The sequence below is a fragment of the Magnolia sinica genome, chromosome 8, assembly GCF_029962835.1.
Source record: "Magnolia sinica isolate HGM2019 chromosome 8, MsV1, whole genome shotgun sequence".
Taxonomy (NCBI): domain Eukaryota; kingdom Viridiplantae; phylum Streptophyta; class Magnoliopsida; order Magnoliales; family Magnoliaceae; genus Magnolia; species Magnolia sinica.
In genome coordinates this window covers 38,121,062-38,265,240 of record NC_080580.1, presented here as the reverse complement: position 1 = coordinate 38,265,240, position 144,179 = coordinate 38,121,062, and the positions used below count along the sequence as shown (strand labels likewise).

Here is a 144,179-nt window from a genome sequence, read left to right as displayed (position 1 = left end):
AAAATTTTTTTCACTCTTAAATTTGAACCTTTTAACTAAGTTCAGAGCATATTTAGTTTGACAGATGAAGAATCCATCAGGAAGTTGTTTGACTTGTAACCCTAGGAAATAATTTAGTTCTCCAACCATGCTCATTTCGAATTTGGACTTCATAAGATCTACAAACTCAACAGTCATGTTAGCACAGGTAGATCCATAGATAATGTCATCAACATAGATTTGCACTATTAAAATATGATCATTATGTTTCTTAACAAATAATGTTTTATCTACACTCCCCATAACAAATTCATAACTTAACAAGAATTTAGTTAATTTCTCGTACCATGCCCTCGGAGCCTGTTTCAAACCATGGAGTGCCTTTTTTAGGCAATAAACATGATTAGCATGCTTAGGGTCTTCAAAACCCTTTGGTTGTTCAGCGTATACTTCTTCATGCAAATCACCGTTTAAAAAAACAATCTTAACATCCATTTGATATATTTTAAATTTTTTAAAGCACGCAATGGATATAAACAGTCTGATTGATTCAAGACGAGCTACTGGGGCAAAAGTTTCATCATAATTAATACCTTCAATTTAAGTGTACCCTTGTACAACCAGCCTAGCCTTGTTTTTAATTATGTTACCAGGTTCATCAAACTTATTCTTGAAAATCCATTTTGTTCCGATAATATGTTTATCAGTTGGTCTTAGAACTAAATACCAAACATCATTTCTCACAAACTGATTGAGCTCTTCTTGCATAGCTACAATCCAGTTTTCATCAATAAGGGCTTCTTTTACATTAGCCAGTTCCATCTGAGATATAAAGCACACATAGTTACACATATCTTCTAATTATTTACAAGTGCGTATACCAGTGAGGGAATTTTTAAGGATTTGATCAGTATGATGATCTTTATTTGTTCATAGTTCAGTGTTCTTTTGATTAGATAAAGAGGTTGGTTTATCAATTAGAAGAACCTCATCATCTTCTGAACTTGAGACAGGTATATTCAAATGATCATTAATGACCACATTAATAGATTCTTGTATTACACCGGTCCTCTTGTTAAGTACCTGATATGCTCGACTATTCAGAGCATACCCTAAAAATATCCCTTCATCACTTTTGGTGTGAAATTTATCCAAATGTTCTCGGTCACGCAAGATATAGCATTCACTGCCGAAAACTCAAAAGTATTTGACAGAAGGCTTCTTATCAAACCACATCTCATAAGCCATTTTATTATTTAATTTTCTAAAATAAACACGGTTAATTATATAACAAGCAGTATTTATGCTCAACCCAGAGATTTTTAGGAAGCTTCATACTATTTAACATTATATTTGTCATTTCTTGAAGTACCCTATTTTTCCTTTCCACTACCCCATTTTCCTGTGGTGTTTTAGGAGTAGAATATTCATGTGATATTCCCTGGTCACTATAAAATTTCTCAAAATTGCTATTTTCAAACTCAAAACCATAATCACTATGGATCTTAGTGACTTGTAAATCTTTTTCATTTTAGATACATTTAAGTACCCTTTTTACATCGTCAAGAGATTCAGATCTCTCTCTTAAGAAGACTACCCAAGTATACTTGGTAAAGTCATCTACAATGACCATAATATACTTCTTGCCACCTCGACTCTCCGTTCTAGTTGGTCTAATGAGATCCATGTGGAGAAGTTCGAGTGGTTTAGATGTGGCATTGGAGTTTATCTTTTTGTGAACACTCCTGGTTTATTTACTAATCTGGCACTCGTCACATATTTTATCTACTTTTTTTATTTTGGATAGACCTCTTACCCATTCACTTTTGCTCAATCTATACAAGTTGTGGTAGTGTACATGTCCTACGCGTATGCCATATTTCAGTTTCATCAGTATGGACCATGTAACATGATAGCTTAGATGAGCTTGAGTCACTAACTATATAGCAGTTCTCAGAAGTTCTGTGACCAGTTAATATTACAGAACCATTCTTATTTAAGATTTCACACTTATGGTTTGAAAATTTTGCACTATGATTATTATCGCAAATTTGAGAAATGCTTAATAAATTATGTTTTAAACCTTCTACATATAAAATATTCTCAAATAGAGGGAGGTTAGGGAGTTGAACCGTACCTTGGCCAACAATTTTACAGTTACTACCATCACTAAATGTGACTTAACCATCAGTCGTGTCTTTAAGACTGGTGAACAGACTTTTGTCACCTGTCATATGTCTGGAGCAACCACCATCTAGGTACCACTTTGAATGGCTTGAGGCTTTGAATGCTGTGTGAGCAACCAAACAAGCAACCTTAGGGACCCATTTCATTACAGTTTTGGGTTTAGGAGCATAGTTGGTCTTCTTATGATTATAATTGTTATACGTCTTACCCACTGAGTTAGATTTTAAGAGCTCCTTAAACAAGTCTATAATTTTCTTAGCTGAAGGATTACGGTTCTGATTTTTATAGTTGATATGGTTTTTTTTTAGGATTTAAAGACTAAAAAGTTTTAGTCATTTTAGAAATATTTTGATTCAAACTTTTCCCTTTTGAGTTAGAAGACTCCCCTTTAACAAATTTAGGTAGAGTATTCTTATATTTGGGAGGAATATTTTTATTGTAGTCCAATCTAGATTGATTACCACATTTTCTGGATTCAGATAGGAGTTTTTCTAATTTAGGGTCACCTTGGACATACCTCCATGTGTCCTTCAAACTAAAAAGTGAAGAGACTTCTAGTTTTAGGTTTTCATTTTCAGATTTTAAGTTTTCAACTTGGGACATTTTGAAATCTAAGTCACACTTAGTTTTTTCAAAGCAATCTAAAAGGTGTGATTTTTCCCAAACCAAATTATCAAAATTCTCTTTCAATTTTAAAAACTTTTCTTTCTGTAGTTTTAATTTAACCGCTATTTTACAACTTTCCCTGTATAGGGCATCATAAGCATCCTGAAGATCTTCTTCATTCTCATGATCACTTCCCAGATTTTCTTCACTGGTTGTATCATCATCTGAGAAAGTGAACTTGGCTAGAGTCATTAGGGCTTTAACATCATTACCCGACTCGGTTTCATAATCTTTTGACTCAGAAGAGGCTTCAGAGCAGGAAGATTCATCTCATGTAGCCAACATACCTTTCTTTTTAGGTTTGTCCTTTTTAGGACATTTGTTCACTAGATGCCCATATTCATGGCAGTTGTAGCATTGGCTGTCTTTTAAAAATTTTCAATTTTTAGATCTTGATCTTTTCATTTCAGTAGGTTTTTGAACATCAACCCTCTTTTTACTTTTCAAAATCTTATAAAACATTTTAGCTAAAAGGGTCATATCATCTTCAAAATTTCTAAATCAGAATTGTTATTTTCATGAGAAATACTTTTAGAAGACTTAAGGGCGATAGATTTACCTTTCGGATCTTTAAAGTTTAACTCGTAGGTTTATAAAGAACCAACGAGTTCTTCAACCTGCATATGATCTGTATCACGAAGTTCCTGAATGGCTGTGACTTTCGAATTGAACCTTTGAGGCAGTGAGCGTAGTAACTTTGCATAGACTTTACTTTCTAGGATGTTATCTCCAAGACCCCACATAGAGTTGACTATGTCATTCAACTTAGTATAGAAGTCCATGAATGTTTCACTTTCTTCCATACGTATTTCCTCAAACCTAGTGGTGAGGATTTGTAGTTTAGATTTCTTAATAGTAGTCGTACCCTTGTGTGTCATTTCTAAGATATCCCAGGCTTGTTTCGCAGTATCACAAGATATAATTCTTTTGAATTCATCTAGTGATAGTGCACAAGTAATTGCATTTAAAGCCTTGGCATTGGCACTACTATCAATTCTCTGAAGAGTGGTCCAAGTGCTATAAGGAGCAACTTTTGGAGATTTAGTTCCATCAAGGCCTAGAACTCCAATAGTAGGTGGAGTCCATTTAGTTACTAAGGCTTGCCATACATTCTCATCAAGAGACCTCAAGAATATTCTCATTTTGGCTTTCCAATAAGCATAATTAGAGTCATCAAAAGGAGAAGGCCTAGTGATAGAAAGGCTATCAAAATTTGACATCTTAAAAGCTCAGATCGGTTGCTCAGGAATTAAATCCAAATAAACATGCTATTAGGCTTTAATACCACTTGAAAAGGCTGAGCTAAATGTCTTAGGGGATCGGTTGCTCAGGAATTAAATCAAAATAAACATGCTATTAGGCTTTGATACCACTTGAAAAAGCCGAGCTAAATGTCTTGGGGGGGGGGGGGGGTTGAATAGGACTATGCCAAATAAAAATTAATAAGTGGAATATAAACAACAGATAGCCAAATGAAATGTAAATAATAGAGAGAAATAGCAACCTCAAAAATTAAGTATTGAGAGGTTGATACAAACTTGGTTCTAAGGACAACCTGACACCAAAAACTAACGGTTTATGGCAGGACAACCTTACTAGAATGTGGGTGAGTATCAAAAACTCAAACTCAAGAGGATATAAAAGAAATAAAAACTAATCTATTACAACATTCACCACACAATGGTGAAATATAATGATTATAACATTCACATCCACAAATACATCCCACAATCTTAAACTATAAAAGATAAAGAAATAAATCACACATCCACCAAACACAGAGAATTATAGTGGTTCACTTGTGTGTACACCAACTGTTAATAAATAGCCACACAACTACTCCACTCATAATATCCACTCCCTCGGGATATTAGCGTTCACTAATCAAAATAGGTTTTTCAAGGTTCACCTAAAACCTTCACAATTGTGTCTTTAGATGGGCTTACACAATTTAAAAACCCCTCGTTCTGAGATTTTCTAGATCACCTCAGACAAAACTAAAATAGATATTTTCTGAAACAATCTCACAAACCAGAAATAAATTGAATTACAAAAAAAAAGTAAAAACTTATCTGTATGACGATTCTGAAGCAGCCCCGTAAAACCAACTTGATGACAACGTATATGTTTAACGTTCAGTCTCACAAGTGTATAGGGTTCTAAGTCTAGATGATTTTTAATTAAATCAACAAGTGCTTTGTATTGATTTTGATCTCAAGGAAGGGTAAATCAAATATCCATTTTCAATATAAGAATGGAATAGAGATTCAAAATCAAATTACAAGAGCTACTTTAAATAATCTAAAATATGCACAAAATAGCTTAGAATGTACTTAAAATTATCTCAGAGTGATTGCTTAAAAATGATTAGAATTGAATGTAAAACTCTGAAATTCTATCGGTTCGCACTATTTATAGGTGAAAAATCGATTCGCACGACTGGCCTTTGGTTAGCTACGACCGGCCTTATCTAAACAGATTTTTAAAAATTCTATCGCGATAAGATTTTCCTGCTGCACGACTAGCCTTGTGGGTCCCACGACTGGTCGAGTAGCCTGCTCGACTAGTCGTGGACACCACATGTAAGACCCGTATCCTAGCCCGTATCATTCCATAAACTTCCGTGGTCCTCCCAGTCGAATTTCGACGACCCGCGACGCGTAGATAGCATTGGCACACACTCTTGAGTCACATCCTGTAAACCTGAGCCGACTCAAAACGAGACCTATGTCATTACGACCGCGCCGTCGCCGCGGTTCCGACGACGCGTCTTGTGCGTCAATGCGACGTTCAGATTATGAGATCCGGCCCATGCATTATCTTGGCCGTTAATCGCTTGATCGTAAGACCCACCTATCCCTGTTGTTATACTTCCCTAGAAACATAATTACTATGATGTCACCCTAGGGGTGACATCACCCTACCCTACCCCTAGCCTTAACCCCTTACAAGCAACCACCCCTCCCCTTTTCCCCATAAGTCAAACTCATTAATTGCCATCACATCTCTCTCTCTCTCTCTCTCTCTCTCTCTCTCTCTCTCTCTTATCTCTCTCCCTCCCTCTTTCTTTCTTATTTCTTAACAAGAGGAAGCTCCCCACGTCCTTGAGAGCTCTCCATTTACAACCCTTTTGCAAGCTCTCCACCCCTAAATCCAACCCTCCAAAATCAATCCCAACCATTGAATCTTGTTCCCTTGGAGCTCTAGATCACATTGGTGGAAGAAGAAGTCCAAGATCTAAAGTGGGTGTTTCTCTCTCTCTCTCTCTTTTTCATTTTTGTGTGATGTGTGGCCCACTTGGATGGACCCCACCTTGATATACGTCTTATCCCAACCATTCAAGTCATGTAGACCTTACCTTATAGATGATGAGAAAACATTAGCAGACCCACTAGGTGGGCCAAGTTCATGTGGAACCCACCTTGATAAAGCATGGGCCACATACATGTGGGACCCACCATAATAACGTGTTTATCCAAGCCGTCCAGCGTCCAGGGACGCTGGACGTGAAGCTGGCTAACATGGATTGCGTGGACTGACATGGGTGTGTACTGACAAGCTAAAATATATATATATATATAATATATTCATAATCGTCAGTGGGATTTTAGACTTTTGGGTGGGTCACTTATACAGGCCCCACCTTGATGTATTAATTTAATCCATGCCGTCTATTCTACTGCCTAGCTTATTTTAAGCATTGAGCCGAAAAATGAAGTAAATCCGATTATTCGGCGGGCCATAGCATAGAAAACAGTATTTTCTACCCTTGAAATCTCCCCTGATGTTTCTATACACTTAAAATATCCCGAACATTAGGCTCATTTAGCCTGTCATGGGCCATAGAATCCAATGGCTGGATTGGATTTTTCGGACGCGAGCCCTACCATAGAAAATCCTCAGAAATTCTTGTTTTCAAAAAAAAAAAAAATTTTGCAGCAGCAGGTGCTGCTGCTGTCAGCAGTATGCACAGCAGCGGCTGCGCCGTGGACAGTAAAAAGGGGCAGGGACCATGGTCCCAGCCACGGGCCCCACCGTGATCTGTGCCGATTATCCACACCGTGCATTAGGTGACCCCTCTGCTGACCGTGGGCCACCCCAAAGATCAGTTGTACCTAGAACTCAGGTGGCCCACATTACAGGGAACAGTAAGATTAAATGGCTACCATTGAAACTCTTTTTGGGTATCACAGAAGATTTGGGTTAATGCAAAATTTGTTTATCCTCTTGATTTAGGTCTTTGTGACCTTACCAACGGATGGGATGGAAAGTAAATGTTATGGTGGGCCCCACATGGGACCCACTTACTGTAAACATATTGGCTTGTGTACCGCACACAGCCATGTAACTGCTGGGATGTCAGCAACGACCTTGGTTCTGATCTGAGAACAGTCCATTCATCGGGCAGGCGGGGGCCACCATGATATGCATTTCATATCCACACGTGTGGAGCCCACCTTGATTTTGTGAGTTAGATCAGCACCGTCCAGAGCATCCAGGGGTCTCTGGACGGTGGCTCTTCTTATGTACCCCATGTTATGTGATAATATAATATTATATATTATATTATATCATCTTGATATGATATTATAATATATTATAGTATATTATATAATTTATATATATCAGCTGACATCTGCAGCTCGTGGGTTCCACCAGGTATGTGTTATATCTAACCGTCCATCCCTCTACAGTATCTCGTATGCCCCACCCTGATGTGTTGTTCAACCCATGCCGTCCATTCAAATGCCGTGGGACCCACCTTACTTGATGATGATTGGCTGGCTACCACATCCCAACCACCTTATTATTGTGGTGAGCATCAGCAGACATGGTGGGTCCCACCACCGTGCACACTACCAGGATGTATGTATTTTATTCACATTGTCCTTATGTGGGACCCACTCAATATATGTGTTTTATACCCACTGATGTATGGGTTTTATTCACACTATCCATTACATGGACGTGAGCCGCCTTAATGCATGCACCATATGTCCATGCTGTCCATCTGTCTACCGCTTGGATCACACCATGATGTATTTGTTTCATCCACACCGTCCAAACAGTTCTGGACAGTGCTGGATATGTTTGGATGGTGCAGATTAACATTGGCAATGTTTGGGTGGTGCTGATTTACTTGGGAAATGTTTGGACAGTGCTGATCACATTAGTGAACCATGTACCCCTATAATAGTGTGCAGTAATGCACATATTACACCTACAATTGTTGAAATGATTTTGTTGTGGTCCAAGCCCACTTGTGGCCCATTTAGTGAGGCCCGTGTAATGTATTTAAGGCCCATGTGCAGGGTCCGCCTATTGTGTATTTATGGCCCATTTGGCGAGGCCCATCGGTATATATATTTATGGCCCGTTTGGTGAGGCCCACTAGTGCGGCCCATTGATGCGGCCCACTTGATGTTTACAAGGCCCACCTTGGTATATTTGTAGCCCATCCATGAGGCCCACCTTGGTATATTTGTAGCCCATCCATGAGGCCCTCCTCAATATATTTGTGGCCCATCCGTGAGGCCCAACGTGTTGCATATGAGGCCCATGTAATGCAGCCCACTTGAGTTATCTGAGGCCCATGGGTCGTGGCCCATTGAAATGTATCTTCAACCCATATCTCATGGCCCATTAGGATGTATTCGAGGCCTATAGTGATGGCTATGTAGCCCTTGTATAAGGTCCATTGCGATGTATATTAGGCCTTTGTGTGAGGCAATGGGCCCACTATATGTTTAGCCCTATGTGGGCCACTCATTGGGAGCAATGTTGGTTAGATGTCCACATTGATGGGCAATGACGGTTAGATGTCCTTATTATGACCTTCCCTTAGGCCTTGCTAGGCCATTCTCATCGATGTCGATTGTCGTTTTCGATTTCGAGGCTGATGATCGATTGATTCTGATTATCGTGACCGATTACCGACTCCGATTGCCGTGACCGATTTGCCGATTCTGGTTATCGATCGATCCGACTGTCGTGGCCGATTGTCGATTCTGATTTACTTGACCGATTTACGGACTCTGATTATTGATCGACCCCGATTGTCGTGGTCGATTGCCGATTCCGATTTACATGACCGATTTACCGATTCTGATTATCGATCGATTCTCATTGTCGTAACTAATTACCGACTCCGATTGTCATGACCGATTTGCCGATTCTGGTTATCGATCGATCCGATTGTCGTGGCCGATTTACATGACCGATTTACCGAATCTGATTATTGATTGACCCCGATTGTCTTGATCGATTGCCGATTCGGATTTACATGACCGATTTACCGATTCTGATTATCGATCGATTCCGATTGTCGTGACCGATTACCGACTCCGATTGTCGTGACCAATTTGCCGATTCTGGTTATTAATCGATCCGATTATCGTGACTGATTTACCGACTCTAATTATTAATCGACCCCGATTGTTGTGGCCGGTTGCCGATTCTGATTTCATGACCGATTTGTCGATTCTGATTATCAATCGATCCCGATTGTCGAGGCCGATTGTCGAGACCTATATGGTGTATATGCGACTCGTAATTGAGGCTCATTGTGATGCATTTGAGGGTCAGGCCATTATGATGTATTTTAGGCCCATGTGAAAGGTACATCGTGATGTGTATTAAGCTCTTGAGTGAGGCCTATGGTGTTGTATATTTGGCCCTTGTGTGAGGTCATGGGTCCACTACATGTTAGGATCTATGAGGGTCATTCCTCGGGGGCAATGTTGGTTAAATGTCCACATTGTCGAGGTCGATTGTCGATGCTGGTTATTGATACCGATTATGAATATGTGACAACATAACATCATGATACATGCCCATACGCATCATCTGCATGTTTGTTATGACATGTGGTTAACCATTGCATATGTCATTGGGCAGGTTGTTATGAGACTCCTTGATAGGCAGAGATTGTCTCACCTGAGCGCATGGTATGCGTAGGAGTGATGCATGATTGGATTGTATGACTCATGCATCTTGCATTGTGATCACTGTACGCCCTAGCGACATCAAGGTCGTAGCCTCCACGGGTATTTCATGGATGGCCAGATGGGACACCAGAAATCTGTTCTACATGGGGTGCTATAGATATCCCTGGGTAAAAGTCCCTAAACCCTTTTGGTTCCAGAGGTTGCTCCAATGTCTAGACCGAGTGGATGCATGAGCGCATGAGGGCCATATACCGTTAGGCCGCATCTCCCACTGTGTCGTGGTCGGTTGGAAGGGGGTATGGCCTTACCTGCCCGAGAGGAGGGGGTATTGCTAGGCTGAGTCTGACCAGCTCGAGGAATGGGTCCGCTATCGACAAGCCAGGCCCGATATTAGCAGGTAGATAGTGAGGTCTCTTCCACTCACCTTGTTGTGCGCGATGGGGCGGCAACCTGGTTTGGAGTGTAATAGACCCCAGTGATTTTTCAGAGAGTAATCGTACTGATATGTGGACTTATTGAGCAGGAATTGCATATTCATTCATTCATTCATTCACTATCCACTCGGGTTGGTGGTGCACAACTAATTGTTGTGTACCTTCACATGGCCAAGATTTCGGTTGGGCACGCGACTAACCTGAGATCAGGAGTTTACCACATTGGGTCTGACTATCCAAATTTAGGTATGGGACTGGTTTGGATAGAAATCCCTTGTGATGGACCCCATAGCCTGCGATACTACGTACTATCATCCCGACTTCATACTCTAGCATAGTCGTTCCATTTGCACCACATATTGCATTACATTCATGGCATATGACATTTTGGGTTACTGTGTTTCTACATTATATGGTCTAGATACGACTGATGCTATTCATGGACTCATCAGGAATTGCATATTGCATCGCATCTTCGGCATCTAATACCTGGCTCTTTACGACTCCTCATTTGCATAGCTGTTCTATATTGCGTATTCTGATATTGATTGACTCATGGAATTGTCCGTATTTCCGCTTACTTTGTTATCGTATGATTTATGATCTTGTCTTGAGCTTGTCAGTATTTCTGTTTACCCTGATAATTCATGATCTTGTCAATATTTCTTCTTATTCCGATATGGTACGATTTATGGACTACCAGTATTTTCGGTATTGTATGACTATGACATTGTGTTGAATACTTGGCACTTACCTTGTGCACACACTTACACCACCCTCTAAGCTTTCTATAAGCTTATGCACGATAGATGCGTGCAGGTGATGTTAGGTTGCAACAATGTTGAGCTTAGAGCGTGCAGCGGTCTTCTGGAGCTTGATTTTTCGATTTATGTATTTCCCTTTCAGTATTGTATTCAAATGTTTATATCAGTGGATATGTGATGATGATGTTGCCTTTGTGATTTGGGTATGCTTATGGTTATGCTTATTACAAGTTAAATGTATAAAAAAATCCTCCTTGCAGCATCCCAGGATCGGAATCTGGCGTATGAACGCAAGGAGCTGAGAATGGGGTACTGCGGAGGCTGTCAGCACCGGATTCGGCGATTGGGAATTTTGTGAGCCCGGTTTCCGAGTTTGGGGCGTGACACCACATGACTGGTCGTGTGAGTCCAGATTACTCACTGAAAAATAGGTCGAGCACTGCACAACTGGTCGAGCACTATTCACACGACTGGTCGAGCAGTTTCCAGGACTAGTCGTAGACCAACAGAAAAATTCTGAAAATTCATAACAAATCCTGGACTGGTCGAAGAAATACTAGGACTGGTCGATCCAATGCTAGGGCTAGTCGAAAGAACAGAAATTTACACTTATAAAATGACTAAAATGACCAACCGAAAGTATGAAATGATCTAAACATGATCTAAGGTCAATCTAGGTCAATCATACCTTACTTGTGAGATAGAACATATGAACACTTAATCTATCAATCACTTCAGTAGCTTTAATTCTTGCGATCTTCAAAGCTTGAACTCGACATACCAAACATAATCTTCAACTAGGTCTTGAGTTCTTAGACTTTTCTGGTTACAGATCTTGAATCGCAATGTTCTTGAAAACTCTGTCTCCACTCAATATATGAAAGTCTTCACTTTCTTCCAGTTTGAAGATCTCGGTAAGTTCGTCATAGATATCAGCAAGATAAATTCAGTACGAACAAAATGAATGTCAAAGATTCAATGTGAACAGATGCACAAGTTTGATACAAATCAAGATACAAATTTGAATTGGTTTGTCACATGAAAATTTGACAATACTTAGGGTTTATCAACATAGCACTTTCAAAACTGCTCGTTCTAAAAAGGCCAGCATCCTCCAAAGTTGAGAGAGTTCTTTCCTGTGAAAATTGGCTTTTCCCTAGTAAGTAACACATCAGACTTTCCCATGTAGTAGTAGTTGTTGTTGTAATCTAAGCATTGTCCTAGCTAAAAAAATCTAGTTCTGAATTCAACTCTATCAATGATACCATTAAACATAAATTATATATATATATATATATATAAATTCCAACTGAACTTTGGAAGCCATCAAAATCCATTATCAAGTAAGGATTGAATAACTTATCTTAATTAGAGTTACAGAAGCTACACAATGCATTTTAATAAAATGAAGTTACTGAATATTAACGTCTTCAATGAAGAGTTTTTGGTGCCCAAATGATCTTCTTGTGAGGATTTTGAACTCAACAGAAGTATCCAGCCCTCTGGTTTATGACCATGAACCTTATTTACCAGAAGGGGAGAGGGAGTAGCAACTTAAACAATAACAAAAGTAGAAGATTCATGTTAACTCTATGCTATACAACTACATAAGGAAAGAAAGAAAATATGTAAATAGAAATTTAAAAAAAAAAAACATCATTGAAATAATCTAAAGTAATTATGGAGAGGATAAAGACATCCAGATAGTGATCATATGAGTTATTATTTTTATTTCTTATCAATTTTTCAAAAAATTTTCTTTTTAAGAAAAAATAGAAAAAATAATACCATTGACAGTATGATTAGATTCGCTCAAGTGCAACCTAATCACATAGTCCATCAACCATATCATTTCTTCAAGTGTAACCACATCACATTATCATATAACCATATCATATCATCAGGTGCAAACTCATCACGCTGTCCAACAATCGTATCAAATTCTCAAGTAGATATATGCCTCATCACACTATCACACTACCATACCATATCCTCAAGTGCAACTCCATCACGTTGTCCATCAACCGTATCACATTCTCAAGTGGACACATTACACTCACACAACCACATATCATATCCTCAAGTGTAACCTCATCACATAGTCCTTCAATTTCTTTCATTCTCAAGTGTAACCTCATCACACTGTCGCACTACAATATCATATCCTCAAGTGTAACCTCATCACATAGTCCATCAACTGTATCATATTTTCAAGTGTAACATGATCACACTATCACACAACCTTGGATTATCTAACATCATGACATAGTCCATCAACCGTATCATATTCCCAAGTGGAGATCATTTATCACACTCTCACACAATCATATCATATTCTCAAGTGCAAATAGTCCATCAACCGTATCGCATTCTTCAATTTGGAACCACTTTACACTATCACACAATCATATCATATCCGAATGTGCAACCTAATCACATGGTTTATCAACTATATCATATTCTCGAATGTAAGCACATCATACTATTACACAACCATATCATATCCTCCAGTGCAACCTCATCACATAGTACGATAACCAAATCACATTGTCACATAACCATATCATATCCTCAAGCGCAACCTCATCATATAGTCTATCAACCATATCATATTCTCAAGTGGAACCACTTCATACTATCACACAACCACATCATATCCTCAAGAATAGCCTCATCACTAGTCCAACAACTGTATCACATTCTCAAGTGTAACCTCATCATACTGGGACAATATTATATCAATGCCTCAAGTATATTCTCATCACATAGTCCATCAACTGTATCACTTCCACAGATGCATGTACATTTCTAATATAGATTCTACTCTCTTACATGGTGTCTGTCATTTCTTTCATTTATATTTGACACATTAAAACCCAATAATTTTTTCATTTTCTAGCCACTAATTTGGTTGTGTCACATGATTTTTGTCACGCCCCATACTCGGTAATCGGCCTCACAAGGAACCCGGAGCCATTTCTGGCCTCAACAGGCTCCATAGTACCCTATTCTCGGCTCCTGAGGCAGGTTTTGATCCTGGGATCCTACAAGGAGGATTTTCATAATCGTATAACTATTTCTAATATGAGCATACCCAAGTTCACAGCAAGTAAATCTCAAAAATAACAAAGGGACACATCACAAAATCCACTACAAATTTAAACTTTTACAAGTACATAGTAGAAAGAAAATACATCTGATAGCAAAAGAAGAATGAAGAAGATCTGCAACACAGGGGAGGGTCATCGGCTCAACTCTAATCCAAGCTCTGCCGCTACAATGTTGTCCTAGGATCTCCTGTACGCATCAATCGTGCATAAGCTTATAAAAGCTTAGAGGGTGGTGAAAGTATGTGACAATAGTGCACAAAAGAATAACAGGAGATACAGGAAAGGAAACATGATTAATGACATATTACTAACCTTACCGAGGCTTATCATGAATACAATGCAATGAGTACTGAGCGCCATACCAAGGCAATGCATAAAAGGGTTTATATAGCCAATGCGAATGCAATGCGAAGTGATGTCAGTGCTCATATCCAATCCATATATCAAGCACATTTTCAATTATAAGGAAATCATCGAAATCCAGTATACTGCTGGATAACTTCTGCTCTGCAAACCCGCATAGTCAAACAAGCGTAAGAGACCTCACTAATCACTTGTGGACAGCCAATCACCAACAAGGCTCGACAACAGCGGAGCCAATTAGGAGCTAGTCGGACTCAGCCTAGCAATGCCTTCTTACACCAGGCAAGTAAGGCCACACCCTACCCAACCGACTACACGACAGTGGAAGTTGCGGCCTAATGGTACAAGACTCTCATGCGCTCATAGTTTCCACTCGGTCACGGCGTTGGGGCAGATCCTTGGTATCATGAAAGTTTTAAAATTTTCACCCATGGGCATCGTATGCACCCTATATACTCAAGCAACATTTTCGGTGTCCACACATAAAGCCATCCACGAATGTTCCTGTGGAGGCAAGGCCCTGATGAAGTAAGGGCGGATCATCATGGAATGCAATGCCAATGCATGAGTCACGCATACAGATCATGCACTAGCTTCAAGCACTCGATGTGTAAAAGGGGAAGAAACTTTATCCCTCTATCATATCAACCCAATGACTACACACAATGTAATCCATTCACGTAGATGATGCATATGGGTCATAATGGTATAAGTGCGCTACTCGGTGATGATGACGAGAATCATACTCTTCCTTCCCAAGGAGGGATAACGTCTAGATACACAGACATGTACTCTAAAGAGAAGTCCTCAGATGGGGGCCCAATACTTGGGGTAGCTTACAATCTAAGAGGGTCATAAGGGCCCAAGGAAGAAGCGATCTTAATCAAGGGTCCAAGGTAGGCCTTCAACCACCTATAAGAACCCTATGAGCCTACCTTAGGTGTAAGACCCGTATCCTAACCCGTATCATTCCATAGACTTTCGCAGTCCTTCCGGTCGAATTCTGATGACCCGTGATCTGCTATCGGCAGTTGCGCACAACCTTGAGTCATGTCCTGTGTCCCAGAGTCGGCTTAACTTGAGACTTATACCCTAGCGACCGCGCCGTCGCCGCGGTTCCAACGCTGCGTATTACCAGCCAAGGCGATACCCGGGCCAGGAGATATGGGCTCGCGTTCAGTTCGAGAAAACGTCGCGTATTTGTAATCCTAAGAGAATCTCTATAACATGTCTAATCAATCAAGTACACATCAATCACTTCATATGTCAAGTACATATCCCATTACTCCCTTACCAAAGCAACCCCAAAGTCAAAGCAACTCATCTCTTACATGTCAAGTACACCTCACCCATCACTCACACCCATCCCTCTCTCTCTCTCTCTTCACATCCCATCCTCTCTCTCTCTCTCTCTCTCTCTCTCTCATTTCTCCATTTTCAAGTAAGCTCCTAAGAGCAACTGTCCATGGTTTTCTAAGGTGAGGAAGAAGTCATGTGTGGCCCACCTCCCTACCACCCAATCCAACCATCCAATCTTCATCATTCTCTGTCAAAGTCGAAGACAAGGAGCTTAGCTTGCCATTGATCCAAGAAAAAGCGAAAAAGGTTGGTGAATCTTCATTATTTGTGGGTGATTTTATGACTTGAGGGCCCACTTGTAGTGGGACCCATCTTGATGCATGCATTATAGTGAGGGGCCCATAGTGGCGGGGTCCCTCCATTTACGCCGTGTCTCTCTCTCTCTCTCTCTCTCTCTCTCTCTCTCTCTCCCTGTTTGTATGGTGATAAGGATGGTGGGGTATGTGACCTAACTGATCCAGCTAGCCTGGGTGAAGGGGATAGCACAAATATCAGTTTGATCCAACCCTTTGTGGGCCATCACGCTGGACCCACCTTGAAGGCACGCCCCACCCAGGGTCATCTATCCCTGGACGTCCAGCGTCCCTGGGCGCAGAGAACACAAATATCAGCTCCATATCAAGCTGGTGGGCCCCACACGTGGGACCCACTTTCCTAGAAGCGGGTTGGCTGGTATACCTCAACCAGCTGTATAGCTGCTAGCTTGCATCAGCATGCCTGTGGGCTGCTGTGACATATGTGCATTATACACACCATCCGTGGGAGCCACTAGATGTGGGGTACATCCACCTGGGCGAGGGCCCACATGTGGTATGTATTTTATTAAAGTCGTCCATATATGTGGACCCCACCAGCGAGTGCTGTGGGAGCACACCATGACTGTCCGTCCAGATTGAGAAGGCCGTAGGCCTGAGAACTAGTTTATTATTATTATTATATTATATATATATATATATATATATATATAGTGGGCCATACGTGTGGACCCACCTCGCATGTACAGAATCCACACCGTCCAACCACACCATCCAGTGGTCTGGACGGTGAGACCCAACTGATGTATGTGTCTGGCCATCCGTCCAGGGCTGGCGTGAGGACAGCCACACGTGTGGCTTTTCACGTGGGACATGGATGCCCCCTATGATGTATGTGTTGCATGATCCATACCGTCCATTGATAGGGACGGTGGGTCCCACCTACTGACTGATGCAGCAAGTTGTGTGGGGGCCATCTGATGTATGTGTTAAATCCTAACCGTCCATCTGTTGGGCTGTTGGGCAGCAGCCCAGCAGCAATCAGCTGCTGCACCCACGTCAGCAACTGTAGGACCCACCTACTGCTTATGACGTTAGCATGTTCTGTGGAAACCCACCGTGATGCATGTTTTGTAATCCACGCCGTCCATCTGGACCATGGGGCCCACCTTGGTGGATGCCTTGCATCCACGCGTATGGGGCCTACCTTGATGTAAATATTCTATATCCACACCGTCCATTTTTGGATGGTGCAGAGAGGGATCACCGTGATGTGTTACAGCACACCGTCCATTTATTTTTGACATAGGACCTGTCCCACACGTGTAACACGTGTGGGCAGGTGGAACCCACCTTGGATGTATATATCCTATGTCTACGGCACCCGTCCAGTCCAGCATCTGGACGTGGGGCTGTAGTGATGTATTTTGATCCACGTTGTCCAGTGCTGACGTGGATCCACCAGTGATGTATGGGTCTTATCCGCACCGTATATCTGTGGGACCCACTTGACATATGGATTCCATCCAAATCGTCCAATATTTTCAGACAGTGGGGATCCACCTGATGTTCATGCTGGCAGCTCATGGCCCCACCATAATGTAAGTGTATGGCCCCACCATAATGTAAGTGTTTTATCTATGCCGCCCACCCAGTGTACACGTACTATATCCAGCACATGGGGCCCACATTAATGTATGTGTTTTATCTATATTGCCGTCCATCTTATGTGATGCGGCCCACTTGAAATTTATGAGGCCCATTGGTGTGACATGTTGATGCGGTCCACTTGACGTTTATGAGGCCCATTGGTGCAGCCCATTGTGATATGTATTTGGCCCATGAGGTGAGGCTCATTGTGATATGTATTAGGCCCAGGTACGTGACCTTTTGTGATGTATTTGTGGCCCGTATGGCGAGGCCCGATGTTACGGATATATGACCCTTAAGTGAGGCTCATTGCAGTGTATATTAGGCCTGTGTATGAGACCATGGGCCCACTATACGTTTGGCTCTACGTGGGCCACTCCTTGGGAGCAATGTTAGTTACATGTCCACATTGATGGGCAATGATGGTTATATGTCCTCATTGTGACCTTCCCTTAGGCCTTGTTAAGCCCATTCTTACCGATTCTGATTGTCGAGGCCAATTGTATAAGCCGATTTCGATTTGTCAAGATCGATTATATAAGCCGATTCCGATTATTGAGGCCGATTCTGATTATCGATTGATTCCGATTGTCATGATCTATTGCCAATTCCGATCGACGTTACCGATTTGCCGACTCTGATTATCGATTGATTCTAATTGTTGTGACCGATTACCGATTCCGATTGACATGACCGATTTGTCGATTTTGATTATCTATCGATTCTGATTGTCGTGACCGATTGACATAACCGATTTGCCGATTCTGATTATCAATCGATTCCGATTGTTATGACCGATTGACGATTCCGATCGATGTGACCGATTTGCCGATTCTGATTATCGATTGATTCCGATTGTCGTGACCGATTACCGATTCCAATCAATGTGACCGATTTGTCGATTCTGATTGTCGATTGATTCCGATTGTCATGACCGACTGACGATTCTGATTGACGTGATTGATTTGCCGATTCCGATTATCGATCGATTCCGATTGTCGTTGCCGATTACCGATTAGCAATCGAGGCCAATTATCATTACTGATTACCGATTCCGGTTTACGTGACCAATTTATCGATTCCGATTATTAATCAATTCCGATAATCGAGTCCAATTCTGATTGTCGAGGCCGATTCTGATTGTAGAGGCTTAGTATCGAGGCTGATTCTTATTGGTCGAGGCTGATTGTATAGGCCGATTTCGTTTGTCGAGGCTGAGTATCGAGGCTGATTCTGATTTGTTAAGGTCGATTGTATAGGCCGATTCAGATTGTCGAGACTGAGTGTCGAGGCCGATTTTGATTGTCGAAGCCGATTGTCGAGGCCTATGTGATAAGGCCCATTGTGATACATTTGAGGGTCAGGCGATGGAGCCCATTGTAATGTATGTTAGGCCCATGTAAAAGGCCCATTGTGATGTATATTAAGCTCTTGAGTGAGGCCCATGGTGTTGTATATCAGGCCCTTTGTGAGGCCATGGGTCCACTATATGTTAGGCTCTATGTGGGCCACTCCTTGGAGGTAATGTTGGTTAAATGTCTACATTGTCGAGGCCGATTGTCGGTGCCAGTTATTGATACCGATTATGAGTATGTGACAGCATAACATCACAATACATGCCCATACGCATCATCTGCATATTTGTTATGAGATGTGGTTGACCATTGCATATGACATTGGGCATGTTGTTATGAGACTCCCTGATAGGCAGAGATTATCTCAAATGAGTACACGGTATGCGCAGGATTGATGCAAGACTGGATTGTATGACTCATGCATCTTGCATTGTGTGTTGTAATTACTGTACGCCCTAGCGACATCAGAGTCGTAGCTTCCACAGGTATTTCATGGATGGCCAGATGGGACACCAGAAATCTATTCTACATGGAGTGCTATAGATATCCCTGGGTGAAAGTCCTTAAACCTTCTTGGTTCCAGAGGTTGCTCCAACGTCTAGACCAAGTAGATACATGAGCGCATGAGGGCCGTATACCGTTAGGCAGCGTCTCCCACTGTGTCATGGCCGATTGGAAGAGGGTATGACCTTACCTACCCGAGAGGAGGGGGCAATGCTAGGCTGAGTCTAACCAGCTCAAGGAATGGGTTCGTTATCGATGAGTCAGGCCCAATATTGGTAGGCAGATAGTGAGCTCTCTTCCACTCACATTGTTGCACGCGATGGGGCGGCAATTTGGTTTGGAGTGTAATAGACCCCGGTGATTTCCCAGAGAGGAACTATACTGATATGTGGACTTATTGAGTAGGAGTTACATACTCATACATTCATTTCATTCACTATCCACTCGGGTTGGTGGTGTGCAACTAATTGTTGTGTACCTTCGCATGGCCAGAATTTCGGTTGGGCACACAACTAACCTGAGATCAAGAGTCTACCACATTGGGTCTGACTATCTAAATTTAGGTATGAGACTGGTTTAGATAGAAGTCCTTTGTGATAGACCCCATAGCTTGCGATACTACGTACCATCATCCCGACTTCACACTTCAGCTTGGTCATTTCATTCGCATCGCATATTGCATTGCATCCTCAACATATAGTATTTGACTTACTGTCTCCGCATTGCATAGCTGATCTACATTGCTTCATCAGTATATGGTATTAGTTTATTATATTTTTCCATCACATAGCCTGGTTAAGGCTGAAGGTATTTATGGGCCTATCAGCATGTCTTCGCATTACTCTGATATCGTATGATTTATGAACTTGCTAGTATTTCTGATATTGTATGATTTATGGTCTTGTTAGTATTTCCGCTTACTCTGATTACTTTGATATTACTTATTTGGCACTTACCTTGTGCACACACTTTCACCACCCACTAAGTTTTCTATAAGCTTATGCACGATAGATGCGTGCAGGAGGCGTTAGGTCGCAGCAGCGTTGAGCTTGGAGCGTGCAGCGGTCTTCTAGAGCTTGAGTTTCGATTTATGTATTTCCCTTTTCAGCATTGTACTCAAATGATTATTGGTGGATATGTGATAATGATGTTGCCTTTGTGATTTAGGTAATCTTGTGGTTATGCTTATTACGAGATAAATGTACGTTGGAAAATCCTCCTTGTAAGATCCTAGGATCGAAATCTGTCGTATGTACGCTGGGAGCTGAGAATAGAGTACTACGGAGGTTGTCAGCACCGGATTCGGCGATCGGAAATTTTGTGAGTCTAGTTTTCGAGTTTAGAGCGTGACATTAGTGCCACCAAGGAGGACATCCAACCTCAACTGGGTCCCAAAAGGTAGCCCGCTACCTACACGCATATAAAACAAGGTCCAAGGCCTAAGCAATCTATGGCCTAGTGTGCTATACACCAAGCCCAACACATAGGCAACATGGGGGCCCTCAAGCAAGGTTTGGATCCAACCATAAAGATCATGAGTCCACTCATTGTGGTGGGTCTAATGGCATCCCATTATTCCAACTATATGGGCAATTATTATGTTTGAAACAAGTGGGTTGGGCCTTATATCTTGGCCCAAGCATGAGGTTAATTTAATAGGCAACCAAGGGCCCAGCTACATGAGTATTTTGGCCCATAAAACCCATCACAATAGTGTATGAAATATAGGCCCAAAGATCAGGGGCCTATTAAAAAAGTTTCAGGACAATGGGCCTAGGAAACCCAACAATAACTATGAATATTGGTCCAATAAAAACCCATTTAAAGTGGGCCTTAAGTATGCACTAATTAAGCCCAAAACCTAATTAAAAATAGGGTAAAATATATGTAATAATATCCCCAAATCTGGTGGGCCATGCTGCCCTAAAACATGTATTTATGGGCAGCAACTTTGGGCCTAATGCTGAAATTCCAACCCACCTACTATCTGGGCTTACTGGAATTTCAATAATAATTAATATATATATATATATATATATATATATATATATATATATATATATATATATATATATATATATATATGCATGTATGTGTGTGTGTGTGTGTGTGTGTGTGTGTGTGTATATATATTTAATCCCTGGTGACCCACACATGTCACAGAGGGTCCCATCAGATGAAAGGAGTAGATAAAACACATAAATCAGTGGGCCATGCTGCTGGACTGGACGTCCAGCAGCATCCCAATGGGCCTGGGCGTCCCATGGTGGGCGGTCCAAGGGGCTGCGACGTCCCCCCCTTTAAACACATCAAAGTGGGTCCCACATGGGAGATGAGCCACACACATGGGGTCCACAATATGGAGGGTGGCCTGGATAAAACATACATCATAGTGGGCCTTAGGAGGGTGGATGGTCAGCCCATGGCTAGACGCTAGCCCTGCTGGAACGTTCAGCTATGGGCTGCCATTCCAGTAGCCATACATCATTAGGTGAAAGTGGTGGCCCACACCCCCAAGGTGGGTCCCAACATGATGGGCTACAAGATGGGCTATTTGGAGAGCCATAAGCCCAAGCAAATCCTGGAGAAATTTCATAGACAGTAAGGTAAGAATTTAAAATTATGTTGTACAAATGTTGCTGCCCATATAGTATACACCCCAAAAAGTGGGCCCAAACTTCACCTAGGAGGGGAGGGATGAATGTTTAATATTTTTTCCATAAAAAACAACAAGGTGAGGTCCACAAAAGTGGCCCACCCCTCAGGAAATCAAGCTGAAATTTGTGTTTTCCCTTCATTCCATAGGGCTGGACGGTCCAGCAAGGTGGACCGCCCACCCCCTTATGGGCCTCCTTTTGGGTGTCGTTGCATGGGTAATCTGAGGTGTGATTCATCACACTTCGAGGTGGGGTCCACTCATTCAAATTACACCCCCACAACATGAAGAAAAATAGTGAAAATTATAGACCAAATCCATGCCAAACACCAGCTGCAACAGTCCATGCAAACAGTCCAGATTTCTGGACAGCTATATATGGCTAGACATACCAGCCCATAACTAAATAAATACTGCCATTAAAGAGGGGTGTGGCATTCCTTAGTGGGCCCCGCACATGTCCAGATCAAGGCCTCAAACCAAGACACTTCCATGCATCAAATAAGGTGGTAAATGGGATACCCAACACCATGAAATGTATGGTAGGGACATCCCACCATTGCTGAAATTTCTGGACGTCCCAGGCCCTCCAAGTGGGCCACACATATCATCATCCATCATAAGAGAAAAGAGAGAGAAAAGGACAATCCGGCTATGGGGTAGGGCCACATGCAAACCAAGCTCTCAAACTTCCACATTATGTAGATCTTGGACCAATGAAGAGGGTTTGATAGTTGAGATGAGTTTTTAATGGTGGGATTGAAGGGATTTTGAAGCTTTGAGGGCTGGAGAAATGGGGGAGAAAGGGACATTGGGAGAGGGGTTTGCCAGCATGGAGAGAAAATGAGGAGGGAGAGAGATAAAGAGAGAGAGAGAGAGAGAGGTCATGATTGTTTTGTAAGAAAAGGCAATGATTGCCTATGGGAGGAGAAAAGTTAGGGTAGGTTTTGCGTAGTGTGTGTGGCGGTGGGTAGTGTTAGCTATGGAATTTTATGTGGTGTGTGTAGTGTGTTTTAGAACTTGTGCCAAGAGTGGGGTTACATGCGTCACATCTAAGTGGACCACATGATCAAGGGTCATACAATGAAATGTTCATAACTTTTTATCTATATATCGGATGAACGCACAAGACACGTCGTTAGAACTGCAACGATGATGCGAACAAGATGGCATAGGTCTCGGGCTGATCCGAGTCAGGTCAACGTGATCGAACTCAAGGATGACCGCAAATACTATTCGAGAATCACGGGTCGCCAGGATTCGACCAGTCAGACCATAAGACCAAGAGAAATGAAATACATAACTACACACACACATGCACACACAAGAACTCAGGTTGGGTCTTACAATTATTTTTATTTTTATTTTTAGTTTTTGAGTTGTTTTGTGAAGGACATTCAATGAGGCATGTATGACCAAGTAAATGAGACAACTGGCTTAATTATCAAACCACAACATGTTCATAGTTGGATGAGTCTTAAATGATGATGATCCCCATTTTAAACATTAATTAGTAAAATGTGTGCATGCATAAAGAGGCATCCATGCCATGAGATGCAGTACAACAGATAAATCCAACATAATGCCCATGGGTAGATGCAATGTACTATGTAGACAACTATATGATCAACATGATAGTTGCAATCCTACATAAAAGTTGTCAACAAAACTATTTAGATATTTAAGTTGTCAACAAACATGTTTAGATATTTAAGTTGTCAACAAAATTACAAATAACTCAGGATGATGAATCAGACCTTGATAAAAGTTGTCCAAGCGAAAGGTCATGAGGGGCCTGCATATCATCAATTTTAATCATCTGGAAAACCCTCTCTGATTGCTTCTTGTTTACATTCTCATCTGAACTTTCGATAGCCAACTCTACTGTAAAAATTTATCAAAGCATGGTTGTACATCAACAGACAAGTTACCTGACCTTGTTAATGCATGCACTGAGTTTGTTTAAACAATTTTGATAGTGGTTGTTACAACCATTATAGTGGTTTATTGACCTGCCTTTGACATGTTTGCTCTCAACAGAGACATAAGTAAATTGACCTACAGAAATATAAGGACCAAAAAAATATTGTTATATAACAAGCATGGCATGAGCAAACCTTCTACTGTATAAGAAGTATTGAACTTGGCTGGCCAAGGTCTTAGAATGCTTATGTTGTAATTTGTAAATAGTAAATACTTGTACTTTTGTTAGTACTACTACACGAGAGAGAGATTGATGCCCCAATTATTACAATATTAATGTAAGGGGTCGTTTGGATGCATGTAAAATAGGCTACCTATAAATGAAATACATGGTGAGACTCAACAGCCCAAAAAATAGATTGTTGAAATGTGAGACCCATCTGTCGAAATTGTAAATTAGGCTTCCCACAAGAGCAGCCTGCAGCCCACCTTGTTAATCATTGTATGGTTATTTGTGGTCATGCAGGTTATTACGAAATGCCCACAATGGCTATGAAAATTACCCGTTTTGTCATTTGTTGTGGGTGTTTTATGCTTAAGGCAGAGACTTGTGAAGGAGGCTGACCAACATGACCACAACAATAATCAGCTGCAGGTGGTTGCATCGCTTGAGGAGGTTCCTGAATGGGTGCTTGACTTCCTTGGCCACACGGCTTGCCTCCACAAGCTCTAGGAACTTGGACACAAAGAAAACTTCAATTTAATCCATCACCAATAAGAGAGATTTCGAATTGTTATTGGTTTTACATCCAAAACTTAATTTCATTGAGATTTAATATCAATTCTAGTGAAGAAACTGGTGTTTTGAATTAAAACCCAAGAGGATTTAAAAGATTCAAACCTATAAACTCATCATCTAACATTAAAAACACATAAAAAGGTAAATGGAATTGAGTTTCTCTAAGAAAACCTGAGAAAGAAATGCAGCTAAGAGGATTAGGCAGAAGCAACAAGTGGAGTCTAGATCCTTGGGTTTTTTCTTCTCGTTTTCCTTTTCTGTTTTTTTTTTTTTTCCATAATAGTTTGGAGTCCGATTTTTTCTTCTAGTTTTTTTTTTTTTATTAAGTGAGTGGTGATGTGGACCAATGAGGATTAGGCAATTAGGGAGTCCCTGTTTACCGAATAATAGAGGATCCAGACTCCACCAGCTATATAGCTGGTGTATTGACGTCAGCAAGTTCCGTGGGTCACATCATGAGGCATCACTATCAATGCTTCATGTGTTGTAGTCCACTTAAGCCTTTATCTACTCACTTTTAAGCTCATTGTTATATCTTATTCCTAGCCATTTCTGAAGTAGTCATTTAGGGATGGACATGTATTATAGAAATGGAAAGATATAGGGATGTGGATTTCCTGCGAAACCTTTTGCAAGTTCCTATGCAAAGATGTTGGGTGGGGGCCATTGCAATGTATGTGAGAAATCCATTCCGTCCATCCATTTTGTGAGTTGAATTTAGGACGTGCGACATAAAATGAGGTGGATAAAAAACTCAAGTGGGTCACACGAGAAGAAAAATTAGGAAAAGAAATTCCTACTATTGAAACCTTCTTGAGCTCTAGCTTGATGTTTATATGCTATCCAACCATTTATAAGGTCATTCTCAATGGGATGAAGTGAAAACACCAAAAAGATTGCCTGATACAAAACTTTTATGGTCACAAGATTGCTTCAATGGTGCTCACTGAATTCTCGTTGTTTCATCTCATGTGGCCCATTTGAGTGTTGGATACACCTAATTTTTAGTTGCACATGTCCTAAAATGATCTCTCAAAAACGGATGGATGGGGTGGATTTCTCTACTCAGGAACTTCTTGCGAAAAGCTTTCACAGGAAATCCGCTTTCAAGACATAACATGCTAAAGATCTTCGAGGATACTTGGAGTATTTTTTACGGAATCACAGCTGACAGGATGATAAGATAGGGAGCGGCTGAGAGGTATTTAAAAGCAAACCAAGTGGCCGAGAGGCATCTAGCAAGGTGCGGTCAAGAGGAAAGATGTAGTAAAAAAATGTTCAGAAGTGGACCAAGCGGTTGAGAGGCGTCTAGAAGTACAATGAGTGGCTAAGAGGCGCCTAGAAGCAGAGAGTGGTCAAGTGGAAGGGGAACGGTCAAAGGGATATGTATCAAGAAAGGAAGGAAGAATCTGAAAGGTTAACGTGGCGACTCCTCAACTGCCATAACCATTGGATTGAAGGAGAGAAACATATGAAGGAGAGCAGTAGGACAAATATACAACTAGCAGAGGAAATCAACAGAACAAGATGTCTCACACCAATCAGACCAAATCTATCAATTTACTTTATCTCAAGTTATGCATGAGTAACGATAATCCAGTAACCGTAATTCTTAGCTGTAATTTTTAGCTGTAATCCAAATCTACACTTATACGCTAGATTTATCTTTTATAGAATATCACGCAATTCTTTCAAGAGACGCACATTCATGCAGTCGTTCTTAGTGATCGATTGTGAGTTTTTCCTTTTGTTTGATTGCACTGGTATTTTGAAAAATTATTCCTTATGTGAGGCAAAATACAACTCATATTCAGAGGAAGAACTTCACCCTCTGATTATCGCCTAATCATTATAAAGTCCTGCAAGTGGTTAAGTTGGCAGCCGATCTTCTCAAATTTTGATCATATACATTCATATTGGATGTATCTGCTTATTTCAATGCTTTGGGGTCAAAGTTGATCGGTTTGAATCGAGCTATTGTATTGATTCTGGCACGCTTGCACACACTACACGTGATAAAAAATGAACCGAGTGCCAACAATTTTTGGCACATCTGGTAGGACTTAAACAACTACTTGGTCGTTATAAATATTCATTTTGTATCGGTTGTGCAAAAATAATAATTTTTAGCATGCCTGGTGAAACAATGATTATAGATGTACTTATTGGTGCATTAATCTTATGAAATCATGAGCCATAAGCCTTATCTGGAATGGATTGACTGATTGTCTCCATTGTCATGATCGAATTTGACGTTTTTTAAATCAAGATGACCGAATTCAACTAAGACAACCAAATTTGATGTTTTTTGATCAAGATGACCAAATTTGACTAAGACGACCGAATTTAATGTTTTTTGATCAAGATGGCTAAATTTGACTAAGCTGGCTAACTTTGATGTTTTTCGATCAAGATGGCCAAATTCGACCAAAATTGTCAAATTTAATGGTTTTTTTTTTTTTTTTTTATATCAAGATGATTAATTTGATGCTTTTCAACTAAGATGGCCAAATTTGACCAAGATAGTTAACTTTGATGTTTTTGGATAAAGACAACCAAAATCAACTAAGATGGCTGAATTTACTATTTTTCGACCAAGATGGCTAATTACGACCAAGACAACCAACTTTGATGCTTTTCGATTAAGATGGCCGAGTTTAACCAAATGGCCGAAATTGATGTTTTTGCCCGGCTAAGCAGTCACATTTATTACGCCGAACGACATATTAATGTCGCTCTTACCGTTTCAACCAAGGGCAAAGTGACGTAGGGGGCAATGTTGTACCCTATTTCTTATAGTTCCTGAAGTAGTCATTCAGGGGTGGACACATATTTTAATAAGATAAAGATATAATATGCTAAAGATCTCTAAGGATATTTGAAGTACTTTTTACAGGATCACAACTGGCAGGATGATAATACAGGGAGTGGACGAGAGGTATTTAAAAGTAAACCAAGAGGCTGAGAGGCATCTGTAAGTGCTATTATGTTAAGCACACATAGATTGTTAAATTTCGTAAGATAAAAGTGCTTCAAGGTCATATCACAAGTATGAAATCACAATTACTCTGCATGCATGAAGATCAAGTCAAGATCGACTTATGATTAACTCAAGATCAGCTTATGATCAACTCAAAATCGGCACATCTTCTCAAGAAACTGACACCCAAATTCAAAACAAGATCAAGTCAAAGTTCAAGACAAGGTGTCTCATGTTTGTTAAAACATGTGGTATAATCTTATAAAGACCTTAGGTCAGGATCTTTCAAACATTCATTAACTTGGGTTTTAATAAGTATTTTTACTCTAGAACTCGGCCAACCTTACTTTTGGTTCGGGCAGCCTAACTTCAAGTCCAAGCAAAATAACAAATTCTGTTGAAAATTCGGTTAGCTTAAGCTTGAAATTCATCTAGCCCCAGAAAGTTCGGGTGAAATTATAGCAATGTAATCTTTTGAAATTTGTGGGAATTCGGCTAGCCGATTGACAAATTCGGTTAGCTGAATTTGACCTCGGGCCAGCCAAATTTTGGATAAATCTTACCCCGCGCGATCTGAGAGCTGTTGGAACAAATCCGGTAGACTCCGACCAGCCGAAGCCAGTCTTAGGCTAGCCGAAGTTCCAACCTCTTCACCTATAAATTGAGTATTTCTTTCATTCTAAAAAATAAAAAAATTATTATAATCCTTCTGCAAGAGAGAGAGAAGCTCAAGTCCTCGACAAACTATTTATAGGTATTTATAATTTAATTTATAGCTTATTCAATTTCATTTTCCTCAAGATCGCTTAAGCCTTATTCTGAGAGAGTAATCTATACTCTTCTTCGAGATTTAAGAGAATTGAATTAAGTAGCATTTGAATTTTTCATTTATAAAATCTATATAACCTTAGACTCTTTCTGTCTGATTGAATATTACGCCATCTACGTTTAAGAAAGAAGTTCTTCTACAACAAGCTTCTGCCACATCTTCGAATCTCCATTTGAAGATAAGTATATTTAATATATTTCATTTTATGTTTTTTCTAAGATAGCCTGTGAAAATCTCAGTGGGGTTTTTATTTGTGATAGCTCGTGAAAATCACAAAAGAGGTTTTTATTATGATAGCCTGTGAAAATCATAAGGAACTATATCAAGTTGTCAATGTGAACCTGTGAAAACCTTATTATAGTGAAAGTCAAAATTACGAGGGTAGTAATTTTGTGAGTGGAGTATATGTGGTCGTTTTAAGCACTGAACCACTATAACTCATTGTGTTGTGTGGTGAATGTTTTATTCTTTTTGATGATCCGATGTTATTTATTATTTTATTCTTGTGGTGAATGTTGTAATATTTTTATTTTCTCTTGCTAGTTTGATAGATTGATTTTAAAGATATTTGTGAAATAAGGTTGTCCTGCCTGTATTTTATGTGAAGGTTGTCTTACGAATTATTTGGAATCCAGGTTGAAATAAGGTTGTCCTGCCTGATTGAATATACTTAAACAATTGAGATTTTTGTAATCTTTACATATTCCGCATTTATTTTTGTAATCTTTACATATTTCATATTTATGTTAATTATTTGGCATTATCCTATTCAATACTAAAAAAATATGTATGTAGATACTATCATTTTACTTTATCTAAAGTTATCCTAGGAGTAGCGATAATTCAATAGCGGTAATTTTTAACTATAGCTCTTAGTTGTAATCTAAATTTACGCTCATACGTTTGATTTGTATTTTATCCAATATCAAGCAGTTCTTTTAAGAAATGCATTATTGTTATCGCTCCTAGTGAACGGTTGTGAGTTTTTCTTTTTGTTTAACTGTACTGGTATTCTGAAAATCCTTTCTCGTGGCAAAACACAATCCATCTTCAGAGGTAGAATTCCACCCTTTGATTATCACTTAATTATTATAAAAATTTACAAATAGCTGAATAATAAATCAATATTCTTAAATTTTGATCATGTAGGTTCATATTAAATATATATGCTTATTTCACTACTCGGGATCAAAGTTGATCTGTTTGAATCTAGTCACAATATCAATTTCATAATGCCAGTACGGTTTGAATCTAGCCACAATATCACTATCATAATGCCAGCACCGTTTGAATCTGGCCACAATATCAATATCATAATGCTAGCATATACTACATGTAAAAGAAGACAAACCAAATATCAACACTAGTGCATTAAGATAATCTTGCAAAATCAATATATTGCATGAATAAAACACATACATCACAATCGGCTATTTTTAAAAAAGCAGAGTTGCATGTACACGCGCCCCATTCCCCATGGGAATCACAGGTGGTCCACGACGGCATAGATTACAGGCATGGCTACTCTCACTCGGATGCGGTTTGGGTACTGCCCCGCGGCTGTTCCAAGCTCCGGAGAGGGTTGCCCCATAAACGCATACCTATCCATTTTTGTTGTAAGCAAAAAAAACATAAAAATGAAGCAGATTTAAATCTAAGTGGACGACAACGTGGAGGCTAAACTTCTACCGTTGAAATTTTATGAAGGCCACGGAAGTTTTGGATCAAGCTGATATTTATGTTTTCCCTTAGTGTGCGTCTTTATTACCTTCTGAATAGGTTGGATAGTAAATAAACATTACAATAAATCCTAGGAATATTTAAACAATGAGTGTCATTATCACCGTTGCTTCGTGTGGCGTGGTCTACTGGAACCTTGGACCTGTCAATTTTTGAGCTTCTCCCCTGTAATGATATGGCAAAATGGATGGACGGTGCGGATAGTGTCCATGAATCACGGTGCCATCTCTTTTCGAACGGTTGAAGTTGGGAAGACCCAGTCGAGGGAATCTCGTACTTACCCAAACCAGTCCACATGTGGTCTGGCTTGCGGGCCCTACGTCCTCCCCCAACTGACCGCAAACGTCTACAACACACTGTTTTAAGCAGTGCCAGAAACACACAGCTCTGTTGGGTCGATCATGTTGCATATTTAGATCCACTCCGTCCATCAAGTGATATATATATATATATCCCTAACAAATATCAGCCCTATAAAAAACACTCATGGGCTACACCAATGAGAACAATGTAAAATTGCTTCTGTAACCTTTATGTTCACACGGTGTGGGTCACCTGAGTTTTGGATCGGGCCAATATTTGTATCCCTGATGACTTACACCTGATTAAGGGCTTCGATAAAAAGAGACCCACCATGGTGATAACCACACGCAAACCTATGGTTGTCATCCATCCCTGTTTTATTGCTCCTAGTGTCTGGTTATATGAGTTATGACTCGGTTTTTGTTGTCGGTAGGGCATAGATCTGAGGATAGAAACTGATGGACGGACTAGATTTAAGATATAAAATATGGTGGGACCCACGGAGCTTTGGGTGCTTTTTCGCGCTGCGTAAAACAGTTGGATTCCCACAGAAAAAGGAAGACTGCACTTTTGAAGTCGTTCTTTCTTTCCCATACAAGAATCCATACATATCACTACTCCCAGTGACATCCCACTTTCTTCTTTCAAAAAGAGAAGCTTTTCTCCTCTTTTCTATCTTTCTCTTTCCTTCCTTGCATTCTCCCCCTCTCTCTATCTCCTTCTCATTCTCTCCTACTCAAGGAAATGGCGATGTTTCTCTTCTTCCTTTTCCTTGCCTACGTTTTTTTCTTCCACACCAACGCTCAGATGCCTGGTAAGTCTCTTTCCTTTTTTCATTTTTGTTTCTAATCTCTGCTTCATTTCCGTCTTTACTTCCTTTCTTCTTTTTCTTTTTCCTCTCTATTTTAACTGTATTCTGTATGAAATATGTATTTCTATATGTTGGATGTGGCTTTGCTTTATATCTGGAAATTGCTTCCCGATCGGAACTGAAACTTATCATTGTCTTCTTTAGAATTTCACTAGATTTCAGTAAATTGGACCTTCACAGGCCTTGTTTGAATTTTCTTTTAATCTTTTAAGTTCGATTACTGCTGGTTTCTTTGCGACAGTCATTTATTGTTGTTGTTCTCGTTGCTATTGCTTGATGATTCTTTTTGGTAGTTTTGTTTAAAGAGGAGGGACTTCGAGTGTGAAATTTTTCTTTAGGGGTCGTTTGGATGCCTGTAATCCGATTATAGGTAATCCAATCACATGGGTAGAGTATTTACAGCCCGTCCTGTTTGGCTTTAAGCTGTAATCTGATTACAGGTAAATAGTTGCCTGTGTTTGGATAACTTGTAATCATTTACAACTTGCAATTGGGTATTCGTGCAAAACAGAGCTTGGAGGGGTCAATCCTTTAAAAATCATCAAATGACATACAAAGTCTTCATTTAAGATATATTATTGGAATAATTCCAACTCAATAAAGCCCTTGGCTTATCTTACGCTAAACCAATCATTTGGTACTAATTCAAATTTACTTTTATGATGAAAAACTATTAAATATAAACAATTAATTATAAACCAACATTAAATTAATTGCAACTAATGGGTTTAAACATATTCTAAATAGAAATTAACTCTAAATAATTTCGTAAAGGAAAAATCTATAACGGTTAGAATCATCGGATCCAAACCTTTCAAGCCATGGCCATCAAAAGGCATAATTAAAAAGATTTTTTTTTTTAAAATTATAAATAAAATTAAAACCATACATGTTGGATAGACATGGTCCACAAATACATCAATGTACAATGTTCATCTATTTATTGGCCATGGGCTACCCAATTGATGGTTGGAATCATCGAATCCAAACGGTGAGGCTCGGCCTGACCCAAGATGGTGTGGCCCTTACTGTGGCCCATCTTGATGTATGTATTCTATATCCACGCCATCCATCCCTTTTTTGAGATTATTTTTGGACACGACCACAAAAATAAAGAGGATCTGGTTCTTAGGTAGACCTTACCATAGGAAACAATGGTGATTATCCATTATTGGGCCACAAAAGTTTTGGATCAAGCTGATTGTTTCGACAAGAAAACAAATGCGTTTGATTTGGGGGAATTATTCAATGATAACAAAGAATTCGATGAGATAACAATGATCACATTTATTCTGAGTTCATTTACATCCTCAGATTCCTTTGATTCTGAAAACAAAGTACAATCAAAGTAATGAATGAAAGAGAAGACAGTCCGATGGCAATGTTGGCAACATTTCGACACTTTTGATGTTCATCGCTAAGGTGGAAAGGTTGTGCGGGCTTGAAACCCTTGATCTAACTGTTGAGATCAGTTCCGATCATCCTTCCATTCATTCTTCCTTGATCTGACCATTAAGATTAGTTCTGATCATCCTTCCGTTCATTCTTCCTTGATTTGACCGTTGAGATCAGTTCTGATCATCCTTCCGTTCATTCTTCCTGTGAAACCCCTGAAATGGGGAGCGACGATCATCCCTTGAAATGTGGAGACCTTGAACTTAGATTGTGTGGACCTTCCATCATACTCTATTCTTCTGTCTACTTTGTGATTCTCCAATGCCATGAGTGGACACTCAACTAGTGGACACTCAACTCATGCAGAGGTGGGACATGCAACTCTCTTTTCTGCATGAAATGACGCAAGAAGCTTCTTCCAGGAGAAATGACACAAATGTCATGCATTAAGACATGGTTCCATGCAAGGTGGTGTTGGAAGCCAAGTATTAGGACATGATCCATGAGAAGTGGCGCACCAAGGGTTCCTCAGGACAAGCTCCCTCTCAAAGTGGCGCAAAAGCCAAGTATTAGGACAAACTTCCTCTTGACGTGGCGCAGAAGGCAAGTAATAGGACAAACTTCCCATACAAAGTGGCGTAAAAGCCAACCTTCAGGACATGTTTCCTTAGGATGTGGCGCAAGAGGAATGTCTTCATGACATGATTCCACAACAAATGGCGCAAGAAGATTTCTCTCCAGGAGAGGTTGCACGAGCTCACGCAAAGGCTCTCCTATCTGGACAAAAGTCCATAAGATGTGGCGTGAAGAGCTTTACTCTCCTTTGCTTGCACGCAACCGCGCAAAACCTCTTAGGACAAGGGTCTATAAAGGTGGCGCAAACTATTTTCTTTTTCCAACTTCATTTGCGCGAGGCTATTAGGACATAAAGTCCACAAAAGGTGGCGTATGGGTTTCCCATTTCCATTGCGCAGAGACACGCAAAAGCCCCTCTCTTGGACACTACCCCACATAAAGTGGCGCAAGCCACCTTGCTTAAAGAGGTTTGCACGGTGTCGCGCAAATCCTCTCTCTTCTCTTTTCCATTGCGCAGGATCATGCAAACCCCTCTCCCCTTCTTTCTCCATTGCGCGGGTGCGCGCAAACCTCCTCTCTTTCTTCTCTCTCTTGTCTTCCTTCCTTGTTGTCCCCCTTCTTTCTTGTTTTCCAACCAACAACCTCCAAATGAGGCATGAGGAGGGGTATTTATAGGCCTCACTCTCTTACATAGTGGTGATCACCACCACTTCTCCCTTCACATAATGTCCAACCTCCTCTCTTAAACAATGGTGTCCACCAAGCTCTCCTTTAAATGGTGGTGTACAACCACTTCTTCCTTCATACAAGGCAATACCCCTCCACTCCTTTTTTTACCAAAATACCCTCACTCACTCCCTTTTACCAAAATACCCCAACTCACTCATTTTTACCAAAATACCCCAGCTTACTCATTTTACCAAAATACCTAAAATACCCCCAGATGCTGATTTTTACAAAATACCCAAAATACCCCCGGATGCTGATTTTTACCAAAATACCCAAAATACCCCCAGATGCTGATTTTTACCAAAATACAGGGTGAATGACCCTGGGAAAGATCTGCACCATGGAATTCTTTGACCAATGCAATGGAATATTTTTGTACCTCAACACTGATATTTGTTTTTTTCTCTTCATTCAAGTTTACGTGACCTTATCAACAGGTTGGATGGCAAATAAACATTATGAAAGTATTACGGTGGGCCCTAGGAAGTTTTTAGTGGTAGGCATTTAATCATCACTGTTTCATATGGTATGGTCCACCTGAATTTGGGATTGCTTCATTTTTGGTCTCATGCCCTAAAATGATTTGGTAAAATGGATGGACGTCGTGGATGTGGAATACATACATGAAGGCAGGTCCCACGGAAAGGGCCGCACTGTCCTGATAAACATTATGGAAATATTACGGTGGGCCCTAGGAAGTTTTTAGTGGTAGGCGTTCAATAACCACTGTTTCCTATGGTATGGTCCACCTAAAATTTGGATATGCTTCATTTTTGGGCTTGTGCCCTAAAATGATCTAGTAAAACGGATGGACGTCATGGATGTAGAATGCATACATGAAGGTAGGTCCCATGGAAAGGGCTACATTGTCTTGGGTGAGGCCGGCCGCACCTAATCTGCTCTCTTCATTGTGGGATCGTTTGAAGGTTTCTTGCATTCGATGCATGAGAGGGTTGGAAACCCTAGCAACGGTAACGAGAGAGAGAGAGAGAGAGAGAGAGAGAGAGAGAGAGAGAGAGAGAGAGAGAGAGAGAGAGCCTCTGTAATAAATGTAGCCTGTAAATGGTTTATATCCTATAATTGTGTATTCACACTTGAGATAGTTTAGAGAAGTAATTCATTAAAAAACATTCAAATGGCATATAAGAGTAGATTTTAAAGTGGATCATTGGGTTAAGTCCATCTCACTAAAGCTTAGGGTTGATCCTTGCATAAATCCAAGCAGTAGGTGAGCTATAGTGATGAGGACATCACTTCACGTACACCTTTGTGTACGTATCAGAGGAGGAGGCAGGCTGCATCGATTTTCTTGTGGCTAGGTGAGTACCTGTGATCATGCTGAAGACCCCATATGCATGTGCAAGCATCTGGAAGACCCCACACTCGGAAGATGCACATGAGCTTCTTTATGGAGTAATCCAAACCGTTGGATTGGAGGGATGTAACGATCGGGCCGTTGGATCACATGATCGGGCCATTGATCGTGGATTGTGCACATTATTTTTTCTTAGATTTTATCAGCTTATAGGATTTAGTTTTGTTTATGTTATGTTTGGACACCATTATGAGTGTTTTTAGTTGATTTTAGTTAGACTAGGGCTATTTTTGTCAAAATTCACAAAACAGGGTGTTTATGTAATTTTTATACTTTCTTGGAGTAATAAAAGATGGTGGGCGTGTGACCCTCTCCCTCGTTTGATTTTGTGATTAAGAAAAGAAGAGAAAAATCTCTTGCTTTCTTCTTCTTCTACCATATTCATGAGATTTGAAGATACTTCCATGTGATTTGAAAGGGAGATTGGTGTGAAGCTAATATTCATCAACGGAGGTACGAAGTCTCCATCTATCCCCACATCATCATCTCTTTTCCCTTCCATCAAGGTATTTTCTTCAAGTTCTTCAATTCTCTCATCTTAGGCTTTCATCTTCTCTTAAACTCATCTTTCTTTTACCTATCTACAATCCCAAGCCCTTAGAAACTTAACCCATCCATCCCACGCCACACGTGTGCCATACGGCCACACGTGTGAACCTTCTGGGTTGGCCGTACGGCTACACCTTGTCCTTTTTGGCTTCCTTTCACTCTTAAATAAAAGCCCCATTTCCTCTCTACCGATTTTTCCAATTTCCCAAAATCCTAATTTTATCCTAGGTTGTATTAGGCCTTCTACTTTGAAATAGACTATACCCTATGCTAATTGGATGTCCCTACATCCATTAAATCCTAGTTTCCTTTTAGTTAATGATCTTATGTGATGGTGTTAGAAATTTATGCTAGGATTATGCATGATGTTTTTTTTTGGTTTTCATGGTATTTGTGATGATTATGGCAATGTTTGTGTTGTTCTTGGTTTTTTTTTTTTTTTTTTTTTTTTTTAATTCTCTTAATTATGCTACTTGATCTCACATGTTATTTGGTTTATGCATCGGTCCTACATTACATAGAAGTGGGCCTACGAATTCAGATGCTCTTTTATAAGGCCAGTAGCAAGATCTGCTGCCATTGGCGGAGAGAGAGAGAGAGAGAGAGAGAGAGAGAGAGAGAGAGAGAGAGAGAGAGCCGTTGGAGTTCTCAGATACAATAAAGAGAGGGAGGTGCGTATCTCCCAAACCTAGCCTTCAAAAAAAGAGCCGTTGGAGGCTTCTTACTGGTAAATCATTTGTTAGGAAAAGAAATCCCAACTTTTTGCTAGCAAATGAAAAAGGGGGGAAATGTAGTAAATCATTCACAACTAGTAAATGATTTACAAGAATTTTAGGGCATCCAAACATAAGTTGTAAATGATTTACTTGTAAATCATTTACAACTTGCCTCATTTACCACCATTAAAACGACCCCTTAGAAAGTGTCATTCATGGATATGCTCTAGTGTGGGGTCTTCAAAGTGGGCTTGGCCCTGGCCCACCATGCTTTGGGCTAGATCTGGAATGGGGTGAAAGGTCCACCGGTCGGTTATGGTCATGGATTTTGAGGCCTGAGAACTAATTGGGCCTGACCTGTGCTTGCTTATGTATAAGGGACTAACAAGAAAGCCAGATCGAGCGTCGATAATTTAACAGCATTGGGAGGGTACTTGGTAGCTAGTGGGCTAGGCTGGGCTTGGGCTTGGGCTTGGGCATTTAGCTCTTGGGCTAGGCCGGGGTAAAGCCTCGTCAAGGCCCAACCTAGACCATTTAAATCTATACTTGTGTGAGTGGATTGCCTTGTGACTTGCGGCTGACATGTGTGGATATGCAACACATGCAAGATCCAAGCCACTCTCATCAAGTAGGCACCATTATCTAGATGCCAACTTGAAAAATCAGGCGATTTGCTCATTTGTGTCATGCAATGGACTATTAAAAAGTTCACTAGTGTTCCATGTCCAGTGTTCATGAGTGGCCAACTAGATAAACAGATCAACCTAGTTTTTGGCTAGGACATCTTCCCTTTGAGTTTTGCTTTGTGGGTGATTTAATCACTGTTTAAAATATCATTTGAAACTGCTGTTTAAATCCATTGCTTGGATATGTAAACATTGAAATCATTGATGTGTCTGAGCTTGGATTCTTTCATGAATAAGAAAAGAATCTGATGTAGACATCACACCACCACTCCGTACATATCAGAGACATTGGCATCGACATGCTACATCGGCACTTTCACTTTGGCTAGGCGACTAATGGTGATCACCAGTGGTCATCGGCAGTGTTCGAAATATCGGTATCGCACAATGTATCACGCCCTTGGGATACAGATACGTATCGGTTATCGCACGGGATATATCGTTTGTATCGCATAGTTTATCGCACTTTATGGGAAACATGGGGAAACATTGGGAAAATGGTTGAATTTTTAATGAAACTTTGGAGATTGTAAAAAAGGCCCTTAATACACACTTTTAAATCATAACATCTCAAAAAAAAGACGCACATAATAAATTTCCTTTATATAGGGTCCTAAGCTATGCAATGTTTAACTGAACTAAAGTAACTATATTTAAATTGAATGCATGATATTTATAAATATATCATAGTCATGCATGAAAACACAACCAATTCATTGAAAAGGAAAAGAAGAATTGAATAAGTAAAATTTGAGAAATATACATATCAATGATGGGGACTAGTTGTGGTTTAGACCCACATAAGAGTTGCGCGGTGGCTCGTAATCATCATCTCCATCTCGACGGGGCTGGGCATAGTACTGCTGCTCCACAAATTGACAATATTGTGCCCAGGTCATAGTAGAGTGGTACCAGTTAAGATACTCCTTGACATAATGTTGGTACTCATCCTCACCACTCAGATGTGCCACACCACATGGAACAATGAGATTTGATGCCAATAATAGGTTAGTAATTAGGGACCACCATGATGTGGACCTTCAATCAAAGCTGTTAATCAAGTGTAACTCATCAAAATCAAGAGAAGGTACAAAATTCATCCCGATAAAAGAAACTCAGGTGGGCCTCACAACGTGAATTTATCAATTTCGAAGAAGTTTTACATCGTTCCCATTGGTGTGGCCCACAATAGTTTTTTAATCAGGCTTATATTTTGTATGTACGGATCATCGGATGAACAGTACATTTTACATTGGTGGGGTCCACTCCAGATTTGGATCTAACTCATTCTGTCTCATGCCTTAAAATGATATACCCAAATGTATGGACGGTGTAGATACAACACATTCATCATGGTGGGCTCCACAACACTTAGTGCGTCACTTTAGTAGCCATTCTAGCTACGTAACTTGTCAGTATCTTCCGCGTGGGGAGACAAATTGGCTACTCCCCCTGACACGGACGCGGATTGCGTCCTACCCATGTCCGGATGGTAATCCATCCGGGCAGGCCTCTGTGGGGCCCAAAGTGATGTAAGTGTTTTATCCACGCCGTTCATAATTTTTCTCAGATCATTTTAATTTATGATACAAAAAATGAGGCAGGTCCATGGCTTAAGTGGACTACAAAGTGGGGATTTAACTTCCACCATTAAAAACTTCTTGGGAGCTGGAGAAGTTTCGGATCCCGCTGATATTTGTGTTTTCACTTCATCCACGTCTGCATGATATTATTAATAGGTTGGATGGTAAAAAACATCATGGTGGCCCTTAGAAAGGTTTCAACGGTGAGAGTCATTATCACTGCAGCTTCCTTTGATGTGGTCCACTGGAGCTGTGGATTGGCTTGAGTTTTTATCTCTTACCTTAAAATAATATGAGAAAAGCGATGAACAGCATGGATAAAGCACTTACATCTCCGTCCGGGCGGGTAGGACGCAATCCGCGTCCCCCTGACACCGGCCTCATGGCTGGTGATCATTGCTCTGTGGGCCCCACCATAATTTATTTGTTTAATTCATTCCATTCATCCATTTCTACGGATCATTTTAGGGATTGATACAAAATATCATAGGGATATAAATCGCAGGTGGACCAGACCAAAGGAAAACAATAATGATTGGATATCCACCATTAAAATCCTCCTAAGGCCCACTGTACTGTTTATTTGACATCCAATCTGTTGATTGGGTCCTAAAGACCCAGATGAAGGGAAAAAATAAATATCAAGTTGATCCAAAGCTTTTATGGCTCCCACAACGTTTTTAATGGTCAACATTCATTCAACACTGTTTCCTATAATGTGGTCCACTTGAGTTGTGTATATGGTTCAATTTTGGGTTCAACATCTAAAATGATCAGTAAAAATGGATGGACGGCGTGGATAAACCACGTGTAATCACGGTGGGCCCAACCGAGTTTACTCAGTAAGATAAGAGCGCACTGAGTATGCAATCTTGTATGAACGCCCGTCACTGACGAGGCACGAGACGTCACCAAGTTACGTGGGTCCCACCATGATGTATTTTTTTTTATCTACACGGTCCATACATTTGAAGAGATAATTTTATAGCATGAGCCAAAAAATGGGTCAGATCCAGTGCTCAAGTGGACCCCACAATAGAAAACAGTGGAGAAAGGTTTCAATGGTGGAAATTAGTATCACCACTGTTTCATGGGGTATGATCTTAGATTTTTATAAAATTTGGGATCAACCCTTAAATTAGATGGGAAAACGGATGGATAGCGTGGATGGACCGCATACATTAAAGGTGGGCTCAAGTGAGTTTACTGAGTACGATAAGAGCGTATTGAGTAACGCACCACGCACCATGACAAGCCATCCGAGGAAGCGGATTGCGCACTGTGTACTGAGTAAACTGTGGGGCCCACTATCATTCACGCATTTTATCAAATCCGTCCATCCATTTTATCATATAATTTCAGGGCTTTAAAAGAAAAATTAATCATATCCAAAGCTCAAGTGGACCACACCACCTGAAACAATTTGAATTGAAGTTTATCGTTGAAAAGTTCTTGGGGCCCACAGAAGTTTTAAATCAAGATGATATTTGTTTTTTCCATTCATCCATGTCTTTGTGATATTATGAACAGTTTGGATGACAAATAAACATCATTGGGGGCCTTATAAATATTTCAACGGTGGAAATCAATACTTCCACTGTTTCCTTTGGTACGGTCTACTTGAGATTTTGATATACTTTATTTTTGGGCTCAACCCCTAAAATGATTTGGAAAAACGGATGGACGACGTGGATGAACTAACAAACTGCACATGGGCCCTACAGAGTGTACTCAGTACGATAAGAGCGTACTGAGTAACTCAGTACGAAATCCGATTTCCCCATCCGCGCCCCTCTTTCACTTTCCCTCTCCATTTTCACCCCCATCCACGCAGTCCGATCCGAGTCTTTCACGCACGCAAGGCTCTTCCCCTCAAATCTTGTTCTGGAAGGAACGGTTCGTCGATCCGGCTTGATTCCTCGCTAGAATCTCCGAGAAAGAGGGAAGTTGAAGAAAATGGCAAGAAAATCCTACTTACCTGTCGAATGGCCCACCTCCAATCACCGCTATAGCGAGGTACTCTCCGATTTCTTTTTTTTTTTTTTTTTTTTTTCGAATTCAATTTTTTTTTATTCTCCACAACTTAGATCCGATTTTTATGGTGTTTGTGGGTGGTTAGCTATAGTGAGACTCGTGAGTCCCCTGCAGTCCACCCGTGGCTGTCCGTGCATTTGTCTCCGACAATAATGGAGACGAAATCGCGCTATATTATCGATATATCGTGTGATACCGATGATATATTGGCCGACATCTGAATTTGGGATTTTTTTGGTATCTTCCGGGGGTTATCGGGGGTGTATCGTCTCACAGTGGTGCGATAACTATAATATCGGCCGATAGTATCGATATTTCAAACACTGCTCATTGGCGAGCATTAGAGAAGCATGGATGGCATAGATCATATTTGGAGATCATCTCAGCGTTGATCATGGTCTACATGATTGTGCATTCATTGGATCGTCTTGTGTCCCATCATGGGGCCATCTGATGGTTGGATTATGTTGGACCCTTTTGTTAGTTAGTTTTTTTATGTTACTTGATGATTTGGACATTTTAATTTGTGATTGGACAGTGGACATTTATTTTCTACATAAGATATTTTTTTGGGAGGGTATATTAGACTTTTTACCTTTTAGGACATAATGAATATTTTTCTTTTTTAACTAAAGGGGTAGAATTGTCATTTCAATAAATTTTTGCTATAAAATAAAGCAAGAGGGGCGGCGACGTCTAACACTATTGCGAATTTGGAAAAAATTCGGAGGAGGCCTTGTGAGAGTTCATTTATTCTTCCTTCATCGTTGTGAAGGCTAGATCTTTTGATAGAAGCCGAGAGGGTGTGAAGCCACTCTATCTTTCATCCCTAAGATCCTTCCTCTTCCACTTTATGCTTGATGGATCGTAGGTGGTAGATCCCTTTGAATCTTCAAATCAAAAGGTAATATTTTATTTTTCATTGTCCTCACTTGGATATTATTTTACTTGATCTTAAGGGCTACCTCAACCATTTTCCATTATTATCGGACCCAACTTATGTGTGGATCTCAAACTTTCACCTATTAAACCCGGATTATTCCGATGCTAGTTGGAAGATCTTTATCTTCCTTGGGCCCCATTTTCCGAGTGTTTTGTTTGATCAAAGGGCTGATGATTGTGATTTGACCTCGAATCATACCCGTCATCTCTTGGGCTTCACGTTGTTTGCATGTGCATCGCACTTTAGCTTGGTTATTTTTATATATTCCTTTGATTTTAAATTAAATCTTAGTCACATTGCTGGATTTGTATCATTCTACATCAAAGTTTGGTATCAAAGTCATCTTTAGCATCAGAGTCTTTTTCATGCATATCACATGTTCGATTATATGCATCTAGGATAGGTTGTTTCAAGTTTCATGCATAAACATAAAATTTAGCATATGCATCATATCCAATCGAGTCTTGCATTATAAAATCTGAAGTTGCAGCACTTTATTGGAATTTACTGTGCAAATCTGAATTTTATTGCAATCTGAAAATTTTGTGCAAATCTGAATCTTATTGCAATTTGAAAATTTCGTGCAAATCTGATTGTCTGTACATATCTGGATTTTCCCGCACAATCAGAAATTTGGGTGCGAACTGGAAATTTTTGCATGCTGCTGAGTATTTTTGTGTACAACAGAAAATTATGCAATTTGCTGAATTTTCTGTGTATTGCAGAAGATTCCGCATTTTGTTGAAGTTTCTGCGTGCAGCTGAATTTCTACAGCTTGCAGAATTTTCCTCTGCCTAGTTGCTGATCTTGCGCCGTTTATACCGATCGTGCGATTGTGATTTTCAGATTCATGTCCGCAATTGTTGTCTAGAAGTCGCAGGTGCATCCTAATTCCCTAATCTTATATGCCCACTAGATACAGTCATAGCATTGGACTAAATGTGACCATGAGTCTAGAGCAATTGAATGAAACCCTTAAACTGGTTATTGGGTGCCTTGACAAGATCGAAGCCCACAACACGGACACAACAGAGCAGATTATTGCGTTGGTGGGTCGAGTCGCCGTAGTAGAAGTGCCCCGTCAGGCAAACCCCAACACTGGAGACGACACCCATTCACAGGCGAGTGATCAAGTCGATGCATGCATTGATCATAATGTGGTTCGGCAAGGTAACGGTGGCGTACGTGGGAGGAATGTGGTTCGTCAAGTTCCACTCCCACCTGTGGATCGACGTGACCATCATGAACTAGATGAGTGGATCATGAAGAGCGTGAAAATTAAGGCCCCTAGCTTCGATGGTGGCCATGACCCAAAAGCCTTCATCGACTGGATGGCGGGCATGTACCACTATTTTGAGTGGTATGATATGTCTGACGACTGGCGGGTGAGATTTGCATAGATGAAGCTAGAGGGGCAAGCCAAAATGTTCTGGACAATCATGAAGAGGGGGATGGAGAGGGCAGGACAAGCTCCCATGACTCACTGGGGAGAGATGAAGGCGATCTTGAAGGAGAAGTATGTACCCTATACATACAGTTAGAGGCTAATGGACCAATGGGTTTCCTTACATCAAGGGACCATGTCTATGGCTGATTACATCGCTAAATTTGAGGAGTTTATGATGCGATGTGAAAGAGAGGAGAACCCGTTGAGCGTACTGTCTCGTTTTCGAATGGTCCTCTGATCGGAAATAAGACAAGGTTTCCATCTCCACCAGATTACTACCCTAGAGGAAGCGTATTAGGTGGCCCAGGAGATTGAGTTGTATTCTCGATCACAGTATGGAGGGAGGTTTGATTCCCGTACTTCTTCTGCCAGGACTAAGACCCAAACCAACAAGTCCAATTTTAGGAACTACACCAAAACCCAGGGGTCTAGCCTAACCCTAGAGATGTGAAAGGAAAGGGCATAGCTGGTACTAGCTCTAGGGGTAACAACTCCATACGGTGTTATAATTGCCAAGGATTCGGGCATTTTGCAAGTCAGTGCCCAAAGGAAAGGGTAAGACCCTTCTCCTTGACGAGTGTGAAGAGGCCGGGGATCAGGTTGATCAGGAAGAAGTGGTGTACCGGCCTGAGATGGTCCCTAGTGATGAGGATTACGATGAGGGGGAGGACATGCCGTTGGCTATCGTTCGTTGCGCCATAACATGTCCTAAAGTTAATGACGATTGACGTCGAACTACGATTTTTTTCACCTATGCAAAATGTGGGAATAAGGCTTGTGAGGTGACAGTAGATAGTGGTAGTTGTTCGAATGTTGTCTCCACTAGAGCCGTATAGTGATTGGGGTTGAAGCCCGAATCCCACCCTCAGCCTTTTAAGGTGTCTTGGGTCGATGCAACCTCAGTGGTAGTCACCCAGCGGTGTCTTGTGCCTATTCAGTTTGACCTGTACACTGACTCGTTGTGGTGTGACGTCATGCCTATGGATATTGGACACATAATTTTGGGCCAACCTTAGCTTTTTGACTGTGATGTTATGATCCGGGGTCGCTCAAATGTATGTACCTTTGTCCACGAAGGCAAGAAGGTTGTATTGGTCCTGTTACGCCCTAAGGGCCCCAGTGAGAAGAAGCATGAAGAACGATCGAATGGGTCAAAGGAGGGCATGAGTTCACAGTCTAAGTCTCTTCACGTTATCATCGCCAGAGAATTTGAGTGGGAGACGACGATTGATTCTGAGGTGTATGCCCTAGTGGCCAGAGAGGCCACCCCAGAGGTCGACGTAGAGAGGCCACAGGAGGTCAACCCATTGTTAGATGAGTTCGGGGATGTTTTCCTTGAGGATTTACTGGACGCACTCCCACCAATGCGAGACATTCAGCATGCCATTAATCTTGTACCGGGGGCCACTCTACCGAACCTTCTCCACTATCGGATGAACCCAACAGAACATGCAAAATTAAAGAAGTAGGTAGATGAACTTCTACGAAAGGGTTTCATCTAGGAGAGTATGAGTTTGTGCGTAGTGCTCGCGCTTCTCACACCAAAGAAAGATGACACTTGGCGCATGTGTATGGATAGTCGCGCCATTAACAAGATTACCGTTAAGTATCAGTTCCCTATACTGCGGCTTGACGATATGCTTGATATGGTGGCTGACACTAAAATATTGTCCAAGATTGACCTCAAGAGCGGGGATCACCAAATCTTTGCCCGGGTGATGAGTGGAAGACATCCTTCAAGACGAAGGACGGGCTGTATGAGTGGCTAGTCATGCCTTTTGGCTTGACTAATGCCCCAAGTACATTTATGCGGGTGATGACTCAAGTGTCGAGACCTTTCATTGGAAAGTTCCTAATAGTATTTTCGACGATATTCTCATCTATAGTTCTACTAAGGAAATGCATCTCAACCACTTGAGGCAAGTCTGTGGGATTTTAAGGGCTGAGAAGTTGTATGCAAACCTTAAGAAGTGCACGTTCATGTCTGATAGGGTTATCTTCTTAGGGTTTGTTGTGTCTAAAGATGATATGTCTGCTGATCCTGAGAAAATCAGGGCGATAGTGGAATGGCCTGAACCGCAGAATATTCACGAAGTCCGTAGCTTTCACGGCTTAGCGACTTTTTATAGACAATTCATTAGGGGATTCAGCTCTATTATGGCTCCCATTACTGATTGCATAAAAAAAGGCGAGTTTAAATGAACTAAAGCTGCCTCTAGGGCATTCAAGAAGATCAAGGGCAAGATGACAGAGGCTCCTGTCATGCGACTTCCCGACTTTTCTAAAGTCTATGAAGTTGCGTGTGATGCCTTTGGAGTGTTTATAGGTGGTGTGCTCAGTCAGGAGGGACATCCCATTGCATTCTTCAGTGAAAAGTTAAATGATGTAAGACAACAGTATTCCACCTATGACAAAGAGTTCTATGTGGTAGTGCAATCCTTTCGGCATTGGCAACACTATCTATTATCGCAAGAATTCGTCTTGTTTTCTGACCACGAGTCCTTGCGCTATCTTGAGAAGAAGTTGAACCCTAGGCATGCTAAATGGGTTGTACTTCTTCAAGAGTATACGTTTGTGCTCAAGCACAAGGCCGGAATTGAGAACAAACCTGCGGATGCCCTTAGTCGGAAGGTGGCGACGCTCCAGTCCATGCACGTAGAGGTTATAGGGTTTGAGCGTATGAGAGAGGAGTACCCGTCGTGTCCAGACTTTGGAGCCCTATACGTGTCCCTTGTGGAGGGACAGATTGGGAGCAATCAAAGGTTTGCCTTGAGTGATGGGTATTTGTTTAGAGGCGATAGGCTTTGTATACCTCGCACTTCCCTTCGATATTTTTTAGTTTGGGAGTTACATGCGGGAGGGATCGCAGGTCATTTTAGTTGTGACAAAACTATCGCCCTTATGGAGGATCGTTTCTATTGGCCAAGTCTCAAGCGAGACGTGGCTAAGATCATTGGGCGGTGTCGTACTTGTCACCTGGCAAAGCAGAAGAAACAGGACACAAGATTATATACACCTTTGCTAGTACCACATGCTCCTAGGCAGGACCTTAGTATGGATTTCGTGCTCAGATACCGTGGACTATCAGGAAGCACGACTCCATCTTTGTGGTTGTGGACCGATTTTCAAAGATGGCCCACTTCATTCCATGTTCAAAGACGTTTGACGCCTCTCATGTCACCAGGATTTTTTTTGACGAGGTCGTTTGTTAACGTTGGTTGCCTACGACCATAGCGTCTAACGGGATGTAAAGTTTATGAGTTACTTTTGGAAGACACTATGACACATTATGGGCACATGACTCTTGTTTTCGTTAGCCTATCATCCATAGACTGATGAGCAAACAGAGGTTGTGAATCTTAGTTTGGAGAATTTGTTGCGGTGTCTGGTAGGTGAGCATACTAGGACATGGGATGCAGTCTTATCTATGGCAGAGTTTACATATAATTCATCAGTCAATAGGTCTATAGGTATGAGTCCATTCGAGGCCGTCTATGGCTACACCCCTAGGAAGCCTGTAGATCTTATTCCCATGTCAGTATCTTGTCGTCCTTCCGAGTCAGCATCATCATTTGCGCATTTCATCCATGAGTTGCATGCTGAGATTAGACGTAGGATCATTCCGAGTAATGAAAATTACAAACTACATGCTGATTCATATCGCAGACAACGTGAGTTCGATGTCGGTGACTATGTGATGATCTGGCTTAGGCCCAAATGGTTTCCTTCGGGTACCGTTAAGAAATTACTGGCACGCATCGTAGGACCTTATAAAATCCTTAAGAGAATGGGTCCCAATGCTTACATGATAGATCTTCCATTGGACATGGGTATCGGTTTGACGTTTAATGTGGAAGATTTGGTGCCTTGCCCAAATCCTCACTTCAGTTCCCCTATTGACCCTCACCTTCTTCCATATCCCCCCTATGATTCTTAGCCCCATTTTGACCCACGTTCCCACCCTCTACCACCTATTCCATCAGCACCTGAACAGAAGGAGAAGGTAGAGACGATTTTGAATGAGCAGGTGGTTTCCACTTGGAGAAGGTAGAGACGATTTTGGATGAGCAGGTGGTTTCCACTCGCCATGGTGGATATCAGAAGTTTCTAGTCAAATGGAAGAATCGACCTACATCTGACAATACTTGGATTATAGAGACTGAGCTGCTGTAAATAGATCCAGATATTCTCGAGCAGTACCAGAGCTTTATTTCGCCAGTGGCGAATTCTTCGCACCTAGGGAGAACTGATGTGGATATCACACCACCGCTCCGTACATATCATAGACATAGGCGTCGACAGGCTACCTCGGCACTTTCACTTTCGCTAGGTGACTAATGGTGATCAACAGTGGTCATGGGCGAGCATTAGAAAAGCATGGATGGCATGGATCATATTTGGAGATCATCTCACCGTTGATCATGGTGTACATGATTGTCCATCCATTGGATCGTTTTGTGTCCCATCATGGCGCCATCCAATGGTTGGATTATGTTGGACCCTTTTGTCAGTTAGTTCTTGTATGTTACTTGATGATTTAAACATTTTAGTTTGTGATTGGATAGTGGACATTTATTTGCTACATAAGATATTTTTTTGGGAGGGTAGATTAGACTTTTGACCTTTTAGGACATAATGGGTATTTTGCTTTTGTTACTAAAGGGGCAGAATTGTCATTTCAACAATTTTTTACTATAAAATAAAGCAAGAGGGGTGGGGGCGTTCAACACTATTGTGAATTTGGAGAAAATTCTGAGGAGGCCTTGTGAGAGTTCATTTCTTCTTCCTTTATTGTTGTGAAGGCTAAATCTTTGGATAGAAGCCTAGAGGGGTGTGAAGCCACTCTATCCTTCATCCCTAAGATCCTTCCTCTTCCACTTCATTCTTGATAGATCATAGTTGGTAAATCCCATTGAATCTTCAAATCCAAAGGTAAGATTTTATTTTTCATTGTCCTCACTTGGATCTTATTTTACTTGATCCTAAGGGCCACCTCAACCATCATCCATTATTATTGGACCCAACTCATGCACAGATCTCAAACTTTCACCTATTGAACCCAGATTATTCCTATGCTAGTTGGAAGATCTTTATCTTCCTTGGGCCCTATTTTCCGAGCATTTTGTTTGGTCAAAGGGTTGATGACTGTGATTTGGCCTCGAATCATACCCATCATCTCTTGGGCTTCACGTTGTTTGCATGTGTATCATACTTTAGCGTGGTGATTTTTATATATTCCTTTGATTTTAAATTAAATCTCAGTCACATGGCTGGATTTGCATCATTCTACATCAGAATCTCCCATTGAGGGCTAGTTCAAGAGGGATGTTAAAATCTCCTAAAACTTTTGATACAATCTGATGTACTGTAGGATGGACATTTTTAGGAAGTAAATGATTAAAGAAGAGGGATATGATTCTTCAATCACTACATTATTCCGAGAGATTGATTTCTAGGGTTTTTAACCTTTGCAAGATAATTCCTTGAAGAAAATTTATTCAATAGCCGGCCCCATACAACATCTGCATGTATATTTGCATTACTCAAACCAGAAACAAAACCTTCCCTAAAGTTTCAGCATTTAGATATACCTAAGTTGTAAGAAAGATTCTAAAATAACCTACAAACATTTATTTGCCCTCCCAATCACAACTTGACATAGAAGACCTTGTAACTAGGAACTACTGGTGAAGACAACCGAAGAAATATAACCATCTTGGACTCTTCCAAATATAACTCAATTACAAGTGGATCATTATCTCTTGAAAAATCTCAAACACAACTTACAAGCCCTTAAATGGCTCAAAACTAGCCATAAGATCCCTTTCTATATAAAATCTCAATATATTTTGAAGTCTAATTTCAGTTGTGGCTTATAGTGCTCTCATTAAATAACAGCAACACTATAAACCCCTAAAACCCGAGTAGAAAAACCTTGCAACACACACAAAAAGAAAAAGAAAAAGAAAGTCCTAAAAGCACTTCCTATAAAAAAATTAAATGTCATGAAAACAGACACTATTAATTAGGTATTAAAAGGGATTATTGACCCTTTCCTTTCACAAAATGGATTATTCAACTTGTACCAACTCACTCCTAGCCGGCACAATTTTTGGTCTCAATGCGTGGTTCTAAGTCTACTTTCTCTCATCTTACTACCTATTAGTGCAACTCTTAAGTTCCCTTGAATGCATTCATTTAGAATTCTATCCTTCCTCATCTTGTCACTCATCCATCTGAAAATCCTCATTTCAGCTACACTCATCCTATAAACATGTTGTTCCTTAATTGCCCAACATTCTGTCCCATAAAGCATGGTTGGTCTTGTGACTATCCTGTAAAATTTCCCCTAACTTCGCAACTACACGTCCATCCCCATTGCTCTCCTTTTGAACGTGTCACCTTTGGCTTTGGTGGAAGCTAATGGTGAAGGCCTAGCTATTTGATATGCCTGATCATTACTAGAATCCACAACATGGCGTACTTTCTCTTTTGTCTGATTCCGGTATAAAGTTGTTTTTGTGTTCTCCATCTCACCTTAGATCTTGAATTGTAGTTCAGATTGTTGGGTCATGATCGATGCATTCACACTTGCTGATCCAGTGATTCACCTGTCAATTTGTGTCCTAACCATTAACAAATTCATGCATCAGTTTGTCACCCTATCAATTCACAGATCCCGCCATTGATCCCCTTTCCAATTTGTTTGTCAATCCTCAGCCCCTATTGGACCTTTTGACCTTTACACACGTGAGTGTTGACAACCTTTTCCTGCAACATCACTCATGGTTAGGAAGAACTCACACTTGAGTTCATGCCTTCAGAACTCTGATTGTGAAAATCTGTCCTGGACTCACTGCACTTTAGGCTTTGCCGGCAGCTGATGATGAAAACCCAAGTTTTCCAGCAGGATCTTCTTGAGGCTTCATACTGTAACAAACTGTTTTTTACGATTCTTCACCAACCAAAGTTGATGATCCATCTTAAGAAGCATCGTTTGTCTAGGCATTGAATTAGTATTTTTGGTAGCTATGCTGAATGCTCTCATCTCTTAATCCTATTCAGTGTTTACTGGATCAAAAGTTGACCCCTTCCCCATAGGAATTCAGGTTGTGAGACATAAAAATTCAATATCAGGCCTGAAAATAAACATAAGGAAACAGAAAAAGGGGAGGCGGCTCAAAAGTTGATTTAAAAAAGTTGTCAGTTCTGTCAGCTTTGGTTTTAGCTACTTGGCTTGTTTGTGTTTGGGTTTCGAGTTGATATCACCATTTATATGGAGCTACTGCAGGGGAAAGCTTCTTTGGGAGAGGCAGGGATCAATGAGGGCAGTCTGGGTCTTACAGCACAGTCATCCTAGTTGGTTGTTGTAGCTCCTCTGAAAGGGCCAATCTTTGAGATTCTCCACATGGATTGATGCCCCCGACTAGCAAGCAGAAGAAAAACAGAAACCAAATGGTTTTCTTTCTTTTTTATTTATTTATTTTATTTTATTTTATTTTATTTTATTTTTATTTTGTACTTTAGCTACTGAACAACAACCAACAATGGTTCCGATTTGATCGAAAAGTTCCATCGCTCTTTGATGGTATTCTCATTTAGTCGAGTATTTATCTTCCTTCTGTTGATTTAATTAAGACAACAGTTTAACATGTCACAATTAATAATGCGTGCAGGAGAACTTGCCCATACTTTAGAAAAAAATAATTGAAGACTTGTTAAAGAACTTGCTTTATACTTTCTCAGTTCTGATCACTGGCAGATGCTGTTTTTAACCATGATGTTGCTATTCTGAACCGTAGAATTCACATTCAGTAATTCTAACATATTTGTGATTATATGACGAATGTGCATATCAGTAATTGTTCATTGGCAGTGGTTCTCTTGTGTCATGGATAATACATTGGCTTATCGGCACTTACCTACATTCCAAGTTCTAGATAGATGACCATATTAACTTAAACTTCATCTTATTTAGTAGCATCTTTTGGAGTTAGATCCATATGGATTAGAAGCTCAGAGCAAGGGGCTTGCCCCTTCGTTTGTTGATTTGGCTGAGTCATTAAAAAGGAAAAACTAAGTATCATGAGAGGAAGTAGAATATAGAAAATTCAACTATGAAAACTAAGTATCATGAGAGTAAATGGAATATAGACAATTCAACTAAGTCCTAGATAAGAGGCCAAGCTCGCATTCGAAGCTTTGCTGGCAAGTCATCTAATTCTACTGAAAATAAAAGCTCACGTGTCCCATATGGTTGGGAATAATCCCCTTCTACTGAGTAATCCCCTTCATCTTTAGGTATTTTGTTGTTATGGAGGAGAAAGAAAGGGAGTTTTACTCATTTTAATTTACTACTTTTGAAACTTTTCACTTCCATTATCACAATTTCATGAAAACCTTATGAAAAGGGCTCGTAGGAAGAGGTATTGTGGAAATCTAAGAGGGACGTCACAGCTTGGGCATTTGGGTGAAATATGTCAATGTATCATATATGTTTGGGTTGTAATTTTGTGTTTCTTTTGAGTTGTATTTTTATTGTAGGACGGCCTAATCCAACCATAAATGAATGTGGTATTTAAAAGAGTAGATTTATGCAAAAATGAATGAGGTATTTAAAAGGGGCAGATTTATGCAAGCATTAGCAATACAAATTCAGCTTTATACATCATAAAACAAGAAGGAACTAAGGAAAATTCAGCAATGATCATGGCCATCAATCACAAACAGATTGTATTGAACCTTAAAATTTGAATTTAGTTGGATCCAGCGAAAGATAGGACTTTCGTCTTGCAATAGATCCGTCTAACGATCTAAGTAGATTTTTTAATCCAGGAAATATGAATTTTCTAGATTGGAAAATCTGGAAAACTCTGAAAAATTGATGGTTCTTTGCTTATAGTTCAAATCTAAGGCCTTGGGTGATGGGATTTGAAGCAAAATATGTATATGTGGGGATCAAAATCTTCCAAGATCTAATGATTTGGATTGAAAAGAAAAGGGATTGGCTTCTAGATCTAGAGAACTTAGAAGAGAAGGAAGAAAAGATGTTTAAAGAAGAGAATACATTGAGAAAAGAAAGAAGGAGAGAGAAGGAGAAGATGAGAAATCACTTTCCTGGGCCTCATGCCCTCTTTCAATCACTGGAAGTCCGGCCTTGAAGAAGCAAAAGCTCTCTTTCTTTTGATAAACATAACATAGCATTCTCTTGAGGTTTAGGGCAAATCACTCTTATAAATTCGGAATTACATTAAATGACCAAAATACCCCTACTGAAAAAGTTTCAAAAAAAAAAAAGGAAAAAAGAAATTGGCACAAAAAAATTGTGTGCTCACTATCTCAAAACTCAAATAAATAAAATATTCTTAAAATAAACTCAAATCCAAGATGCTCGATGGGCTCCAATGACAGCGCAATTAAGGTGGGCCGCGATGATCCAATGGTCCGATCACACTATCCTTGCAGTCCAACAGTCCAAATATTTCCTTTAAAACAATTTACACACACTACGAACATATGCGTAAGGTCTTCAACCCCAAGATTCCCAACCCGTACCCATCATCTAACCACATTGACATGGGTAATGTATGCCTCCTGCGTTGATATACTTTGAATGGTCTGGTGTCTGCATCAATTTTTCTTTGTACTTTTTGCTGTCTTGTCTTGGGCAAGCCGTCTTTCAATAAAATTTGTCTTATTAATTATTATCCTTAAAAGAAAAGAAAAAACCATGAAACACTTGCTACCTATTAGTTTCCTTGAGTTATGCTGTTTCGCTGGAGTACTGAATTTTATCTCTCCATGCTTATTTACTGGAACATTCTGTTGGTTCTTTTCATCATCTATTAATTCATCTGTATGAGCATCTTTTTGCTTTGTCTCATTTATCATTAATTTCACTGACAAACTCTAGTGTTCCTTGGTTGTATCTGACCCTGTGGAGTAGGTTTTGTAAGCATTGATTGTGGAGGTGTGGACCAGTTTACAGATGATCTTGGGATAGAGTGGGTTCCTGATATTCAGTTCTATGGCCAGAGAGCTAAATTATCTATCCCAAGTGAGAATCGGAAGCAATATACAACCCTGAGATACTTCCCTGCTGATGATTGGAAGTATTGTTATACATTTAATGTCACATCAAGATCTCGGTACCTTGTAAGAGCAACATTCTTATATGGAAATTTTGACAGTAGTAATGTTTATCCGAAGTTTGATATCTCTCTTGGAGCGACTCATTGGTCGACAATTGTCATATCTGATGCTACCACCATGGAAGTTCGAGAGCTCATCTTGTTGGCTTCTTCTCCTACAATCAGTGTGTGCCTGTCTAATGCCACAACCGGGCAGCCATTCATTTCTACCCTTGAGCTCCGACAGTTCAATGGTTCAATTTATTATACAGACTTTGAAACTAAGTTCTTTCTCAGTGTGTCTGCAAGAATAAACTTTGGTTCCGTGAGTGATGATCCTGTCAGGTATGCAGCACATTCCAAATTATTTGTTTGTTGGAGCTGCTTTATGATATGGGAGTATCATGTTGTAGTTTCTTGGGACAAGAAATGCAAAGATGATTCATGCATTTGCATTGGTCAAAAAATTCACCTGCACATGCCAACAAAACAGCTTTGTGAGATCCAGGCTGCTCATTGTTGGTTAGGCACCACCAAGTATGTGCTCTGATTTACAATGGGCCGGTCTGCTGCTCAGCTTGCTGAAATATAAAATTGGCTGTTGACTATTGGTCAATTTTTTTCAGTCTTTCTATACACATGGTCCACCTAGTGAGTGTATCACCCTGATTTTTGGACTAGGGTACATATGCAGTAAGGCCTGCTTCATGAGCAGCTCTTATCTCACATTTGTGTCACATTAACACGTATGTTGCTAGGTGTGCATCTTGGGTGGGTCAGGTCGGGTCGAGGGTCAATCCAAGCCCAGCCAGACCCAACCTGACCTGAATTGCTTCCTGAGGTGCTCAACGCGAACCCAACCTGAAGTCCTCTATATTCGACCCAAAATGACCCGATCCGACCTGACCTCAACTGACCCAAACACATGTGATTATTCCCAACCTGACCTAACCTGACCTGAATTTGCTCAATCCGAACCCAACCCGAATTCAAATTAGGTCGGCATTTTCCAACCCGATCCCAACTTGAGGACCTTGACAACCCAACTCAAGCCCACCTGAACTCGGGTTGGGCCAATTGGGTTTGGGTCAATCCAAACCCAAGTTGCCTTAATCATCTCAATTCTCCTTCCTGACTCCCAGATGGTTTCCTTGGTATTAGGGTCCTCACATGGATACTTGTTTAGCTATTGGGTCGGCTGCTCTGCTAAACGGGCCCTTGCATGTATTCTGCTTATGCTCTAGCTTTGTCGTGCTTATGTCACGTAATATTTCAGGTACCCAGATGATCCTTTTGACAGAATATGGGAATCTGATTCTTTGAAGAAAGCAAATTACCTAGTTGATGTTGCACCTGGGACAGAGAAAATATCGACCGTTTTGCCGATTGACGTCAACAGAGATGAAAGACCACCAGAAAAAGTAATGCAGACAGCTGTAGTCGGTAGAAATGGAACTTTGACTTACCGGTTAAACTTGGATGGTTTTCCAGGCTCTGGTTGGGCATTCTGTTACTTTGCCGAAATTGAAGAACTGAGTGCAAAAGACAGCAGGAAATTTAGGCTTCACCTACCAGGCATGCCTGAAGTCAGCAAAGCTTCTGTTGATATCGAAGAAAATGCTCAAGGGAGATATCGGTTGTATGAACCGGGATTTACCAACTTATCACTCCCTTTTGTCTTATCGTTTTCATTCATGAAAGCATCAGATTCATCCATGGGACCCCTGTTGAATGCTATGGAGATAAATAAATACCTAGAGATAAATTATGGTTCTCAAGATGGTAGGCGTAGATCCTGGCCGCTCAATCATATTCTTCTGTTAGAAGCATTCATTTGGAAGCTTCTGATACAAACTTTTCACTTGTTTCAGCAACGCTTATTGCTAGCTTAACTTCACGCTTCTCACTAGAGGCTTGGGCACAAGAAGGTGGCGATCCCTGCCTACCAGTTCCTCTGTCATGGGTGCAGTGTAATTTGGATCCACAGCCGAGGATAGTATCAATGTACTTCAAATAGAATATGGAAAATTTCTCCAGCACTCTCTTTCAGCTTGAAATTTTTTTTCCTTCCTGAAGTGCTTTCTAACTCTTGCACTCCTTTGACCTTTTTTCCTTTTGCATCATAGTGGTGAAGGGGAATTATAGGGTTCTGATTCATCAGGATGTGTATATCGTCTCTGATGTGCCCTATACATATGATAGGGGCCCATCATTCAGTGGTTGGACCTGTTGATCAGATTGGCTCCTGATGGATATGGGATGCACCAAAAGTCTCAGAGGCAACTTGGAAGATCCCAACCCTTGGTCAGTGGCCTACAAATAGATGGTTCAGAAGAAAGAGCCGTGATGTGGAGAGACAAGGCCAAAGATTGAATGACTGCATTCTTCTGATGTGGATGATTTTGGATATCCCCTTTCCACTGTGGGAGCCATCAATTCAACAGTCCAGTCACTCGGTCATTGGCACCACTTGTATTTTGTGCATCAGGGAACTATTCCCGTTGAACCAAGCAACTATTGATGTTATATTTGTACTTCTGCAGTTTTTTGTCTGGGAAGAATTTGACAGGGGATATTCCATTGGAATTCACCAAGTTGACAGGCTTAATTGAGTTGTAAGATTCAAGTAGTGATTATTTTTTATTGATACTGCAACATTTAGAATGATTTTTCTTTTTGTCATCAGTAGTGGCTGGTTTTATGATTGCAGATGGCTTAACGGGAACTTGCTCGCTGGCCCTATACCTGATTTTACTGGATGCCCAAATTTGAAGAAAATGTAAAAATCCATTCATTTATTTGGTTGTTTTGTTTTTCAAGTTCTTGAAATACTCAAAAGAACAGTTGTCCTTGTTGTCTGTAGTCATCTGGAGAACAATCAGCTGACCGGTCCAATTCCTTCCTCTTTGGTGAACCTAGAAAGTTTAAGCGAACTGTAATTCTCAAAACCTTGAATATCAATGAACCTAAATTCATATTAGTTGGTAACTGATAGTCTGTGGCACTAGTCCTGATGTTAATCTTATGTGTTGGTAAGTTGAGTTTGTGACATAAGGCCGTCTTGTTGGTGATGGATGTTTCTCAAGAAATTGATTTGTGTTTGTTTTATTCATGAACTAGCCTAACTAAATTTCTCCCTTATTTTCAGTAAATTGTAATGTGCATTATCTTGTATTGGGTCATGTAAAAGACTTTATTTATTGGACTTTGATGATTGCAGATACTTGCAGAATAATTCATTATCTGGTACTGTGCCTCGGGGTCTTCTTAGTAAGAATCTGCTTTCAAAGTGAGTATTGTCTTCTCTATTGTCGTCTTCATATTCTAAGGATTCCAAACATGTGTGCATCAATTGAAAATATGAAGGAATGGGCACATGAGCACTGTGAACTGATTGGCATCTTACCCTATGCAGTACATTTTGAAAAGCTGTTTAAATATATTATATTTTAGACATTTAAAAAAGAAGAAGAAGAAGAAGTTATATTTTAGATATATGGGTAAACTTCATGCTTAGCAGTTTCTAGCACTTGGATGAAGTTGAACTTAAAGCACATCAATCCTTACTCCATCTCTAAATTTAAGCAAGAAATAGTCCAAAATATAGATAACTATGCAGAACCCCTCCGTAATGAACCTTAAGGACGCACCAAACCCAGGTGGACTGGCCAAACTGTGTAGGGTCATACACACAGCCATGAATATGGGATCCATGTGGTTTATGGAAGAAACCAAATACAAAAACTGATCGGTTATTTAATATTCAACCTATCCAATACAATATTGTTGGTACCTAATTCCAAAATTAGAATCAGGTTGGTAAGTAAGTCCCAAAATAGTTTCTGGTTGGACTTGTGGGCCCTGCCATCCAACTATATGGTGTATCTGGCTATCTGATTGAGTCTGTGGATAACATAGGTCAATGGCCCATTACATGGGCCATATAATTCGATCTGTGTGCCTCATTATCCAGTTGGACCATAAATCATTGGTCTGATTTGCATCCAGGCAGCAGCGGGTCTAGTTGGAAGGTGTGTCGGCCTTTGGTCAAGATGCACCTAAAGGCAGTTCTTCCTCTTCCTTGGTGGAAATTGATGATGAAGTTTGTCTTGTTGGCTCTGCATGATTTCTGATAGATCGTGCTCTCTATTCCTCACGCTTACTCTTGCACTTGTTGTTCTATGGGGATTCATCTTCGCTATCGTCGGCTGTTGCATTGTACAGTCCATGCCTTGCGTCTATGCCACTCTTCCACTCCTTTCTTGGCATGTGCATGCCATCATTTGTAACTTTCTGTTCTTCAGAATCCTTCACTCCAGCCATCATTGTGTCCTTTGATTGGTCTCTCATGTTGTCATTCTATTCATTGGTAGGTTCTTTCATTGATTTTTTTTTTTTTCCTTTTGAGAGGTAAGTGAAATTTTATTAAAAAAACTGCCTGAGGGCAAAAAAGAATACAACCCAGCAGCTAAGACAAAAACAAAGAGTCAAGATTAGTAGCCTTTGCTGCCTTTACAAAAGGGGCCCATTCTGAGATGCAAATTTTACTAAACAGATAATCTCTTCAACGAACGGGCTCTTGTTTTCGAAGCATAGGCTATTGTGGCCTTTCCAAATGAACTAGAATATTCCCAAAGAGAGAAGCCTCTAGATAGCTTTTCGGGAATTCCCAATAGTAACTCCATGCAACGCCCACAAGAGGAGATCTACCGATTTTGGCATCGCTTAAGATATTTGAAATATAAAACAAGAAGTGGTTCCACACTTTACACACAAAGGAACAATGAATGAAGAGGTGATCGACTGACTCCACGTCTTCCATGTACATCATGTTAGACAGACTGAAATATACCTTGTATAGCTAGCATACCTTATATAGTTGGTTTTCCATAGGTAGATGATTCTGATTTTATTTCTTTCCTTGTATAGATGCTGTAATCTCTATATATTCAACTCCTTTGGGTTGTCTCAAATACACAAAAGCTTTCAGCTCCTCTCGGTTTACATGGTATCAGAGCTTCACTGATCCAAATCCGGCACCACCTGTCAGATCCGACCACCCCTGCGTCGTCCGGCCACCCCTGTTGCGTCGTCCGATCATCCCTCTGCTCGTCCAGCGCCATCTGCTGCTCGTCCCGCGCCCCTGTTGCAGATCCGACTACCCCCTGCTCTTCCGACCGCCCCTGTTGCAGATCCGACCACTCCTTGCTTGTCCGACCGCCCCCTGTTGCAGATCCGACCACCCCCTGCCCGTCCGACTGTCCTCTGTTGAAGATCCGACCACCCCCTGCGCATCCGACCGTCCCCTGTTGAAGATCCGACCACCCCCTGCCCGTCCGACCACCACTTCTCGTCCATTCGCCCCTCTGCTCGTCCAGCGTCGCCCCTCTGCTCGTCCAGCGTCGCCCGGTCACCTCTATTGCTCGTTCTCTTCGAGTTCCAGCAACCTCATCCAGATCTGTTGCTCCCATCCAGATCTGTTGACAATCTGTTGCTGTTGCTCCCATCCAGATCTGTTGCTGTTGCTGCTGCGTCGCCGGATCTACATTTTCCAGATCCAGAGGTCCTGTTGCTGTTCCTATTCCGCCAAGATCCAGATACTACTACCCGTTGGGTATCTCCTGCTGTACGGTACACCTAAAACATTCTTCTGCTGCAACTCTTTGCGTGCTTTATATTAAGTCCGATCAATGGCAAGAACTCATCACGTACAGAGGCCCCAAGGTGTAGTTTTGATGGTACCAACTATTCACTATGGGCTATCCATTTTCAGAACTTCCTGAAGGGTCGTGGTTTGTGGGGACTAATTGATGGATCTGTTACTATTCCCACTTCCACGGATGCCGATAAATTAGCTGATTGGGAAATGAACAATGGACGGATTATTACCTGGATTCTCGATTCGGTCGATCGGTCCATTGCTGTTGGCCTCACACCTCATCGCACGACTAAGGCAATGTGGGAGCATTTTCAGACAATTTATCAACAAAGTAATGCGGCCCGGTCATATCGTCTGAAACAAGATCTCGTTAACCTTACTTAGGGTGACGATAGTATTCAATCATTTTATTCTAAAATTGTCACAATTTGGACTGAGATGGCCTTAATGGATCCAATATTTCCTAATGACTATAGGATTTTCCAAACTATGCGCGAGAGTGCGCAAGTTTGCCAATTTCTTATGAAACTGCGTCCGGAATTCGAGCATTGTCGAGCTGCTCTCTTGAACCGTAGCCCTACTCCTTCATTGAATTCGGTTATTAATGATCTATTGGCTGAGGAACAACGACTGAAAGTTCTATCACTTCCTTCCTGGACTCCGGGATCATCTGATATGGTGCTTGCTGTGTCCACCACTACACCAACACGTGGCTTCTCTCTTTTAACCTGCCGCGGCTGTAACAAGGTGGGTCATGTTGTTGCTCAATGTAAAGAATGGTGCGCTTATTGTCGACGAACTGGTCATGGTATTCAAGACTGCCGTACACGTACCTATGCATCTTTTTTCGGCCGTGGATCTGGTGGTCGTGGTCGTGCTCGTGCTCTTTTTGCTATTGCTGCCACTATTTCTTCCGAGCCATCTGTTAGTAATTCTGTATCTACTGTTTCTGCTGAAGGTCTTTCATCTTCGTTGACTCCTGCGATGCTCCAGCAAATCATTCAGGCCCTTTCTGCGGCCGGTTTGTCAGGTATATCCCCATCTTCTACATGGTTCTTCGATTCGGGTTCTTACACTTATATGACCGGTGTTGTATCCCATCTTCGTGACATTCGTCCCTACACCGGCAATCAAGTTATTTCTACTGCGGATGACACTAAATTACCTATTCAGTCTGTTGGATCATTGACTTTCTCTCATTCTGCTCATCACCAGTTCACCCTTCGTGATGTGTTTCATGTCCCTAGCCTCTCCTCCAATTTAATTTCAGTTGGTCAACTCACATCAAATAACTGTTTAGTCATATTTCTTCCCAACTGTTGTTTTGTGCAGGATCTGGCAATGGGGAAGGTACTTGGGATGGGTAGGCGGCATGGTCGTTTGTACGTGCTAGACTTTGATCCATCTGTCACTCCGACTCGTTGTTTCTTTTCTCCATCTTCATCAGATATTTGTTTGGCAAATAAATTATGGAAACTGTGGCACTTTCGCCTGGGTCATCCACATTCCGATCGGTTACTTCAGTTAATTTCATCTGGCATGTTAGGGAATATTTCTCTTAATAAAAATGATTTGGATTATTCTTGTTCTTCCTGTTGTCTTTCAAAAAGTAAGTGTGTTCCATTTTCCCTAAGTACTACAAAATCATCTTCTATGTTTGAACTTGTGTATACGGATGTCTGGGGTCCTTCACCAATTATGTCTCTCTGTGGGTTACGATACTATGTTATATTCATTGATGATTTCATACGTTACACTTGGATTTACTTTCTGCAATCAAAGTCACAGGTTTTTGAAAAATTCAAGTTATTTCACTCTATGGTGGAGACTCAATTTCGGGTTTCAGTTAAAACTCTCCGCTCTGACTCAGGGGGGGAATATCTCTCAACTGATTTTCGTACATTTCTTCAAGGGCATGGAATTATTCATCAAACCACCTGTTCTGATACTCCACAACAGACCGGGGTGGCTGAAAGAAAAAATCGTCATATTGTTGAAACTGCCAACACCCTGATGACAATTCATTCTTTCTGGGCTGAAGCAATGTTACATTCTGTCTACTTGATTAACCGGATGCCAACCAAAGTTCTGAACAGTAAATCTCCTTACTCTGTTCTCACCGGCTTACCTCTTGCATATTCCACATTTCGTGTTTTTGGTTGTATCTGTTATGTTCACCTGGCTTCACGTGAACGTAACAAACTATCTCCAAAATCAGTCAAATGTATGTACTTGGGATTTGGAGAAACTCAGAAGGGTTTTCGATGTTATGATCCGGTTTCTCGTCGTGTTTGGGTTTCACGACATGTTGTTTTTCTTGAGCACATTGCTTTTCATTCATCTCTTCTTCTTCCGCACACTCCAAACTCTCCTGGTCTAACTGCCTTTCCAGAAATTCCGTTTGCCTCAAGTACTCTCCCTCGTCCGTTGCAGGTTTACTCACGTCGACCACGTACAGATCCACCACCTATTACTCAACCCGAACCTACTGTACCCGTCCCGAACTTACCTCGATCCGTCGTTCCGCTCGTGAACATCGAGTGCCTGATCGGTTGATATGCTCTATGTCTGCCATGAATGCTACTCTGGATACCGTTTTTATTCCTACTTCATACTCTCAAGTAGCCACTCATGATTGTTGGAAGAAGGCTATGGCAGAAGAACTTGCAGCATTGGAAGATAATCATGCGTGGGACATTGTCACTCGACCTGCTGACCAACAGCTAATTGGTAGCAAATGGATTTATTTGGTTAAACTCAAGTCTGATGGATCACTGGATCGATACAAGGCTCGACTTGTCGCTCAGGGATACAAACAGGAATACGGAATTGATTATGATGAGACTTTCGCTCCCGTGGCCAAGATGAAAACTGTCCTTACTTTTCTGGCTATATCTTCTGTTCGCTCATGGCCACTCGCTCAGATGGATGTGAAAAATGCCTTTCTTCATGGAGATCTTCAGGAAACCGTGTATTTGAAACCTCCTCCTGGCTCCTTAATCCCTGACAATAAGGTATGTCGCCTAAAGAAAGCCCTGTACGGCCTCAAACAGGCACCTCGGGCATGGTTCCAACGCTTTCACGATGTTGTTACGGGTGCTGGCTTTACTCAAAGTGGTCATGACCCATCCTTATTTTTGCGCATCACTGCTCACGGAATTGTCATTGTTCTCATCTATGTTGATAACCTACTTCTGACTGGTAGCGATGCTACTGGCATCTCGGCTTTAAAGGAAGTTCCGCAATCCTCCTTCAAGATGAAAGACCTCGGCCATCTCATATACTTTCTTGGGCTTGAAATTTCACGTTCAAAACGTGGGATTTGGTCAACCAGCGTAAATATGCCAAGGATCTTCTCGCTTTGGCATCATTGACGGATCAGAGTTCAGACTTCCTTAGAACTTAACATTCATTATGGCGCGACGATGGTGATCTACTTGCAGGCCGACTTATACCGTCGTTTGGTTGGGAGTCCGGTTTACTTAACTATGACTCGCCATGATATTACTTATGCTGTCTAAAGTCATCAGTCAGTTTGTTTCCGCTCCTCGGACTCTTCATATGATGCGGTGTTACGCATCATACGGTACTACGTGGAACTCTAGATCGATCATGTTCTTCTCCTCCACGGCGACTCCGGACCTTCGTGCTTATTCGGATGCGGACTGGGCTGGTTGTGCTCTCACACTAAAATCTACCACTAATGTGTTTTTCTCGGCACTTCTCTCATCTCTTGGAAGTGTAAGAAGCGCCACTGTTTCCAAATCAAGCACGGAGCAGTATCGAGCGATGTCTGCTGCGTGTAGTGAGCTTGTTTGGTTACGTGGACTTCTTTCCGACTTGGGCATTCCTGTGCAGAATCCTACTCCACTCCATGTTGATAATCTCAGTGCCATTCAGATTGCCTCTAACCCGGTTTTTCATGAACGGACGAAGCATATTGAAGTTGACTGTCACTTTATCCGTGAGAAATTTCAGTCTGGGCTTATTTCTCTACCACATGTTGCATCCCATGATCAGATTGCAGACATTTTCACCAAGTCCCTAACTTCTACACGTCACTCATTTCTCGTTGGCAAACTATTACTTGTCGATGACCCGCATTAGTTTGAGGGGGGATGTTAGACAGACTGAAATATATCTTGTATAGCTAGCATACCTTATATAGTTGGTTTTCCATAGGTAGATGATTCTGATTTTATTTCTTTCCTTGTATAGATGCTGTAATCTCTATATATTCAACCCCTTTGGGTTGTCTCAAATACACAAAAGCTTTCAGCTCCTCTCGGTTTACACACCAGACATGCTGGGGAGAATAAGGCATCTCCTCTGAAGGTTATCTATTGTTAGAACTTTCTTCATCTCAACAAGCCAAACAAAGGCTGCGATCCCCGATGGAGCATTGTAAAACCAATGGTGGAATGGAAAGGAAATTATGGTGATTGGTTTAGAGATCAAATCATAGAAAGATCTAACCGAGAATACACCAGAGCTGTGAACTTTCCAAATCATTGAGTCTTCTTCTAGAGCTGATGGTATAAAGGGCTTCAAGAAGTCGAGGAGACTAAGGAACTCGTTGAATTCCGCGTCCGACATATTTCTTTGACACAGGGGAGACCATACAACTGATCCGCCCACTAAAGAGTAGCAACATTTGATAAGGATAAAGCGGTTCGTAGCAATATTAGCAATGCTCGGAAATCTCTCTTACAAAAGCATGTCCCCACACCAATGGCTGACCTAAAAGCAATTCCGATTCCCCCTTCAAAATGAAAAGGAGAACTTCCCGAAACTTATGCTCTGTGGAGATGATCGCCTTCCAAATATGAGAGGCTCGATAGAGAGGAGGGTTTTATGCTCCACTCTTTTGCAAGAGTGCTGTATTTAGAGATAAGGAGGTCCATAACTTCCCAACCTCCGATCCGAACCTCCAATGCCACATACCAAGAAGAGCATTGTTCATAAGACCCAAATCTTTCAGACGAGCACCACCCTCATCAATTGGCTTACACACTTCCGCCCATCTGAGTAAGTTAAAGTTTCTATTTCCATAAGAAATCTCTACATAATTTGTCAAGTTTGTCTAACATTGACTTTGGGCATTTGAAGAGAGACAAAGTATATTGGCATATTAGAGAAGGCCGTTTCGATAAGAGTCAAGCGTCCTTTAAGCAAAAGATACCAGCGCCTCCACAAAAACAACATCCTTTCAATTATTTCAACAACCTTGTCTCACAAATGCTTGGGAGGCTTCCTAATACAAAGCGGCAAACCAAGGTAAGAGGAGGGGAAAGAGCCACCTTTGCACCTGAAGACGTTTGGGAGATGAGCTAGCTGGGCCTGATCCACATGGATTCCCAGCACCTCACATTTAGGAACATTAATGCTTAGCCCTGAAGCTGCTTCGAAACATACAATGATCTTCCAAAGGTTATCGACCGCCACTGTCAACATCGCAGAAGAGGATCATATCATCTGCATATTGGAGATGGCTAACTTGAACCCCCGTGCTTGACACCTTGAAGCCGTTGATTAGGCCATTCACCTCCGCTTTTTGAAGCATCACATTGAGCTCCTCTCCCACCACTACATGGAGATAACGAGAAATCGGGTCTCCTTGGCTCATACCATGGGATCCCTTGAAATAGCTGAAAGGAGATCCGTTAACCAAGATAGTATGACAGAGAAGAGATGCAAGAGCATATCTGACCTCTTCATTTTGAACCGCAACCAAGCCTCTCAAGCTTGCAGTCTAAAACCTGCTAGTCAACATGATCATATGCCTTTTCAATATTGAGCTTGCAGACTAGACATTTCTTTTCCTCCTTGTGCCTAGAGTCAATGCATTGATGTGCAATGAGAGCACTATCTAGAATTTTTCTTCCCGAAACGAAAGTCCTTAGTTTTCCAAAATAACTCTGGATAGGACATTTTGAATCCTAGAGCGAGAACCTTTGCCAAAATTTTGTACTGACTTCCTATGAGGTTGATGGGTTAGAAGTCCTACAAGGATTCTACACCCTTGATCTTAAGAATAAGAGATATGCAAGTCGCACCAAGATTATTAGAGGCGATTTCTGGCAAAGAATTCCAAAACAAATTTCATCACATCACCACGAAGCGTAGGCCAAAAAAGCTGGAAGAAGATGATCGAGAAGCCGTCTGGACCAGGAACCTTCTCGCCGCACACGTTATCAACAACTGCCTTAACTTCGTCTTTCGATATAGGCTTCTTAAGGAATTTCATGTCCTCAACCGAGAGGTGAGGGAATTCTAAATTGTCAAGGCGAGGTCTATTCCAATGATCATGGGAGAGAAGATTCTTGTAGAACTGTACCATTGCATCGTAAGTTTTCGATTTATCTGAGGTTCTAACCCCATCCACCGGTAAGCAACTTATTCTGTTAACTCGAGCTCTAGAGCTAGCCATGTTGTGAAAGAAACACGTATTCTTGTCCCCTTCCTTTAACCATAAGGCTCTAGAATGTTGCCGCCATTTAATTTAATCTTCTTTAGAGAAGGAGGCATACTTCGCTTTCAAGGTGATACAATCGGCCTTATCTTCTTCCGATAGGCCATACACTTTTTCCTTACCATCGTATTCATTGATCTTGGCCAAAATAGCATCAAATTCTCCCTCTCTTGCACCCAAGACTTCTTTCTTCCAAATCTTAATTCTTTCTTTTAGTAATTTGAGCTTGCGACTAAGGATCAATCTGGTGTAACCTTCTACTTGGAATGAGGACCACCATTCCCTACTCAAGTCCTTGAAGCCCTCAATTTCTAGCCAAGCTTGTTCGAATAAAAAAGGTTTGGGGCCCCAATTAACATCATCCACTTCTAAGACTATAGGCATATGATTCGAGATTACTCTCATGAGACCACGTTGGTTCACAGGCAGAAGTTTTTGCAGCCAGTCGTACGAGACCAGAAATCTGTCAAGATGTGACAAATAAGGTTAGATTGATTGTTGGACCAAGTGAAGTTGGCCCCTCCTAGGGGAAGATTGACCATTTCACTAGAAGCTATCCATTCAGAGAAATTTTGCACGTTGGTGGTAACACAACCCCCCGTCGACATCTCAAAAGAAAAGCGCACGACATTAAAGTCATCACCCACACACCACTACAGATTCCATCTTTGTCTGACTGCGGAGAGCTCAACCCACAACTGATCGCAGAGGGACGGGGAGCAAGGACTGTAGACCACAGAGAAAATCCATTGAAACTTAGAACCCACATCCCAGAGAACCACAAAGATAGAATGGAATCTAGAATAGGAATTAACCAGCTTTCATAAATTTGTGTTTTAAGCAACTTTTATTCCCCTTGCAGAACCATTCACGTCTAGAGAAATCCAATCAAAATTTGGTCTTCCCCAAATGGATTTCAACGTACCTTTGTTGATGTTCTGAAGTTTCGTTTCCTGAAGCAAAATAATATTTTCCTTGGATTCCTAGCAGATCTTCCTTACTTGGGGCCTCTTCAGCTTGCAGCCCAACCCCTGAACGTTCTAAGAGAGAACTAACATTGGTCACTAGCTTTGCCCGATCTCACCCTCTTGCTGCCACCAACCTTACTCGAGGATTCGTAATTGATCGAGCACTCTAGGCTCAACTATTCTCTCCACCCCCTCAGAGACTTCCTTGCCTTTGACAAATGTTCTTCATGTAGCCTCTGGGCCCATTTTCTTCTGATAAATTTGAAAAGGAGAGCTATCGATGTCCTAGAGGGGGGTGAATAGGACAATGCCAAATAATTGAAATAAATGCTGAATATATAAAGAACACAAAAATCTCAATCGCCTGAGTATTGAAACCTTAATTCTAAATGATTTGTAGGTCAACCTTTACCTAAAATATTTGGCAGGACAACCTTATTTCACGAATGTCTTTAAAATCAATCTTCTAAACTAGCAAGATAATATGAAATGATTACTGAAAAGGCGAGCTTAAGAAGTCTTAGAGGGGGGTGAATAGGACTATGCCAAATAATTGAATAAAGTGTTGAATAAGTAAATAAATTAGAAATCTCAATTGCACTAGTATTGAAACGTTGATTCAAACTGATTCGTAGGACAACCTTCACCCAAAGAAGTTTAGGTAGGACAACGTTATTTCATGAATGTGATAAGAATCAAAATTCTAAACAAAGCAAGAGTAAATAAAACTATCTATTACAAACATTCACCACTGTCACGTCCCAACATCGGAAACCGGGCTCATAAAATTCCTGATTGCCGAATCCGGCGTTGACAGCCTCCATAGTACCCCATTCTCGGATCCCGACACCCATACACTAGGTTCCGATCCTGGGATCCTACAAGGAGGATTTCAAATATGATTTTGATTTAGTATAAGCATAACCCATGAACAATAACCACAAGAACACCATAACAAAATCCACTATGATAAAAAACTTGAGTACAATACGTATGAAGGGGAAATACAAGATAATGAAAATAACAGAAACTCCAGAAGCTCGATTGTATGCTCCAACTGTGGCGAGACTACGGCTGCATCCCGGCGTCACTTGCACGCATCAATCGTGCATAAGCTTATAGAAAGCTTAGAGGGCGGTGTAAGTGTGTGCGTAGTATGAACGTGCTCAGAACGCAAGGTCAGAGTAATGCGGAATCATGCTGATGGATACATGAATGCAATCAGCCGTACCAAGGCTATGCGGTGCAGGATATGAATGCTATTGGCCATGTCAAGACCATGCTATATGAGATGCAAATCAAGCATGCCAATCCTCATCCAAATCCACATATCAACACAACTCATCAAATATCAGTACAGTTCTCATTCTGGATAATCACCGGGGTTTAGTACCCTCCAAATGGCACTGCCCCTTTCCCAGGCGCGCAGTCCAAGTGAGTGTAAGAAACCTCACCATTCGCCTAACCAATAGTCTGTCAATATCTATTCGGCATGTCGGTAGCAGACCCATTCACGAGCTGGTCAAACTCAGCCTAGTAATGCCCCCTACCCTGGGGCGAGTAAGGCCACACTCCTTTCCAACCGACCACGACACAGTAGGAGACTCGGCCTCCTGGTATTCGGCCCTCGTGCGCTTATATATCCACTCGGTCTTGACGTTGGAGTCATCCTCTCGTACCATCGGGTTCAGGGATTTTCACCCAGGGACATCTATGGCGCCCTGATGCTAGAAACAATATTTCTGATATCCAATTTGGCCACCCACGATGTGTTTGTGGAGGCAATGGCCCTGATGTCGCTAGGGTATACAGTAATCGCAATCACACACATGCAAAGTGCATGAGTCATGCAGTCCAATCATGCATCAATCCTGCGCTCATGTGGGATAACTCTGCCTATCAGGGAGTCCCCTGAACCACCTACACTATGGCGTATGCAATGTCCAATCACATCTCATAACAAACATACAGATGATACGTATGGGCATGTATCATGATGCTATGTTGTCACAAACTCATAATCGGCAACAGTAGTCGGTATCGGCACTTGGCACTGATAATCGGCATCGATAATCAACCTCGACGCAAGGCGGGGTCCATAGATGGACGGCCTATGATAGATCAATTAAAAATCAATGGGGCCCAAGCGTTTGGGTTAACCCAATAGAGAATGATGAGAATGGGCCTAACAAGGCCTAAGGGAAGGTCACAATGTGGACATCCAACCATCATTGCCTATCAATGTGGACCTTTAACCAGCATTGCTCCCAAGGCATGGCGCTCATAGGGTCAATCGGATAGGGACCCACGACCTATCATAAGGGCCTAATATACATCATCATGGGCCTCAATTACATCAAATGGGTCGAATCAAATGGGCCGATCGAATGGGCCGAATCAATTGGGCCAGTCAAATGGGCCGATCAAATGGGCCGATACAAATGGGCCGAATCGATTGTGCCGATCAAATGGGCCAGCACAAATGGGCTGAATCAATTGGGCCGATCAAATACATCATGCATTCATTGCAAGGGATCATTATGGTGCATAAAAAAAATGAATCATATCCAAAGGATCATATGGACCATACCACAAATGATAATGGTGACAATGATTTCCACCGTTAAATTTCTAGTGGGCCCACCATAGTATTTATTTTCCCTCCATACTGTTCATAAGGTCACAAGGACCTGAACAGGGAAGGAAAACAAATATTATATTGAATCAAAACTTCTGTAACTCAAAGGGGTTGTTTCAAGGGTGGGCGTTCAACACCACTATTTTCTGTAGGGTGGTCCACTTGATATTAGATCTGTCTTATTTTTAGTCTCAAGCCCAAGGACGAGCTCACCAAATGTATAGATGGTTTGGATAAAGCACACGCGGCATGGTGGGCCCACCTCCAATCTGATGGACGGCTTGGATATAGAATACATACATCAAAAGGGGGTCCACCGTCCCACCATATGGACGGTGTGGATAAGACCCATACATCACGTGTGGGCTCCACCCGTAAGATGGATGGACGGCTTGGACGTCATGGTTGCTGCATCGTCCAACAATTGGACGGTGCATATGCAACATACATCATGGTGCGGTCCACGTAGTGGCCCACCTCAAGTACAATATATGTATATATATCAATGGCAGAGATGCCCTGACCCACCGTTTAGACCCCTTTGGACGGTGATGATCCTCACATTAAAGGTGGGTCCCACATGGGAGTGGCCCACCATAACATGTATTGTAAGTATAGTATATTATATTATATAATATTATATATATAAGATGTATTGTCAATATAATATATTATATTATATTATATATCATATATATATGTCCGTGTGTGTGTGGCCCACCAAGCGTTGTCAGCGTTTGGACGGACAGCTGATGGTGGGTCCCACATATTTGGACAGTTGTGATGTAACACATACATCATGTGATGGGGCCCACAGATCTAGCTGACAGTCCAACAGCTACATGCTGCTGGACGTCAAACTGATGGACGGTTTGGATTCAACGTACACATGAGGTGGGTCCACACGTGTGGGACCCACCAGGTTAGCTTGTTAGTATACACCCATGTTAGTACACACACTTCATGTTAGCCACCCCCATTAAGACCTCAAGTGTTGAAACGAGGTATCTCCACTCGGTCTGCCAGTTGAGCTATGGATCTGGGTGTGTCCAGACCCTGGACAGCCAGGATGTAAATGCACTTCACGGTGGAGTCCCACCATTCATGATGGACGGTGCGGACGAAACACAAATTAGTGGGGCCCACTTCATCAAAACGGATAGAAAGAGAGGGAGAGAGACGGTGATGGAGGGAGAGAGAAAGAGAGGGGAGGGACCCCACCACTAATGGGCCCTCCCTTATACAATGCATACATCATGTGGGTCCCACGACAAGTGGGCCCTAAAATAAGAATCAACGGTGGATCACCCACCTATTGCACTCCTCCTTGATCCCTTGGACTCTTATGCTCCTTCCCTTCTCTTTTGATGGTGGTTGATGGGGTTTTGATGGTGGGGATGAGAGATGAGAGGGTGGGCCACACTTGTTGGTTTGGAAGAGCTTGGGGAGGCTTGGACGTCCCAAGCTTGCTAGCAAATGGAGGATGGAGAAGAAAGAGGGAAGGAAAGAAAGATAAGAGGGAGTGGTGTTGTAATGAGTGCTTAAAATGATGGTTGGTAAGGTGATTATGACTTATGTAAGTCATGGGGAAGAGGAGCAATTATAGCTAAGGTCATCATTAGTTTTGACTTATGGAACCCATAATTACTTGTAAGTGATCATTATCTAGCATGGGGAGATGACATCACCCCATGATGACCTAGGAAATTGAGCCGTTGAGATAGGTGGGTCTCGTAATCAAGCGATCAACAATCAATATAATGCGCGGGCCACATCTTATGATCTAAGCATTGTATTGATGCACGAGACGTAGCGCTGGAACTGCGGCGACGGCGCGGTCGCTAAGATACAAGTCCCGGGTTGAGTCGACTCAGGTTTGCAGGACTTGGCTTAGGATCGCGCGCAAACGTCGGATAAAGGTCGAAGGTTGCCGGAATTTGATCGGGAGGATCGTGGGAATCTATGGAATGGTACGGACTAGGATACGGGTCTTACAACCACTTTAGCATAAAAGAAATTATTATCATTCATCACAAAAGTAATAAAAGCATTCTCCACAACACCAAGAATTATAGTGGTTCGATGTATCAACAACTATTCTCAAACACCAACACTTACTCCACTCCCAAGATTACTAACCACGTAATCTCGGCTTTCACTATGAATAAGGTTTTCATAGGGTCACCTTAAAATCTGATACAATTGTGATTTTATCGAGCTATCACAAACACAAACCCTCACTGAGATTTTTTGGCTATTTCAGAAAAACCAATACTGAGATTTTCTAGCTATTTCAGGAAAACCAAATACAAAGTGTAAAAGTATACTTATCTTCACCGTAGAAGAAGTTGTAGCCGTATAACCGCTTTTCTTGAATGACGAATGTTTAATGTTCAGTCTGATAGAAAAGGTCCAGGGTTCTATTGATATTAATTAAATTTAAAACAATGGCTACTTGTATTAATTCCTTTAAATCTCAAAAAGAAGAGTATTCTCTCTCTTTTTAGAATCAGAATGATAGAATTAGAGATTAAGGAATTAAACGAAAAAGCTATAAAATGATTTATAAATACTGCTTGATAGCTTGACAATAACTGAGGCCTCTCTCTTTCTTGCAGAAGTATTTTGGTAGACTTGAATTGTATTTTTGGATTGAGAAAGAACCTCAATTTATAGGCAAAGAAGTTGTTGCTTTGACTCGTCTAAGTACCGGATTCAGTTCCAACAAATTTTCAATTTTGAGCGGGATAAGATCTAACAGATCTTCGACTCGTCGAAGGCCCTGCTCGATTGGTCGAGTGTCTTGCTCAACTGGTTGAAGATTCCAAAGTTGGAACGATTTTAGTTGCTGGACTTTGAGTCGAGGAATGCTCTACTGGTCGAAGAAGGTCCTTCGACTGGTCGAAGAAGGTCCTTCGACTGGTCGAGGAGTCCACTCGACTGGTCGAAGGTGCAACAGAAATTCTGTTTCACTTCAGTTGGTGCTAGGACTGGTCGAGAAATTCTTAGACTGGTCTAGCCAAAACTTAGGCTAGTCGAAACTCAACCAATTATAAGTATAAAAACCCAATTTTGAATATGTTTTGAAAGCACCTAAACCTAAGGTCTTTCTAGGGTTTATAATACCTATATGAACTGAACTTCATTGCCTTGAAGTATGTTAGAGACTTGAACTTCTCAAAGGAGCTTGATCTTCTCCTAGAACTTTAGTAGATCGAGCTTGGTCTTCAACTAGAGCTTGACTTGATTTTCAACTTGAGCTTGACTTGAACTTCAACTTGAGTTTGACTTGAACTTTAACTTGAGTTTTGTTTGACTTGAACTTTAACATTAGTTTGACTTGAACTTAGATCTTGAGCCAACTTGAAGATCACTTGCTAAGATGTTTTGACAAGACAAAATTCGACAAACAAGGTGTAAAATGTGCTTTAAACATAATAGGACTTACAATTACAGCATTCATCCCAAGAATGAAAATACGTAACATTCACCATCAAAAGAATAAAGCATTCACTACAAGGCACAAGGAATTATAGTCGTTCGATGCTTAAGACAACCACACCTACTCCACTCCCAAAATTACTGCTATAACAAGGTTTTCACAGGTTCACCTTAACAACCTAATGTAGTTCCTTGTGATTTTCACAGGCAATCACAATAAAAACCCCTTTTATGATTTTGACGGGCTATCACAAATAAATGTCCCTTTTGTGATTTTGACGGGCATTCACAAATAAAAAACCCATAGATTTTCACAGGCTATCTCAGACAAACCTAAAATGAAATAAAGTAGTAAAATACTAATCTTCAAATGTAGAGTCGAAGACGTAGTAGAAACTTGTAGCAGAAGAACTTCTTTCTTGAACGTAAATGAAGGCAGTATTCGCTCAAAAGAAAGAGTATAGGGTTCTATAGATTTTCAGAAATGAAAAACCCAAATGCTACCTGATTCAATTCTCTTTAGATCTTAAATGGAGTATAGAATACTCTTTAGAATAAGATTGAAATGATCTTGAGAAAAGGAAATCGAATAAGCTAAAAATTAAATTATAAATACTACGCTATTAGCTAGTCGATGACTTGAGCTTCTCTCTTTCTTGCAGAAGGTTCAAAGTGATTTTTCGTTGTTCTTTAGAATGAGAAATTGCCTCTATTTATAGCCAAAGATATTGAAAATTCGACTAGCCTAAAACTGGCTTCGGCTGATCGGATTCCACCGGATTCATTCCAACGGCTATCGGATCGTGCGGGATAAGATTTATCTAAAATTCGGCTGGCCCGAGGTTAAATTCGGCAAGCCGAATTCCCTTAAAAATCAAAAGTTTGCATTGTTGGAATTCGACCCGAACTAACTCGGGTTAGCCGAATTTCAAGCTTAGGCTAGCCGAACCAAAACTTAGGTTGACCGAATTTTCAACAGAATTTGTTATTTTGCCCAGGCTTGAAGTTAGGCTGGTCGAACCAGAAGTTAAGCTAACCAAATTCGAGAGCAAAAACACTGTTAAAACCCAAATTTAATGACTTTTTGAAAAATCCTAATCTAGGGTCTTTCTAGGGTTATACCACCTGTGTTTTTAGCAAATATATGGGACAACTTGTCTTGAAGTTTGACTTAATCTTGTCTTGAAATCGGGCGACGATTACTTGAGAAGATATGCTAATCTTGAGCTGATCATAAGCCGATCTTGAGCTGATCTTCAGGCATTTAGAGTAGTTGTGATGCCGTTGTGACTCAAAACTTGCAATCTGACTTGAAGCACTTTTTTCTTACGAAATTTGACAGTTCATGTGTGCTAAACATAAAAGCACTTACAAAATTGAATGAAGTCGTAAACATCTTCCTCTCTATCCCCGATAGACATGCCAACCATACCTTTAACCTTGTCGAGGATGTCCTGGGACTATCAGATTTGTGCTTGAGAAAGATTTGGGTTACCAGCCAAGACACTCTCTTGGGCCATAATTTTTGTGGCTTGGTTTATCGGATTGGTCTCCGACAACCCTTTCGAAGCACACAACAGAGTAACAATGAACACCCCCTGAAGCAATTCTTCCTTTGTATCCATAGCTTCTAGATGAAGGACCTCGTCCCTTGAATTCGTAGCTTCCGCATGTAAAGCTTCTTCATCGAGCTCTTCTAACATCTTGTCAAGCGAATTGTCATTTGAAGCCAATCGATCCTCCCAAAGTTCAATCCCTTATTTTGCAACAATCATCTGGGAAGCAAAAATCTGAGCGAGGGGGACAATCGACAAAGTAGACAACACATGCCAAAGCGGACCCTACCCAAAGAGCTTCTCTCGCTTCTGCAGATTACCTATGGTCGAAAGATCCTGGAATAAAAGGGGGTATTTCACATGTGGAAAGTAGCTCGTGTGGAGGGTTCTCAACACGTGCCGAAGAAAACACGAGTGTGAGTGTAAGCCTAGGCCCTTCGCCATGTGTGAAAGCTGGATTATCATCTGATTCATTATAACAACCAAGATTAGATTTTGAGGTTACGACCTTCGAAGCAGAGTTTAAAAAGGCAGGGGAACCATCTCTACCCTTAGACCAAGCTTGCCCCTCATTCTCCTCACGCCGCGTCACCCGATGCTCCTCCTGAGCATGTTCGAAGCAGCCAACGAAGTTATGAGCTATGAGGCTAGGGTCCGAGCCTCCCATTTTGAGCAGGTCCGGGCCTGAGGAAGGAGATGGATGTGCACCCGCAAAGCAGTGTCTCTGTGAGATTAAAAACATCTATTCATTCGCATTGGGGAGATACTCCATCTTCGACACAAGGGCGCTTCTTCACCACATTGCCGAAGCTCTTCAACTTCCGACAATGCCACACCTCTCCCCATCGTCGAGGATGCCCCAACAAATTTCCTGTTGGACCTTCAGAGACAACTCCTCTTCATTTACCACAACCGATATGTGGTTAGGGTCAACAGAGCTTCTCTTCTTCCTCATGCACAGTTGAGCCACCCCCCATCTTCCGTCGTTGGGTCTATTTCCACTTGCTCGCCAAGACAAGATTCAATCTCGAGGAAAACTTCTTAGAACCAAAGCCCCAAGGGAACTCCCCATACCAAGAGCTAGACCTCCTTGCCAAAATGTGTAGTTTCCAACCATTTCCTAATGCTTAAGACAGATCGGCATACCTCCTAACAACATCTTGCTATAATCCAGTTCAGATTTGAATTGAACTCAGACTTCATTGGCGTCAATTGGTTTGACTGTGAAATCTGGCTCAGAGATGCTGCAGCAGTTCCTAACCCATTGACGCACCTGAGTTAGGGATGGATATGGATGGGTTTCTACGAACAACAACTACTGCAAAGAGAAGAGGGCTTTGTCTGTGATCTCCCGTCTCACATGAACCATTGGTATTGCGGAAGAGGTTTCTGACCATAACCATTTGGAGTTGTCCATGTGGGGATTCGACCAGGGCTGCTGAAGAGGAGGATTCTCCCTTGTGACAGAACCCTCCTACATCTGAAGCTGGTGGGCTCCCACAACAACATCTCTAAACAATCTTGAAATACCTTCCTTCGATAAATCAAGGATATGTGATTACTGGTAGTAATATCATGTTTAGGAAATGGAGTTCCTGCATTGCTGATTGCTTGCTTCCTCTTCTTTCCGATTTCTCCTCCTTTGTTTTTGACCTCTGGTCCAAACCGGGTCCTCTGAACTTTGAGTTACCTGTCTGCAAAGCTCTCCTCATGGAGCAGGTCAATAACTTGAACCACCTCCTCATCCTAGCTCATTCGAACGAACGCGAATCTGTGGTATTGCGATGTTTCTTGATCCTGTGGAATGTAGACTTCCATGAGGGATCCAGCCCTCCCGAAAACCCTGGCGAAGTTTACCAGCAACCATCCTTCTAGGAAACCCACCACAGAGCATTACAAGCTCAAGAAGCTCCTTGGATGTGGTACCATTCCTTCGCTGTGAGTCTTTCTTTCCTCCAACCACCTTCCAACCATTGTTGCCTTCTTGCTCTTTTTCCACTCCTTCCATAATAGCTCTACAACACCATGGTTCTTTCATTGATCTGTTATTGATTTTCTGAACTAATCCATCCAGGGATCCATATCAATCCATTGGACTTTTCACATTTATTGTCTTTGATTGTGATGCTTGCGTTGGGCATGTCCTCCTTTGGATCTTCTTCTCAATTTCTTCTTCTTCTTTTTTCTGTTTCTTTTTTCTTTTTTCTTTTTTCTTTTTCTTTAACACACACCACCTGGGCACTTGAACCCAGCCCCTTAGTGTTGAAATGCACCGTGTCTACCATTGAGCCATGGGTTGGAACCCATCCTCCTTTGGATCTTTAGATACGTGGAATGAAATCCAACATAGCCTTTCTTTCTGTCTTGTCAAAATGACCTTTTGAAGTTTGCCATTAATGTTTGGGCCTTTTCATTTCATTCTTTCACTTGTAATGGATTGTTTTCATCATTCACAACATCTCTGTCTCCTCTTCACTCTTCTTCATCTCATTCTTCTTTGGTTTCCAGATGACTTTTGTCCATGAGTTGTGACAGTCGTCATATCCGAGTAACTGGCACCTTTTTTTTTTTATTTAATATGAATGGCTAAGAATTTTATTAAAATAAAAGGCAAAAGAGAAATACAAAGGCCAGTGGCCACACAACACAGACTCTGAACAGACTTGGAAAACTGCCACACAGGATTGCCTGAACACTTGAAAAAAGAAAAGAAAAGAAAAGAAAAAAAAAAAAGGAGAAACAGAAAGGGAAAAACGTGGACCAGCACCATTATTACCAAAACACCATGAATCTCCATATCCCAAATAATATTGAACTTTTTTGGTTTTAGGTTTCACCTCATTATCCTTGGGCAACTTCTATCCTTGTTTCCTTTCTTCCAGCTTTAATACGCACAGCCAATTCCACTAGCCTATTTTGCATTTTCAGGAGGTCACCTAGTATGACTTTGCAGTACTTGTATAGTAACTGCTTTGCTCATCAATAAGGAAAAAGTCAATTTGTGGGATGGTCCACTCTTGAAAGTTAGCAACAATTCATCTCCCTTTCTAAATTAATTCTTCATGATTCATTGCGCATTCAAGGATCTTCTGCCTTGACTTACCTGTACTTCTTCCCTCCAACAATATCCTGAAGTACACTTGTAATCTCTGCTAGCCTTCCCTAATACTTGCATGAATTTCTAATGAGATAAAAAAATACAAAAGTTTACCCGATAATATTCTAGATTTTTACTTAAAAATATCTTAACACTGTTACGGTGGATTGGGGCACTTATATGCCTATATGGGCACTTATATGGGCGATATGCAATTGATGTGAATGATACCCACCATTTTGTATCATTTTCGGACTAGCATATATCGGTATGTATATGGGTACTGATTCTGGATTTTGAATTGCTTGAAATGTGTCAGAGGAAAGAAAGAACTTGGGAAGAAAAAAAAACTGTCCAACTCTTTCTCTTGATATATTGAGTGGCAAAATTACATGAACTACCCTTATAGAAAATGGTAAAAAGGGATAAAAATAAAAGAGAACTAATAAAAGGGAAATAAGAGGCCCATGATCCAAGTTAGGCCCAAGTGAAGGGAATGTCCCACGGCCCAAGTCAGGCCCAAGTAAAAGGAATGGCACATAGCACAATTATGTCAACACTCCCCCTCAAGCTGAGGCACATATATCATCATGCCCAGCTTGCCTTGAATATGTTTTCCCACTTTAATTGAAAGAGCCTTAGTGAAGATATCAACAAGTTGTTTGAGAGAAAGAACAAATGAAGTAGAAATTACACCATTAGCAATCTTCTCATGAATAAAATCACAATCAGCTTCAATATGTTTATGTGTTCATGAAAAAGGGGATTGAAAGTAATGTAAATGACAACTTGATTGTCATAATACATGGGCATAGGAGTATTGATGAGGACATCAGAGGACCTACTTAGGTGTACCAGAGACGGAGACGACCACCCACATTAGTGTAACTTTCTTTGTGGATGGGAGATGAGTTCCAGATGGGGCCCGTCGGGCCATTTTGAAGACCCCACAGGCATTGGACGTGCATTAGGAAGACCCCACCTTAGGTTGATGCATGTGGGCTGCTTAGGAGATCATTTTTGTCATAAGATTTCTATTTCGCGTCGATCTGACCATTGGATCTTGTCGATTAAGCCATCGGGCCACCAGATCTTTTAGATATGGGCCCCCTGGACTTTGATCTTGCTTTCTTTATGTTTTTTTTTTTTTTTTTGTTATTTTTAGGATTTATTTGATGATCAAGATTGATAATAAATGTTTTAGTTTTCTTATTTTGGACGATGGGCCACTTCACTTAAGTGAGTGACATAGTTATAATTATGTCGAATTTTTAATTTCGAATTTTTAATAATGAAAGCACAGGGGGGTGGAGATCCAACCTTATTGGATTTTGTGATTTAAAAAAAAAAGAAGAGAAAAAAGCTCTTGCTTTCTTCTTCCATCTTCATGCGATTTGAAGATACTTTCATGTGATTTGAAAGGAAGATTGATGCGAGGCTAATCTTCATCAACGGAAGTGCGAGGTCTCCATCTATCCCCACACAATTTTCTTTATCCTACATCCAGGTATTTTCTTTAGGTTCTTCATTCTCTCTTACTAGATCTTCGTCTTCTCCCAAACCCAACTTTCCCATACCCATCCACAATCCAAACCCTAACCGACCTATACCCATCTACCACACGCCACACGTGTGAATCCCACCTACCACCTGTTGGCTTTCCATCATCTTTATATCAAAACCCATTTCTTCCATTCTCAAAACCTTAACCCTAAACCTAAAATCCCTAACTTTCCTAGATTTTCCCTAATTTCTTAAAAAACCATAATTCCAAATTTCTCAATTCCCATGAACCCTAATTCTTCACATTTCAGATTTTCTCCTTCCTAACCCTAATAATAAAACCTACAAATCTATCCCTTGAGTGTGGAACATGCCTATGCTAAATTGGAAGTTCTATCCTTCCATCGAGCCTAGTTTTAATTGATTTATGTGATTTAGGCTAAATCAGATTTTATTTTCTATTGTTTACTTTTAATTACTTGGTGGATTAGATATTTTGTTAATTGAATTACTTTATGGACTCTTTCATAATCTCCATGTTGCATGCTAGCATTAAATCATGTGTCCTGCATCAAGTATTCACTAGAAATCCTAACTTAGTGACAAAACTTTTCAGCCACAAGATTTCACATGTAGTATTTTCCATATTGCGGTACTCAGCCTCTGCATTGGATTGCGCAACAACAGTTTTCTTCTTTGTCTTCTACGTAACAAGATTTCATTCGAAAAATTGTACAATATCCTGTCCTAAAATGATGATCATAACGAGCACGTGCCCCAATTTGCATTTGAATAACCTTCAATATTCAGATTATTATGACAACGAAATAGGATCCATGACTAGGTGAAGACGATGAAGTGAAGAATGCGAAGAAAAGCTTCAAGATGGCTGGAGCAAGGAGCATATATAAATTGACTCACCAGATTGATTGCATGAGATAGGTTAGGATGAGTAATAGTTAAATTTATCAACCAACCAAGCCCTGGTACATGTGAGGATCGTCAAGAAGTTCCTTATCATCAGCCTGAAGCTTCTTATTATGCTCTAAGAGTGAATCAAGAGGTTTGGCTCTAAGATTAATAACAGAAGTCAAAAGATTAAGAGCATATTTTCCCTAAGACAAAACAATACCCTTCTTCAAACAAGAGACTTTAAAGGCTAGAAAATATTTTAATAGACCCAAATCTTTGATGTAAAAAACCTTGCTCAGATTCCCATTAGCACCATCACCTATGATAATAATATCATCCACATACACAGTCACAATGATAATACCTTGGACATGTGATGCGGACACCAGGCCATTCAAAGTATATCAACGCAGGAGGCGTGCGTTACCCATGTTAATGTGGTTAGATGACGGATATGGGTCGGATCTCTAGAGGTTAAAGACCTTACACATGTGTAAGTTGCTTAAATGAGACATTTGGACCATTGGATCGCGAGGATGGTGTGATCGGACTGTTGGATTATCACGGCCCACCTTCATTACACCACCTTCATGACACTATCATCGGGGCCCATTGGGCATTTTAAATTTTTATGAACATTTGAATTAATTAAGTTTTGAGACAGTTTATGCACAATTTTGTGCGAATTTCTTTTTTTTGAATTTTTTTTAGTAGGGATATTTTGGTAATTTCATGTAATTACGAATTTATAAGGGTTGCCCTAAACCCATAGCATGTAATGTGATGTTTATGAAAGAAAAAGAGAGATTTTTTTGCTTCTGACGATTTCGTCTTCGACTTCCAGTGATTGGAAGAGGGCGTGAGGCCTAGGTAAACGATTTCTTATCCCCTACTTCTTTCTCCTTCTCTCTTTTCTCAAGGTACTCTTTTCTTTAACCCCATTCTCTTCCTTTTCTCCTAGAATCTTTAGATCTAGAAGCCAAATCTTATTTTTTTTTATCTAAATCATTAGATCTCAAAAGATTTTCATTCCCACGTAAAACCCATCACCCAAATCTAAATTTGAAGTACCCCCAATTCTTTTCTGAATTTTCTAGATTTTCCAATCCAGGAAAATTCCTATTTTTCTGGATTAGAAAATCCACTTGGATCGTTAGACGGACCTATTGCAAAGTTCTATCTTTCACCGGATCCAACTAAATTCAGATTTTAAGATTCAATACTTCGTGTTTGTGATGGATGACCCTATCAATGCTATATTAACCTTATTTCTTTCTTGTGTTTATGATGTATTAATCAGGCTGGTATTAAAAAATTTCATGAATCTGCCCCTTTTCAAATAACATGCTCATTTAAAGTTGGATTAGGCCGTCCTACATCAATTTTGGTATCAGAGCCTAGGTCCTTGCATTGGGTCATCTTAGATCGAGTTATCAAGAGGCTAGATTTTTATTTATTATTTTTTTTCCTAGGGTTTCGTGTTTGTGATGGATGACCCTATCAATGCTATATTAACCTTATTTCTTTCTTGTGTTTATGATGTATTAATCAGGCTGGTATTAAAAAATTTCATGAATCTGCCCCTTTTCAAATAACATGCTCATTTAAAGTTGGATTAGGCCGTCCTACATCAATTTTGGTATCAGAGCCTAGGTCCTTGCATTGGGTCATCTTAGATCGAGTTATCAAGAGGCTAGATTTTTATTTATTATTTTTTTTTCCTAGGGTTTCGTGTTTCCCCCCCCCAAAAAAAAAGAAGAAGAAGAAGAAGAAGAAGAAGAAGAAGAAACACATTTGCATCATTCTAAAGGGTAGGATCATCTGTGGCTATAGTCTTGTGTCAAAACAATCTCCTAGAGTAGTGTTTTAGGAAACCTAAGTTGAGTCTTATTGTGTATGCCCACTCAGACTGGTAGAGGATTTGGTCTACACCCGATTTTCAATATGGAACAGTTGACTGAGATGATGAACACGATCAACCAACGTTTGGCCGCCATTGAGGCACAATTTAGGAACACGAATACCCGTATGGATCAGATAGAAGCGTCCCTAAGAGAAATCTCCGACATTGGAGGGGATGAACAGTCTCACGTAGGGGGAGTAGTTGAGGAACGGGTAGGAAATCGTGGTAGAGGTTGTGAAGCACGTGGCTGAGGGGTAGGACGTGGAGGGGCGTGAAATCCGCAGTCCGCTGTCGAGTATCAAGATCGTTATGATGTCGATGAGAGGGTCTTAAAGAGTGTTAAAGTAGATGCTCCTAGTTTTGATGGGCGTCTTGACCCAAAAGTATTCCTTGATTTGTTAGCGGATATGGACCATTATTTCGAATGGTATGAGATGTCTGAGAACCGACAAGTGCTGTTTGTGAAAATGAAGCTTGTGGGTCAAGCTAAATTGTTTTGGACAAATACGGAGCGTAGGATCGAGAGATTAGGAGGTGTCCCAGTAGCACATTGGGTAGAGATGAAGGAACTCTTAAAAGAAAAATATCTTCCTCTTTCTTACCATCAAAAGCTCCTAGATCAATGGCAAGCATTACGCCAAGGATCTATGTCGGTTATAGATTACATCGCAAAATTTGAGGAGTATATGATGCGGTGTGATATTGAGGAGGATCCCTTAGTAACGCTGGCGCGTTTCAAGGTAGGTCTTCGCATGGATCTGCAGTGTGAGCTTATGACCCATGCAGTGAGTGACTTGGATCAGGCTTACTAAGTTGTACAGGAGTTAGAGCTTTACCTAAAGTCTCCTGTCACGAGGCGTTTTGAGTTCCGAGACTCTACTGTTAGATCGGGTTTTCAGGGAACCAAACCTAACATTGGAAGTCAGCCTAGGGCGCAGGCTAGTGCACCGCCTAAGCTTAAGGATGATAAGGGCAAAGGTGTCCTTGGTGCCAATCCTAGCAGTGGTAGTCACTTGAGATGTTATGAGTGCGGAGGTACAGGTCATTTCGCATACCAGTGCACGGCAAAGACTCGCGGGAAAGCCTTAGTCATAGACGAGTTAAATGAAAATGTGGATGACATGGGTGATTACGAAGTTGAGGAATATCACCTAGAGATAGGTGCTAGCGATTACAAAGAAGAAGAACCAGAGACTGCACCACTAGCTGTAGTTACATGTGCTTTAGCGCAGGCCAAAGAGAGTGATGATTGGCTCAGAAGCACAATTTTCTACACGTTTATCAAGAGCGGTGACAAAAATTGCAAAGTCAGTGTGAATAGTGGTAGTTGCACCAACGTGGTCTCATCTAGCACAGTCACTCATTTGGGTTTGAAGCCCATCCCTCACCCTCAACCCTATAAGGTTTCTTGGGTTGATAAGTCTTTTATGCCTGTGTCCTAGCAGTGTTTAGTCCCCATCTAAATCGGTTCATATAAAGACATGTTATGGTGTGATGTTTTACTTATGGATGTAGGTCACATCATTTTAGAGAGGTCGTGGTTATACGATAGAAATGTCATGATTTTTGGTCTCTCGAACGTGTGTACATTCACGCATGAGGGCAAGAAAATCAAGATTAATCCGTTGCCACCCAAGAGCCACACGGACAAGGCTAGGGATGTGAAAACGAGTGAGTCAAGGAAAGATGTGAGGAAATCTATTCCGAAGTCTCTACATATCAGAGATGCAAAAGAGTTTGAGAAAGAGACAGAGGATGATTCGACGGTGTATGCCCTAATGGCTAGGGAAGTTACACCCGAGGTTTATGTAGAGTTACCCCCTGAGGTGACTTCGGTTCTTGAGGAGTACAGTGATGTATTCCCTGAGGATTTACTGGATGAGCTTCCACCTATGCGGGACATCCAGCATGCCATTGATTTTGTCCCGGGATCTACTTTACTGAACCTTCCTCATTACAGGATGAATCCTGCAGAGCATGTAGAGTTGCATAGACAGGTAAATGAGCTCCTGCAAAAAGGTTTCATCCATGAGAGCATGAGTTCGTGTGCCGTACCAGCGCTATTAACACCAAATAAAGATGGTACGTGGTGGATGTGTGTGGACAGTAGGGCCGTTTATAAGATCACGATCAAGTATCGGTTTCCGATACCGAGGCTTGATGATATGTTAGACATGATGGCTAGATCCACCATTTTTTCCAAGATAGACCTCAAGAGCGTGTATCACCAGATACGCATATGCCCTGGAGATGAGTGGAAGACAACCTTCAAGACGAAGGATGGGTTGTACGAGTGGTTGGTCATGCCCTTTGGCTTGACTAATGCACCCAGTATTTTTATGCGTGTGATGACCCAGGTTTTGAGACCCTTTATGGGGAAGTTCTTAGTGGTTTATTTTGATGACATACTCATTTATAGTACCACTAAAGAGCTGCATCTCGACCACTTGAGGCAGGTCTGTAGTGTCCTGAGGGCGGAGAGGTTATGTGCGAACCTTAAGAAATGTTCGTTCTTGTCTGATAGGGTTGTCTTCTTAGGGTTCATAGTGTCGCCTGTAGGGATGCGAGCAGATCTAGAAAAAGTCAAGGACATAGTTGACTGGCCTGAACCGTGGAACATACATGAAGTGAGAAGCTTTCATGGCTTAGCAACATTTTATCATCGGTTCATTCGAGGGTTTAGCACTATTATGGCTCTCATTACTGATTGCATTAAAAAGGGAGAGTTCATATGGTCTAAGGCCGCAGCTAAGGCATTCAAAGATATTAAGGGTAAAATGATAGAGGCTCCCGTCATGCGTCTTTCAGATTTTTCTCAAGTCTTTGAAGCAGCGTGTGATGCTTCAGGCGTAGGTATAGGAGGAGTACTAAGCCAAGAGGGTCATCTAGTTGCCTATTTCAGTGAGAAGCTGAATGAGGCAAAACAAAAGTATTCCACCTATGACAAAGAATTTTATGCGGTTGTGCAGTCTCTACGCCATTGGCGTCATTATCTTCTACCACAAGAATTTGTCTTATTTTCTGATCACGAGGCTTTGAGGTATTTGAATTCCCAAAAGAAGCTTAACCCAAGGCATGCCAAGTGGGTAGCGTTTCTTCAGGAATATTCATTTGTCCTGAAATATAAAGCCGGGATCGAGAACAAACTAGCTGATGCCCTTAGTAGGAGAGTGACATTGCTCAACTCCTTGAGTGTAGAAGTTATCGGGTTTGAGCAATTGAAAGATGAGTATCCCATGTCCAGATTTTGGGAGAACATACGTGTCACTCTTAGGTGCCCAGTATAATTCGGGTGAGTTCATGCTGAAAGATGGTTTCCTTTTCAAAGGAGACCGACTTTATATTCCCTGCACTTCCCTCCGGGATTTCCTTGTTTGGGAGCTTCATGCTGGAGGTATTGCTGGCCATTTTGGTCGAGATAAGACCATTGCCCTAGTGGAGGATCGATTTTATTAGCTAAGTCTCAAGCGAGACGTAGCTAAAATTTTAGGGCAATGTTGAACATGTCAACTGGCAAAACAGAAGAAGCAGAATACTGGATTGTACATGTCATTGCCAGTGCCACACGCACCGTGCCAAGACATTAGTATGGAATTCGTGCTTGGACTTCTCAGGACAATTAAAAAGCACGATTCCATTTTTGTGGTTATGGACCGTTTCTCAAAAATGACCCACTTTCTCCCTTGTTCTAAAACCTCAGATGCGTCCAATATAGCTAAGATCTTCTTTGAGGGGATGGTTCGATTACATGGTTTGCCTAAGACCATAGTGTCTGACAGGGATGTCCGGTTTACTAGTTATTTTTGGAAGACATTATGACATATGATGGGTACGAGACTTAGTTCTCGTCTGCCTACCATCCTCAAACTGATGGCCAAACTGAAGTTGTGAATCGAAGTCTCGGAAATCTACTACGATTTTTGGTGGGTGAACATATTAAAACTTGGGACTTAGTCCTGCCAGTCGCCGAGTTTGCATATAACAGTTTAGTTAATAGGTCTACGGGTATGAGTTCATTCGAGATTGTTAGTGGTTATAAACCTAGACTACCCATAGATTTGTTACCTATGTCAGTCACTCAGAGGACCTCAGAGTCAGCCGATGCATTTTCCCATCACATTCATGAGTTGCATGCAGAGATTAGGAGGCGGATAAATGCTAGTAATGAACAATACAAAATTTCAACTGACTTACATCGTAGAATTCAAGAATTTAATGGGGGTGATTATGTAATGGTTAGGATGAGGCCAGAACGTTTCCCACAAGGTACCGTTAAGAAGTTACAAGCACGCAGTGCTGGACCATTTAAGATTCTGAAAAATATTGGGTCCAATGCGTATATGATAAATCTTCCACCTCGCATGGGGATTAGTTCAACATTCAATGTGGAGGATCTAATGCCTTGTTCAAGCCATCCCATAGACCCTAAGTTTGTTCCAAACCATTGGCTAATTTCTGAATTTTCTTCACAACCTACACCACCTATGCCTATTATACCTGAGATACGAGAAGAAATTGAAGGAATTGTGGATGAGAAAATTGTTTCTACTCGAGACGGTGGATTTCAGAGGTACTTAGTGAAGTGGAAGAACAGACCATCATCCGACTGTACATGGTTGACGGAAGCAGAGTTGCAGCGACCAGATCCAGATTTGTTAGAAAAGCACAAGAGTTTTATCTCGCCGGAGTCGAGATCTTCTCAGCCGAGGGGAGTTGATGGGGACACCAGGCCATTCAAAGTATATCAACGTAGGAGGCATGCGTAACCCATGTCAATGTGGTTAGATGACGGATACGGGTCGGATCTCTAGAGGTTGAAGACCTTACACATATGTAAGTTGCTTAGAAGAGACATTTGGACCATTAGATAGCGAGGATGGTGTGATCGGACCGTTGGATCGTCACAGCCCACCTTCATTACACCACCTTCATGACACTATCATCGGGGCCCATCGGGCATTTTAAATTTACATTTAGTTTATGAACATTTGAATTAAGTAAGTTTTGAGACAGTTTATGCACAATTTTGTGCGAATTTCTTTTTTTTGAAACTTTTTTTTAGTAGGGGTATTTTGGTAATTTCATGTAATTACGAATTTATAAGGGTTGCCCTAAACCCATAGCATGTTATGTGATGTTTATGAAAGAAAAAGAGAGCTTTTTTGCTTCTGACGATTTCGTCTTCGACTTCTAGTGATTGGAAGAGGGCGTGAGGCCCAGGTAAACTATTTCTCATCCCTTACTTCTTTCTCCTTCTCTCTTTTCTCAAGGTACTCTTTTCTTTAACCCCATTCTCTTCCTTTTCTCCTAGAATCTTTAGATCTAGAAGCCAAATCTTGTTTCTTTTTATCTAAATCATTAGATCTTAAAAGATTTTCATTCCCACATAAAACCCATCACCCAAATCTAAATTTGATGAACCTCCAATTCTTTTCTGAATTTTCCAGATTTTCCAATCCAGGAAAATTCCTATTTTTCTGGATTAGAAAATCCACTTGGATCGTTAGACGGACCTATTGCAAGACAAAAGTTCTATCTTTCGCCGGATCCAACTAAATTCAGATTTTAAGATTCAATACTTCATGTTTGTGATGGATGGCCCTAATTAATGCTATATTAACCTTATTTATTTCTTGTGTTTTTGATGTATAAATCAGGCTGATGTTTATTTGTTTTTTAAGATTACATGAATCTACCCCTTTTCAAATAACATGCTCATTTAAAGTTGGATTAGGCCGTCTTACATCAACATGCCACTTAACAAACTTTGAGTGGTTTGATTGAGTATGAGTAAATTCAATACCAATCAAGGCCTCGATAAATTTCTCAAAACAGGTGCTCACGCTTGCCTTAAACCATATATTGCCTTTTTAAGACATCAAACTTCTTTTCTTCCCCCTTTCGAGCAAAACTAGAAAGAGGAAGCATATAAATTTTCTCTTTCAAATCACCATTTAAGAAGGCATTCTTGACATCAAATTGGTGTGCAATGGCCAAGTTAGATTAGCAGCAAGAGAAATATTAACAGGAACTGGGTTCATCTTCTAAAGAGTAGCCATCTCCCGTGTATGATTCTTCTAAAGAGTGGCCATCTCCCATGTATGATTTCACACCATAGAGGAGAATTAAGAGCCTCCTTATAATTTTTTGGTAAGTAGAAGAAGAACACACCAAGGTAGAAACAAAAGACTTGTGTTTAGGAGACAATGAATGATAGTAGGTTTTTTTTTTTTGAATAGGATGAGCAGTACATTGTCTTTTAGCTTTTCTTGATAACAACAGGCAGATCCGGAGACGGATCTAAATATAGATCAAAATAAAGGGGCAAACAAGTTTGAATACAATCAATACCTGAGTTCAAAGGAGTTTGCTTTGTGGTGGACTGTGTGAAGACAAATGTCTAAACATTCCTTCTTTCCTACACTTTCAAATCTGATTTAGTTGACTGAGAATCAGAAACCACATTATCTGTACCATTATCAGATGGAGCGCATGTTAGACAGTTCACATACCTTGTATAACTAGTATACCTTGTATAGTTTATTTCGATAGGTAGAAGATTCTGAGTTTATTTTCCTTGTATAGATGGTTGTAATCTCTATATATTCAACCACATTGGGTTGTCTTAAATACAAAAAACCTTTTGGCTTCACAATTTACATATTATCAGAGCCCTACTGATCCAAATCCGGCCACCCCATCGTCACCGGCACCACCACCTGTCAGATCCGACCATCCCTGCCTCCGGTCATCATCTCTGCTGCGTCCGGCCCCATCCCTGCTGCGTCCGGCCACCCCTGCTCGATTCTGCGTCGTCCGGCCACCCCCTGCTCGATTTTCCAATATTCCAGTTCCAGATCTAGCGCCCCTAATCGATTTTCCTACTCCAGATTTAGATCTAACGCCCCTTCTCGATTTTCCTGCTCCAGATCCAGCGCCCCTGCTCGATTTTCCTGCTCCAGATCAAGATCCAGCGCCCCTACTCGATTTTCCAATTTTCCAGATCCAGATCCAACGCCCCTGCTCAATTTTCCAGATCCAGATCCAGATCGAGCGCCCCTGCTCGATTTTCTAGATCCAGATCAAGATCCAACGCCCCTGTTGCCTCTGTTGCTGATTGCTTTCGATCTCTCTTTTCCAAATCCAGAGCTCATATTGCTGTTGCTATTCCGCCTTGGGTATCTCCTGCTGTACGGTACTTCTACGACCTTCTTCTGCTTCAACTCCTTACGTGCTTTACATTACTTCAAATCAATGGACAAGAACTCGTCACGTACAGAGGCCCCACGTTGTAGTTTTGACGGTACCAACTATTCTCTATGGGCCATCCATTTTCAGAACTTCCTCAAGGTTCATGGTTTGTGGGGACTAATTGATGGATCTGTTACTATCCCCACTTCCACAGATGCCGACAAATTAGCTGATTGGGAAATGAACAATGGACGGATTATTACCTGGATTCTTGATTCTGTTGATCGGTCCATTGCTGTTGGCCTCACACCTCATCGCACTGCTAAGGCAATGTGGGAGTATCTCCAGACAATTTATCAACAGAGTAATGTGGCCCAGTTATACCGCCTGGAACAGGATCTCATTAACCTTACTCAGGGTGACGACAGTATTCAATCATTTTACTCCAAAATTGTCACAATTTGGACTGAGATGACTATGATGGATCCAACATTTCCTCATGACTTTAAGATATTCCAAACTATGTGCGAGAGTGCGTAAGTTCATAGTTTCTTATGAAGCTGCGTCCGGAATTTGAGCATTGTCGGCCTGCTCTCTTGAACCGTAGCCCTACTCCTTCATTGAATTCGGTTATTAATGAATTATTGGCTGAGGAACAACGACTGAAAGTTCTCTCTTCCTTCCTCAACTCCGGGATCATCTGATATGGTGCTTGCTGTGTCCACCACTATACCAACACGTGGTTCCACTCCTTTGACTTGTCGCGGCTGCAACAAGGTGGGTCATGTTATCGCTTAATGCAAAGAATGATGTACATATTGTCGACGGACTGGTCATGGTATTCAGGACTGCCGTATACGTGCCTATGCATCTTCTTTCGGCCGTGGACGTGGTGGTTGTGGTCGTGGCTGTGGTCGTGCTTTTTCTGCTACTGTTGCCACTATTTCTTCAGAGCCATCTGTTAGTGATTCTACATCTACTGTTTCTGCTGAAGGTCTTTCATCTCCGTTGACTCCTGCGATGCTTCAGCAAATCGTTCAGGCCCTTTCTGCGGCCGGTATGTCAGGTATATTCCCATCTTCTACATGGTTCTTCGATTCGGGTGCTTCCAATCATATGACCGGTGCTGTATCCTATCTTCGTGACATTCGTCCCTACACCGACAATCAAGCTATTTCTACTACGGATGACACTAGACTACCTATTCAGTCCGTTGGATCATTGACTTTCTCTCCTTCTGCTCATCGCCAGTTCACCCTTCGTGATGTGTTTCATGTCCCTAACCTCTCCTCCAATTTAATTTCAGTTGGTCAACTCACATCCAATAACTGCTTAGTCATATTTCTTCCCAACTGTTGTTTTGTGCAGGATCTGGCAACGGGGAAGGTACTTGGGAGGGGTAGGCGGCATGGTTGTCTGTACGTGCTGGATTTTGATCCATCTGTCACTATGGCTCATTGTTTCTTTTCTCCATCTTCATCAGATATTTGTTCGGCAAATAAATTGTGGAAACTGTGGCACTTTCGCCTGGGTCATCCACATTCCGATCGGTTACTTCAGTTAATTTCGTCTGGCATGTTAGGGAATATTTCTCTTAATAAAAATGATTTGGATTATTCTTGTTCTTCCTGTTGTCTTTCAAAAAGTAAGTGTATTCCCTTTTCTCTAAGTACTACAAAATCATCTTTTATGTTTGAACTTGTGCATACGGATGTCTGGAGTTCTTCACCAATTATGTCTCTCTCTGGGTTACGATACTATGTTATATTCATTGATGATTTCACACCTTACACTTGGATTTACTTTATGCAATCGAAGTCACAGGTTTTTGAAAAATTCAAGTTATTTCACTTTATGGTGGAGACTCAATTTCGGGTTCTAGTTCAAACTCTTCGCTCTGACTGAGGGGAGGAATATCTCTCAACCGATATTCGTACATTTCTTCAAGGGCATGAGATTATTCATCAGACCGCTTGTTCTGATACTCCACAACAAAACGGGATGGCTGAACGAAAAAATCGTCATATTGTTGAAACTGCCAACACCCTGATGACAGCTATGAGTGTTCCTCGTTCTTTTTAGGTGGAAGCAATATTACATTCCGTCTACTTGATTAACCGGATGCCAACCAAAGTTCTGAACAGTAAATCTCCTTACTTTGTTCTCATCGGCTTACCTCCTGCGTATTCCACATTTCGTGTTTTTGGTTGTATCTGTTATGTTCACCTGGCTTCACGTGAATGTAACAAACTATCTCCAAAATCGGTCAAATATATGTACTTGGGATTTGGGGAAACTCAGAAGGGTTTTCGATGTTATGATCTGGTTTCTCGTTGTGTTCGGGTTTCACGACATGTTGTTTTTCTTGAACACATTGCCTTTTATTCATCTCTTCTTCCTCCGCACACTCCAAACTCTCTTGGTCTAACCGCCTTTCCAAAAATTCTGTTTGCCTCAAGTACTCTCCCTCGTTCGTTGCAGGTTTACTCACGTCGACCACGTATAGATCCACCACCTATTACTCAACTTGAACCTACTGTACCTATTGCAGATCCCGAACTTACCTCGATACGTCGTTCCGCTCGTGAACATTGAGCGCCTGATCGCTTGATATGCTGTATGTCTACCATGAATGCTACTCTGGATACTGTTTCTATTCCTACTTCATACTCTCAGGCAGCCACTCATGATTGTTGGAAGAAGGCTATGGCAGAAGAACTTGCGGCATTGGATGATAATCATACGTGGGACATTGTCACTCGACCTGCTGACCAACAACTCATTGGTAGCAAATGGATTTATTCTGTCAAACTCAAGTCTGATGGATCATTGGATCAATACAAGGCTCGACTTGTCGCTCAGGGATACAAACAGGAATACGGAATTGATTATGATGAGACTTTCACTCCCGTGGCCAAGATGAAAACTGTTCGTACTCTTCTGGCTATATCTTCTGTTCGCTCATGGCCACTCGCTCAGATAGATGTGAAAAATGCCTTTCTTCATGGAGACCTCCAAGAAATCGTATATTTGAAACCTCCTCCTGGCTCTTTAATCCTTGACAATAAGGTATGTTGCCTAAAGAAAGCCTTGTACAGCTTCAAACAGGCACCTCGGGCATGGTTCCAACGCTTTCACGATGTTGTTACGGGTGCTGGCTTTACTCAAAGTGGTCATGACCCATCCTTATTTTTGCGCACCACTGCTCACGGAATTGTCATTGTTCTGGTCTATGTTGATGACCTCCTCTTGACTGGTAGCGATGCTACTGGTATTTCGACTTTAAAGGAAGTTCTGCAATCATCCTTCAAGATGAAAGACCTGGGCCATCTAATATACTTTCTTGGACTTGAATTTTCACGTTCCAACCGTAGGATCCTAGTCAGCCAGCGTAAATATACCAAGGATCTTCTCGCATTGGCATCATTGACGGATCAGAAGACAGTTCAGACTCCCTTAAAACTTAACGTTCACTATGGCCGTGACGATGGTGATCTACTTGCACAGCCCGACTTATACTGCCGTTTGGTTAGGAGTCTGGTTTACTTAACTATGACTTGCCCTGATATTGCCTACGCTGTCCAAGTCGTCAGTCAGTTTGTTTCTGCTCCTCGGACTCTTCATATGACTGCGGTGTTGCACATCCTTCGGTACCTTCGTAGAACTCTAGATCGATCCCTGTTCTTCTTCTCTACGGCGACTCTGGACCTTCGTGCTTATCCGGATGCTGATTGGGCCGATTGCGCTCTCACACAAAGATCTACCACTGACTATTGTGTCTTTCTCGGCACTTCTCTCATCTCTTGGAAGTGTAAGAAGCAGGCCACTGTTTCCAAATCGAGCACAGAAGCCGAGTATCGGGCGATGTCCGCTGCATGTAGTGAGCTCGTCTGGTTACGTGGACTTCTTTCAGACTTGGGCATTCCTCTACAGAATCCTACTCCACTCCATGTTGATAATCTCAGTGCCATTCAGATTGCCTCTAACCCGGTTTTTCGTGAACGGACGAAGCATATTGAAGTTGACTGTCACTTTATCTGCGAGAAATTTCAGTCTGAAGCATATTGAAGTTGACTGTCACTTTATCTGTGAGAAATTTCAGTCTGGGCTCATTTCTCTTCCACATGTTGCATCCCATGATCAGATTGCCGACATTCTCACCAAGTCCCTCACTTCTGCACGTCACTCGTTTCTAGTTGGCAAACGATTACTTGTCGATGACCAGCATTAGTTTGAGGGGGGATGTTAGACAGCTCACATACCTTGTATAACTAGTATACCTTGTATAGTTTATTTCGATAGGTAGAAGATTCTGAGTTTATTGTTTTCCTTGTATAGATGGTTGTAATCTCTATATATTCAACCCCATTGGGTTGTCTCAAATACAGAAAACCTTTTGGCTTCACATTTTATGGCGCATGCCCCTACAATAGGTAAAATAGAAAGAATTGGATCGTTATCAATAACAGGTACATGAAGAACCATAGACTGCTGTTCTCCATGATCTTTTGAAAAATATGGAATGATTTCAAGAAATTTAACCAGTATAGAAACATAACATTTTTATTGATCGGATCAAAACACTTATACTCTTTTTGAGAAGCCGAATATCCCAAGAAAACACATTTGACAGCCCGGTCCGACAATTTATTTCAATGAGGGTCATCATTGTAAATATAACAATCACATCCAAAGACTTGCAATGGTATTTCAGAAATAGAGTAGAATGCTGAAAAATATTGAAGAGGAGACCGACACTTAAGAACTGCAGTAGGCAAATGATTAATCAAATAGCAGGCAGTAAGAACAACATTCGACTAAAAAGACTTGGGAACAAACATACCAATGAGAAGGGCATGCGTAATTTTTAAGAGATGTCTATTCTTTCTTTTAACAATACTATTTTGTTCCGGGGTATATATTCAAGTTGTTTGAGAGTTTATATTGTGCTTCGGAAGATAAGACAACATAGAATCAAAAAGAAATTCCTTTGCATCGTCGGTATGTAGGGTTCATATATTTGTATTAAACTGATTTTTAACCCAAGCATAAAACACTTTGAAAGTTGAACCATCTTTTTTTTTTTTTTTTGAAATGTGATAAATCCATGTATATGAGAAGCATCATTAATAAAGGGGACAATATTTAAATCCAATAGAATTAATCGAAATCGGTCCCCATACATCAGAATGAACTAATGATTTTTTTATTTTTATTTTGTCCTTCTTTCCATGGGGTAATAAATTGACTTATGATGTTTAGTTAAAATAAAGGCCTCACATTGAAAATTCTTGATATCTCCAGACTCAATTGACTGATATAACAAAGACTGTAAAACTTAATTAAAAGGACAACCAAAATGACAATGCTAAAGAAAAGGCCATCCTTTTTTACATTAAGACATACACTAAACTGACTTGAAGGATTCAAATGAAGAATATATACTCCATCTTTCTTAAATCCACCACCAAGCAACTTCTTCATCTTCAGATCTTGAAAGATACAATGATCTTGAAAAAAGGTTGCACTATAATTTAGATTCTTTATAATATGACTCACAAATAATAAATTAGAAGCAATATTAGGAACCAATAAGACAAAGGATAAATAGAATAGTGGGGAAGTAGAAATAATAGCCTTTTCCCTAATATGTGTCAAGGTACCATCTGTTAACTTCAAATAGCTTAAATAAGGATTTGAGGTAAACGAAAAAAAGAGATAGATGCACCCATCATATGATTCGTAGCGCCCGAATCAATTATCCAAGGGCTGGACGCAGAAGCAGTGTGAAGGGCAGGGAGGGTATTACCTTTTCGAGATGTAGATGGAGTGGCCCTATTTTGTATGGTGTTCCTTAATAAAACATCATACTCACTTTTTGAGAGACGGACTACTTCTCTAGCTAGTTGAACTACACATGATGTCGCCTTCATCGATATGAATATCAGTATCGTATTTGCTGATACTGCCGTATCGTATTTGTATCAGCGTGAGACGATACACAATACAGGGCCGTATCTGTCTGATATGAAAAAACTGACTTGTATCGGCCCTTATCGACCAATACAAGGCATATTGGCTCCAATATGAGCCAACGCAGGCCAATATGCCTATAAAAGTTCATTTTTGATTTTTTTGGTTCAAAATTTCACTTGTCTCATTTATATATATATATATATATATATATTTCATTTAAACCATGGAAGAAGCTTAAAAACTCATTTTAGGCTAGATTTAGACTTATTTTGGGATCAAAACAAATGATTTGAAAGAGAATTGATAAATCAGAGCAAAGTAGACCATTACGGGAAAAATTGGATGGAAGGGTAAATCTTCACTTTCTTTTTGATGTTTTCATCTTCTTTGTTGTATTTCAATGAAATGGGCCCTAGTTCACCAAATCATGCTTGATTTGTGTTCAATTAGGCTCATTTAGTTGACCTTCAACAAGTCAAACCGATAGACAAAATTCTCATCAAAGGATGGTTCGATATACCATCATATGCATATCCGAAAAAAAGAAGAAGAAGAAAAAAAGAAAGATTCTTGAATATCTTATTATTATTATTATTATTTTTCCCTGATATTTTTCTTAATTCCTTGGCTTAAATTTTTTCGACCGATATGGGCTGATATGGACCAACATTGATATGCGACGCCTGTATCATATTGTTTTTCGGCCGGATGATGCGCCCCTCGATACTGATATTCAAAACCATGGTTGCTATAGGAGCCACCTCACCGACAGTACGCCGAAAGTCTTTATCGTCTGTCATAGTTGAATTAACAAAGCGACCTCGAGATGGTTTACCATGATGCACCCAACAATAATCAACTGTATGGTCATATCAATCACAATGAGTACACAAACTGTCTGCATCACAACCACAACCAATGTCGCAACCACGGCCATGGCCACGGCCAACATCGTGGCTTCCTTGTCAGCTCTACCTCTTCCACTGCTACTATTATCATAATTTCTATATCCAGTCACAAGGGCATATTTCTCAAGAAAAGCTGATCCTATAACTGCATGATGCCTCTAATCTTGTAAAAGCAAGTATACACACTATTTAAGGACAGTAGAGTAGGGGATCCAAGAATCTGGGCCCACACCGGTTCAAATTCAGCACTAAGACTTGCTAATAATTCAAATATCCTTTTCTTCTCAATACTTTCTTTATATGCCTTTGCATTTGTGGTTCAAACAAACTAGAGATTATCCAGGAAAGATAATTCTTGCTACAAACTATGCATCTTAGTATAATAGTAGAAAAATGAACACTCCCTCTATCTCAAATTCCTAATCTTCTGGTAGATATCATAAATTTGAGCCATATTATTCTGATCAACATACAATTCATGGGCAGTCAGCCAAATCTCACATGCAGTTGATAATAGAAAATGTCCTTCAGTAACTTCTTGTTCCATAGAATTCAAAATCCAGAAAATGACAAGCAAGTTATTTGATTTCCAATCTCCATAAGAATGATTTGACATTATAGGCTCTGATAAGCTGCCATCTACATATTCCAGTTTTTGTTTTCCTCTAATAAGCAAGGTATTCCGTATCGGTAACCGTGACCGTAACAGCCACCACCATTACCGATACGGGTATCGGCCATAACGGCTAATACGGGGGCGTAACGACCGTTACGACCCCCGTAACGGTTGAAAATTTTCTTTTACCCGAAAAATTCTGAAAAAATATCTAGAAAATCAAGAATATTTCAAATATGTATTCATTTTTTGTTTTGAACATATTAACGGTAGTGTAATGCTCCACTCTTTGGTGAGTGTTGTATCGGGCTGTCTAGTGAATTGTTTAATATGATTGTCTCTAATGTTTACACATTGCAATCAAGCATTAAAACTAGAAATCAGAAAAAAGGCATAAATACTGCTTTTTCAATTTTTTGAAAAAAGGCCCTTAGAGATTCTATTCGCTCAAATAACTTCAATCCACAGTTTTAATCTTAAAAGATATAGTAAGAGTGGTCGAAATTTGTTGTAAAATAATAGAGGAAAGTTTTTGGAATGAGAAAAGTGAAAAAGAGGAGAAAATTGAATTTAAATAGAAAAAAAAAAGTGATTGTTTTCCCGTAACGGTCATTATGCCCTGTAACGGCCTTTACGGCCACCATAACGGCTGATACGGTCTCAAAAAACTAACTGCCCCTTTTCACCCCTGCATTGCATAACGGTCATGGCTGTTACCTATACGTATCGGCCTTTACGGGTGTATCGTAATGGATACGGAACACCTTGCTAATAAGCATCTCAACTGCTTTCGACCACTAAAGATAATTATTGGACTTAAGCTAATGGATTTTTATATGCAACCCTGGGCTCTCAGAATGAACAATTAATAGTTCAATCTTAGAATTGATTGTATCTGTTGCCTCGAATTTAGATGAAGAAGCCATATTTAAACCAATAAGTCTTAAAATTTTCACCAACCAGGATCCAACGGACACTATAGGGAAATATATCATTCAATAATCTCAAAAAGGAATACTCAAGAACCAAAAATGAATATTCAAAAGGCAATAAATTTCAAAGGAGTATTCCAATAAATAAATCACCAAGAAACCAAAAACGAATACTCAAGAACCAAAAGGAATACTTAAAGGGCAATAAATTTCAAAGAAGAAATATTCAATCACCATGAAACAAAAAGAGGGAGGGGTCTTCTTACGGCTCAATTACTAAAAGAAAATAAATCTGGAAAAATCAAAGGTTACCATGAGGAGATTCTTGTAAATCTGAAAGAAAGATGCCCAAAAACTGTCCAAATGGTAATGACCGCAAACCTGTATTGCTATTTTTTAATTTGACCAAAGTGAATAAATCAGTCAAGAATTTCCATTAAAACCCTACTGCTGTTTCTGATAAAACACAAATGCCTTAATCGTCAAAAACTTGATCAATCAGAAATTCCAACAAAAAATTTCAACAAAATCTCCAAGTCACCATAGCCGCAGGGCTACTCCTCACAAATCACATACAATTAATGATTAAAAGGTTAGGACTCTCAAACCAAGAGAGATTATGTGAAGAAGAGAAGGGGAACAGATCAAGAGATCAAGAGATAAGAAACCCTAGGAACCTTCTTGTTTTGATACTATGTCAGAGGAAAGAACAAACTTGGGAAGAAAAGAAACTCAAAGAAACTTGGATGTCCAGCCCTCTGTCTTTATATAGTGAGTGGCAAAATTACATAAACTACCATTAGAGAAAAGGAAAAAAGAAACAAAAATAAAAGAGAACTAATAAAAGGTAAATAAGAGGCCCATGGAAGTCAGGCCTGAGTAAAGGGGATAGCCCACGGCCCAAGTCAGGCCCAAGTAAAAGGAATGGCCCATGGCCTAGAGGGATATGGCTCAATTATGTCAACAAGATGAAGTGTATTTCGTGGAATGTTCTTGATTATTTGGTGCAAATCTTTTGCTCAAATGGAGCTAAATGAAGAAATTGAATATGAAAATAAAGAAAGGACAAATAGACCCCTCCACAAAAAGAAATAGTACATACTAACCGCCTATTACTAGTATTTATTTTTGCATGCGATAATTGTTATTAATTTAACTTTTTTAAAACTGAATGTTTTTAATCGATGTATTTAAAAAAGGGATTAAGTCTTCTCTTTACATAAAAAAAGATATCCCTAGTTTTGCTCATCTGAACTCATTTACCATATGAATTTTGTGCATCATTTTGTTGAAAGGAATTGACATGTTCAGAATCTTCTAACAAAAAGAAGCCACATGTTAGGGCTAAACAAGGGGGTTCATACTTAACATCTGGATATTGCTGTATTTCGTTCATTGATGAGGCTCTGTGTATGTGGATTCCAAAGAAGTATATCCGCCTGTTATAGTTTTCTTTTCCTTTTCTGTTTTCATTTATCACCAACTTCCACCTTTCCAACTATTGAATCAATGGTGTGGTTGTTCAATTCTGTCTTTGTATGTTTTGCAGCTTCTCTGGAAACAAGAATCTTCATTATGGGAAGAGTGAAGGTAACCACATTAAAATCATTATTGGTTCAACAGTTGGGGCAGCCATTCTGCTTTTGGCTGTTATGGCATCTTTGCTGTTTATGTGTCGGAGAAAGAAGAGAGCTTCTGAAGGTCTGAGTCTAGAACAATCCTGATGCTTTTCATCGGTTTACAAGGAAAAATATCAAATGATCAAAACCTGTCATGTTTTTTGTCCTGATTGGTTACAGAAGAACTTACTGCCCTGCCTTCCCAGAAGCTAGTTTCATTTTTAACTGATGCTGCTACAGAAACAGCACACAGCTTTACATTATCTGAAATTGAAGACGTGACAGCAAAATTTGGAAAGCGTATTGGTTCTGGTGGCTATGGAGTAGTATATTACGGAAAGATGAAAGATGGAAAGGAAATTGCAGTTAAAGTTCTAACCAGTGATACCTACCAGGGGAAGCGTGAATTTTCAAATGAGGTGACATACATGTAGTTTTGAGTAAGAATTTCCTTTTACTAATTACGGGTGCTATTATTCTTTATGAAATTTTCCAAGCCTCATCCCCTCGCGCACACAAACAGATGAAACAAAAAAGAAAAGAAAATCTCTATGTAGCCGCACTCCTACTTGGCAAGTGTGTGGGGCATCCAAGCTATGCATCTGGTAGGCCACCCTGTGTAGACGTCCTAGCCCCAAAAATCAGGCCTATCAACTGATCAGGTTTTCTATACATGTATGAAATGTACAAAAACAGTGGATGGATTTAGAGATTGATAAACTGTTGACATCCAGGGTAGCCATGGTCTGCACGAGTGGACTGGCTTGATTTAGGACAAGGTCATATAGTTGGGGTCTGTGGGCTTCGAAATCCTCTATACTTCATTATGGACTATAGCCACTCGTTGCAATTTTTCTGTGCAAACCTTTCAATCATCCATTGGCCCTTTGTTGACATCCCGTAGATTGTGTGCCATAACATCAATGTCGTTATTGAAAATTCTGTTGTAAATGCGTTTGAGTTCAGATCTTTGTGATTTGTCCTGTTCTAATTAGACCTTTGTTGAATTTAGGGGTCATTATTATCTGTTATCTGGATATCCTACATCTTTTCATTGTTACAATCCTCTGTGTATTCATGTCTGTTTGATGTTTTGGCTTTTATTTTCCTCTTATAGAAAGGGGCGAAAGAGTTTTGTTTTACAATATTAGATCTGAGCCACAGAAAACCTGAATGGATTTCTTTTTTCCTCTTTTTTTTTTTCTTCCTGGACAGTAAGCAAGAAGTATTCGTTACCAACCATCATGCAAAATAGCCTAATTACAAGCAACTGATAGTTAACAAGGCCCACATGCTAATGAGAGTCCCACATGCAATCCAATCTACAAGACAACCCCAAGAAAGGGAAAAACAAAAGGGTTAGCCCAGCTCAAGAGGAAAAACCAAGTGAGGCCCACAGCCGGGAAGAACCTACTCAAATAGCCAAACTGAGAAAGATCATGACTAGATATGGGAGCTGAGGGATGCCTGAGGGATCTGAACAAGGAGGTTGATCAAGCTGAGAGTAGCGTCCCACTTAGATAACTAATGCGTAAAGAAATTGCTGATTTTGCAACATTGCCAAGCTAGAATACAATGTCTGCACCGCACAATTTCTGGTTTTGACATCTCTTAGCCGTATCAGAAGCATTAGATGAGAGGAGAATATTACATTGGTTAACAAGCTTGCAGGCTTTAGTAATCATATGAAGGATGACTGAAAGCATAGAATCAGATTCTCCCAACATTGGTGTATGTTAAATCTTCCCAAGGACTGTTTTCCTTTCACCATTCCAAGCCAATATAGAAGAGTATATACTTTCAGTCAATTGAAGAAAGACTGCTTTGAGTTGGAAAATATTGGAGCAAATTTCAGTAAATTCCTGGATGTGTTGATACAAACTGTTGCACAAATTGATGATTCCTAGATCTTTCCATCGGGTCCTCTATATTCACTTTGGGGAGGTTGTTGCTGCAATTGGTATGGTCAGGTGATGCAGATCCCTTAGAAGACATGCTTAACTTTGAACAGGGCGTCAACTGGTCCTCGAGCCAATACTTAAAAGACTGAGAACTTAGATTTTTGTCGTCTGCCTCGATCTCATTCCAAGAGGTGTTTTGTTTTGACCCCTCGATGGACCACACGATGCACTTATCGCATGTGTAGGGTACTAAAGGGTTTCAAATGGGACACATGTATGCCCCATCTGAGCACCTGGGGATAAGATCCTAATTGCCAGAATCACCACCACTGAGTAAGCTGTCCCATGTAACTCACTGATGTGATAACTGGGTTCGCACTAACGTGAGGAGCTGGTCACATTCCGCCCTCAGGGAATGGGGGATTTATGACATTGCTTTTTGATCCTTCAACAAAAATAGCCGTACTTCCTCCCATATTTATGAGAGAGCCCTTCTAACCACTTTGAGTCATATTGCAATAATGACTCGCCAAACAACTAGCTACAGCTTTTACCACAAAAAGGTGAGATTTGAAATTTAAATTCAGTAACTGCCCCTCATTAGCGCGTGGCGCTTCCTTTTTGCTCTTGATTTCTAGCAAATGATCCTGTGGTCCAAGGGACACAGAAACCTGTGCCTTTGTATTCCTCTTGCCATCGGCTGTGATTCTAGCATCCTGCAAAAGCTTCCCCTGAAATGCAACCAACTCCAAATCTGACCTCCCCTTGTTTGCAAAAACTGCCAACGAGAACTCTACATCAGCCACCTTGATCTTGAATCATTCAGGAAAACCGCTGCTTGCTTATTCTAGTTCTTAATTCTAACGAATTGAACTTCCTTCATGTTCATTGGTTTCTCTTTGATCTCCACCACTGAACTGATGCACAAGCAGATCACAAAGAGAACTTCTCGTCCATAGTTCCAGTGGGATCCTGAAGAATCTAAACCAATGCTAAGATTCACCCAACATTGATCCCTCTACTCATTGCTGAATCTTAATACCAATCTGTCCGAGATAATGATTATAGACTCCAGCAGTTTCTTGGGCTTGGTGTGGGACCAGAAGACAAACCTTCTGCCCAATTGCGTAATGCTTTGATGAGAACTCATTGTTCAATAAACCCCATCTTAGGGCTGCCCAATCGACAACTTCCTTATTTGAGAGTTGAGACACCACTTGATCTGGTTATTAGCATGAAAGATCAATCTAACACCTTTTCTTTCTTTCTTTCTTCTTTTTTTCCCCCCTTCACAAGCGATGGATCTTTTTTACCGTTCTTTTGTACCCACCATTTCTATATTCATGACCACAAGGTTGCTAGAGTGAGACGCTGCTGAACTCACATTGGTGACGGCAGGAGTACTCACCACCTTCCTAAAAAGACTTTTCTGGATCAACTTCATGCTGATTTCTTTCTCCTCCTAAGCGATCGCCTTCCCAGGAAAACTCTCCACCTGATTGAGTCTTGTACTATGATGAACTGCATCTGATTGTTGGGCCAAAGCTTGGATGCACAATCTTTCCAACCATAGGCCGCCTCCACTTCAAATTGCTCTTCGGATTCTTCATCCTTCTCCTGCTTCCTATCTGTGTGTACTTGCTAATATTTTTAAATAGATGATTCCCCACTCCCTTGCCCAAATACATTGTTGTTTCGCTTCACAGTAAGTGCAACTATAGGTCGAGGTCTCGATTGCTTGCCTCTTCAAGGCCTTTGGTCCATACTTCACATACTAGATCTCCATTCTTTTACTGTTGAACCTATCTACCATCATCCTCGAGATCATCTCATTTGCTTCCCCTTTTGAGTCGAACCTCATGGAAATGGAGCTATGGATGATTGCCAAGTGCTTTAGATGGGGAATGACCACTTCCTTCACTTTGCCAAGTCTACTAAATTTTTTGAATAGTTCCATTTTAGACCACTCTTTAGGAAAATATCTGATGAACAATAAAACCCTCCTAGGACCACGATGCTTCTCCTTTAGTTGATCCCCCCCCCCCCCCCCCCACCGAAAAAATAAAAATAAATTGTGACGTTTAGATGGCTAGTTGGAAGAAATTGGGTTTTGACTTTTGACTATGGATGATCTCCAAAAAAGGGCTATGATTGTCCCTAATGTCTGAATGATGTGCTTCATGCATGCGGAATCTATTGCCCACCTCTTCATTCATTGTTCATTCGCAACTCGGATATTGGATAGCGTTCTCAAGTTTTTTAATGTTATGTGGGTTATGTTGGCCTTGATGGAATCCCTTCTCAGCTTGGCATGGGTTGGAGTTAGATACACACAAGAAGGTTCTTTGGAAATTGGCTCTTCTTGCCTCTTTATGGGCAATTTGGGGCGATCGTAGTGGGAAATGGTTCTAGAATGAATCTTCTTGGGGAGGAGAGATCTCAAAGGTGGTTCGCCTTGTTATAGAGTGGGTCTTTTGTATTCCTCTGGTTAAGGATTGCAATTTTTCCTATTTGCTTCACTTGTAGGCTTCTTGTTTTATAGCTTTTACGCCATCTCAACCCTGACTAAATTCTTTGTAACCCTTCCAAAGAATAAATAAATAAATGAAATCCTTGACATATGATGGTCTACTCATTACACCTAGTTTACAACTGAAGTAGTTTGCAAAGATGTAAGTGCCATTGCCAGCCGGCACCCCACGATCACTAGGACTTTGCTTTTCGCTAAAACTTGTTAGAGAGTACAAAGTTTCTTTATTTATTTATTTTTTCGTTTATGTATGTTTGTGTTCGGTGCTCCCTTAGGACACCATAGCTTTTGTAATAGGGTTTCTTTAATAAAAAAAGATGAGGGTGATGTTTGTGTTCGGTGCTCCCTTAGGACACCATAGCTTTTGTAACAGGGTTTCTTTAATAAAAAGAGATGAGGGTGAGATAGTGTCTTTCTAATCTCATTTTTCACCAAATCTCCTCCTTTCTTCAAAATGGGTATCGGTCCTATCAGAGCTAGGGTTTCTTAACCCTAGTTCATTCTTCAAATCTTTTCCTTCACATCTCTCTCTCTCTCTCTCCTCTTCGCCTTCTTCTCTTTGTTCTTTTTCCATCCTAGTGCCTATTGGTGCCCCCACACTTTTGTGGCACCCACCACAAAGGGCAGTAGCACCTACTGTTGTTGCCAACTAGAGTAGTCGTGCCTGTTGGCATCACCACTCACATTGGCAGCACTGGACAGTGCCACTGTACCAGGTAGTTGTCCATATGCGCCTATTCTTTGTTTTTTTGAAGGATAATAAGTCTATTTTATTGAAAGGCTACCTGGCAAATATCAATGTAGCCAATAATACAAAAGAGATTACATCCCAAATGGCAACCCAAAATTACAGCCTAAACATGGATGAAACATTGAAGACATTGACATGCTTAACACCGGATACCCATTTTATGACATCCCTCTTAGATTTCCATGCTACTTCCCTTAGACCCTGTTTTCGTTTAGGAAACAACGCCTATTGTGTTCCTCCCAAATATTCTAAAACCCAACAAGCATGATCAGTCACCAAGTCATTAACTTATCCTTAACAAGTACAACATCGTGCCACATCCATAGCAATTCGACTACTGATTTTGGCATCACCCAGTTGACATCAAAGGTCTTTGGGAAAAGGATCCATATCCGTCACACAAAGGAGCAATGTATGAATTGATGATCTATCATTTCTGCGTCGCTCATGCATAAAAGATAAATATTGGGGAGAATCATAGACCTTTTCTGAAGATTGTCTATGGTTAGGATGTGCTTTTGCTTGACCAACCAAACAAAAGATGTCACCTTAAGGGGAGCACCATAGGACCAAAAGGCGTTGAAAAAATCATGTCTTTTTGTGTTTGATGAATCTTGAAGCATCATGAAGAAAAAACCATCGGCACCTCTTCAGCATCGTCAGTCCTCCAGTGGGTACAACTGGGGTAGCTAGACCCTTGTTGGATGCCTCATTGGTCTGTCCTTTCTCTCCCTTCGTTCTGTGATGATCAACATAACTTATTGACTTCCCCTTCCTTGTTTTGTTGGTTGCAACTATTAGTGAAACAGTGTGTACGTAACTGATCGATCGTGGCTTTGTTGAATCCTAATATGTGGTAATTTTGTTTGTTGATTGGTAAATTTCCCTCTCTCAAGTTATGCATATGGGAGATTCTGTTAGGATGGATGATGAGAAGATTGGGATGTTTACAGAGCTTAGACATTCAAATCAGAATTGAGCTTGTTGATTACTACAGTTAAGTTAGATAGGAATTTATTATTATTCTTTTTTTAATTTTAATTTTTTAATTTTAATTTTTATGATGGTCAACTAGTTGGTCATGATGTTTCGTGGCAGTTGAAAAATTGGTATAATAACTTGTAGCAAGGAGCCAGTTGGTCCTCCAGTAGGTACAACTGGGGTAGTTAGACCATTATAGGAGTCCTTGTTGGTTCTCTCCCTTCTATCCCTTAGTTCCATAATGATCAACATAGCTCGTCGACTTCCCCTTCATCAAGTATTTGGGAGTGTATGATTTATTCATGTGTTGGGAATTTCCTAAGAAAAATTAGGGCCTCAATCTGTTAAGCCTAAAAAAAAAAGGAGGCACAAGTGTTATTATCTAGCTACTAAGAGAAGGCATGTCTTGAAGGATGTCACATTTTCGAGAATGTTCCTTTTGCCCTCGGAAAACTGACACCACCACTCATGATGATGTATTTTCTATCTCTGTTATGGAGGACAATTCTAGTCATGTTTAGATTCCTGTTGAAAATATTCTCTAAAAGTCTATACTTGAAGAAATCACAAAGTTCCGCCCTTGAAATAAAATTTATCATCTCCTCATTGACTCGATGCCAAGGCTAGACAACCATCAGTCTTTTACCCTTGTGGCAGTTCCTTCCTCAACTTCATCCGAGCTTCTCATTGCTCTTTCTAAGGCCAAACGAACACCTATTTTTCTAGATATATATCAGTCGAGTACCTCTCATCCTATCGGTAATTTTATTTATGATATGCGTATTTCTCCTCCCTTCAAAGCACTCATTTCCTCTATTTTTTTCTACATCCATTTGTTCTAGAGTCATAGATGCTCTGACAGATACTTTTTTGGAAGGCAACTATGATCGAGGAGATAACAACTCTTGATAAATAAGGGACTTGGGAGTTAGTGGACTTATCGGAAGGAAGGCATGTTGGTGGATGTAAATGGGGGTTCACATTAAAGTATAACATTGATGGGTTTATTGCTTGGCACAAGGCTCATCTAGTGTTAGAGGGGTTTACTTAGTAGTTTGGAGTAGACTATTTCGAGACTTCTGCATAAGTTGCCATTGCCAAGTTGAATTTAGTGCGCATTCTTCTCTCTATTGTGGCTCATTGTCATTGGCCTCTTCATCACTTGGATGTGAAGAAAATCATTTCTTCATGGTTATCTTTAAAAAGAAATATTCATGTCTCTCCGTTCAGGATCCAAGGGCAAGGTAATTGAATAAAGCATTACATGGGCTTAAATAGTCTCGCCGAATTGGTTCAAGGGTTTAGCAAGGCTATCTTTCAAATTGTCTAACATCGTTGTGATTGTGATCGCATTGTTTTTATAAAGAGGGTTGGCTCTTCTCTAACAATATTTGTAGTTTATGTCAGTTGTATTATTCTTTTTGGTTACAGTGAAGATGAAATAGTGCATCTGAAAGATTTCCTTGTAAGAGCTCTTGAGATTAAGGATCCGGGTTTGTTAAAGTACTTTCTTGGCATTGAAGTTGCCTAGTCCAAGCAAAAACTTGTTTATCTTGCAGTAGAAATATGCCATTGACCTTCTTTAAGAGACTAGTATGCTGAGTTCCCATCTTGTAGATACGCTTATAGAGGTTAATCACCACCTACATTTAAAGCATTGGATGGTCTTCAAGATCCAGACATGTATCATTGTTTGGTTGGGAAAACTCATTTATCTAATCGTAACTCATCTTGATATGGCATATGCTGTTAGTGTTATGAGTGAGTTTATGCACACTCCTTGTGCTCATCATCTTGATGTCGTCTATTGAATTCTTTGCTATCAAAAGTGATGAGGACATCAAAGCATCATCCTATCGTGTCTACTAGCGCAGGAAGATGACCCTAACTAGGGCCCCAGTTTCACTATGGCTGGACGAAGGCTATGTGGAACCCAACGGGCTACATTGAAGACCCCACATACATGATTCGTGCATTTGGAAGACTCCATATTGGGAAGATGCATGTGGGTTGCTTTTATTGGAGTTTTTTACCATTGGATTTTGGTTGCTGGCCCATTGGACCGTTAATTCTTTTGAACCACCAGATTCTAGACTCAATGAGTCATTTTTTTTTTCTAGTTTACTATTTATTTTGGACATTGAAAGTTTTAGATTAGTTATTAGTATTTTAGATTTCTTAATATTAGTGGACCATTTTATTCGAACTGGAGTGGTAGTTTTATAATTTTTGAATCTGAGAATAAAAAAGCTAGAGTTTGGAGAGGGTGTGAGAAAAAGAAGAAGAAGAGAAAATCTTCCATGGCTTTGTGAGAAACCCTTCTTGCAACTCCAGAGATTGGAGAGGGTGTGAGACACACGAGGAGCGATTCCACAATTATCTATTTTTCATTCTCTTCGATTCAAGTTAACAATCTCTTTTTTTTCCCTTGTCTCTTCTTCTCTTCTCATCATCTTCCTTTCTTCTTCTTCTTTCTTCTTGCTACAGCAACCAACCCAACGCATCCATTCCCCTCTCTTTTTCCACGCATGCACGTTTGTACACATGCACGTGAGTCTGTACGAACAACCATGTGCGGGTCCCCATTCCTTGATTCCTTTCCTCATTCCCATCTTTAAAACCCCCTACATTAATCCCTTAAAACCCCTCTTTCAAAACCCTAACCATAGGATTCTGATTTTACCCCAATTCGTCAATCCCAAAAATTTCCCAAATCCCTAAATTCCCATCACTCAAATTCATAACCCTTAGCTATCAAAAATCTTAATTCCCCCATCCTACATGAAAACCCCTCAATTTTCCATTTCCAATTTCAAGCCCTAACCCTAAAAGCTTAATTTCTCAATTCTATCCTCCCTAAACTTAGCCATCCCATCCCTAATTCCCTCGAATCCTATCCCAATCCATTCAAACCCACCTCACAATAACTGGACAACCCCATATCCTTAAATCCCTTAACTTAACGCGTGTCTTTTATATGAATGTGGGTGAATCCTATGCTCGATGGGAGTTTTACCTCCCATAGGGCCTTTCTTAACCTTATTTTATAATGAAGTGCATTGTGGGATGTTTGTGGTCTGAATTCATGCCGCAGTATAAATATGAATATTTGAATTTGTGATGGAAAAGCATGATTTACATATTCTAATCACTGGAGTTGAATTGTTTTATGATCTAGCTATTGCATATTAGTCTAGACCTTTCATCTTACATCAATTTTGGTATCAGAGCTTAGGTCTATTGTAGATTTAGCCTCACATACATTAGTTTAGGGTTTTATCGCCTATAGAATCTAGGTTCATCATATTGTGAGTCTAGGTTACCAGTCTACATTTGTCATCACACTTAAATCGCACCATTGCATAGTTAGATCCTAGGTTTATTACCCCATTAGAGTTTTAGTGTATGAACACTTGTACAGGTCCTGGTTTGGTCTATTCCCCACAATGAATATGGAATAACTTGCTGAGGCTATTGAAAACATCAACCGTCGTCTCATAAATATTGAGACTCACAATCGGACCACCGTCACCCAATTGACTGCAACTAACCAATGTTTAACCAATTGGAAGGTTCCCTTCAGGCTGACCCTAACATTGGGGAAGATTGCCAGTCTTAATCTGAGGAACCAGTTGAAGGTGGGTAAGTTAGGGAAGAGCCCATTAGAGAACGTGTGAGGTACCAAGGTCATGGAGTAGGTCGTAGAGGGGTGCGTGCCCAGCCACCCCACAGAGAGTTCCAAGACCACTATGATCCTGATGAGGGAGCGATGAAAGGAGTGAAGGTCGATGCTCCTAGCTTTGATAGTTGCTTGGATCCCAAGGCATTCCTTGATTGGGTGGTAGGTATGTACCATTACTTTGAGTGGTATGATATGTCTAATGCTCGCCGAGTGAGATTTGCCAAGATGAAGCATTTTGAGAAGGACCCAATGATTACATTCTAGATTCAGGACGGGCCTTCAAATCGAGTATTGGCACTTTAGAGTGCATGTACCAAGTGGTGCAAGACATCGAGTACTATCTCGAAGCACCAAGTGGGAGGAGATTTGACTCTCGAGATTCAAGTGTTAAGACTATCCTTCAAGGGACTAAGTCTAACATAGGGAGTCAATCCAAGCCCCCTACTGGTTCTTAATCCAACCCTAGGGATGTTAAGGGTAAAGGGTTGGCTAGTACTAGTGCGCGGCCCGAGGAGTCCACACGATGCTACAGGTGCCACGGGTTTGGCCACTTCACTCAATAGTGCCCCACCAGAGAGTGAGGCAAGGCACTTATAATTGGTGAGATGGATGAGAATGAGCAGGGTGAATGTGAAGAAGTTTACAAACCTGAGGCAAGTCCTAGCGATGAGGAGGGATGCGATAACCGGGTTCTGGTATCTATCTTTCTATGTTAGGATTTCTTTCTCTTCTCCCTCTCGGGTCTGCCCTGGGAAAACGTTCCTTTTAAGAAAGATAACCAGTATATCCCTGCGGCCACCAATTGGCTACTTAGTTGACGGAAGTTGAAGAGCCTGAAACCATATCACTTGTAGTTTGTTAGACGCGCCTTGGTCTAGATTGTAGAAAGTGATGATTGGTGCATGAATTCAATTTTCCACACCTATGCTAAGTGTGGTGGCAAAAATTGCAAGGTGATCATTGATAGCGGTGGTTGCACCAATGTGGTCTCTACTAATACTGTGGATCACTTAGGTTTACCAGTCATTCCTTACCCTTAGCCCTATCAAGTCTCATGGATTGATGCATCTTCGATTCGGGTTTCTCAGTGTTGTCCCATTCCCGTCCAGCTTTGTTCCTATACGGCCACACCGTGGTGTGATGTTTTGCCTATGGATATAGGCCACATCATCTTGGGTAGGCCTTGGTTGTATGACAGGGATGCAACACTATTCGGCCGTTCGAATACGTGTTCGTTTATGTATGAAATAAAAATGATTATCTTGAAGGTTCTCCCACTCAAAAGCACCCCAGAAAAGGAGGACATCAAGAAACGTGATCCTAAAGATGTGGAAAAATTCCAGTTTGAGTCTCTCCGTATAAAAAAAATGCCAAAGAGTCTGACAGGGAGACTAAAGCTGATTTGATGGTGTATGCTCATGTGGCAATTGAGGTCACACCTAAGGTTAGTCTAGAGATGCCGCCTGATGTTACACCCGAGGGTAATGTAGAGTTACCATCTGAGGTGAGTCCGGTATTGGGGAGTCTAGTGATGTTGTCCTAGAGGACATATCAGATGAGCTTACACCTATGAGGAACATTCACGTGTTGACTTTACCAAACCTTCCTCACGATCAAATGAGTTGTGGGGAGAAAGTGGATCTGGAAAAACAAGTAGATGAGCATAAGACCCCTATAGATTCATACCCATGTCAGTGTCACATAGGCCGTTAGAGTCTGCGCATGCATTTGCATGACACATTCGTGATTTGCATCGTGAGATCAGAAAAGGGGTTAATACAAGTAATGATAAATATAAGATCACTGATGAATCCCACCACAAATGTAAAGAATTTTAGGTGGGTGACTATGTCATGGTTCGCATAAGGCCTGAGTGGTTTCCGTAAGGAACCGTAAAAAAATTACATGCCCGCGGTGCAGGTCCTTATAAAATATTGAAAAGAATGGGATCTAATGCGTATGTGGTGGATCTTCCATCTAACATGGGCACTAGCTCCACATTGAATGTGGAACACCCTATGTCTTGTGATGGACCCACAACTTCACCCACTATCCCTCTTATAAACCCTCAATTTGTTCTAGATGGTGATGAACCTGACCCTTCCTGAAGCCCCTAGCCCATGTCTGATTCTTCTTCCCACCCTTTACCGTCTCCACCATTTATACCTGAATGAAGAGAAGAGATAAAGGATATTCTGGATCACGACGTGGTTTCCACCCAACATGGAGGATACTAGAAGCAGGGTTCGAAGTATCGGTATCGCTACAAGTTTCTTTTGCTTGGCATATGGAAACAATATCGATATCTCCAATAACCAGAAATGCGGGGAAACATAGGAAAAACGGTGGAATTTTCAACGAAACTTCAGGAGATGTTAAAATGTACACATTTGCATATTTAGAAATAAAACAAAATTGCAAAAAGAATGCATACATAACAAGTTTCTATTTAATGGGGCCTTAAAAAAATGTGTTGGTGTAAGAAATCAGTCCAACCATCCCCTTCGTCTTATTTAACCATCCAACCTTCAATCCAAACATCCATCGATATTACAATATATCAACAACACATGATATTTCACCAAGAAATCATCAACAATTGGAAAGGAAACGAAAGATTGTGGTCTCAATATCTCGCATGTTGTGATATCGATAATATCGAGATATTATCAATGACAAATTGAACACTACATTCAACCATGTGCCCATGAAAAAAAAAATTTGAAATAAAATTTTTTTTTTCTAATAAACAAAATTTTGATGATATCAATACGTTGGCAATATTATTGAAATATCATCACTACACTTATGATACAAGCATTACCTAGAATTTACATAGTCGAAACTAGTGGTGATACATTAGCGATATTAATGTATTGGCATTACAAGCGACACCTGGAATTTACATAGTTGAAAATATTAACGATTACATTAGCGATATTGATACGTTGGCGATTCTTAGCGATTTATTGCTAATACCTAGAATTTCTTATACTACCAGCGTTATCGGTATCGCTATTAGTGTTATCGGTATCACTAAGGTAGAGATAAAGATAATATCGGAGATATTTCGATAATATTGGAGATAATTCGAACACTGATTAGAAGTGCTTCGAACAAGCCAGCATTGGATAGCACGTGGATCACGGAGTCAGAGTTTCGTCGTTTGGACCTGAATCTCCTGCAGCGCTTCCACAACCGTATTTTGCCAGTGGCAAATTCTTTTTAGCTGGGGAGAATTGATGAGGACATCAGAACATCATCCTATTGTGTTTACCAACGGAAGAGGAAGACCCTGACTGGGGCCTCAGTTTCACTATGGCTGGACGATGGCTACGTGGGGCCCATCGGGCTGCGTTGAAGACTCCGCATGCGTGATTTGTGCATCTAAAAGACCTTATACTGGGAAGATGCATATGTGTTGCTTTTATTGGAGTTTTTGAATGTTGGATTTCGGCCGCTGGCCCATCGGACAGTCAAATCATGATGATCAGATCGTTGGTTCTTTTGGACCACCAGATTCTGGACTCTATGAGTCCATTTTTTTATTTTTATTTTTAAAATTTTAAATTTTCTAGTTTACTATTTATTTTGGACATATTGAAAGTTTTAGATTAGTTATTAGTGTTTTAGATTGCTTAATATTAGGTGGACCATTTTATTTGAACCGGAGTGGTAGTTTTGTAATTTTCGAATGTGAGAATAAAAAAGCTAGAGATTGGAGAGGGTGTGAGAAAAGAAAAAGAAAGGGAAGATCTTCCATGGCTTTGTGAGAGAGCTTTCTTGCATCTCTAGAGATTGGAGAGGGTGTGACACCCACGTGGAGCGAATCCACAACTATCTATCTTTCGTTCTCTTCAATTCAAGTTAACAATCTCTTTTTTTCTCTTATCTCTTTTTCTCTATTCATCCTCTTCCTTCTTCTTTCTTCCTACAACAACCAACTCAACCTATCCATTCCCCTCTCTTTTTCCACGCATGCACATGCGTCTGTATGAACAGCCACGTGCAGGCCCCCATTCCTTGATTCCTTTCCTCATTCTCCTCTCTAAAACCCCTACATTAATCCCTTAAAATCCCTCTCTCAAAACGCTATCCTTAGGATTCCAATTTTGCCCCAATTCGTCAAATTCCCAAAATTTCCCAAATCCCAAAATTCCCATCACTCAAATTCATAACCCTTAGCTATCCAAAATCTTAATTCCATCATCCTACATGAAAACCCCTCAATTTCCCATTACCAATTTCAAACCCTAACCCTAAAAGCTTAATTTCTCGATTCTATCCTCCCTAAACCTAGCCATCCCAACCCTAATTCCCTCCAATCCTATCCCAATCCATTCAAACCCACCCCACAATAACCGGACAGCACCATATCTTTAAATCCCTTAACCTGATGTGTGTCTTTTATATGAATGTGGGTGAATCCTATGCTAGATGGGAGTTTTACCTCCTATAGGGCCTTTCTTAACCTTCTTTTATAATTAAGTGCATTATGGGATGTTCGTGGTCTGAATTCATGCTGTAGTATAAATCTGAATTTTTTAATTTGTGATGGAAAAGCATGGTTTTCATATTCTAGTCGCTTGAGTTGAATTGTTTTATGATCTTTCTATTGCATATTAGTCTAGACCATTCATCCTGCATAAAAAAGTCTGCCCCTAAAACGTGTGTTGTATTCTTATCATGGTCATCTCCATGTTAATGCATATCGTGATGTTGATTGGGATGAGTGTTTAATGAAAAGGATTGTACTTCAAAATCCTACCTTTATGCAAGGTAACCTTTGTTTGTGGAAATTTAAGAAACGTACAATTGTGACTAGCTCATAAGATTAAGCAGGTTGTCCATCCATGGGTCATGCAACTTGTGAAATAATCTGGCTTTAGTATGAAGTTGACGTGTCTACACCAATTCTATTATATTATGACAATCAAGCTGCAATAAATATTCCCTTAATCCCGTTTTTTCACGAACAAACAACGTCTCGAGGTAGATGATCACTTCGTCCTTGAAAGTATCTCATCTGGGTTGTTGTCTACACATGTTCAATTCAAGGACTAGCTCACTAACATTCTCATGAAGGCAGTTCATCAGTCTCATTTTCGTGATATTATAGGCAAGCTGGCATGTGCGATATCTATGCACTAGCTTGAGGGGGAAGTGTTAGAGATTGGAGATTTTCTTTTATTTTATTTTCATTCATGGGGGAATGCTGAACAAGGGTAAATTAGGTTTTAAAAGATGAAGAGAATAACTGTTACCAAGTGAGGGTAAGGGCATCCTATTGATCATGTAGGTATTAGTAAGAACAACTTTAGCCAAGTAGATCTTAGGTACCATCATCCTTATCAGCATGGAACTTGTTACTCAAGAGGACGATGATTCTTTCTTTTGGCAACTTCATTCTTTTAAGGTGTATAAGGACACAGCTTGTAATTCAATGTCATGATCAGTTAGATAACTCTGTAGATAATGACATATCTACTCCTTTGCTTCGTCAGACCAAAGAACCTTTATCTGTTTGTCAAATACTTGACTATCTTAGTAAATGTTTTCGCAATTGGGAACACTTCACTTGTGATTAAGGCTGATCCCAATACATCTGAATGAATCAAAGAGAAAGGGGCAACACATTTATTCTCACTAATAGTGTAAGTATTACGACAATGTTTAGAGAGTTGGCAAGTTTCACACTGAAACTGGACATTACCTATATGTGTATGCCAGAGCTGTACAGTTCGTTATTACTCACACTTATCTCTGAAACTCATGCAGTAGGGTATCACTCTGCATGAAGCAGATATAGCCCTTGAGCTTCACAGTCACCCCAAATCCTCCTCCTGGTCTGTAGGTTCTGAACAACATAGTGAGAGGGAAAAATGTAAACAATAATTCAGTTGCATTGTGAGAGCACTAATAGAAAGCAATTTATTTGAAAATGAAGGCACATGGATCACTGAGGATAATTGTAATGAGGAACTTAATTGATAAGCTCCTTTTTCAGAAACCCTAAAATAGTATTCATTAGCTAATTTAATATTAGTATGAAAGGAAGTTACCTTCTTAACTTGTCATTTGATCTGTGACACTAGAATCAGTGATCCATGATGTAGCCAATGTTTTAAATATTGTTATCGTGTAATGTATCGCACCCTTGGGATACGGATACATATCAGTTATCGCATGGGATATATCGGTTATATTGCGTAATGTATCGCTGTTGTTGGGAAACATGGGAACATTGGAAAATTGGTTGATTTTTTCAATGAAACTTCAGGGATTGTTGAGAAAGACATCAATACACACTTGGAAATCAAAACATTACAAAAAAAAAAGGGTGCACATAATAGGGGTTTCCTTTGTATGGGGTCCTAATATATGCGCTTGCCAATTGAACTAACGTAAGTATATTCAGAGTCTATTCATATAATTTATAAACGTTAGAAGACATGTATGGGAACACAAGCAAGACATTCAAAAGCAAAAGAAGAATCACTAGATCAAGTTACATACATGTTTAATTTTGCGTTTGAATACAAAGATTATAATTGATTTTTGAGAAATTGAGAAATTTCAATTTTTCTTAATTTTCCGCAACTTGACCCATCTCCACCAAATCTCGAAATTGAAATTCCAAATCCATGATTTTTCATGGAAAACATAAAGAATCATAGATTTGTAACCATTTAACACTGTTTTAATGTGATTTACAACAAAAACATGGATCGAAAATCGAAAATGCTCACTAGATTGAATAGGTGGGATATATCGGCACTACCTATGTGTAGGGGTGTACATCGAGCTGAACCGAGTCGAGCTGGGCTTAGCTCGGCTTGGCTCGGTCACTAGGCACACCTAGCTCGAACTCGGCTCGGCTCTGTGACCGAGCTAGCATGTCCAGCTTGGCTCAGTTAGGAATCGGACCAGTTCGAGCTGAGTTCGAGCCAGTTTCGAGCTTTCGAGCCAAGTTTCCAGCTGCGGGGCTCATTTCTTCACCAAAAGCCCCTGTCGTATTTCTGTCATCTGATCTTCGAATCCTTCCGGCAGCCACTTGGCTCTAAAATCCTCTTTCACATCGAATCCAATAGGGGGCCTGATAACCCAAATGAAAGCCCTCCCAGAAGCTTCCAATCCCTTCGCCAGTTCCATCATGGGGTGGCATGGATCGAATTCTGGGACCCGAACAAGATGTACAAGACAGAGCTTTTTGGGTGAAGGTTCAGCCACTCGGTGCATGATAGACAAGAGACGATCGGTTCCTCCTTTCTTGAAGACGGAGGGTGGAGAGAGAGGGAGGAAGCTGGATGGGTTATGAGAGAGGAGGGAGAGAGTAGAGAGAGAGAGGGAGGAAGATGGGTTATGAGAGAGGAGGGAGAGAGTAGAGAGAGAGAGGGAGGAAGATGGATGGGTTAGGGTTTAGGCGTGCGAGCGGCCGGGTTTAGGTATTTGTTATATGAAGTAGGGTTTTATTTATTTATTTATTTATTTATTTAAGGGGTATATATAGTGGTGTACCGAGTCGAGCCGAGTATCGATCCGAGTCGAGTCGAGCTGGGGCCTACTCAAACTCATTTTCGAGCTGTTAAAATCGGCTCGACTCGGATTGAACTCAATTTCGAGTCGAGTCAATTCGAGCTTTTTCGGGCCGAGTTGAGCGAGCTAACCGAGCTAGCTCGGTTCGTGTACACCCCTACTTGTGTGTTTCGTATCGCACGGGTGGGATACAAGATATATGGGCTGATATCGTTGATATTTAAAACACTGGATGTAGCTACATGATTTGTAGATATGCCTGGTTGATCCCCTGATATACTGGTAGCAGAGAGAAGTTAGAGGACTAGCAACTTTTTGTTGAAGCTCGCTAATGGCATTAGACTTTGGATCACTAGAAGCTGGCTCCCCCCCGAACCTCAAGACTATTAACACTCTTTTGGGCTTTAGGTGAAGATGGGGATTAAGGTCATAAAAAATTCACTGTTGTGTCTGCGCTTACCACAATACGTTCATAATAACTATCTTTTGGCCCTTGGTTTCATCCTCAAGATGATTTAGGCTTAGCTACAAAACTAGACCTATCTAGAACAAGTGGAACTTGCACAACAGATGATGCCCACCAATGTGCTTCACTTCTAACATAAGTATAGACTGCCTCCAGTGAGGGTAAGAAATCCTTCCAGTTGCGAAAGCTCAAAATTCATATTAATCCATCATAGGAACTTGAAAATTCTTCTTTGCTCTAGCCATTTTCGGAGTTCCTTTGGTAACTGTGACAGCAAGCATAATATGAGCCAATTTTTCCCATCATGATGAAGGACTGCATAATATTATTCAACAGAGGATTCATTCTGCTGCATATTTTTAATTTCCTGATGCAGTTTGTAGGTACGGTCTAGGCCATCATGTTAAGAATACACACGAGCAACTATATCCCATGTCTTCTTGGGAGTCTTTTGAAAAATGAATCCCCCACAAGTGCTTGTCTACGTAAAATGAAACAACCATCCCATGACTGTCAGATTTTCACTTTCCCAATCCTTATGGGATGGATCATCTGCTGTTGGCTCGTTCTTGGTACCGGTTTATGTATCCCAGTTTTTTTTTCCAACTACCAAGGAACATTCTTGCCGACTACAAATACATGATAAATTTTCCCTCTAACTGGATTGTAGTAATCACCAAGCCCGGATTATAATTTAAATGTCCAAGCCTACTAATTATTCCAACCTTTCGATCACTCATTTCACCAAAACATCCCATATACTTTATGCAAAGGAATTGAAAAAATACCAATCAACGAATAAAATTACACGATCAGCATTTGACGAAGCCAAGATCAATTGGCGGTGTCACATTGGTAGTCACCATCAACTAAACGTCAAGCTAGAATCGACAAGCTTTGTCGATCATTACGGATTGAAGGGTAAACTAACGAGATCCCCTTAAGGGATTTGCTACCCTAGCTGGACCTGTTGGAAGCCACTGCATGGAGCGATGATATTGATGGACATTGCTGCTCTGGGTGGAGGCACTAGCTGGCGCTTTTACTTAGTGCAGAAATGCAAGCTGGCGTTGCTACCAAGTGTGGTGGTGACGCTAATCAATGTTGCTGAAGGAGAAGAGGAAATAAAAGAGAGGAAATAGAAGAAAAGAGGGGAAGGAGAGAAAGAACTAGGGTTGGGATAACCCAGCTTTGATACCATGTCAAGGTTAAAGGAGGATGTTTGTGGAGTTAGATTGAGAAGATGAGAAGAAGCAAGAGAAAAGAGAGAAGGCTTAGAAGGGAGTGATGCCCCTAGCCTCTCTTCTTATTATCATTAGGGCTTTAACGGATGTGGGCTGTACCATTGTATGACCCACCTATCTCTATCTTCTAGCTCTTATATGTCATTATTAGCGTTTAGGACATGGTGGGTTTTGTTGCTTTTGTTATTAAAGGACACAGTTGGTATGTTTGCTTTTGTTATTAAAGGATGCATGTGGAGGTACCCAAACCCTAATCCCTCCTTCTGTCAACTTCGTCTCATCTCTTTCTTCGTCTCATCTCTTTCTTCTCTCTTCTTGTCTATCAAGTTTACCTGGTATCAGAGCATTAAACTTGACTGATTTGGGCTTCGTTTCCTCCTCTTTATCTTCACGTTTCTTCTCCTTTTCTTTTTCTTCTGTTTCTTTACGGTGGATTTTTAAATAGTTTTAAGGGCTGATCTACATGAATCTTCTCTCATCGTTGCTCAACCAGACTTATGGTCTAACTGAAGTTATGGCCCTTGATAGAGTGGAATGGCAGAAAATTATTCATGTAGCCGAATCCAATTGGTTGGGATAAGGCTTAGATGACAATAATGAACTAGAATTTAATGTCTGATGGGAAGTCCTTCCAAATAGTTTCTTAATTAGCAAGAGAATGAAGGGAAGCTTGAGGCCTAGAATGAGAGATCTTGACAAATAAAAATTAAGAAAGATGAAATGAAACCTTTGAATATAATATGTTTGACCACCTCAGTTGAAGGGTGAAACACACGACACTTATCATGACATCACTAAGATTCAATTGTCTGTATAGATTTTGAGGCATCGTATTGTGTTTCAGTGTGTCCAAGTGTCCCCAAACATTGGCATGACAAAATCCCCAAAAGTTGGTAACACTGATCGAGATACTAGGTTCATATCCTTATGAAAGAGATAACCATAATCACCTTGTTTAAAACTGAGGAAAGTAGACATCATTTTAGTCTGTACCATAGATTATTGTGCCTTTACGAATATTTCGATTGGCTTAAATGTTCAACTTGGAGTTTATGCACAACATGGGTTGTGATTTGATTATTTTTTGTCGTAGAAGAGATCTTTTTTCTTTATTCACCCTTTGAAACTAATTACATCATTAAGCGGAATAATGATTCCCATTTGATTCAGGTGTCACTGCTTTCAAGAATACATCACAGAAACCTGGTTCAATTTCTTGGCTACTGCCAAGAAGAAGGGAGAAACATCCTTGTTTATGAGTTTATGCATAATGGAACTTTAAAAGAGCATCTATACGGTACGTCTAGGCTATTTTTGAACTGTAGGGCATTTCACTTTAGATGCTAACTTGTCTAAATGAATTTCACAGGCCCTTTAATTCAGGACAGAGCTATGGATTGGATCAAGCGCCTTGAGATTGCTGAAGATGCTGCGAAAGGTTAACTTGATCGTGGTTTCCATTACAATGTTTTTAAGATGGCTCATTCCTTCCATTACTAATAAAGACTTTGATTAAATGATTTTCAAACTTGTTTCAGGGATCGAGTACCTTCATACGGGCTGTGTTCCACCGATCATTCATAGGGACCTGAAAACCAGCAACATCCTTCTTGACAAGAACATGAGAGCAAAGGTTGCAGATTTTGGTCTGTCCAAACTTTCAGTGGAAGGATCAACGCATGTCACCAGCATAGTCCGAGGAACTGTTGGGTATCTAGATCCTGAGTAAGGGCCTGCACTAATAAAATGCCTTTCATAGAGCTTAAATAAGCCATCATGCATGAAGACAGTGGTCAATGTGCTACAGGTTTCATTTCCTAATGAAGTCTTTGTTTCTTCATATGGATGCTGGACAGGCAGGAAGAGAAACTTCCAGAAAACATGTATTTCTTTGCTTGCATGGAGTGGACACTAGACTCAATTCAAATGTTTTCTTTCACTGAGGCCATCATAGCTAGAAATGATAAATCCCACAGGGTGGTTTTGGGGTGAAACGCGTTGTACATATGCAAGTTAGAAATGCTAAGCGAATTCCTACAATGAGAGTTGAATGGGTAATTTGCTGTACATGTGCTAATATGGCATATGTGTGAGATCTGGACCATTCATCAGGTGGATCCCACTGTGAACATGCCCTAGCCAAAAAATCAGTCCTGTCGACTGATCAGTCGGTCACATGTCTACATTGAATACAGACCTCTGGTCATTATTTTTCATGTGGGAACCATTTGATGACTGGCCCTGAACTTCTGGTACATATTTTCCACACTGGCATGTGTACTGTGATCATGGTTATTTGTGCCTTTGTACGAGGAACTTCAATCTCTCCTGCTGCAATCTGCCTCGGCATTTCTCAATACAACATGGTTATTTGTGCCTTTGCTTTGCCATCTTTCATCTCCTTCCAGAGTGTTTGATATATTTCTCTCTTGCCACACAGGTATTATGTTTCTCAGCATTTAACAGACAGGAGTGATGTTTACAGCTTTGGTGTCATTCTCCTTGAGCTGGTTACAGGTCGAGAAGCATTATCTAATGAGAGTTTTGGCCCTAACTGCCGCAACATAGTCCAATGGGTGAGTCTAATTGCTTTCTCTTGCCATGGAAAATCTAAGAATCTCTGATTCGTTCTTCTTATCTAGTTGTATTATGTTTCATATTACACTTCTATTTGCTAATATTTTAGAAGAGAGAATGCTTCTCTCTTTCTTGCACTTTGCCTATTGTTGGTGTGCTTTTCTTTGTGGAAAATCCATACGTGATGTGAACCAATCATTGGGTCGGCCACCTTGCATGGGACATAATCCCAAAATTCACACTAATTAGACGAACTTCAGATTTGAGAATATCTTTTTCTAGGAAAATAATTGATGGTCAAAGGAAGTTCAATTGAGATTGTCTATCTATCTACATTCTTTTCCAGAAACTCCACAGAATGGCTATGATTGTCAGATAGGTGTGATTTTTGGTGTTTGGCCTATCCAGCGATTGATTTTGGTCTCATCCATGTTTGCCACACAAAAACAACAGTCTAGAACCTAGTCTTATATATGGATAATTTATTTCAGCGTTTAAGATCACTGTTGGATGCTTCTATGCATCAGGTTCTCCTTGGACCGCACGTTTTGCTCATTACATTTCAAAATCAATAAATATTCTTCTTTCAGAAGGTTTAGGTTAACCCATGCAACTGCTACAATTATATCACAGGCAAAGTCACAAGTTGAGAATGGAAATGTCCGGGGTATCATCGATCCCTCATTGGGAGGTGGGTTCAAACTTCAATCCATGTGGAAGATTACTGAGAAGGCATTACTGTGTGTCCAACCCAATGGAAGGCTAAGGCCACCAATATCGGAAGTGCTCAAGGAGATCCAAGAGGCACTACTAATTGAGAGGAGATCGGAGTTGGGTGAAGAAGGTGACTCTGGTACAATTGAGTCCGCGCATTCTGCATCCCATGCAGGCAGCCAGGACTTGGGTGTGTTTGAGCCCTATATTTCTTATGAAGACCCTGTTGCAATCCCAACAGCCCGATAAGTTAGCTGCTCTGGACCGGCTATTCTGACTATTTCTTTGGAGTAAGTTATGCAGAATTGGTTTGCGGTCCACCCAAATTGGTAGTTTCCTAAACCTTCCCATACGTGGAGAAAAGGAGGGAACCATAAATGCTCAGCATACCAGATCCATCAGTGTTTTTGCAGTACATAAAATGGGCCCTTAGTTTAGAATTCATGGCCTGATTAATGCTATTTGTAGGATTGAAATGTAATTCATGACTTTGTTGGGATTGTTGAGGTGTGATGCATTTGGTTGGTATTTTATGATGTGATCCCCAGATCCAATGTTTGAAAATGCAGAATCAAGTTAATTTTGGTCTCCGTATCTAAGGGTCCAAAACACCGTCAGTGTTGACCATAATTATACATTGTTACAGTTGAGTTTTTGGTTGAAATCCTTGATTTGATTTGAGTCATTGTGTTGTATGCTCTTCATGTGTTTGTGTCTTTAAATAGCATTTTCAGGATTGAATTTGATGTCCAACTCAAGCCGTGTTAGCAGAATCATTTACACATGCCGAATTGTGGATCTATTCTCTGTCCTTTAGAAAACATGTCTGGTGGGAAGGTACCTACAAATACAGCCTTCAGTAAGACATGAAGCCATATGTGCTTGAAAACTCTAAGAGCCAACATGATCAGAAAACTCTGTGGTCAGTCAACTCGATTTGATCCGGCAAAACTCAGCAGAACGTAATAGGTTAACTCGACCAAGACTACCTTTTCTTAGTGCTCAAGACTAGAAAACACTCGGATGCGTGATTTACTCTACAGACTTTTGATAGGAAGTGAAAGGAAATTAACAGTACAGCGAAATGAATAGACTGCCAAAAGCCCAAGTATCTTTAGCTTCAAGAATAATACCCTTCTTCGGAAAAAGCATTGTCCCATTGCAACCACCAGTCTTATGACATTTACCTCTTCATCTGGGCAATGTTCTTCGGTCTCTGTCTAATACTTGTGAGTGGTTCCACCTGCAGGATCCGTACTATAAACAGCTTGAATCTCCCCAGAAGGAGCCTGCTAAGTGTGTTTTGTTGGCATGCAATGGGTTTGTTGTCATGTAGAGGACTGAGCTCTGCATAAGGTGGGCCTTGCAGCACCATGAAGATCACTTGACTCAAAATCTGTTCATCTGATGGGGCCCATTACAACATGAACCTTGCCTGAATGTTTTTGCTCATCACATAATTTTATAGGTATGTAGAAAATGGACAATTATAACAAAGATGGGGAATTTATCGGAAGGCTAGAATCATTCAACAGGGAAGACATCTCAAGCCTTTTCCATTGATTGGACCCACTTTGGCTTGGAAACCTAAAGTATTGTTTGCCTTATTGAATTGAATTGGTAAATTAGTTAAATAGGCAAGAATTTTAAAGTGCTCATTTTCACCCCCTCCTCCAAGTCTTACCGTAATTCCAAGTTTTGCTAAGCTTCTGCATGTGCTTGTTCGCCGTTGTTTCGACTTTCCTCTTTCTAGCACAGGTGACAGGTGCATGGGCGTGCCAGAATTGAGATTGTGGTTCCAATTCAAACCGAACAACAATGACCCCGAGTTCCAAAGTAGGCAGACATTGGGTATGACCGAGGTCTGAGGAGATCGGTTGCCTATTCAGTCACTTGCTCAAAGTGTCGATGGATCAGATGATAGTCAAAAGGTGGGGTTCGTCCTCTGATGATGAGTTTCTCCTTGCCTTCCGTATGAAAGGACTTTCTTAATGTATAAAGAGTGGAACATGAATTAATAATTGGAACTCAACTGCTAAAGAGTACGTAGATTACAATTATAACTATTGTATTTATGCTACGAGTTATGCTAAAGAAAGCAAATAAATGTGATAAGTAAACGATTATTGTAAGGGAATGAATTACTTGATAAAATCCGTGATTACACTAAGGAATGTAAATTTGACAGGATAATAGACAAATAATTGATTTGTTGATTTGTTTGGGTTAGTATGAGACGATTTTTTTTTTTTTTTCTTCCGTTGAAATCTTCTTTTATATATAGCTCTGATCCAGTCATTCTGGATCCTTCTCACAATCTGACGGTTACCATAACTATTTTTACCCTCGTTCTACTTCTAGATTCTTCCCACGATCTAGCATTTTCTAAATCTTTGGCTCCCATTCAACATTCGTAATAACTCGACCATTGACTAACTAATCATTTGGTTACTTGAACTCCGTCGCACATTAATGATTATTTATCATGTGCATGGCTAGTGATAGCTATCTTCTGAAATTCGGTCGCACATTCTTATTGTATTCTTTCGACCATTAACCTCATACACGTGTAATCTACACGAATCTAACTGAAACGGGATCTGGTCGAATAGGGTACAAACATTTCCCTCCTCCTCGCTGTCGTTTCGAAGAAAAGGGTTGCAACGTATGAGTATTGAAATTAAATATCCACATGTGTTATCATTATAAAAAATGTCGATATCTAACGGCGAGTACGTCTTGAATAGACATGTGTCCTCAAAAATAGCCATTCTACTACGAAAAGGCGTGCTTCTTAATTAATACTGCCTCTAAATCCCTCATATATATACGAAACTCTGTTTTTTTTGCATTTCACACGATTCTTCATCTTATCTTCCTTTATTTCTTGCTCTCCTTCGATCATGACTTCTTGTTCATCTGCACCCACTTTCGACCAAAAAGCCATCATGGCCACAATGGATCTCTTTTCGGACCATTGTTCGACAAATATAATTTTCAAATCTTCAATTCATGAGGACGCTTATGGTCTAGGTCCTTCATTTTCTCTAGAAATTGCAACCGAATTGTTACAACCTCTAGATCCATTTCTTCCAATTTTCCCAGGAAGCAATATCCTGATTTAATCTGAAACTATACCTGATACATCAAATGTGTTCAAGACATGAGGTTATGGTCGAAACCTCTTCCTGGATGGGAAGATTGGTTCAACAAAGTATTGGCCCAATATGAAGATTTATGGAAAGAACTTGGTATTTTTGAATGTATCAAGCTTTCTCTTTCAGAGTATTTCCCTAATATCCCTCTTTTTCTAGCATTAACCTCGTTTTGGAGTACTTCTACCAATACTTTTATATTCGATTGCGGGCCGATGAGTGTTTCTATCAGGGACATCTGCCATCTTACCGAACTTACCCCTTTCGGTATGACCTACCATGCGAAGACCAAAGATGGGCAACATAAGAATTTTCCCAATAAGAACGTTAAAGGATATACCAATTTCATGAATTCTTACCGCAAACTCAGGGGACCGTTCAAAGAACTTGAGCATCTTTCTTTTCTTATTTTCTGGATTTGTCGTCATCTTTTGTGCATTAATGCTCAACAGGTTATGACCGAGTACATCACTTTGGCCGAATATCTAGTCCAAGGTCAATGAATAACTTTAGCACTGTTTGTTCTCAACCATTTGTAGAGAGGACTCTATGAAGTTAATTGAAGAGGGTTATATTCAGCTGGAGGTCCTATATGGCTTGTGCAAATGTTGTTCGTTACATATTTCCGACCATAAATATTTGGCCAAGAGCATATCAGTCGATCGTTTACCTCATACGGCGACCGAATCTTGCACATCCTTGTAAAAGTTACTATTGTTGCTGAGTATCTGTAGGAATTCTTTGCTCTTGATCTTCCTACTAATAGTCTAGCTCTTGATCTTCCTGATAATAGTCTATCTTCATGCCCTTTTTAGAAAAAGAGACTTACAGACCAGAATAGCTTTTCGGATAATTCAACCCTGTTGATGAAGATGCGGTCGACCAACTTCATCATGCCTGGAATTGTTTTGTTATCAGCCGAGATTTGGCTTTTGGAGGTGTAATAGAGAAAGGAAAGAATGTGAGAGCATGGGTCGAACAATATGACCCCTCTTTGTTTGCTCAGCAATTGGGCTTTGTTCAGCATATCCCCTGTTCTCTCACTCACATAACTAGTAACCAGCCTCCTTTCGACCGTGTGATAGTCACCGATCAATAATTCTACATATCTCTTAAATTAACCTATCACAAAGAAGCGTCCCTCTTCAGATGCTAGTGTACCCAGAACATTTGGTAGTCTTAAATAACTTTATACTGTGGTAGAAATGCCAGTACGCCAAACTTTTAAGCGGTTGAAGCGTCGGGGAGCTGTCACATCAATTCTGCCTTCGTCTAGGCTTGACAAAGAGTAAGAAGAGGGCTCTTCCTACGGTCTCCGCTATTGCCGCAAAGAGGACAACAAGAGTAAAGACAAGACGGATCAGTACAGTTTCTACCTCGGCTGAACCCCCTCATCCAGATGCTCTGCAAATTACCCAAGAACATCTAGACATCTTAGCAGCTACTCAATTAGCCACAATGGATGGCTCTGAGGAAAATTTCTGATTTGGGAGGTATCAGTCCTCAAAAATTTCTTACCTTTCCTTTTCAGCAAATAGTTCCTTCTCGACCTCCTCCAGCGATAAAACCTCGATCGTTGCTCAGATCGTAAAAGTCTTTGGACGCTTCTTCGGCCGAAGTAGTAGCGTCCTTTAAGAAATATTTTAAAGTAAAGTATCGGCCTGACTTCAGCATGGCTGATTAATCTTACGAGATGGCCAAGGGCATAAAACGACATGAGGACGCTCATTTCAATAAATGTTGGAATAATTGGGCCCGAGATAAGGATAGATTAAATGATCCTAACCTTCCATTTAAAAAATACCTCAAGCCTTATCATCCTCGACCTCCAACATTCCCTACTGCTATTCGACCATTAGCAGATATAATAAGATATCCTGAGGCTATCAAAGGTTTACCAGTTAGATAAGTAGTCTGATCTGATTTAGGTGGAAATCGTCGGCTTACACCTTTTCTTGAACTAATACTCTTACTCACAAGCTTACCTCCTTTATTTGATTCTTTTCAGTAACTCAAGAAGTACCTAAGGAAATGGCTGTGACAATCTAAGAACAGAGCATGCAGCCAATATTAGCAATCCCATTGACTGCAATTATACCATTTATCTTAGAAATGATGGCCCCAACAGTTGTGATTACTCCAGTGATACTCAAAGATCCTATTCTGGCAATTGTGGCAGCAACGCCACTGGATTTAGAGATAGTACAGATGGTACTTCACCTAGAATGGATGCCACTCTTATTGATTCACTGCAGGTTCCTTTTTTAAATCAGACAGCAGCCGAAAGTTTCTATCTCTTATTCGACTCTTTAAGCTGACTGTAGTTCCATCACTTCCTTCACCTCCTATAATGATAGGAGAGATCCCAACTTCAGTTGAGCCTATTGTGATCGAGATAGCGGAAATCTCTGATCAATCGAATGGAACTGAGAGGGTTGCCACCGAAGAGGAAGTAACGACCGATTCTCCTGCAGAGGTAGTTGACCAAGTTTTTGCAGAAGTTTCAGAACAACCGTTGGTCGATGCTGACCAGTAGCTTGAGCTTGTTATGGCTGATTCACTTAATAGACCGGCCGAAGGGGAAGTGACTGACATAATGCCTCCCTCACCTTCTTCCTTGGCCATTCATGAGATTGATACTTTAGCTCCCATCATCCCCTCTTCTGTTGATGATGTCATCTCTTTTCTCAAAGAAGACCATTGCCAGAGAAACATCTACAACAACATCTCCCCTTCACCATGACAATCTTCTAAGTATTCAAATTGAACTGTTTGACCTTCTTCGGAAAGGATTAGCTGAAACTTTCGATGCTAAACTAATAATCACTATTGACTAACTAGTTGATTTGGCATATGTTGTGTCTCACTCGGATTCATCTCAAATGACCAAACTGTTGCCTCTCCTAGAGCATCAAGAAAAATTAGACATGTATTGTCGAGCGAAGGCGACTATTGCTGATTTGGAGACAAGACGAGCGGCCGATATTGAGAAGGCTAGAATACAAGAAATCGCTTAGGAACTTGTAACCAAGAATGCTGCTACGAAAGCCACTGAGATGGAGATTAAAAGCTCAAAAGCTAGGATCATGACATTAGAAGCCAAATTGATCGCGTTGCGGAAGCATGTGTCCGATAAGAGAGCAGAACATGACAAGATGCTCAAGGAGGTTTCTAGATTGGTTCCCGCAGTCTGCCTTCGAGCAGAAGATGTTGGTTGAATATCTTGATTGGCATTGAAAGAATAGGCATCACTGTGGGCTGCCAACAGAAAACTAGAGATAGCCGAAACATTCTTGCAAGATTTTTAATCCCATGACTTGTAATGTTCTTCTGTAAATGAATGAATATTGAGCTTTTTATGGCTTGACTGCTTTGAGTAACTACTTTAGATATGTTTTCTCACTCTCTCTTTCCATTTCTGAACTTTAAGCTTTAGCTGCCCACGTTCTGCACGAACTGAGAAGTGTGAACCCCTTCTATCGCACCACTTACAGATAATGACCCTTCTTGAACTGCTATTTAAGCGATGTCAAGCTCCCAAATTAGCCATTATCTGACTTGATTTGGCTTTACATAATGGCTAATGAGAAATCTCCCCTTATTGCAGGTGCTGATTCCTTTCTTTAGGAAATCTTGAAGAAAGGGTTGAAGGATTTTACCTTTTATTTCCTGCCATTTGCCGTGAGGAAGTTTGTTACTGACGCCTTGTGTTCGCTCGGCCGTAATCCTTCGACCGAATTGAACTATTAGCTAGAAGAACTTCGGAAATTGAAATGGCTAACCATCATGGCGGAACGCTACGAGAAAGCTTTCTATTATCATAGTGTAAATAAATGCCTGCTTGAGCAGCGAGAAGTAGCTGTAAAAGATTCATCCGAGATGAGTGGCAATTATGAACGAGCTTGGTACCACAAAATATGTTGTGTTTAGGCTCATCAATTCAATCAGTCAATGCTCCGATTCTTACAATCGTATCGGTCTGGCATAACATATGAGCTACGAGACCAAGCCATCACCTTTTACGCCAAAGACACGATCGATTCGTCAGATTTGGAATTTATAGATGAACAACTTTAGATATATTGAGCTCGATCGGTGACAAATTATACTACACAGAGAGCGGCTGAATATGAAGTTTATACGATCACTACTTGCGTTGATCAACTAATTCAGTTCCTACCAAACATCATTAAAGAAGGAGATCGCTGGGAACCCACCAAGGAAAAAATATGAAGTAGAGATACAAGCATTTTTGGAAGAATTCGAAAGTCTGAAGATGTAGTTTAATGGGCCTCTGTTGCTTCTGAGTTTCTATCTTTCTCGTGTAATAATGCGGTCAACAACCGACCATGCAATGAAATAAACCTTTTTAAATTTCCAACCAATACTTAGCCTTCTTGTGTTTTGTATTCTGAACACACGTAGGCATAGGTTAGATGATTCCCCCGTACATCCTCTTAGCTTCTGCGTGGCGGTATGGCTAACAATGCTTAGCCACTCTTTCACATATCCACCGCATTTCCTCTTGCAGCGAAACATCACGTCAAACAACATCAAATCTTGTTGTTTTTCAATGTACTGCAATAATTGCATTCCAATCTCGAAAAGCCCAACCAATGCCCTTCCTTTAAGCGCATTAATCCCCCTTTACTTCATCTTGCCTATAAATTGAGGACTCCACGCTTCAAATCCTCACAACCTAACGATCTTTCTTACTCATTCCTGGTTGAGATGAATCTCCCATCTCTAATTATAAAATTAGAAAGCCTTCCTCAACACTAGACCTTACACAGACCTACATCTTTTTTCTTCTTCCTTCCCCTAAAATCTACCGACTGTATAAGAGGTCGGTTGGTATGGACGACTATGGGAATTTCCCAGTTAACCCAAAGACCGGGAGATAATGCTGCGGCCATCAAGCATCGACCATTTGATCAACCTTTTTCATTCTTTGAGTTGAGGGATCCCTTTGGCTCATCAAGGAATGGTTTGGCAAAACGTAATAGAGAGCTCTTATGGACGTGACTCTTTTAATGAGGGGCCATGGTTATGTGAGGCTTTCTGTATACAAGGAAAGGTGATGGCTTGGTTCAGGTCCATAGGTTGCACCCGAACTGAGCTTCTTTGATCCTTAAAAGGGATAGCTTCATTGACCAGATTCCCGGTGACCTTTTGGCCAAGAATTTCAATCTCTAGTGAGATTGATCATGTAACGGCCTGAAGAACTCCAAGGATCAGGCCACCCAGGGGCCTACTACTTCTGTCGGGAAATGGCTTGACAAAACATAATGTGTAGATCCCTGGCAGAACTACTTCAGGGGAAATTTCTCCTAACACAGAAAGAGGGAAGATACAAGACTGATCAGAAATGCGCAGTCACGGCCTCAACCGTTTTCTTTGCCACAACTTGTCCCCTTCATCCTCTTCTTTTGTGCTGAGGTATCTTATAATAAGTAGTCCTAAGCCTTGAATCCATCGTTACTATTAAGGAAAAGTTCTTCTAATCTTATGTAATCATGCGGTTTGAAACCAACAAAGTAATGAAATGGTGTAAACTTGTTTGGTCAAAAGCCTTTAATTTTATAAATGTTTGCCTTGCGATTGTGAAAATAGAATATTCATGTCTAATAATCTCAAATCTTGGCCCGATCATCAAAATAATTGACCACTAATATGATAGATGTATGTGAACTTGATCAAAGGCATGTAGTTTTGCTCGCCCAGACTGGTCACTATTCTTTAAAGAAATCATGGTCCTTAATCCATTTATCTTTATCACGTACAACCATTAACTCCAATACATGTGCATTTGACATTCCGGACCATGGATGCGATACTTAAACTCCTAAGAACATGGGCCATTATCCACGAATAAGGCTCCGACTGTTTGGCTATCTTCCATAATTGTAGGAATATCTCATCCATTATCAAGAACTCAACCGTCACTCAGTTACTCGTGCGCATTAACTATTGCTTTTAATCTCTGACAATAAAAGAAAGACTTAAGAATCAAAGGGGCTAACCTCAACCAACGCTTCTTTAAGAAAAATATAACTTCAATGGATTACTTCAAGCTCTTGGATGAAATAGTTGATGAAGGTATAGAGATTTCTTCCCAGTCTTTCGTGACAGATGATCGGTTTGCTTTCCTCCAAGAGCTCAACAAGATCATGGAACAAGAACAACCCCCTCAGGAACTTCTGAACATCTTCCTTGAACTCCAGCCCCTTGGGCACACATTTGCTGAAGCAAATGCTAAACTTAACCAATGTAAGACTGCCTTGATGCGCCTTTCAGCTCTCGGTAGGGAGTGTTGCGCCCTATTGGCCCATTCTGAAGTTGATTGGAAGAACCAGTTACATTGGACTTGAGAAAATGGTTTCAATCAAGAGATGTTGCGGTCACTGACCCATGCTCGCGATCGCTTACTTCATGATCTAGCCAAGACCAATCGGCTATTTCCTGATCACGATCGGCTAGGGAGCTCCGAGCTCATTGCATTCGTGGATGCCCAGCTGGACCTCTACTGGGATCTTGCTACCACCAGTGAAGCTAAGGAAAGAGCAATCGAGATGGAAAAAATGGCTTTGGATAGCCGTCTGTCCTACATTGTGTTGAGATGTGGAGCCACATTTGGATGGCCGCTCGACCAGTCGAGGACTGGCTCGACTCAAAGTCCAGCAAGCTATGTTTTTTGGGGTTCGAGGTGCTCGACTGGTCGAGGACCCTCCTCGACCAGTTGAGGGTCTGCTTGACCAGTCGAGGTTATGCAGATTCGTTTCCGGATCTTGCACGGACTGTGGATTTTTGAGTCGGTTTTCACAAGGGTGCGAAAGGGAAGTTGCCTAAACTATAAATAGGGGTCCCTAGGGCTTTTCTAGGTAGAATGAGAGTTATTCTAAAGTGTGAGTAAAGGGTTTTCTCTATATATCCAAGGGAAAAAGTTCGTATATTGCTTATAACCTTATTTTCTTCATAATGGAAGTTTGCATTCGTGGTTTTTTACCCTTGTTTGGGGTTTTTCCACATATATCTTGTCTTATGGTTTGTTTGGAATGCTTTGATTCTTCTTGTAGTTTATATTTCTTCTTGTTTATCGTTTGTGGGTGAGATCGGAGATTGGATCTCAATTCACTGCGTTATTAGCATGTTGTGCAACAATTGGTATCAAAGTTATTGGTTTAGTTCTATTGGGAGTGATGACGGAAGAAGGGAAGACTAGAATTGAGAATTTTGATGGTTCAAACCTTGCCTTCTGGAAGATGCAGATGGAGGATTATCTGTATCAGAAAGACCTCTATATTCCTCTAGGAGAAAAAGAGAAGAAACTAGTAAAGATGACAGATGATGAATGGTTTTTATTGGATCGGAAGGCTTTAGGAACGATCCAACTCTCTTTGTCTAAGAGCGTCGCCTTCAACATATCCAAGGCGAAAACCACAAAAGAATTAATGGAAGCCCTAGTCACTATGTATGAAAAACCCTTAGTGTCCAACAAGGTTCATCTTATGAAACATCTATTCAACATGAAGATGTCAGATGGTGGGAGCATGACTGAACATCTAAACGAGTTCAATACAGTCACGAGCCAGTTGGAATCCGTTGGCATTATTTTTTAGGATGAGGTCAGGGCGTTATTGATCCTGTCTAGTTTGACAGATAGTTTGGATGGTTTGGTGATTACTGTGAGCAATTCTTCAAGGTCGACAAAGTTGAAATTTAATGATGTGGCCGATCTAATTCTTAGCGAATAATCTAGAAGAAAGGCATCAGGAGTTTCAGGGGATTCAGGGAATGCTCTAAACGTTGAAGGAAGAGAAAGATCGCTGAACAAAGGAGGCAACAAACACAGACGTTCTAAGTCGAGGAAGAAGTCTAAGGGACCGAAAGACAAAGATGGGTGTTGGCATTGCGGGAAGAAGGGGTACATGAAACGTGATTGCAAGGTGCTTAAGAAACAAGAAGGAAGCTCTCAAGGCGGGAAGGATTTAGTGAATCTATCTGATGAGAGTGACACAGAGGCGTTGATCTTGTCTCTTGATGTGAGGAATGAGTCTTGGGTCATAGACTCGGGTGCTTCGTTTCATGTCACTTCATGTAAGGAAGTTTTGCGTAATTATGTGTCAAGTAACTTTAGGAGAGTCTACCTGGGTGATGATGAGCCATGCAGTATCATTGGAAAGGGAGACATTCATATAAATCAGAAAGATGAAATGACTTTGAAATTGAAGGATGTCAGATATGTACCGAGTTTGAGACGAAACTTTATCTTAGTGGGGCAGTTGGCCGATACCGGTTATGTGATGACATTCACCAGTGATCATAAAGGGTGTCTTGGTGATATCTCGAGGCAAGAAGGAAGATACTTTGTACGTAACTTCAGGATCGTATAGTTCACTCGCAGTCGCATCAATTGGAGTGAATAGGCAGTTATGGCATCAGAGGTTGGGACATATGAGTGAGAAGGGGATGAAAGTGCTATTGTCAAAAGGAAAGTTACCAGGGCTGAAGTCTATTGACTTGAAATTCTGCGAGGACTGCATGTATGGCAAGCAGAAGATGGTAAGTTTTAAGAAGACAGGACTCGCTTCAAAGACGCATCTGTTGGAGCTTGTATACACTGATGTGTGGGGAGCGGCACAGGTATCATCTCTTGGTGGTTCACGTTATTTTGTTTCCTTTATTGATGATGCTAGTAGAAAAATGTGGATTTATTTCTTAAAGCATAAATGTGATGTATTTGCTGTATTTAAGAAGTGGAAAGTAATAGTAGAAAATGAGACAGGTAAAACAGTAATGTCTCAGATCTGATAATGGGGGAGAATACCGTGATAAGAGATTTGAGGTGTAGTAAATGGAATCAAAGATTAAAAAATGATTTCAAGGACACCGCAGCAGAATGGTGTGGTTGACCGCATTAACAGGACCATCCTTGAGCGTGGCAGGATCATGAGGTTACATGTAGGATTGCCTAAGACCTTTTGGGCAGATGCTATGAATACTGCCACATATCTCATCAATAGAAGTCCCTCAGCACCATTGGATGGTGGGCTACCAGAAGAAATGTGGACTAGGAAAGAAGTGAACCTTGCACATCTCAGAGTGTTCTTTGCACTTCATATGTTCACATTGATGCAGAGCACAGAAACAAGCTGGATTGTAGTCCAGGAGGTGCACGTTTATAGGCTACGGTCAGCATGATTTTGGTTATAGGTTTTGGGATACAGAAAATAGGAAAATCATCAGAAGCAAAGATGTAGTCTTCAATGAAAAAGTGATGTATAGTGACAATGTGCAGGAAAATAAGGCCGAAGAGAAAGAATTTGTAGAGTTGGAAGAGTTACCGAACACGAGTGTTACAGCGCCATAGGATGATCATGCACAAGATCATTATGAGGCAGAGCCACAGACACCGGTTGTGAGGAGGTCTACTCGGGAGAGGAGACCCATGGTCCGATACTCACCCTCCTTACATTATCTACTACTGACAGATAATGGGGAACTAGAGTGTTTTGAAGAGGCATTATAGTCAGATATACCGGTTGAGTGGGAGCAGGCTATGGATGATGAGATGGACTCTCTTGAGTCTAATCGTACATGGGAGCTAGTCACTCTACCTAAGGGAAAGAAATCTCTTCATAACAAGTGGGTTTACAGACTGAAGGAGGAATATAATGGTTCGAAACGGTATAAGGTTAGATTGGTTGTGAAAGAGTTTCAATAAAAAGCAGGTATCGATTTCACTGAAATATTTTCACTTGTGGTAAAATGTCTACGATTCACATGGTCTTGAGTATAGTGCCTATAAAGGACTTACATCTAGGGCAACTAGATGTTAAGATAGCCTTTCTTCATGGGCACCTTGAAGAAGAGAGATATATGCATCAACCGATAGGATACGTGGCACCAGGAAAGGAGAACAAGGTGTGTAAACTGAAGATGAGTCTATATGTAACGCCCTGAAAATTGAGGGTCGAGCATAAGCTCAACTCCCGAGTTCTAACACATCACTTATGCAACATAGATACTGATGATTAAATGTTGTTCATATTAATGCATTAAACATGAGTGGGATTATACCAAAACAGCATATCGTACTTCAGGGATAGTTAATTTACGTAAGCGGAAGACTGTGATAAGTATACAAAACATATAAGTGATTGTAAGTCTCCTGAGTATGATTCATGTTACCAGGTCAATTGATTACATATAAAGTTCCAAAATATACAAAATGTGAAAGGTCATCTAGTCAGCATCCTGATAATTTTTCGTCGATCAGGGCTTGGCCTACATAGACCCGCCTGATAACTGTATGTAGGAGAACTCCTTGTCATCATAATAATCAGGCTTCGCCTCGCGAGCATCACCATCATCTACAACTAAACCAGAGTCTGGTTGGTGTTTTAAAACATCGTCCCAGAGTGGGAGTGAGTGATCAACTCAGTGGAGCTATTAGGCAAAGGTTAACATGTCATCAATTTAGTCAAGCAGTAATGATAAAGTAATACAGCAAGCATCCCTAAGTACTCTGATTAATGCAAGGATGGTATGTATTAATGATGCATGCCCTCACCTGCACTCCCTCTTGCGACAACATCTTATGATTGTGGCATGCACCCCTTCCTCTGTGCTCAACACTAACGCTAAAGGCACATACAAATACGGTGCATGTACATGATTAGCCAAGTTCTTAATTAGACTTATTCATATAGCAGGTTCGGGAAGCTAAGGTACCTCCCTTTATGTCGTTTACCCAAATGATGATCCATCTAGGGTCGGCAAGCCTAGCTTATCATATATGATAGGTAAGTTATAGGGCAACGTCACCCTTAATTTTAAAGAGCAGTGGATAGGAAAGTTCAGGTTACTACGAAGAGGTCATCACCATTAACATAGGCCTTATTTTATATTTGAGGTCACTATAGGAAAGGCTCGTCACCTTAGTGTAGGCCAACATCTCGAATACAGTGTCCCATACCACCGTATTTGGCTCACGAGTTGGGTCACTCATTGGACACTATGGGGAGGCTCGTCGCCCCAGCGTAGGCTGAAAACTCGACCACGGTGTTCCATACCACCATGCCCGGCTCATGAGTCTTAAAGGATCGAAGTACTAAGGTTAAACGGGCTCTTCACTAGTAAGTTTGGTACCTTAGATTCAAGCAGTAACGTCCATACATGGTGAACATACATCGGGCCAATCGGGTTACTTGACAAGCTCGACTAGTACGAGCGTACATTGAATTAGTCAACATGGAGCGCATATGTACTCCTTGTGGCTTATCCACTGTCGATAATCACCGTACGACTCAGATTCATCGGGCGTATCTGTCGTGGTTAAACAGTTTGGCCACCGATTGTAAACCATTATCGATTGCCTGAACTACATCGTAGCCCCAATCACACTCCAAACAAATAACATTCACATCTAGTAGCCAAGACAGCATGTGACAACCAAATCTAAACACAAATCTTATTTGAGCATTTCAACAAACACATGCTACACATGAAACCAAACATAAGCATTTCATCCATATATCGTATAGTAGTAAGATAGGTTACATGAAGGAAACTATAACCATAGATAAGGGGATTGAGAATCCCATCTCAACACCCTCATTACACACATCTAAACAAGCATTTGTCTTATTCAGGCATTTTATCAAACACTTAGACTACATATATCACATGCATGTAATAAATTGGTTAAAACACATATTATAGCAAATCCTTCTACATAGGAGTTGCCACACGTACAACAATAATGCATTCCTATACAACAATCATGGCAAGCACAAGTCATAATTCCATATTCATTCAGACATTTCAACAAACACATAGAATGCATTAAAATCAACATAATTTACATATATGTGTAATATACGGAAAACATCGTATCTAAGCACATGTGATAGCATTCAAGTCAGTTATAAATCATTAACTGACATTGAAATCCTTGAAAACCATAACCTAAACATTTATAGACCGCACCTTACGCCGGTAGACTCGTAATGAACTCAGTTTATACACTAAGTCTTCGTCTACGGCACAATGGCAACCTATAGCATGAAATAAGTTAGCTATTTCACCATCTAAGCTATTTGGATATCTAAAACAGATTAGGGTTAGGATTTCTTACCCAAGTACGGAGTCAGAATCGCTGGAATAGCGATACGGTAATGGTGGTTACGCACGTGGAGTGGCAGGGAAGAATCCCAAGAACAATCTCCCACTCTCTCTCACTTTCTCTCTCGTTCCTTCGCTTTCTTCTCTCTTCTCTCTCTGGGGTTTGCAAATTCGAATGTGAAGGGAGAGAGAGGGTTTAAGGCCCTTATATAGGCCCAAAACTGAACTCAATGGCCCCAGGGCCATGGTATACTTAGGTTATAGCCAAAAGTTAGCTGTTTTGGTTCAACGGAGCACATTTGGAGGCCCCTTTTCTACATACAGTTAGGAATAAGTTCCCTGACATGGGATCTAGGTCAAATTAAGTTTTTGGTCTGATCGAATTATAGATCGACCGCGGAGGACCAATTTCAGTTCAACGGTCACTGGTACTCGATCAGGGCTATAAGTACACTGACATGTGTTGAAAATTTTCCCTGATCTGAGGGTGTAGTTGGGTCAGAATCTGACGATCTGAAACCTTAGATTTTGCCTGCAAGCGAACAACTCAATTCACTTAAGTTTTAGTTCATTTTCTAAAGATATTCGCGTTTCTCATACACTTCGCTCTGGGCTCAAGTTGCGCGTTTCTGAATACTATTCGGACTTGATTTCTGAGGTGGTTGTCAAGCCCAGCAAAGTGGTCATAGTTGTACAGTTTCATGAAAATCAGACTTTCGACGCGCGGTCCAGGTCCAATATGGAGTTTCGCAATGCTCCCAAGAGCAACTGGGTTTTGAGGTTGATCCTATGTTTTCAGATAGTATAGCGCTAGCAATTCTGCTAGTTTTGGGTCTTGCAGTTCGTATTTTAAGTAGTTCAAACTAATTTAATAGCTAATCTAGTTTAACACTTAGTAAATTTTTATCTAATTTTCTAAAGGATTTGGTCCTTAGTAATTTCTACCTGAGGTGGTACTCGGGTCTTTGTACGGATTTTTCTAAGACGTTACACTATATGGCCTGAAGAAGGCCCTGAGGCAGTGGTATAAGAAGTTCGACAGTTTCATGTCGGGAAACGGTTTTAGGAGATGTCATGCAGACCACTATTGCTATTTGAAGAAGTTTGATACATTGTACATCATCCTTCTTCTGTACATTGATGATATGCTTGTGGCCGGTTCAAGTATGAAGGACATCTCAGAGCTTAAAAGATAACTATCTAGAGAATTTATCATGAAGGATTTAAGATGCAAAACAAATCCTAGGCATGAGGATAAAGCGTGACAGGGAAAACAAGAAACTGGTTTTGTCACAGGCAGAGTATATAGCCAAGGTACTTGATCGATTTAATATGGGAGGTGCTAAGCCGGTTAGCACTCCATTAGCCAACCACTTCAAGCTTTCTAAGGAGCAAGGTGCAAAGATGTAGGAGGAACGAGACTACATGGCTAAAGTCCCATACGCGTCACTATTGGGAGTATCATATATGCTATGGTGAGCACGAGGCCAGACATTGCTCAAGCAGTGGGAGTTGTTAGCAGGTTCATGAGCAACCTCGGGAAGGAACATTGAGAAGCTGTGAAGTGGATCCTCAAATACCTGGTAGGTACTGTGCATATAGGGCTGTGCTATGGTGGCTCGAAAATTAAGCTATAAGGCTACGCAGATTCAGATTTGGCAGGAGATATCGACAACAGAAAAAGCATTACATATTATGTCTTTACTTTGGGTAGTACTGCAGTCAGTTGGGTCTCTCAGTTATAAAAGATAATATCTATCAATACGACGGAAGCAGAATATGTTGCAACTATAGAAGCGTGCAAGGAGATGGTGTGGATGTAAGGTTTAATGGAAGAGTTGGGTAAGAAGCAAGCAGATTGCAAGCTGTACAGTGACAATCAGAGTGCAATACACTTAGCTAAGAATTTAGCCATTCATTAAGGACCAAGCATATTGACATCAGATATCACTTCATACGTTCGTTACTGCAAGATGGATCGATTGCTCCGGAGATGATTCATACAAGTGAGAATCCTGCAGATATACTGACCAAGGCGGTCACACAGGAGAAGATGAAGCTCTGTTCAGCTTTGATTGGTCTTCAGGCTTGAAGACGGGGAGGTGGTGTACTCTGAATGAAGAATAAGAAGGTTTATGGCGATGTGTCTCTAAGTGAGAGATTGTTGAAATGTTAAGCCACATCTAGATAGCCACTCGACCAGTCATGCCCTGCTCGACTAGTCAAGTGGCCCATTCAACCAGTCGAGGACTGGCTCGACTCAAAGTCTAGTAAGCTATGTTTTTTGGGGTCCAAGGTGCTCGATCGGTTGAGGCCCTTGCTCGACTAGTCGAGGGTTCGCTCAACCAGTCAAGGTTACGCAGATTCGTTTCCGGATCTTGCATGGACTATGAATTTTTGAGTCGGTTTTCGCAAGGGTGCGAAAGGGAAGTTACCTAAACTACAAATAGGGGTCCCCAGGGCTTTTTTAGGTAGAACGGGAGTTATTCTAAAGTATGGGCAAAGGGTTTTCTCTATACATCAAAAGGAAAAGGTTAGTATATTACTTGTAACCTTGTTTTCTTCATAGTGAAAGTTTGCACCTGTGGTTTTTTACCCTTGTTTGGGGTTTTTCCACGTATATCTTGTCTTGTGGTTTTTTTGGAATGCTTTGATTCTTCTTCTAGTTTATATTTCTTCTAGTTTATCATTTATGGGTGAGACCGGAGATTTGATCTCAGTTTACTGCGTTGTTGGCATGCTGCACAACACATCGAACGTTCTTTGGTCGAGCTAGTGAGTCTGCAAACACCCTGGAGTGAGAGAAAGGACTAGGTGAGGGATGCAAAAATTGCTACTGCCTGAGCCTTTGCCCACACCAAATGGACCATGGGGTGACTTGATTGTCCGATCCTCCCCTCTTTAAATCAACAACTATATATATATATATATGTATGTATGTATGTATGTATTCTCCCTACTCCATCGTGAGGGAACCTTTATTTCGAATAGTTTAGCTAGACCCCCAGTTTAAGGGTTTTTATTCAATTTGCTTGTAATTTTCTATATCGAACTAACCTAACCTGATCCCTAGACTTCCCATAGTGGTGGAAAGTATTGCTTCAGAAATCAGCCATTTATAGGTGTTGGGGCAATATTACCGTCTAAATCTTTATGGAGATATGCCCCGACTCTTAAAACTAGCTTCATGGTATATGGTTCATCCCAAGTGCGGGACCATTTTCCCATTGCTCGGTCTTTCTGATCGATAGGAAGAATAATCTTTTAGATTGTCTCCTTCCTTGAAAGCTTTTCCTTTAACTCTTTTGTTGTATGCGCGAGGTATGGCTGCCTTGTTGGCCATGATAGAATTCAAACCTTTAACGTGAGCCTTGTCCATCCCTTCAAGCTCGGCCAACATCGCCTCTGTGAATTTGGTCGGACTTAGCTATGATTGATGGGCAACTCTCATGGATGGAATCATAACTTCCAGCGGCAAAACTGCGTCATGTCCGTAAGTCAACATAAATGGACTGACCCCTGTGCTAGTTCAGGATGACACCTTGTAGGCCCACAAAGCCTCAGATAGTTTAAGATACCATGCCCTTGGATTTCCTCGTATCATTTTTCTTAAAATATTTTTTTTATCACCTTGTTACTGGCTTCGGCTTGACCATTAGCCTAAGCGTAATATGGAGTTGAATGGAGAATTTTTGTTCCATACTACTCAGCCATAGATTTTGTTTCCTTAGCTATAAACGTTGCTCCTATGTCCTTGGTAATGGCTTCAGGAATAGAAAATGATGGATTATCTTAGTCTTTATGAAATTGATAATATCTTTCTGACCAACCTTACACATAGATCTCGCTTCAACCCATTTGGTAAAATAGTCGGTTGCCACAATAATAAACGAATCCATCTTAGCTGAAGATGGGTGAATCTTCCCAATCATGTCAATCGCCCACCATAGAAATGGCCAAGGCTTTATAATAGGATGCAATTTGGCTGCAGGTATGTGTTGAATCGGCCTATTCCTTTGACAAGCCTCGCAACCTTTAGTGTATCGAACACAGTTGACCAAAGTATCCATAACATCTGAGCACAAGTTTCATTTTCCTTCCTGCTTAGTGGGCTCCACAGACACCTTTATGGACCCTTTCCATGACAGTCATTCTTCATTCTTTGAGAAATATCGAAGTAGGACCCATCGACCCCTTTGAGATATAATTCATCATCAATCATGACATAATTTATGGCCGATCTTCTTGTGTTTCTGTCAGTCCTAGTTCGAGGACTCTGCAAGTATCTCATAAGAGGAGCTCTCCAATCATTTTCTTCTGCATCGATTAGACAGACCTCTGCTATGCTTTCCCTCTGAAAAATCGAGGGTAATGATTTTTTCTGGACTGTGATTGACTGACCGGCCGATCCCTTCCAAACTTCTAATCCTGTTGCTAATTGTACAATTTCATTGGCATCTATATTTTAATTTTGGGAAACGTGCTTTAATTGGATGTCATCGAATTGCTCTAATAGTTGGATGGCCACTGCATAATACAGTAATAATGATGGACTAGTGCACTTGAAAGAACCGGCCATTTGGTTTATCACCAGCTAAGAATCCCTGATGATCACCACAGCTTTTACTCGCATTTCTAACAATATTTCCAAGATGATTGTCACAGCCTCGTATTCGGCCTAATTATTAGTACACTCAAATTCTAACTGAAATGCGTATTCTTACGATTCCCACTGGGAGCAATTAGAACTATACCAGCCTCAGATGCCTCATGAGTCCTCGACCCATCAAAGATCAATTTCTAGGGCTCAACTTGTGCGAGATAAGCATCCATAACACCGAGAGGAATATGTTCCTCAAGGTCTGACAGATGACAGGCAAGAATTCTACTATGGCCTTATCCTTCACCATTTTTTTGTGATACATAGTGCAAATTAAATTCGGACAGTGCTAGTACCCATTTACCAATTTGGCTCCTTAAAATAGGCCGATTCAACATGTATTTGATTAGATCGGTAATTGAGATTACATTCACCCTTTTGGCCAACAAGTAGTGTCTTAACTTAGTAGCTGCGAAGTATAAATATAGACATAGTTTTTCCATAGACGAATATCGGGTCTCTGCATCGAGTAACACTCAATTTAGATAATAGATTGTTCTCTCCTTTCACGAATCGTTCTATTGCACTAATAAGGCTCCGATTGATCCTATAGATGCAGTTATGTATAGCCTAAGTGGCTGACCTTTGATAGGAGACATTAACACGGGCAGCTTCGTCAAGTATTCCTTAATCTAATCGAAAGCTAGCTGCTGTTCTTATTCCCATAAAAATTCATCCCCCTACTTTAGTTTCAACAATGGAGAAAAGACATTAGTCTTACCAGCACAACTAGATATGAATCACCGTAAGAAATTGAGATGGCCTTAAAACTTTTGTAACTCAGCCTTATTCCTTGGTGACTTTGTATTGATCACAGCCTGAGCTTTATTCTGATCAATTTTGATTCCTCTCTGATGTACGAGGAATCCCAAAAAATTACCTGCCAACACCCCAAAGGAGTACTTCATTGGGTTCATTTCTAACTTAGGGGCCCACATTCGCTCGAAAGATTTACGCAAATGGACCAAATGATCTTCTACATCGACTGACTTGACTACCACGTCGTCAATGTAGACTTCCATAAATTGGCAAATCATATCATGAAAAATGGCACTCATTGCCCTTTGATATGTTGCTCCAGCATTTTTTAGATCGAAAGGCATAACCACCAAGCAGTAAGTACCCAAGGGATTGTTATTTTTGGTATGTCATCCAAGGCTCTCTCTCTCTCTCTCTCTATATATATATATATATATATATATATATATATATGATTATACCCTGAATGCCCATCCAAAAATGACACAATCCCGTGCCCAGTAGCTCGATATTACTCGTCAGCCATAGGCATGGGATATTCGTAGATGTAGATTTTTGAAATCTACACACACCCCGATCTTACTAGTACTCTTCTTCATTATCGGGACCACATTTAACATCCATTCTGCATATTTGATTGGTCGGATAAATCCGTCTTTTAAAAGCCATTCGATTTCTTCTTTGACTTTGAGAGTGACCTTGGTCGTCATCCTCCTAAGTGGTTGCTTATGCAGTTGATATCCTTCTATGGTCAATAACTTGTGCTCAACCAAAGATCTGTCCAACCATGGCATGTCGTGATAGTCACATGCAAAACGGTCTGTGAATTCTTGCAACAACCTTATTATTTTGTTACGTTTGGGCGGTCGTAACAAATTGCTTATAAATGCAATCCTGATCCGTCCCTAAGTTTACTTCATCCAGCGGGTCCTAGACCTACGGTCAAGGTTCCTCCACCTCTTCTAGTAAAAATTTCACATCGAAACTATCTTCCTCGACCGATTTGTCCAATTCAACCAAGTTTATAAAATTTCCTTCATCAATTTGTTCCAAGCTCTCTTTGAGCCTCTTTATCCTAGTTGCGAACTCAGCTAGGCACACCACATCTTTAATTGTCACAATCATGGTAACTCTTCGATGATGTAACTCGTGGTCGATCGATTGAGGATTAAACCCTTTGGCTGGGTTTCGTCTTCCTGGACCGTCATAGCCTAAATGATACTACTCAGGTTCTTCTTTACGAAAATACCTATCGGTCATCCATATTTATTTCTCCTAGTGAACCTGATGGGCCCTATCTCTTCGCCATAGTAATAAGCTTCATTAGCATTTGATGAGGCCAAAAAGGGCTTATTATCGACCAATACGAGCTCAACCCTATTCTGATTCCAAAATATGACAAGCTAGTGAAGAGAAGAGGGAATACATGCAAAAGAATGAATCTGATCTCTTCCTAACAAGGCGTTATAGGTTGACAAAGTGTCCACCACAAAGAATGGTGCTAAAATAGATTTGGTACCTGTTGTAAGATTGACCGGTAGAACACCATGTGTGTTAGTAATATGGCCAGCGAAATTGCTGACTATTACCTCGGAAGGGATCAGATCAGCTGTGGTTTTCCCCAGTTTGGCCATCATTCTCTTTAGCAATAAATTCACTGCAACTCTGTTGTCATGCCCCAAACTTGAAAACTGGGCTCACAAAATTCCCGATCGCCGAATTCGACGCCGACAACCTCCGTATTACCCCATTCTCGGTTCCTAACACCCATTTACCAGGTTCCGATCCTGGGATCCTATAAGGAGGATTTCTGTAACGTAAGTCTGTTTCATAATCAACATAACCAAGATCATAACCCACAAATAATAAC

At 40.7% G+C, this 144,179-nt stretch overlaps 1 protein-coding gene and 1 long non-coding RNA gene across 3 annotated transcripts; both read left to right on the top strand.

Moving 5' to 3' along the window:
- The first annotated feature begins 31,386 nt into the window (after positions 1-31,386).
- Positions 31,387-122,297, top strand: LOC131253255 (probable LRR receptor-like serine/threonine-protein kinase At1g67720). Of its 2 annotated transcripts, XM_058254191.1 has the most exons (15): positions 31,387-31,616; positions 53,653-54,181; positions 55,113-55,618; positions 55,708-55,840; positions 56,380-56,451; positions 56,547-56,615; positions 56,700-56,771; positions 57,057-57,125; positions 99,158-99,309; positions 99,408-99,646; positions 119,489-119,615; positions 119,688-119,756; positions 119,857-120,043; positions 120,759-120,894; positions 121,529-122,297. In XM_058254191.1, the coding sequence occupies exons 1-15, from the start codon at positions 31,547-31,549 to the stop codon at positions 121,856-121,858; spliced, it is 2,760 nt and encodes a 919-aa protein (XP_058110174.1). In that variant the 5' UTR covers positions 31,387-31,546; the 3' UTR covers positions 121,859-122,297. The 2 variants fall into 2 exon arrangements, with proteins under 2 accessions (XP_058110174.1, XP_058110175.1); XM_058254192.1 differs by lacking the exon at positions 56,380-56,451.
- LOC131253256 (uncharacterized) lies at positions 89,729-90,800 on the top strand. Its single transcript, XR_009175062.1, has 2 exons — positions 89,729-90,242; positions 90,545-90,800. It is a non-coding gene; the product is annotated as an uncharacterized LOC131253256 (long non-coding RNA).
- Positions 122,298-144,179: the final 21,882 nt, after the last annotated feature.

Coding starts and splice junctions, on each gene's coding strand:
- LOC131253255 (XM_058254191.1), top strand. CDS start 31,547: ATGGCGATGTTTCTCTTCTTCCTTTTCCTTGCCTACGTTTTTTTCTTC. Junction 55,841..56,379: donor CAGCCGAGGATAGTATCAAT/GTACTTCAAATA, acceptor GTACTTCTGCAG/TTTTTTGTCTGGGAAGAATT. Junction 56,772..57,056: donor CTAGAAAGTTTAAGCGAACT/GTAATTCTCAAA, acceptor TGATGATTGCAG/ATACTTGCAGAATAATTCAT.